Source organism: Aulostomus chinensis, chromosome 8, assembly GCF_037954235.1.
Source record: "Aulostomus chinensis isolate RoL2024-O1b breed Wild chromosome 8, RoL_Achi_v1.0, whole genome shotgun sequence".
Classification (NCBI taxonomy): Eukaryota; Metazoa; Chordata; class Actinopteri; order Syngnathiformes; family Aulostomidae; genus Aulostomus; species Aulostomus chinensis.
In genome coordinates this window covers 23976473-24099047 of record NC_141327.1, presented here as the reverse complement: position 1 = coordinate 24099047, position 122575 = coordinate 23976473, and the positions used below count along the sequence as shown (strand labels likewise).

Below are 122575 nucleotides of genomic sequence, written 5' to 3'. Positions count from 1 at the left end.
TGTTCATGTCACTATTAAGTGATTCAAAAATGTAATCATAATATTTTTTGGGGTAGGTAACCTTTTTTAATCTACAATATTCCTGATTTTACATGCAGAACACATACACTCACAGAAAAAAAGAAAACAATATTTCCTGATAGGAAATATCTTTCTGTTACAGTCTTACAAAATCAAATTCAGCAGTGTAAAAGTTGTCTTTTTTGGCACTACAACATTTTGTTATCTTTTTTATATTAATAAAACGTTGAGGCTGTGATCATAAATATAAGTTGAAAATAAATGAAAAGTCAAATCATTTTTAGGTAGACCTCTCAATGTTTGTTTGTCGCTGATTTCTTTTATATCTTGTATCTCTTATGATCTGAATTGTAACACTTGTTGTATTAGAACATTGTGTCTTTATGGACTCAATTTTATATAGCGTTTTTCTACCTTAGCGGCACTCAAAGCGCTTTACGGTGTCATCTAATTCACCCATTCACACACTGATGGTGGAGGCTGCCATGCAAGAGGCCAACCTACTCATCAGGAGCAATTATGGGTTGAGTATCTTGCTCAAGGACACTTCGACATGGTCACCGGGGTTGAGGATCGAACCAGCGACCCTTTGGTTGCTCGACGGCCACTCTACCCCTGAGCCACGCTATATGCTACACAAAGTATCATAACCAACAACATGCTGTAAAAAAAAACGTCGAAAAACAAGTTTTCTTTGCCATGTATCACATTAGTTGCATGAATGAGATTAAAATGAAAAAAGACCTCTGGAAATGCCGAATTTTACACAGAATGACGTCTAATTAGCTTGTACTCATGCTGTTTCAGTTTCATAGTCACAAGTTAAATTTATTTGAGAAAAAATAAACAGGTTATGAATCGAGTCTATTTGTGTATATCTCAGGGGGGAAAAAAGTTCTCTCCTGTGCATAATATTATTATTACATCACAGTCGCGCGCCCGCTTGCAAACAAAAACCAGCCGTCATCATATTGCGACAGCCATTTGTCAGTAGACGATCAAACCTGGCGGCGGTTGAGGAGCCCGTGGACGCCAAATCACCTACAACTGACTCGCTGTTTGGTCTCGATGGATGTGTTTTCTCTTTTGTATTAATCGGAGGCCACCGTATGTCGCCGACAAAAGGAACAGAGTCAACGGGTCGACCGGCACACTCGTCAATTTTACAGAGCAGCTAACGTTAGCGGTGTTTTACTAGCCCGCTATCATTACACGAACTTGCCTTGTAGATGCTAGTTAGCTCGTCCTGCTAATGTGCTAGCGACCGTTAGCTTGGTTGCAAACACTGACTGCTGCTGCTGGTGGGAAACCAAGACACGAAGAAGGAGCGTTTACTTCAGCGGAGTCTCCAGTGTTAGCTTAAACAAGCTCCCCCAGGATATCCCGGTTTGGACAACGACCTTAAGGAATCTCCGGGGAGGCCTGCTACTTTGCCCACCTTTTCAATTTTGAGGTAAACACAATGTAAAATGGCAAATGCAAAATCATAACTAGGTAATATTGCAGTATAGGACCATTGGAAGTGGGCCTAGCATTAGCACGCTAACGCACAGCTCGTTAGCTCGCTGAGTTAGCCTCGCTAACGCTAGCCAACTTAACGCACTCCTGTTAAATTTTGGGTCTTGTTACTTCAGGAATATGCATGAAGTGAAAGTGTCAGGTTCAAGTAGCTACGTGTGTCTGTGTCGTTACTTTTTATTGCGAGGCAAATCAACATGGTCGAGTTTTTTGCTATGTATTCGCTTACCGGGTTGCCTAGTGTGACTTTTAATAAACTGTACAAACTGAGCCAAAAGCTATCGAGTAGAAAAAGAGTTGATTCATTAACATATTACGTGTATGCGATGGTGATCGTGGATTTTGTTCTTGTTCGTAGCACAGGAAAGAAATTCTGCTCTTCATGGTACTGTATCTTTTAAATGTCGCTTGCTGATTATTTGCCATGAAAACTTCGGTTGTGTAGCCTCTGCTTGTGACATCCAGATGTTCTCGCAGGGTGACAGAAATGACGGGTTATCCAGCTCTTCTCAAGCTGCTGAGAGATGTGAGGCTTTGTGAGAGTGATGTTTCCCAATCTGTCTTGATTGTATAATTCACACCAGAGGCAGAAGCACTCCAAGCAAAGGCAGTTCCGATTTGAGTGACAATAAAGAGTAGCAATAAATCCTCTCTTCTTTGAATTAGGGAAGTGAACTCTGGTCATTTCGGCTTTCGTGTGTAGTGCTGTAAAACTATTATACACTTGTAAGGGTGGGGATATATAGACAGCAGTCATGATTGTTGCTGCATCAAAGTTGTAGATTTTTGGTAGAAGTGATAATTGACAGAAGTATCTATTCTTTGATTACTAGTACTGAGAGTATTAATTAGCAGTGCTGATCCACAGACTCTGAAATGCCCGACCTTCCGCAACTTGCAAGTTATGGTAAAGTTACCCGATTGAATGTAGCATTTGCTCATGCATGCAAAGAGTTGTCGTCACACTTTATTGCCCTGTTAAAATCTGATCTGAAGGTTTAAAATCTGTACTACAGAGGAGCTTTGTGGTAGCCGGGGGGCTTGCCCTGACTGTTGGTTATGATGAAAATGAATGCCATATTTCAGTTTGCAGGTTGGCAACTGTCTCATTTTGTTGTTATTGTGATTATTGGCTATTTTTGCATGATAACTAAATCTTTCTGGAGTGAACCCTGACGCATCTCAAAATCACTTTTTTCTCATCATCCTTGTACATTAGACGAATAGGTACGACACAGATGTTGGCAGATTCATATGCATAGCAAAAAAAGAGTAATGAGTAATCTTCATTGACGTGTGCACTGGTTTCAGACTGATTGAGCTTGTTTCTGCTCCAGGAGAAAACTCCTGCATGTGCACCTTTTCTGCGAGTGAACTTCATTCACTTGACTTGAGGTCTCAGTCTGCCCTTGAACTAAAATTTCTCCTGATGCAGCCAGACCGCAACTTGGTTTCCATTTGACCAGTAACCTTGATGTGAAGCCCCCCTCTGCCTCAGTTGTCAAGTTTTTAACTTCTTGCCATCAGTTGGATGATTCAGAGATTTCAATTCCATTATGAGAGCCAGAAGTGGATTAATACTAGATTATCGGTGCATCTCGATTATAGATTTCTTCTGTTTCTCAGTTTACATTTATTTCAACCAGTTTGGTCTGCAAATTCTCTACTTAAAATTCTCTGTTCTGAATCATATTTTCACACTTAAATAACTTTTTTATGAGGCTATACTCTGTGTGGTAGATGCTAAACATTTGATTAAGTCATTATTTCAAACTGCTTAAGCCACTTTGTGTCAGTCCGCTGTGGACAGGGTTGATAATATACCTCTTCTATTAGTGTTTGTTTATCAGGTGGTTGGATGAATTATGCTGAATGGCTTCTTACCTGTGTGGCTTTTATTGCACTCAGTTGGAATGTTGATTTGTTATCCAGAAGTGTAAAACATTGTGTGTGTGTGTGTGTGTCTGTGTGGTACCGTTTAATGACACTTACGCAGAGATTCCACTGTTATTTTCTTCATGTTCATTTCTTTGGGTACTGTGAATAAATGTTTTCCATCGTGATTTCTGCATCGATGCATTAATCATTCAATTACGAGGAGAGACGAACCTTGACTAGATTATTTTTTCCCTGGTGCTTTTTCAGCGCTACCTGAATAGCAGCTTAGGTAGTCATGCGATCAGTCTTGTGGAAGTTCAGATTTGGAGTATCACAAAAAGATCTTATTTAAACATGTGACCAGATTTTACAGATAATAACAATGTTGCCTCTAATCTCCAACAAAATTAATGTAGAATTATGTGAAACTGAAACTGCCCTTTTAAGGTTTATAAAGAGATGACTTGTCTGGTTCGTGAAACACAACAGAGCATTTCTTCTGTCAGAACAACAGACAGCAGAGATGAAAAATGTACTGTGAATATAAGACAGCAGTTGTCTTCGTGGACAGCCTGAAAGCTGGGATAAAAAAAATAACTTCAGCAAAAAGTAACACCCCGCCTTTTCTTCCAGCTGTCTTTTGTACGCGTCCATGCTAAGATTAACGCCATGTAGACAACATTCTCAGGGCATGACCTTGTAGAGACATTCTATATCACATGGATTACAATAGATAATATAAGATGGATTACCTGCAGGGGTGCTGTTCTTGATGCACAGGTACCATGTAATTCACTCAGCTGTACCGCAACTACTCACAAGAAAGTTTTTCCACAGACAGAGCTTCCAAACAACTCTCTTGGTTACACTTAGGAACAAAAATAACTAAATTCTCTGTGACACAGTGAACAAGATGCTTCATAGAGACTGTCTTTATTTCACTCCTCTTGTAGCTTTCAATATTTTTCCTGAAGGTACATTTTAGGCATAATACTGGTGACAATAATGTGTAAACATATTCCAGAAAATGATCATGAAACTCACTTCTGAGCAATGTTCCAACCTATTCAGGTATTTATTTTGCACATTATGTCAGTGAACCTAGAGGTGAATATATGCAGAGGTCTTTGTATTTTCATACACTGTACCAAATAAACCAATAAAAACTGGTCAGACGCATCTTGACAGGGCCTCTGAAGACATCTCTCTTTCGCTCTCTGTGCTGTGAGAATGTGCTGCCTCTCCCAGCAAGATCAATTGATAAACTTTGAATAGTGGCATAGTTTTTACTCAGCAGTATCTCGAGCCACAAATGCTCTCCTGCCCAAAATACCCCCCCCCCCCCCAAAAAAAAACTGTGTTCAAACTGGTTTACTGATGGCTCAAGGTTCCGATCCCTCTCTCTCTACATCTGTGGCCAACAACTTTGATCATTTTGGCCCTGAACTCTCAATCACTTGACCTACATTCAGTCAGCAAATTTAGTAAATCATGTTGTGGGACTGCTGTGGGAGGTTCAAACTCACACGAGAACTGAAGAGACAGGCACCTGTGTCAGTAGGCTTGCAATACCACGCTGGCTGGCAGTATATTATAGTGATGCTGCTTACAACTCATATTCAAATACTAATTTTCTCAGTCAATTTATCTTTGTTTTTATGTATATTGCAGTGCAGAGTACCCACTGACATCTCTACTGTCTAACATTTTGGTAACATGCCAGGATATTTGCAGGCATTTCCCTAAAATTTGTTTAGTGCTTCTTAAATTCTGTAAATGCAAATAGCGCGTTCAGCGATTCTGTTTGGTAATCGTAATTAATTAACTTATAGGTGGGCACATGAATATAGACGGTTACTTTGTCCCTGCTAATTCTGTGAATGCATGCCCTCAGAAGAAATGATAGAATCTGTTGATTTAGGGCAACTTGTTTGTCACAGTCACTGGAATTTAGTCTGCCTATTTGATTGAAATAAAACAAAAAAGAGCCACTTTGTTTTTCTGGAATCCAGCCTGTTCAGTTCCAGTGTTGGGCTCGATTTAAGCAGTATCGTATTGGAAGCTCATTTGAGAAGTAGCTTATAGTGTTGATTACCCATACATTGTTAATAAAAACTGCTCATGAGTATGTTGCAAGTGATAATATCCTTTTGTGAAGTTTTGGGAAATGTGACAGTTTGATTTTATAGAAACCATTGCATCTTGAATAAGTTCAGTCACTTTTATTTTGAATATGTCATTACTTGCTCTTGGTTCGGTGGTTATCCTCTTCCTAATAACTGCAGCATCATGGGATAAATCTTTAAAAATATTTCCAAGGAGTGGTGTATTGATAGAAGTATCACTGGCATGACTTTTGCTGAAATTCACGATTGCGTAACTGGCGAACCATATAAATAATAACCAGATATTCAAGAAAATATCTTTGAAGATGTTGTTTTGCATATTCTCTGAGCATATGCCCTTATTTTCAGAACTTTATATTTCATTTCTTGTGCTTTTTCAGTGAAAACATTAGCATTTATATGACTTATTTGCCAACAGTTATAAGTATAAAACATTGTTTGATAGATGTGCTCTTAAATGTCTAAGTGGGGAATATAAGTGAAAAATTACGAAGCTAAGCCATCAGTATTGAGACGGGAATGGCGAACTTTCATTTCTCATGGATTCATGTGATTTAATACCATTTTTGTGGTGGCTGTCGTCGCCTCAAGGCCTCAGAGACAGAGATGAGAGGTATTCTAGACCTTGTTTGCAGAATGCTTCACATTCCCACACTCCTCTTGCTGTTGCTGTGTTACTGACCCCCGGGCCTTCCCAAAAACAGTCTCATATGGACAGTGAGATTCCCCGGCTTTGAAGCTCATATTTTGACAAAACATGGAGAGTATAATGGTACGATTGAATATGAAGGATGTAGAACGTGGGCTGTGTTACAGGTGCCTTGCAGCCATGCAGATGACTTGTTTTAAGAGTTTTAGAGTAAACGTGTATAAATGTGGCGTTCAGTGATTAACACTGCAGACAATTCAATGTTGGTCATTACTTATAAAACTTGTTTGTGTGACTGTTCCCAGTATATTGATGTTGATTAGATGGATTAGATAGTGCTGTACTGTAAGCAGTGACAAATTCCTCAGACTGTTAACCCAGTTGTGAAACAAATCATGTAACCTTGACCTATTGGGGAACTGCAACGATCGAAAAGTTTTTCCTGGAAGACTATCAGCTGATTTAAACAACAAACAGTTCTATGAATATTTTGATCCTTGTCATTGTTTTTCCTTGCATCATTTCGTGCTCTATCTTTGACAGTCATCATGCCACTGTCCTCTTCAATCCCTGTTACCAAGAGACTTTTTATACATACCTCAATTAAAAAAGTTTTTAATAATAAAATGCTTATTCATTGAACAACCCAGCTGTTTTAATTCCTCCAACACCTTTTCCTAATATACAAGAAGTGAGAGAACTCTAGCAGATGGAGTGTGAAAAATTGCCCAGATATACGGTGGGAGATGTTGCAGTGCAAGGAGGGCATGAGACTATTTTTTGTGTCTGTTTCTCCCCCAGCAAATGGGTGGTGTCTAAGTTATTCATTACTAGTGCATCTTTCAACCCTCAGTCGCATCCTGTATAAATGAGGCTGACCAGCCCCAGTTTTTATGATCATACACTGTTTGTAAACTGATTTCCGCTCAAACCTGCTGGTTCTCAACATTTTAAAATGATCTTTCTTCCTTTACAGCTAATAGGATGGGAAAAGGACATTAGATTAAAATGAGTTTGCACAGGGTCAAGTGTGTAAATCTTTACAAAAATAGCCAGAGTGAGCAGTTTTTTTTTTTTCTTTCAGACAAACAAGTTTCTTTGCCTCTATGTAGACACACGGAGCCTGTCCAGGCCATCTTCATTGTAAATAATGGAAAGAATCTGAAGCATTGCGTCGACGTAGGAATTGGTGTATGAATAAGATTAATTGTTAGGGATAATAAGTGTTTCTGAGACAAATCTCATACCGACACAAGCCTAGTCACTAACTTTTCTTGGGCCTTTTCTAACTCTAATAACATGGCAACAAACCCTGGTGGTATGTAGGGAATACCCCTGGCCAACTAGGAGGGCCAGGACCATCTGGTTGAGGTCGGACGCAGTGCCGCTTCAGAAAAATCAGGACTAGAGAGAGAAGCTCTCTTGTCCAAGTGAAGGGCTTTAGTGATGGGGTGAGTCCAGTTGGATTTGAATGGGCAACGTTCCACCCTGTTCGGGACCCGCAACACTGTTAAGTGAAACACACTGTGACATTTGGCCAGAAGTAGAACAGATGAGTGATGCCAGGCTGTTTATCTTCAGCTGGTTTTGTGATGTGAGCGATGGATGATGGTAGTTTAATAGCATCCACAGTCCAGAGACGAGGGATGGGATTAGAGCTATGTCCAAGGTGGAGAGGCCTGACAGACAGAATATATGGACTAGTGTTACCTTGTGTTATTTGGAAACAGCAGATGTGGGAGAGACTTTTACATTTTCTTTTTACATTCAACAACTACATTCATTAAACAAATCTGACTTTCATGTTTTGGTTGAGGAAAGATGGAAAATTCTTAGAGGACAGAGGGTCGAAGGAGGATGAGAGAACAGATAAGATTTTGAAGGGGGGAAACAGGAATGAGACGGCGATAGCAGCTAGCGTACAAGGGGAGGAAATACTATGCTGGGATAAGTGCAGAGGTGTTTAGAGTGAACCGGGGAAATGAAATAAAACAGTGCTCAAAGGCATGAGAAAGAGAAGCAAAAACATATTAGGTGCAGACTCCGCAAAATAAGTGCAGCTTGCCGTCAGCTTTGTGTGTGGGCAGAGGTGCTTTAGAGAAAGTGAGATCAAGGAAAGAGGAAATTAAAGGGCTTTTCTGTAGGGACGTCTGAGGACTGTTGCATGCCTCTTGGGTTGGGCTCAGCAAATGTGCGTGTGCCACCTCTGCTATAACATAATTGTCACCAGAATATGAACCGAGTGTGTTCTTGTCGATGTTTGAAGCATTATAGTAAAATACTGAGCTGATTGTGAACAGTTGCATTTTTCATTGGTCAGTTGGTCTTGAGCAATCACTTCCTCCATTGTCTTCTCCTAAAATAGTGGTATTCATATAAGTGATGTTTTTGGAAAAAGATGAGAAAAACAGATGGCAAATACAACACATCGTGGTGATGTACAGTAAAACCAGTGTAAAAGTTTTCATCATGAACCTTTTTTCTGCTTTCCATGGTTTTTTTGGTGTTGAATTGATCAGCATACTGCAGTTTTCATCTGTCTGTTCACATGACCTGTTGCAGGCAGTGGCAGCTTTTCAACATGAAGAGGCATCTTTCATCTTAAAATGAAATCTGAGGAACTGTATATTTTGTTAAGCCTATTTTTGTTAACCCTTAAAATTAAGGGTTATGAAGTGCTTTGAGGCAAAAAATGGACAACAGCAGAGGCAATGAATAACCAGAAATGTTATAAGTAGTGAAACATTTGGTTGGTATCGCATGTCAGGCCTTTCTTATCCCCGAACTCCTCAAAGAACTCTCAAAAGCAGTGTTTCATTTATGTATTTTGAGGCACATTTTGAAGTATTGCATTGGAAGAGGTTGATGGAAAGTTCTTACATTGTGTGCTTCCTTGACAGAAAATTTTCTTCACTGAAAATGGATACAGTGAGTATTTCTCACATTAGGTGCTGTCTGATATTTAAAGGCCAGAGCAAAAACTGACGCTCAAAAGAATTGACAGACGTGCATAAAAGAAGTAATTTAAGGTAGTCCTCAGCTGTCTTTATCCCTTGTTGTGTGGCATCATCAAAGACCAGTGATGTGGTTTCTGGGATGCCCCATAACACCCAGATGGGAAGTCTTGCATGTCAGAAATCATTGGCACGCAGACATGTAAACTAGGTTGGGAGAAGAGGAGGAAGCAGATGATGTTTTGTAGCGGTGAATCTGTCGAAAAACCTCAGGGTTTTTGGTAATATCTTACTCTTAATAGGGGCAAAATCAGAATTTATATGATTTTTTTTTTTACAATGCATTTAATTTTACTCGTAGCAGAAATTTGCAGTAAAGCTATTATGCACAAGCTAACAGGAGCAAGAGGGACAGTCCTTTATTCCAACTGGCTTACTGTTATTGTCCTAACAAAAGATTGTATTTTTGATTATATCTATAGTTATTGCTGCTAATGTTTATTTTCAGTATTTTCTTTACATCTATGAAGTGCTACCAAAACTTTCCTGTCAGGCCAATAAGGATCCCTGGCTTCTATTTGAAAAAATGACAGCTATGATTACTTGATTAATCTTCTTTTAATCAACTTTCGGCTTTACTGTAATTTAAATTTGACGCCTCATTTAGTGTAACTCAAAATGTGTCTCTCATACCATCCAACATTAATTTTCTATTGATAACTTCCCTCTCTTTTTCTCATTTCTCATACCTTGCTGTTATCCAGTACTGTCATTGCTCTTCATCAGCTGTGACAGCATGGGGCTATTATTTTCACCTTGTGAGCCAGGGTGTATGTGTGTGTGTGTGTCACTGGAAAATGTGGTCGTACAGACACCTTCTGTAGTAGCAACAACCACAGTATGTCAAACTCCATCTTCATTCTGATCTTAACTACCCACTCTTTGAGTTCTCATGAAATAATGTCTGTAGTTTGTATATATTTTTTTTTTTTTGTTATCGGTCATTTTAATATATGCTTGACAGTCCAGTTTTTTTCCTTCCTACAAGGCTATGATCAATCGTGCTGTTCAGCTTTCTCTTCTGTGCTTTTTCATTTTGAATCGACGTGTAGTTTACAGGAGAGTTGCAAGCAGGGACAGCAGAGCTTTGGTGTGTTGTGTGCGGTTGTGAGTGGCCCTCTGCTTGGTATCTGTGAGGCACAAGAAGCATGTTAATAATTCAGTGCTGTGCTGTGTTGCTCTGAGTTGGTTAATGAACAGAGGGAGGCATCTCCAGGCATATTGCTTTGATGTGGGCTGTAGTGTGAACACACTGCCATATACTACAGGGACGAGAGGAAGTGGCAATTTAAGACCATCATTCCAAGGTTAGTCAACAAGTATGTGAAGACTCTCCAAGATAACCTCAAATACAAAGTGAGCGATCTTTAAGATCCGACCCAAAAAGCACGTTGGTTCTCATCTGCAATCATTTCTTCAACATTAGTCATCACTGTAAATTGAAGTGATCAATTGACAAAATTGGCATCACTTTTGATTTATAGTTTAATTTCAAGCAAAAAAGGCAGAAATCCACAATTTCCATTTTTTTGTTTGTTTTCTTAACTCACTCCTGTCACAGAAAACTGAATATTTTTGTGGTTTATAACTACTTGCCCAGACCTGCCTTCGAAAATAAATGTCAGTTTTGATGTGTTCAGAACAAAGGCAAACATGGAATTTTTTTCACACAAAAGTGTTGCTTGTAAAGGGGTCTAAGTAGAGCCAATCCAGTCTTGATGTGAGACTGGAAAGCCTCTCGGGCTTTGGGCTCAGACTATTTCCATCTTTCCTCAACATGCGCTTGACACCACCACCCACAACTCATTTGCTCAAAAATGCTCACCAGTCCTTCTGAGGCTCCAGCAGAGGTGCAGGATGAAAACCATTTGAAAGGAGGCTTTTGCCAGCAGAGGTCCTGTTGGCATGGAAACAACTGTTTTTGTGAATGAGGCTTCCCTTACATGTCTCGTTGGAGGTTTCCCACTGTCTCATGGTCCAAGCGGACCCTGTCAGACCTCTCATAAGCACAGCTTTTCAGGTTCACTAAACAGATTTCTATGGCCCTGTTCAGACCTGGTATTAACATGCATCCTGTGTGATCCAATCACAAGTGGACAGCTTTAAGTATGTGAGTTCACACTTGGCATTACAATTCTTCTCTACATGCATCTCAAAGGGCCACTTGTGATTGGATCGCTCTCGCTCTCTCTCTCTCTCTCGATATATAGATAGATATCTATAGATAGATATCTCTTTTCTGTTTGCATTTGTGTTGCCTTCAACCAACTGCAATAAAGTGGAAGTTGATACTGTTTGCTTTCCTTTGATGCACCCGAGCTGGTAGTTTGTTGAAATGGAAGCGCTTTGCACGCCATTGTTGGCTGGAGGCTATATACCCACAGCCTAACATGTTGAAACCCCAAAAAAGAAGAGAGAAAAAAAATGCAGGCAAGGGTAAGGGTATTTCTAAATAATTTACAGCCACATGCATCTAATATACTTTAAGTAGTGAGACTACTTTTCAGTGTGTACATGTTTATTTAGGACTACACTACAGACATTTAGAACGATTCCATTCACGTGATTTTTCAGATATTCTAAGTAAGCCTGCTTGCCACTTAATTGGCATGTAATGAATAACTAATTGGCTGTCATGTAAAGAGAGGCGAGAGTTGTTAAACTGAGTAATTTTATAATGTATTAGTGGAAAATCTCAACCAGCCTGTAAATGGCACAGAAATTTTGGTGTTTGGGAATGAGCAAACCATAAAACGATGTCTTGCTGGGCAGAACCATTTTCAAATTCAGTGAAAATGCCAGGAAAATCCAAGGTCACAGCAGCATCCTGTCCTGTCTTTTCCCTGCTACACAGGTGATTACTGTTGGCGCTCTCTTCACTGTCTGTCCTTCATACTGTTTCTAAATTCTCTGAGACCAGACTTTATCTTTCTAAAGAAAAATGTATTTGCAGTGTTTGGGAATATAAATATATTCTCAGAATTGGTAGAACTTGACCTTGCTAATATCCAGTTTGAATTCCCACAAACCAGTGTTAACCGTTTGTGGCAATTGCTTTTTTTCCCTCTTTGCTTGGTCTATATTTTCTTGGTAAAAGTTCAATAATAACTGAAAAAGGGTAAAATGGGGTTCTACTGGTTTGAAGATTTATGGCACTATTGGAATGTGTTACACTGTTATAGAAAGATACCTTCCCTCAGACCTGACCTGGATGACTTCTCGCTGGGGACGCAGACAGCTGGCAGCTCAGTTAAAGTGCCTTTAAGTCTATTAGAGGGGATAATCCTAGGGGGAGAGTTGCAGTGAACAGAGGGAGCAAGCAAAACAGTCTGTCGATTCACTTTCCTCACTTTTGCTATCCAATTGTATCCCTTGTACTGCCCCTGTCCTGCTATGCTGCCAGTCACTCTCCAACTCATGGCTATCATATTCCGTCTTCACTGCTCTCCAAAAGAAAAGATGGCACCCCTGAACAAGAAGTAGAAATTGAGAAAAAGAAAGGAATGACATTTACACAGGCGTAAGTGTTGTGAAATCTTGAGATTTAAAGAAAGAGATTTAAACTTCATCCCAATCCCTGTAAGTCATTTCTTAGGTACTTTTTTTTTTTTTTTTGAACATCATGAGTTGACGTGTTCTGCTTTGCATGTTTTGAACCCCACAGTGGTTTTCTTATCTTTACTACTTTTGCTTTTTCTCCAGTTTCTCACCTTCCATCTTCTGTACCACTGGCACAGTCGGGGTTGCAGGAACACTTCAAAGGGGAGGGTCTGTGGCGCTGCAGATAATACACGGTACCCCCAAGCACCGGCAAGCCAGAGCCCCTACGCAGCCCATCGACTGTCAGGTTGGGCTCTTTCTTTGTCTTGTAAGCAAATGTTTCTTCTACTCTGGTTTCTCCCAAAGTGTTATTAGTGGATATCAGCACCTCCGACTGCAATTTCCGTTGTTCTATTACAGCCCCAGGCGACACTGATTTACAGTATTTTTATGTACTCAGGGAGCTAGAAACGATTTATTGTGGGAGCAACTTATTTTTGGAAGTAGAGGTGTTATGGTGTGTCATTGCGTCCCTCTGATTTTACATCATCTACCTCATACATCTAAGCATCTAAATGTGGACAGTTGTTATTGAAGTTATATTTGTTCATGTTTAATCGCGTGCGGGTGGGGACACCATACATAATTAATGGAATACAAATTAAAACTTCTAAAATATGAGCAGAATTGCTTACTCAGTGGGAATACTAAGAATTTGAGTCACAAATACAGGTTATCAGGAGCAAGAACAGGATCGTAGCACCTATTGTAATCTAAATCATGGTGGTTATCTCTCAAATGCCTTTATTGTTGCACAAGCCATTTTAGTGATAAACACTCCAAACCTATTACATCTTCATTTCCTCAACATTTTAATGGTTGTGGGATGTTCTGAGACATTAGTGAAAAAAGTCAATCTAAAGCCCAGAGTTATCACGTGTCAAGATATTTGGGCCTGATTATATGATGGTAGTTGTAATAGTGAGGCTATGTCTTAAGTAATATTTTGATCACAGATTGGTGTTTTTAACATCGGAAACACCTGATGTGAAGTCAGTTATTTCTCAGATCCTGTTTGTAATTTTCTTTTTTTGAAAGCCTCTATATTCAATTTGTCAGTGTACTCTTAAGTGTCCCTCTCAATGACAGACTTGCTTTCAAAGTCATCGTCTGTTTTCCAGTTTTCAAAGGCACTCTATTTTACTGTCGTGACTGGTGCATTGCTTTCTTCAAATCTGTGAGAATGTCACCTAATGCATGCTTCTCTGAATGGTGATCACACTGTACTTTAAAAAAAAAAAAATCATATTCCAAACAATTGTAAATATTGACCAGAGGTTGTGGTGGTTAATTAATAAAACATCTCAAAGCACTGAAACATTTTTCCCTGTCCCAAGATAAGAAAGTGTATTATTTCAGATGCAAATTGGAGCAGTGTGGTGTGATTTTCTAAATAGTTGAGTAGTACTGTGATGATCGAGGTAAATAATGAAACCTGTTTACGAGATGATACCGCAGTCTTAATTGCTGTGGGTTTTCAAGAATGACTAAATACTAATTAACAATATATTGTAGAATTCATGAAGTGCTGTGTCTAACCGTAAAGTTCAGGATTTTCGAACATAATTTGTCTTTTTCTTTTGGGGGCGGTCAACACCTTTGCACTGCCTCATTTGAATGAACTTGCCACATGTTTGTGCCTCTCCTCCCTCCCCCACACCACACAGATGTGCAAAGCAGTTTTCAAGGTCAGGAATATACCAACTGTCGATGGGATGCTCACGCTAATTGTTACGCCTCCATGAATAGGGCTCATAGCATTTGTTGGCTTATCAGTTGCCATGGTAGCAGTATATTGCTGGTGAGGTTTCTCATGATTTCCTCTGGGATGAAACACCCCTTAAGTCGCTCTCAGAGACCATCTTTGTCCACATATGGATTATTTTGTTGCACAACCTGACTCGACTGATACAATACATATTGTTTTCTTTGTAAAATATGGCCTCTTTTGCATATAAGTTCTAATATTGAAATCTGAGGCCTTACCAGACTGCGTCCAGAGCAGGTTGAGGTTGTTTTTAAAAACCTTTTTATATAAATATGATCCTGAATGGAAATTGTCATATTTTCCATAGCTCATGGTTCAGAGTGAGTCATCTTGCTCCCTTCACATGTGTGATACCAAATGGGACAGGATGTACATTAATGTTATCCGTGGGTATAACTAGGGATGCACAGATTGCCTGGCCATGAACCAGAATTGGGCGTTCTTCAGTGCGACTGGCGGGTCAGTGTCATGTGTTTCCAATTTCTACCCGGTCACTTGCCACTTCAGTCATTTCACTGGTAGTAGTGGCAGGTGTATTTTTTGAAGGACACTGCATTGATTAGCACAGAGCAGATTGAGCAAGACAGGAAATTTCCACACAAATTGCATGGTATATAGGGCCAATTTTCCAAAATAGAACACCATATGCAGGCTCCCCATTGCAAAAACACATGTGAAAAGAACAATTTGAGATACAGGTTGACGGCACAATACAAACAGGTACTCAAATTATTCAAGGGACGACCACCAAATTATCAGAATCTGAGCAAGTCAACAAAGCTGGTGGGCAGCTGGAACAGAACATAAAGCTAGTAATTCACAAAACATGTAAGACCAAAATAAGCAACGGGGGAGCCACAATGAACAAACCTTATAATATTCTTAAAACTCCATCACCCTGTTGAACCTGGCCAATTTGAGGAAGCTAACAAATGGAAAGCGGCTAAGGCTAATAGGCAGAGGTCGGGGCCAAGAACGAGCCTGCAGCATCTCCTATACTTCATCGGCTACTGCGCTCAGCTACTTTTGTTCGATAAGTAAAACATATGTCAGACACAGCTGATATATAGCAACTCTTTTTCCAGAAGAATTTGATTTGGTCCTCATTCCAGGAGAACACTTTATATCTTCTTTTTTTTCGCATCTCTTGTGGCAACAGTAGCTGAAAATGTTTTCAGCTCGTATAATCATTCCTGATCCTTTACTCCTTGCTGACAGCTCCTCCTGAACAGACTGCAGCAGTCCCGCCCCACACTTGCTTAGTTTGAAATCTGCATCACCATTTCATCTCGGCAAAACTTTACTTCCACACATCTGAAAGTACATTTTAATCAGAATGAAAAGTTATCTTCAGTTTGAAGTATTGTTGATCAAAACTTATACCAAGATCTTTAACTTGATGATACGTCAAACATCTACAGTTTTTAAATCAGGTCTAATCATAACTCAAGTTTGATATGTCTGCAATGCCATTAGTGCAAGCCAAAACCTAATTGTAGATAACTGCAAAATGTAATATTTATCTTGGATTTAGGGAAATTACAAATATTTTGAGGTGCAATTATGAATAGTCAAGCTTGAATTTTGGGTATCTGAAATATGCCCTGCAGAATTGCTCCAACTGAATTGTTGTAGTTGTAGTTTCAGTTTCCGAAGGAGGCAAAAGTTGTGGATCAAACAGCCTACTGCATGAAAATCACAGATTAGCTCACGTCATGTGAAATTCCATGTAAAAGGAGTTCTGTCTGCCAAAGCGTTGTTTTTCTGGATAAGATCTTGTCTATAATTTTTGCCTCCTCACTAATTTCAGTTTTGCTTTTTTGCACATAGTTCTGCATTTGAATTGTGAGTTTGTTTGTTGGTGGGGGGGGGGGTAATTTTCAACGGAGAGCTGCAGCTGCAGAATGTCATACTTGTGATGGTCAAGTCTCAGCTGTGTGGTGTAGAAAGCTCTTGAACTTGGAGGAAGAAGCTGTTGAGAAGGTGGGGTCGGAGAGGAAATGAGACTGCATTCCTTCAGTGATTTATTAAGTGTCTGCTCCAGATGGTTCCCTGAGGGGGCCTTCACACCTATGGTCCATTTCCTTTAGTCCGAATCAGTGGATGAGTTGCTACTTTGTTACATTTTTCATTCGGTCCATTTATGGTTCACACTGTTCTGTGTGGAACGCAGCCGTACAAGTCATCAGTCTATTTGACAGAATATTTACGAGTGAAAACCTTCTGGTCAATCATATTGTCACAGACAACAATGAATGACAGTTGCACCTAATGCACATTTAGTGGATAAACTTTCAAAAGTTGAACTGTTTGACACTTGATTTTGTTCATTGAAAAGCATTTCATAAGACTACTTTTATTTCATATTTGGACCAGTTACTCAAATTGAACTGAGGCCAGGAAGCATGACATTTGCTCTCCACATGGAGTTTTATTTTATTTGATCCATCCAGACACAGCTGATGTGCAGGCATCCATAACTTCTGTGCTTTCTGCACTCAAAAATCTCTGAGAATCCCTAAGAATCCCACCTTTCCGAGAAAGCTTTGTGTTATCCCCCTGATAAGGGAAGTAAAACGTGGCTTAGTTTTTTCATGTTTTTTCAGGGCAGATACGGATTAATGATAAGTCAAGGAGGCTGATAGATATTTGGGTCAATTCAAACCTCAGCACAAAGCACAAAGAAAGTGTTGAAGCCATTGACAGCGATTCTGAGTGCAGAAGAAAACGAACAAAAAACTCATTGCAAAATCTTAATGTGACTAGGCGAAACCTAGTGTATGGCTTGACGCCTAGCTAGAGAGCTGAAATGCGGGCCATTTGTTGAACAGATACATTTGTAGATGGGTTTATAGTGTATATTCCTGGATATTATAGGTTCCTCTTCTGTCTGAAGTGGTTCAATGACATTAGTCTTTGAAGAGTTCTGAAGCAGCAAAACACGCTACACGTTTCAGCTAGAGATGTTTTTAAATGCAGTATTAAGAGTTTTTTTCTCCAAGAGTACTTAAAATAAACCCATTTATCCCCTGGTAATGTTGGAGGCTGACAAGTGACAAACAATAACGGTTACTAAAATATCAGTGGGTCTTCATTTAGTCAATTACTATATGATGTAAAACAATCTCAGGATAAGGTGAGGGAGAGCAGAGAAGCATAAGCTGCGAAATGCCACTCAGCTGCTGGAGGTGACTAGACATTGCACTGCTGGGTTCTGAGCTGGTGGCACCATGCAGTGGCAGCTGAGTGACAGAGTGTCTCTGTAGCGCACCGTTCATCCTCTGGAGTCAGATAAGCTAAATTGTTAATATTGCAACATTGACTCAGTGACATAATTCCTCAATGTGAAGAGGTGAGTGAAAACTAACATAAAAAGAAAACTAAAAAAACAACAACTTAGTGTTTTAATTTTCCTTCCTCTTTCCTTTGTATTCATTTTTAAAAAAAATCTTCATTATTAATGTAAAATAAACAGATCATTGTTGCCAACATAGTTTTGCTTTACATTGGCCAGGAAGATGGGACTGGCAGCATAACAAAATACCAGAGGTCTGGTGTAGACAATGACACCATCAATAGGAATGGAAAAAAGTACAAGGGCCATTAGTGGAAGAAATGAGAAGAGTCATAATAACGGTAACAAACTTTATATAACTAAACATTGCACATTAGGTTTCTCTTTTGTTGCTGAGATGGATTTGAATGCTAGGTGAAACAGTTGAAATCATGTTCTCTCCTGCCAGACAGACAGGATGACTAACCGCAAACAGAACAGCCGCTGATACACCGAGTTTTGGTTTTAGTGTTCCCATCTGGACATATTACTGAAGAAAACTCTCAGTTTTATTCTTTATATTGGATCTGAAAGGATTTTTTCCTACTATAGTAGCTGTATTAACTTTTGGTCCTTTCTTGCTGTTAAAAATCTCAGTTGTAGCTTCACAAAAATGAATCTGAAAATAGCAGCCCAAATTTTCAACCTCATTGTTCACTTGATGCTTATTTGACCAAGCTGTATTTATTTGAACAGACTAGTCTGACTCTTGTCTTTGGTTGTCTGTTAACTTTCATCACATCTGGAAACATCCATCAGTTGCTTTGTGCAACCTCCTTACATAATGAACAAAGATTCTTTGCAACTACAGTCCAGCACTTATGAAATGAAGTTTTGTGAATTGTACTGCTTTCCATCAGTCAACCATCCTCCTGTCTCACAGTTATCAAATGTCACACAGCTGGATGGTGTGTGTGGACATCTGTTCATTTCCCAGAACTTGATGTCCACATCCACTTTTGTTTACGTCAACGTAGAAATCTTATTCTCTCTACACAAGCCAGCGTTTTGGCTCTGCTGGGGAGTCTAGAGGCTCTAATTATGTTTGTTGGGCAGCTGCTCAAAATCAACAGCTCAAGTTCACATATTCTAGCACTAATCTGTGAGATTGACCTGTCGTTGGGTAAATTATACCCAACACATGAATAACTAGTGGAGGATTTTTATTTATTTATTTTTTGTTCAGTCGATCTTTATGAATCTCAACACTTGAGTGTATTGACTGGGCTGGATGGTTGATACTCGTGGACAAAGATGGCATCATAACAGAGATTGCAATCTAGAGTTGACAGGTTTTCTCAGTTAAATCCATTTGAATCTTGAATTGAGATTGAAATAAGATGTTTAAAAAAATAAGCTGGCGACATTTTTGGTGTGGGAGTTTACTTATATTTGATTTGAAATTGTAATCACCAAAAATAAGAAAAGTAAGCTCCTTTAAATTTTTTTTAATGTCACGACGCCACCTACATTAGTGCTCTTCATCCCAGGGCTTAGAATTTTTGATACCACTGAAACTGTCTGTCCCACAATTTAATTATGTATAAAAGAGAATGAAGTGTACATGCAGCGTTATTAATAATACAAAATGATGTGTATGCTTTGTACATTGCGTTGTGTGTACTCACAGTTTTAGGCTGCAGAGTTTTTGCTATTCTTCAACAGCACACATTTCAAAACCAAACTAGTTGGCTCCATTCAGCTATGGTTTTAGCAGAGCTAAACTCAAAATGTGTTCTTGCGTTACTGTGACTGATTCAGTGAGACCAGGTGACATTCTATTGGCTGGTCTTGGTAAAGTTAATAAGTTTACATTGTTGCTGGAATGCTAGCAAGGTAAATTGGGTTGCCCACACTTGACAAGATAACTAATGGAGTTGATCCCCTCGGCTTTTCAAAGATTTGTGTTCTGTCTCTGACTTTTTGCTCAAAGTTCAAAAGCCTTTTGTTTTCGGTGCTTCAAGCCTGAAGGTAAATGTAAATCGCCACCAATTTTTTCTTTGGAGCTGAAATGTTTTAGTTGGGAGTGGTTTCTACTATGGGAGTGGTTTCTACACTGATACTCGAGAAAAGGGATCTGTTTTAAAATAACAGTTATTCATTGAACCACATGGTAGACTAATGAGTGGTGTGTTGCATGAAGACACACCATATTTTAGTTTGTAAGATTTTGACTTTCAAGCTAATGATTGGTGAGGCAAGCTGATTCCTTTCCACTTCTGTCCTACAAGAAATTGGAGTTGGACTTTAAAATGGTAAAGATGCAGTATTGTATGATTAACACTCGGTGTCGTGCACTGCAGTGCCAGCAGCTGCCCCCTGAGCACCTCCCAGCAGACGAGACCGAGGAGGAACTGACATCTGTGCCGGTGACTCACTCTTACGTGCTGATGCAGGTGTTACATGTTGTGTGAGGTTGTTCAATTGTTCGGTCATAGTTTCTTTGACGAACCTTTTAAAGAATTTGCTGCATTGTGTCTTGAGATTTTGAAGATAAACTCTTAAATCCCTGCACTCTTATCTCACGCCTTTGAGCCTCCTTTCTCCCTCATACTACAGACGGCCCCATGGTGCCTTAACCCTGGGATGACCTCTGGGATTGCTGTACTGACAGCTTTCTCACTCTTTGTCCACAGGAAGAATCAAGGCTTAGAGTGGCATCTGGAGGGGAGAAGACTAATTGTGGCCTGAACAAAGACAGGCAGAGAGAACTGTAAGTAAACACTGCATCTGTGTGAACGTCTGGGGTCAGGATGTTTGTGTGAGTTTGTGTGTGTGTGTGTGTGTGTGTGTGTGTGTGTGTGTGTGTGGCTCATGCTCAATGCAGTGCTTATCGCATAAGTTTACACACTTGACTAGCGAGATTTGTGGCCGTTTTGAATGGGTGAGCGTAAGATGGCATCTTAAATTGCCCCTTGGTGGATCATAGCACAGAGAGTGTACAGCCCTGAAAGTCATAGAGGTTACCAGGTTGTGTTTTGCTGCCATATGTATGTTCTTCAAATGGAGGTGTGTATTTGTTTATGGGAGAGAAATTCTGCTTATGAACAGCATTCTATTAAGCTGAGGAGAGAATGAACACAAAGTGAAAAGAGAGATTGTTGTCTCTGGCAAACATCTAAGTGAGACACTTATTTTGTCAACATAGACAATTTTACGGTCTCAAACATACACATTGTACACAAGCTCAGATTTATTTCTTGTTGGTTCTTGTTCTTAGAGTTTGACAACAGCTGATAGCACATAAGCTTGAACCCAGTTGTTTCCTAGCAACACATTTCCATTGAAATGATATGTTAGCAAGTGCACACGTCTCCATTTACCATGACATCAGCAACAACAGACAATATGAGGTGAAAATAGGAAGCATGAGGTGAAGAGAAAAAGGTAAAGTTGTTGACTGGTGGTGTGTGGAAGTTGTAGTATTTCAGAAGTGACTTTCTTGCATACAATTTAAATCTGTCATTTGTTCTTCCCCATCTTTACTTCACTGTGAAATATGAAGGAAAATATACCTCTCCAAAGGTGAAAAGTTTGAGTAAAAATCTTGAAAACCATACTACGAAACAAATGCTTTAATGTTTTACCTGAAACTGCTTAATGTGCATGTGCCCATCTTTTGGGATGTGCAAATCATGTTTCACTCAACAGAGTTGAAAAAACCTAAAGCAGGACGAGAAAATAATTGCCTGAGTGGATGTACGGAAAGGCCGCACCCTGTGTTTATCGTCAGCGTCTCAGGACACAGACTATTCACACTTGCACATGAGAGACAGTGGAAGTTGTTGGAGTGAACAAACAGGGGGTGGATTCATTCAGCCACATGCTTCGTGTTTGTGATGATTTTCTGGAAAAGTGTGTGAAAGCAGGGAATAGTGGAGTGAATACCAAAGGAAGGCTAAATAAATTACTGTTTATCTGTGAGGACGGGAATATGACTTGTTTGTATTCCATCTGTGTCTGTACTCAGAACAATTGGAAAGACTTTATCTTTTGGAAAGGACCTTGAATGTGAACAAACTTGTCCAATATTGAAATAGTGGTCATTGTGTGCTGCACATGTATGGGTAATCAAACATAACTCCAGAGCATGAGAGCTATATTTGATTTCCAATATGTCAACAATGTCCAAACAGCCATTGTCCAGCAAGTGGCAATTACCTTCCCATTTGCACATCTGACAGGGTCGGGACGGGCAGCTCAGAGGGGCCGCTTGTAAATGCTGAGCAGAAGTGCTCCCTCACGCCACCTTTCCATGCCGCTCCACAAACATAAGGAGACACGTTTGTGTGTTGCTGTGTTCAAGGGAGAGCAAAGGCAGAGATGAGCTGATAACACTGTATGCAGCTCTGTTTAAATATGAGGTAGTTGATTTTAATGAACAAAAAACTAAAATTTAAAACGAGAATGATATCAGAAACTGACTTTCTGATTTTCAAACCAGATCCATCAAATTGCATAATTGTCATTTTATCAGTTCCTTGTGTTTTTGATGTGATAACATCCAGTCCCAAAATTTAGTCTGTATTCACTGACCGTAGTTGTGAGAGGAATTGTAGCTGAGATAGAGAGTGTGGTAGAGGGCTTCAATTATGCATCCTGGACATGCACTGGCGAATTCTAGGTAAAGTGATAGCATGCTGCAGCACCTTGTTTGGCTTGCTGCTGCATTTTTAAAGACTTAACTGGCACTCGGATGTCAAAATGTTAATGTTGTCATCCCCTCAAAACTAAACTAAAAGCAGAAATTTGATATGAAGTCTGAATAATTCAGACCAATGGTTTGGGTTTAAATTTTCACCCAAGTTCATCTGGCTATGAGTGCTTGATACTGCCTCCCTATTAAAAGTATGAAGGGAATAGGAATCTACTTCCTAGTACATGTCCGATGTCTTGAAGTAGCCTAAAACATGCAGTTAGTGATTCTATAGATTTTCTGTATTCTGTGTCTAATTTTGTATCACAATACAGTGATTGCTTTTGAAATCCATTTCAGAAAATAACCATACAGTACATTGTCATATTTGATTATATCTTTTTTTTGGGAGCTGTCATACAAACAAAAACACCCGCCTCCCTCTAGGCAGCACAAGTTTACAAACCAAAGCCTCAAACCAGTAAAACATTCCTTTAAAATAGAGCTTTATAGTTCCATGTGAGAACAATACAGTCGTTACACGTTTTAGAGTTTTTCTCTCTATTCAGACATTCTCTCTTCTCATCCATGATTATATCTGATTGCAGTGGCTGTCTGACAAGGTGTCAAGCTGCTTATGAGGAGCAGTTAGGGCTTCAGTGTCGTGCCTAAGGACCCTCAACACAGTCTGTGGAGGGGCCAGGCATCAACCCAGTAACCTTCTGATTAGTAAATGGCCGTCGTCTTTCCTGATGCATACCTCCCCAAATCTCTATAGGCAACACCTGTTTACCGTTGCTCATATGTACAGTTATATTGCCCAGCACTTCCTCATGTAGCATGACAAATGGTTCTCCAGAAGAATCATTCTCATCTTTCATCTTGGAAACACGTGACTTTGATATTTATCCCATCTTGCTCCGTGTGTGTACTTCTTACCCTCTTCAGTAGAGCTCATGTGTTGAGCATATGGAAAAGAACAGTAAGTCTTGGAAAAAAATTGTACAGCATACAGCAGAGCTTCTGTAGAACAAAATAGACCACGGTCATTTCTTGAAAGGGTCCAACTGAATTTGAAACCGCTTCCTAAGCAGAAAGGAAGGGGCTGAGATTTAGATATCCTCAGTGTTACTCCCTAATCAGTCCCACACCTCTCACCCACTCGTTCTCTGTAAATAATTCAGAACAGCCTTCCGCCTGCACTTGAGTAGATACACAGTTGATAATGGATGATAGCTGGGGAGAGTAAAAAGTGCTGCTGATGCAAATTTCAAAAATAAGAGTTTTCATGACAGTGACACTATCATCTTAAATGCTAAATGTGGAGCTCCCTGCTACCTAACAGTGCTTTACAATACTGCCTCATTCACACACACAGACCATGTAGGCAGCATGTGAGGTCCCAGGGCAGTTGGGGCTTCCACGAAGACATTCCAAAGATATGTTACACATATAAACAGTTTTTATAATGTAGTTTGTTTAAAAAGAGTGACTGAATTTGATTTATGACATTTTAATTTTAGGCCATGTCACCCAGCTCTTAACTCTAGCTTAAATTCATGGCTACTAGTGTTTTTGTAGTTTAAATCTTCTGCTCTACACTGTATTGTGGCATTGGATAGAAAATCTGTGACGATATTCACTATTCTGCTGTAATGTTTTATTAGTAATGTAACATATGTGATGTGGGACCTCTGTCATCTCTTGAGGGGTGTGGTTGACACTTTCGGTCATTCATGCTTTGGAGACCCAGTAGAAAACAGGAAATCCCAAACACTCTGGGTACCAATGTGTTACAGAGGCAGGAAGTTGTGACTCTAATGAACCACCTTTTTTCTTGCCTCTGTGATTCGAGAGGAGAGGAAGGTCAGATCCATTTTGGTATAGATTTGTTATATTTTTTTATACAAGTAATACTGAATATGTTTTCAAAGTCACATCTGCCAATTTATAGCTGCAAATTTGTAAATTTGAGAAAGAACCTTTCTGGCAAAGCAAGCATTCAGGCATTAGCGATGCTTTTAATGGTTTTAAGTGCTGAGATATAATCCTCAGTCACCCAATTAGTTTCAATCTCTGGCCACTAGAGTGCAGCCTACTCTGAGGAAATGGTCCGTTTGCAAGCTCCATCATATCACGTTATGATGATTAGAAACCCAAATTATTTGTTTTAATTTAAAAACTTGGTATCTTTTAAAACTGATATTGATTATACAGATACATGCACATATGTTTTTATCATGACACATCAAAATGGTGGTCATCTGTTCACTGTGTCAAGATTAAAGAGCTTTAGAATAATTGAGGTCATAATTTGCAAGCCTGCTTACATGTAATAGCCACTAAAGAGTTTGATGGGACCGAGTTAATTATCATGTTTGCCACTTGATGACCTCCTGAAATGATTTGTCATCATGTACAGTCCTTATGCATTTTAAACATGGTGTTACTTTCCCTTGAGAGATCTAAATACTACAGAGGAGGCAGATGTTTGATTAATTTGTCAAGTTGAATTTGTAAATAAGTTGATGAAGTTGGCGTGTTTTTGTTTGGGGAGTTCATAGATTTTTGCTTTGTCCATGGTACATTGCTTACCTTAATGTCTTTGTAGTGGTGGCACCAACCTTCAGGGCGGACACAAGTCTTTGTACTTTAAAACGTAAGGATGCAGTTGAACAACTGCCATTTTCCAGAAACAGATAAAGCTACTGTGCTTTTAAGTGAAAGTAGTGATATTGACATCATGACAATGAAAATCTACTTTATTAAGTCTTGACTGAACAGAGTCAGTCAAGCAGTTCACATGTGAGGGAAATAACTGCATTACACACATTTTGGACATATTTTACCAATTTCTTGGTTTAATATTAGTTTTGTAGTAAAATTAATAGCACAACATTTGTGAAAGCTGTCATACTCATAATGCTCAAATATACAGTATTTGAAGTGTTTCATTTAAACATGATATGAACAGCAATGGTGAGGGTAATTGCATATCATTTAAAATACACATTATAGATATAGATTAATAGCGTCAAGCCTTCGTGCATAGCAGTGCTTCATTGAATCGGTCGAATACTACTGCAGTTGGTAAAGGGCAAGTATTCTGTTTTTTTCTCATAACAGCTATAATTAGTCATTGCAGTCAAACTTTACTTATTTGACTTCATCTTAAATTGCCTTTGCATAACTATTGGAATATTCTGCGTTATTCCTTATCTAGGGGTACTTAATAATTTGGCAAGCAAGTGTATTTGTTAGATAAAAATATTTTTTATAATACTATATCACATGGTAGCCTGACAGCCTGGTCCTCTGATGTCTAATTTGCCATAAAGCATGTAAGCCTGATGTTATCTTCCTGTATATTACATTGAGTCTCTGCTTTATGGATCAATACTGAAGCAGTGCGCTGACAAAGTGAAAAACAATATTCATAAATTATGAACAGGGTACCTTTTCACCCCGACCCATCTTTCCAACAAGAAAAGAGCAAAAAGTAAACAAGATGCCTATTTTTGCTTATGGAAAATCGTGAATTTCGATGAAAACAAAGTGTTTTATTGCCTCAGTGCACTTCTCCAAATACACTGCATATAGCAGCTTCCTGACAGTTGAAGAAGGCTGGACTTAAAATACGACTCTCTGTTCTTGTTCCAGGTTGACAGTTATACTTTTCTTTAAAGATTGTTTCTGATGATTGTAGATTTGTTTGCTTGTTTCATTTCTCTCCAGTTGTGTTGTTTTGTTCCAGGGAGAGGGCAACCTAGTGTTTCTGGAAAGCTTTGTTGCAATGAATCACAGTAAGGTGTCACCTTTAGTAGCAGTGCTATCAACAGAAAAGATGTGCCAGACAGTGTGTGAGCACAGAGAACAGCTTTAAATGCTTCATTTTTACCCTTTGCACCACCTCTCACATCTTGTACAATTGGCATTTGGTCAAAGCAGCATATCAAACCTTGTGATGGACTTCACCTTAATAAATGGATTCTTGTTGTCTGTCCTTGTCTGTGCACCACTTTTGCCATATCCTCTTGAAGAGACTAATGGCAGTTGATTTCACAACATTAAACCTGACCTGTATGTTGAATACAGAACAGGGTGGACAGCCAAGGTGGAAAAAGTCTTACCTTTTTAATCTCTTTATACAAGACACACTTCAGTTGTCCACTTAAAAGTGTATTGAAGATGAAAGTATGGTAGCTAGTAAAGGTGGTGTGGTTGAATATCAAAAAAATAGAAGGGTGTCAGTGGACCTTTTTCTCGTAGCCGTAGTAAGAGGCAAAGATGCAGATACATCAATGTGTACTTACAAAAACAAACAAAACGGCTCCATTACTGGGCTTTGTAGTCGCATGAGTTAGTTTTGTTTGTTTTTCCTCCTTTACACCTGTCATTTTTTGGTATGCATTCTCATCTTTTTGTGCATGTGCCTTACTTTGCAATCTAGCATCACATCTCATTAAGCAGCTAACAATGCAGCTTATATTTAACAGACTCAGTCCATTGCTTTACCATACTTGTATTTCATAAATGACTTAGCATATAGTTCTACATTATATCCCATAGCAGGATCAATTCATCTACCGGCTGATGCGATTTTGGGCTCTGATAGATCTGAATCTGTGTGTGAAAGCTGATATGAAAACCTCTTCTTTTTCCCCCCCAAATTACAAAGCAACAAAGTGTGCTAATGCTTGCTACATTAGCTGGCCAGCTAACCTACAGCTGCAACCTTGCTGAGTGGAAGCTAATGCAACCTGTTAGTTGAACTCATTCACATGTTAAGCTTAATTCTTTTGAACATTTCCTCAATCATTTGCATCAAAGTGATAATGAAAAATCAAACGTGTCAAATTCAGAATGTTACTGCTGTAATCAACTTTGCAAGACCTTTATTTGATTTATTTTGTCATCGTTTTTGTTAACTGTTTTTGCCAATTTTTTGGGGCGTAAGTTAAGTTTTGTCTTATATCATTGAAGATAACGTCCTGATTTCACGTATTGGTCCTAAATGTAATTGCAGCATCCCATCTGCATTCTTGGCATGTATTACTAATCTGTAAAGGTCAGCCTGTTCATGTAGCCGTGCATGGAAAATCCTCATGGTATCATCTGTATGAGCCATTTCCCTTGATGCCAGTGGTGAAAGGAGACATTGATTTCGAATGGTCACCGATGTTATTATATCTGTGTGCTATTAATAGCAAGTTGCTGCTACTTACCTACTTTATCAAATTATCTTTGCCTTGCTATTAATGCTACCCCTTCAATCCCTCCACCCCTGCTTCCATCCCTCCAAAAACTTCATCAACCAGGATAAATATTAGGACATGCTTGAATGGAACAGTCACTAATCTTCAAATTGCCAATTATACTATATTGCTTTACATTATAGTATTATGATAAAAGCTTAAAAAGTGTTGATTACTGTTGCAACCACAGCTTTGATATTTTTTACAGTCTTAGCCTTTAAAGTGTCTGTTTTTCTTGCACTGATTTGCAGCAGTCATCAGCGGCATTGTAGCAGCAGTGACAGATTATTACCATAAAAATCTTGTCTGCTCTGTTATTGTTTTCTAAATGCTTAGCCTAGATCCCTCCTCCACCACATCCTGGCTCTCTCCAGCTTATCATTCCTTCTGGTGCATACATAGTGGCTTGGATTTGTTATTATATTCTGCCCACTGCCTCCTCATTTAATGGAACAGTCGGGAGCTCGAATGTCATATGAGGGGAAGCACTTTTATCGGCAAGTTGGAGGAGCTCAGTCTGAGTGGTGGTGTTGGTGGTGGTGGTGGTGATGGGGGTGTGTCTGTACAGTGGTGGCAGCAGCATTGACGGTGATAGGATCCTCATTGCAGCCAAAGGCAGTGAAGGGAGGGGAACGAAGCAGATGGAAATTGTGGGAGGCAGTAGTTGCAGACATTGTACCTGGGGTATTATTTGCTATATCAGGTGAAAGTATTTTGTGGCTGGCAGTTAGTTTGGCAAAAGAGCGGAGCTGCAGCAGGAGGCACGAGTCTGTTCAGAGACAGAGGTACAGCAATGGATTGGAGTAAGTGTCAAGCAACCACGAGGGAAATGGACCAAGAAACTACTTTCTAACCTAAGTGCCCTCAGTGCGGATTAAGGTGAATATCGGCACCTGTGTTACATTGACTTTAGATAACACCAACCTGGTGTCAGTCACGGAGTATCTGGTTCAGCACCATGTGGAATACACTGCAAGAAAAGCTGTGAGGACAACTGGGGGGATTTGGCAACGACCAGGAAGTGGTTACGGCTTTCAGCTTGTCTATTTTTCCACACGTCTACGTACCCCCCCTGTGCGGCGAGGCTACTAATGAGCAAGTCGATGTGTGGCTGTGGCTGCAGCATCATCTCTTCTCTGATGAAGAGACTGGGCCGCACAGCTTGCTGCTCAGATCTCCTTTCCTGCAGCCATACTTCAGAACAGCTGCAGAGACTGGCCAGTGGCTGCCCACCTCCAGCAAAGGTAACAGTACGTCATCGCCCACTGGCACAGCCACATCTGTGTCTCCATGCCGACTGATCAGACATCATTAGGCTATTTATGTGTTGTCACCTGTGCACGTTACAGGAAACCACTGTGCCTGACAGCATGTTGCAGAAAGCACCATGTGTGAAGCACATTGTCCTTGTTTATCTGCTTTGGTTGTCTGAAACAATTATTCAGGTATAATCACTGTGCGACCAGGGAGAGCAACACAGTAATTGATTTTTTAATGGAACCAGGTGATTTAATGGCTGTCTTGCTGCCTTGACAACAGTGGACTTGATTTTAGCAAGCAGAGTCATTTAAATGGATGCCTTCAGACTGCCTGTGGTTCACAGTGATTGCTGCCCCCCCCCCCCCCCAATTGGAGAAAAAGCCTTTTCTAATGGGATAAATAAAAGCCAAACAAGATTGTGTGTGTCAAAGTGCTCGTGTGTGTGTGTGTGTGTGTGTGTGTGTGTGTGTGTGTGTGTGTGTGTGTGTGTGTGAATGAGAGTGTAACTTTGTTCTAATACAGGCGTCATCTCATGGCTGTAGCTGCTAGGGTTCCTTCTGTTTCATTGCTTGTTATGCACATGACTGTTACAATACTTTGAATCCAGTTAGTGTCTTGTCCTCCTTCTGGCAGAAGGCCACTTTCACAGTAGAAAAGAGCCATTCTTGAAGATTCTAAGATAATTTATGCTCTCACAAGTTGAGATAGAAATCACAAAGGAAAGTGATGTATCACAGAGCTGTTGCATGGCAACTCTTCAAATGAGAACAGATGAGTGACAGTGTTAAAGGAGGTGTAGTTCCTATAGACCAATGGTTTAGCCACATTTATGTTGAATAGAAGTCATTTTTATCTTCCTTGTCAAGCATTGTCACAAAGTGAAGCACCTTTTAGTGAAATGAATGAGCAAACTGCCATCCCTTCGGCAAGCAGCTCAGGTTGGGGTTTCATTTTCTTTATCTGAGACATCACAGGGCACCAGCTCTAAATAGAATAATCAATAGCTAGCCTCTGCACCGAATTGGAGACACACAGGCTCAAACAATACAAATGTATTTATAGGATTACTTAACTCTGTACTTGGGATCCTGGAAAACCATTCCCCAATATTGCATTCCCTTACTGAAAATATGACACTGAAGAGTTGTTTTTTTGTGTGGCATGTTACTTATCAGTCCAAGTAACGTGTCCTTCACCTTGAAAGACCTCTGATGTATTCAATTTCACTAAAGTCCCACTATTTAGATTTGACCATTTGAGAGTAGCTTACATATTAAAACATCTGCTACAGGATCTATAATGGTTACCACTGCTTTGTGCAAAGCGATATTTTCTTTACATTCACCCACTGTACCGATAAGGTCACATTTGTGAGATTTATTGGGATACATTTGAATGTGTACAGACGTACGTACTTTAATTTTTTTTTTTAAAGTATTTTACCTACTTTAACATTATTCACAAAAGCAAATGCGAGAAAGCCTGTTGACATTGGCTGGAATAGTTTACTTAACAATGAACTATTTAGATGCCTTTATTAGTACTGCATTTTGGTTTGAGTCACTTCAAGTAATTCTAAAAAATATTAATTCACAGGTAATTGCAAAATACTGCGTTTAGGGAAAGAAACATGGCATCAATGACTAGATTATGTCTCATTGTGCCGTTGGGTTATTTTGAATGAGCAGTTGTGCAACTGGTGGAACAATCCCCTTCACTATCCGACAAATGTTAAGTTATCTTGTAATGCATTTGATTTGTTCTGTAGTGGCAGGAAACAAGATTGAATGTGCGGTTGAGGAGTGAGGTTGGACAGGTTAGCTGCAGGTCTGACGTTATCCGTAGAAAGCTCATGATTGCTTGTAGCCCACCCACTACAGCAAGCAGGGCACTCGGTCCAAATTCACACAAGAGAAGCATGCATCCCCTGAAGTGCCCCATTATGAGTCGGTGCACAAGACTAAAGTAATGCCTGTGTGCCCCAGCTGGGGCTTTATGTGTGAAGTGCCAACTTGGCACTGCACACAGAAGATCTCAGCCCTTCATCTTCAGTAGCAGCATCAAGAGCCAGTTGTCTGGGGATGTAAGTTACACTGGCTGTCTGCTGGCCTAAGATTGTCAAGGCTATAGCCATGTATTTTTGTTATTTTTAGAACGGATGTGGGGTCTGTAGCCCAGCAAGCATTTAAGAATATTCTAGAGCTACAATGATTAGGGTATCATTAGGGAAGATATTAGTCAATCATAGGGATAGTAAAGAATTAATTTCCTCTGTGTAATATTTGCCACAGTTAACTCGCCTAACTGGGAAGTTGCAGGTTCCTGTTTTTAAGGTCTGAATAAATTACACTGTGCTGGATTGGTGCGGACTGGAAGACCTGCATTTGTGATTCTGATATCAGGACTAGAACAACTCTAGTCGATGAAATGCATTTGGTCAACCAGCAGAACATTACTCCAACTATTTTGACATTTACCTCCACCAAAGATTTCTTTGCTGCCAGGGAGTTAAGAAAATTGCAAAATCTGTAAGCATCGCTAAGCATCAGTTCATGAGTAATTGTTAAAAAGTTGAACTGTTGTGTATGTAGTTCTGTACTAGCCATGTCTTTTTGTACCTTGAATTGAAGTCTGATCTAATTTTCTGTTCGCTAACAGAGGCTCTGGGTACCTGCATCACCTCCTTGCTATAGCAGACCCAGATTAACACCTGCGCTTCGGCTTCCCAAAGTTATTTTTGTCCACTGTACAGCTCTTGCAGGTCCTGTAGCAAAGACTGGTGAATGAAATCTGTCTGTGCCCGTTGCACAGGAGAGGATGCCATATCTGAGAAACGACACAAAACACAGAGATTACATATTTAACCTGTTTTTGTTATTTTAACCTCACGATTGCGTGTACAAGACAATTTAGTTCAGATGCAGCCAGCACAATCAGCATTCATACACCGTTTACAGTGGCTAAATCCAGGAACCTTGATTATTGATTGTGCCTTCAGAAATTGGCAAACCTAGAGATGGCACATTGTGGTCACCCACTGCACTTGTGCGTGTTAATATTAGAAAAACTAATAACAAACAGTTTTCAATATTTAGAAATCAGAAAGGTCCTGATTAAATGGTGTACAGGATCATTGAAGTGGATAATCTGTTTAAACTGACTTCATGTTTAGAATGCCACACCTGTTCTCCCTAGCTGGCAGTGTGGGGATCAGCGTTTTGCGGGACTAAAGACCAGTTGTATAAATTTTATTTTCAATTTTGTGGCAAGAACCCATTTATTTTTGTTTTGACTTCTTGAAATGCCAATTCAACCACTAAATAAGTTTGAGTAGGAAAGAACAGCTTGTATAACTGGAGCTTTTATTTAGAATAATTTCTGGCCATTTGCCACCTGCTGGCCATTTCTAAGGGACCATGTCATTCAAAGAATATCAATGAATGCTAAACAACAAATATTTCAGGCAAAACATGTCTTTCAAAATAACAACAAGCTTGGCACATTCTGCCATTAAATCATCCAGAACTGTTACGTTTTCCCTGTTTTGATTTCATTGTTTCTTGCGCACATAAGCTGCAACAAATGAAGCTAGACATTTTTCATGTGGTGTTTAGGAACCTTTTGTCATTCCAGTAAAAGCCAGGGACAACATTAACTATTCATAGTCTTCCTCTTCTGAGCTCACAGCAGTGAACTGGCAGTCTCGAGGGGGCTGTGCAATCTGAGATAGGTCTAATGCTTCCCACCAAAGCGCTGAGACTATACAGCTACAGACAGGAGAAGCCTTGCAAAGCGACCACGGACCTTGTCCTCAAGGTCAAAGCCATTTGTTTTTACTGAGAGGGATTAAATATGTGACTCAAGAACAACATATTTTCTCATGTCCTGTGTAGCGTATTAAGAAAATTTCAAACAGCATCTGGCACAGCTTTGTCATATTTAAATTGAGCTAGAGACCTGATGTGGGAATTAAATGACACTGCTAACTTTTTTCATTATCTAAGATTTACAATTCAACAAACTAAGCTACTGAGGGACCAGTTGATTGGCTGCTGTCTGGTCATGGCAGATGAAGATGTAAACAGTCTCATTCAAGAAACCGACTGTCAGCACACATCTCAAAAATTAAAACATATCTTGAAAGTTCAAAACGCTTCTTTTCCCATTGATTTCCCCTGAAATATATTTTGTCTGGATGAAAGCTTATAATAGCACTTGCTCATCTATTAAGCAGCACCATCTGTTCTGTATAACCACACAGCAAGCCAGTGTTATACAAGCCTCGTTTTATTAGTTTGCAGTCACATAAACAGATTGTGACGCAACAATTAAGTAAATTCAGTGGCATATTTGTTTGAATTTGTTGGTTTTTTGAATCCTTGGTGATTGGTAGTGAAGATGTTTACTTGGCAGCTTTGCCAGATGTCTAAGAGTCGTGGGAGATTTATCTGCCATTTAAAATGTTAAGAGGATGCGGCTGCTAGTATGAGGGGTTTGACTTTAAAACGAGACATAATACATTGCTGCTACCAGTAGAATAACTTGTTTACCTTTTAGCTCCTAAAAGTCTGGACTAATTTGAAAGATGAAATAGAATACTTGGTGTGAGGCAGCAACAGGGTTTGTGATGGTGTTGCTGTTGTTGTTGCAGCATAGTATTTAAATGATTATCAACCACACCAGCTGGGATCTGGACCAAATGATGCTGAAATGTACTTATATTTAGTAAACCATAGCCAAATGTTTGCTGTATGCCTGTAATGTCCCAGTTTGTCCTGATTCCTCATCTTATGTAATGTCCTGTGCCAGATATTGATCTTATCAAAGACATTTTTGGGCATTTTGGAAAACAAGTTTATGCACAGTCTTTTATGGAGTTAGAGGAAAAGTTGGATACCACACCCAGATCTGTGTGCTGAATCTGAACTTATAGCCATCAGCCAGTTAGCGTGGTGCTGGGGAGAACCCGGTTAGCATTTCTTTCTTGCTTGAAAAGTTCCCTTAAATGACCTTTTTGTAAACAGAAATTTAAAAATACCGTTCATGGTTTTTCACATGGAACAGTTTCTTGTGAAATATTTATTTCTTCTTGTTTAGATTATTGTAAATCTTTGTTTACCAGTTGAAATCAGACCTCTTTAAGTCATCGCCAAACTGTTCAGAAGAAAAAGCAGCTCGGCTTTTAACTACCGGTAGTTGTAACGAGATCACACATCGTGCCAATTTTATTCCCTCTTCACTGGCTTCCCATTAAATTTCGTATCCACTTTACGATACTGGTTCTGACTTCGAGAGCTTTACATGACCAATCACCACAATACATTTTGGACCTCCTCCTATCTTATGCACCAAATCGGGCTCTTCGATCATCACACCAATCATCACTGTCTGTCCCTCAAACTCATTATAAAACCAGAGGTGACCGTGCTTTTCAAGCTGTTGCGCCTAATTTATGGAATGCTCTGCCTTCACAACTGCATTCTCTTGACTCCTGTGATGGCTTCATGAAGCAGTTGAAAACATTTTTATTCAGACAGGCTTTTGGCTAAACCTGCACTCATTGTTTCTCTGCGTTGCTGCCATGTTTTTAACTTGTCAGTCCAGGTGCCGTCTTTTCCCCAGTTTTATTAATGTATTTTTACATCTGTATAATGATTTTTTCCCCCCTTTAACCTCTTTTTTACTTGTGTGTTTGTATTTTAATGTAAAGCACTTGGTGATTTTATATCTGTGAAAGCTGCTATATAAGTAAACTTGCTTGCTTACTTTTTGCCTCAATCAAAATTACACTGTAGATACCAATTGTACTTTGCAGTTTGGCTCCTGTGGCCCTTTTAGATTCTAACTCTAATTACAGAAAAACCAGAGACGATCAAAGAATAAAGACGCATTGAAGATTAAGGAGCGACTGCCAGTAGGAGCTGTTAATGTTAGCCTGACTGGCATACGGTTAACAGAGTTGTCAGTTTTGTTTCTCATCAAAGGTAATTTTTGTTATGAAAAAGCATGTCACGTTCCATGGGAGATGGGACATTTCCACTTCCTCTTGCAGTTACATCACTTGAAAATATCACACATCTTTTAAAATGTCACGAGATAACTTTTGTTGTAATTTGGTGCTATACAAATAAAATTGACTTGACAACTTCTGACCTTTGTTTGAGGTATAATTCCTTTCTTAATTTAGAGTAATGACTTTAATTTGGGAAATGAAGAAATGACTGTTTTTGGAGTGCTTTTTGCCAATGGTTCAGTTATCTGAGGCCATATCTGGAGAGAAAAATGTTGGATCCGGTTTGTTTTTGTTGACTAATATCCTCCTCATGACTTTCTTATCTCTCAGCCTGCAGTTATCCATTACCTGTCAATTATAGCATTTTAATTCTTACCGGAAGTGTATAAAGGCCTTGCAGCATCATGTGTTGTCAGTTTCCTGTAAGTGCAGGGGTTTATGGATGGGAAGAAATGGAAGCCCAACAAAAGTGCTGGTTTGATGGTGACAGATTTGGACTGCTGCCTGAGTTTAATTCTTGCCTTCACTGTGACACAGTGTCAGACAGAGGATCTGTCAAAGTGTAGATAAAACTCATGTAGAATTCAAGGAAAGTCTCCAAAGATTTCATTCAAGAATCAACTTGCATGTTAAATCAGGACATTAGTTGAAAATGGCTCGGAAGTGATCAATTTAGAAGATGAATAAGATGTCTTTGATTTTTCCAAAGCTTCTGGACTACATAGATCTTAAGCAATAGTTGAACTGGCATCTGGAACACTTCAGCCTTTTTTCCCCTTTTGCAGTGACAGATTGTTCTTTGTTAATTGACTTTGTTGGTTATTGGAATACTTATTTTGCCTATCCAACCTCCTTTGGGGCAGAGCCTCCAACACTGTGTGATCTAAAGCCAAACACAATTACGCCTCCATTTGACACGGTCTGCTGCTGTGCTGTAAATGCGAAAATTGATTTGCCTTTATTTTAATGCAGTGTAGCATTTATGTGTGTAGAGTGATATTCAGCTACAGTCTTTCTCCTCCTAAGTTCTTTGGTTTTTGCCATAGAACCCGTAGACAAGTGCAAATGAGACAAGTGTTCTTATGTTCTTTGTCCTCTTTATTTTTCTGTGTCTTTGCAGCATGTCAAGCCCTTCTCCTCCTCAGACAGCCTAGCGAAGGTCCAGGAGGTAGCAAGCTGGCTTTTGGAAATGAACCAGGATCTGCTGTCGGGGGGCAGCAGCAGCAGGCGGAGTCGGGGGTCGGGGGGTCAGGCAGTGCGAGGTAACGCCTCCTCCACAGCCCGGGCACCCCAGCAGGCAGCAGAGGAGGGCGACGAGGATGAGCACATGAATCGGGTAGTAGAGGAGGAAGAGCAGCTGCAGCAAAGGGTAATACCAGTTTACCATTAAGATTTATTTTACAGATTTAGCGTTCTATGTACAAATATTTAAACTTGGATTTGATTTAAGATTTAATAGTCTTAATTTTAGGACTGATGGTTCATTGATCAAATTAAGTCATGTATTTATTTAAGTGTACCGTAAGTGTAATTTATGATCCCTGTCAATCATCACCTAGATCATCACTGGAAATGTTCTGGTGAAGTCCAGGAAAGTTATCTTTTGAAAAGAGTGGGAACCTTTTTTACGTTATCCTTAAGATTACTACTTTCTGTGGTAACCAGAAACTTTTTAAAGCAGATCCAACTGCAAAGGATTTAATTTTCTCACCTCAGAAAAATCCTCAGATGTTAAGTTTTTTTGTTATTTTGTCTGACTTCTTACAGCCTGAGGCATCACAGGTAGACGGCGAGAGAGGTCAACCATGGGCGCCCAGCGAGTCAGGAGCCAGCAACGGCCCTCAGGGAGATGAGGAAGGGGAAGAGGGCCCAACAAATGAAGTGAACGGAGGAGAGAAAGGAGCCAGATGGATGTGGGGGGCAGAGCAGAGGCGGCTACAAGGCCAGGCGTTGGGCGAAGAAGAGGAGGAGGAAGAAGAAGAAGAGGAGAACAACAACAGCAGCAGCCACCAAGAGGAGGAGGAGGTGGAGGAGAGGACAGAGGGAGGAGAGGAGCAGGGGAGGGGGAAAGAGGAGAGGGAAGAGGGTGAGGAGGACGAAGAAGAAGATGAAGATGAGGAGGAGATGGACCAAGACAGCGATGACTTTGAACATTCTGTGGAGAGTGGGAGGGAGGAGGAAGAGGAGGAGGAAGGGGAAGAAGGGCTGCGGTCTCCCTCTCTCAGGAACAATGTGTCTGCCCCCAATAACAACCTGGACTTGGGTTGTACACACCAAAGCTCTTCCAACAACAAGGTAAGCACAGCTGTTATTTGAACAAGTTTATTTTGAGCCCACCTTTTGCTGAAGAAAATCCCTGTGTAAACTGTTTATATTGAGTTCTGTGGAGCTTCCGGAGACGAAGGGATAGCGTTCCTGGATTTAATTTTTAACTGTGAATCATCAGATGTTAGCGCAAAGAACAACAGTCTTTCATCCGCATTTGTGCTGTATTGTCTACAGTGGAGGCTTAAATCTCAAAACATGGCCAGCTGAATCCAAAAGAACATCCTTGGATTGCCATGTACAACAAAACATTAATTGGAAAACATGTCATTGTGATGAAATGCAGCAGTATTCCAAAGGTCAGTTAATCCAAAACAGCAAATACAGCACCTTTGGGTTACTGACCCACAAGCTGGGTGTCGAAGCCACTCTACTGCTTCCCTGTGTATTGCACTGACACGTTAGCTAAACCATTAGCGCCCTCTTTTGGTCCAAATGCGTTACTGCACTGTAGATACATGTGCACCCGTTGAATATCTAATGGTCTAAGGCAGTGGTTCCCAACCTTTTTTGTCTTGTGTACCCCTTGAGCGTTTTTGTCATACCATGAGTACTCCTTCACTCATACGTGTTCATGATTGTCCAAAAGTAGAACATAACACAACTGAATATTCAACGCAAGTCATTTTATTTCATCTTCTTAAATTGCACATTTAATATTCAGGCATTATATTCTTATTTAACTCAAATTAAACATAAAATTATGTTGCCTTCAAGGCAATAAAAATTATAAATATGAGAAACAATATTATAGTAAATGTTTGTATTATTATTAATACTGTATTATTAATACTAATATATTATTATTATATTGTTATTATTCATAGTTATTTGCCAGGACTTCACCGCAAAAGTAGCACTGAGGCTGCGGTGGGTCCGCAGACGTGGAAGTGAATCCATATAAAATATAGTTTTCACTACACTGCCTTGGTTTAGGTTTGGAATCTTTCTTGCGTTTGTCGGCGGGCTCTTTTCCCCCTCCTGGATCCACAGCAACTGGACGTTTCAGCCATTTATCCATGTTTACCTGCAGGTAAACAGGTTCCCGCTGTGTGATTTTGGTATGGCTGTGCCACAGGTTATTGTCTCCCCAGGAAAACAAGTCATAGCGCACACGTACCATTTTATTGATGGACTTATGAAATGACTAAGAATATTTTTTATTATTGTGGAAATAAATTCTTAATTTTTCCACGTATCCCCTGCAATGTGCTCACGTACCCCCCTGGTTGGGAAACACTGGTCTAAGGTACCTTTTGTGTAGCAGGGCTGTGAAATTTTTGTACCCTGTGGGGAGTTGTCATCCAGGATGATTGTGCTACTGTCCAAACTCACATCAGATTTTGGATTCTTAACATTTCAAATTGTGCTCTCAGCTGCAATCATCAAAAGTAGATTTCAAAGACTTGTTAAATCTGTGCCAAGAAATGTTGATGCTTGTAGCCTGCGGTACTCCAACAACTCACAAAGACGCACACTTTACCATATTTGACCTCGTTAAACATGAAGCGTCTGACTGATTTTATTTTTATATTGTAGTATATTCTTAACACACATTGTGACATTAAAAAGGTTTAAAAACAATTACTTGTAAACACATAGAAATGATGCCTTTGAACAAAATTTGAACTCAGTTTTACCAAGCTTTTAAAAAAAATCCATGATGAGCCCATACGAGCTTGGCACAATTGGCTTTGTTCAGCAGGATCATCAATAGCAATTTCTGCAGAGCTGAAAGGAAAAATCAAAACATAGTTATGAGCTAGACAAGGGAAACCTTTTATATTTATTTCATTTTAAAACACTGGTCCTTCTTTGACCAGATACCCAGCATTAAATTTCCATCTGGTGCTGGGTTTTTAAGTTGTAAAAAGGCATAATGCCTACTTTCATTGTAACACCAACACTCAAAATATAAATATGATTAAATATAACATCGATCTTTATGCATGTGGTGTTGGCTCAGAAAGTGCATCAGGTGTTCTTTGATTGAGTGGACATTTTTTCTCTGTACCGAACATGATGCTACTGAGCAGCAGACTACAGCGTAGAACCACTAGCAATGCGGGGACAGGTAGTGTGGTTTTGTTCACCTCCTTTAACAACTCAGTTATATATTTGAAATTATATGCGTTGATGAGTCAACCCCGCAGATACCAAGACTGCATTTGGAGGCTATTCATGTGTACAATGCACAGATGTCTCTTAAAGACCTGTTAAACCTTCCAGCACTTTTGTGCCTCTGTGATTGAGCGCCGATATGATGATTGACAGTTACAGCTGGAAGACGAGTAATGCTTGATTTTTCCAAAGAAGCATGTGATGGATGTTGGCATCTTGTTTCAATGATGTCTGATGACACAAATGTTTTCTGAAATCATTTTGGCCTTCGGATCACCTGTGTTTGAAAGAATGAAATTGAGATTGCCAAGGGATTTCATAGATGACGTTCATATTTTTCAGTGTGTCCGCAATGTGCAGACATGGCTTTTGACAAGGGAGATGCCAATAAATCAAGGAGTTTGTATATTATTTGATAGCCAATAGGTTATGCTTATGTATATGTGGGCCAAAAAATACATCTGCTAAACCCCAAGCTCTGAGTATGTCTTTGTTAATGATAATACAGTTCTCTTATTTATATACATGAAAATTCTTATCATAAACAATGCCAGTCCAGTCAATGGTTTCCAAATTGTTCTTTTTTTCTACCCCAAGTCCATTATTTTTAAAAATTCACATTATTTGACTGACTTTTGTTGTTAAAATCAGGACTGGGAATGGAACTTTGATACTTTTTACAGACTGAATTGCTGCAATACTCTAAAGCATCAAAGGGTGCATTATCAGTAGGTACCAGATTTAAATGGCTAAGGAGTAAATCTGTAACTTGCCGTTTGTCTTTTGTGTTGTAAAATTGCCTTGAGTGGAAAAAATGGCAATGTGCTGAATACAAAACAGACCAATTAAGTTAAACCACCTTTTGGCAAACTGGTTTTCATTTTCACGTTTTGAGATTGTTGCCCAAGATGCCCAAGAGCTGAAAAATGAAACCAAAAATGTTCAATTTATTGTCATTTTCATTTTGTTAAAACAGATTTTAATTGATATCATTCAGGAACTGGTATCAAAGTCAAAAGTCTCTGTACAAGTGTCGTATCAAAAAATGAGGACAATGTCCAACCCCAGTGAACATGTACATTTAAGTATTCCACGTTACGATTTAGGATCGTTGGTAGTTAGGATTTTCCTTTCCTAAAAATGATGGCTGATGCAGCATTTACTAACCACTCAAAATCTGCTTGAATACACTCATCAGTTAACGTTTTCAATTCTTCAGGGGCTTCATGAATCAATATGCAGGGTGTGCATTAAGGTTTCTGACAGTCTGATGTATTCTGAAGATGAGTCAGACTTAAGTCTAGTTTGTATTTATTGAAGCAGATGCATGTCTCTTCAAAGATGCTTAAAGGGCACGACTTGAATGGGAGAATATATGATGTTGGGTTAACATGACTCTTACTGCTACTGGGCCTGAGCAGGCGTTGAAACATGTATACTGTTCCATACATGAGTCACATGGGAAGGCAGGCTATTTGACATTGGCAGGCATGAAATGTGTTAGGTTGTTTAAGGTAAATGTTAAAAGTTGCTTGGTTCAGTTGCTTCGTAATGGTACACACTGTCATAATTAACATAACTCTTTGTGCACCCCACATTTTAAACTTCATAAACTCTTTCATATATTTTGAACATGAGAAACTTTTATGAAAGTTGGTATAAATGTTAAATATTCAAATCACCACTTAGAATGATTTGCTGTTGCCTGGGGGGGCTAGCGTGTGGTGGTGTATCACACTATGATATTTGACACTAGCCATTAAAACTGTATCCTTGTGGAAAGCTTCAGGCCTGTTGAATGTATAGTCACTGCTGTGTATGTATAATGCTTTTCCTATATCTTTATTCATTAGTAAATATTAATACTGTTCAGTCTAACAGGCACTGTGCTTTTAAAAACCATGTAATGTCCTCCTTGGTTTCCTATACTGCACTGCTGCTGTCCATTTAAGAATCAATTTACTGTAGACTAATGACGAAGGCATTATATGATCTTGCAGGATTAGATGTCACATACCATCTCATCAGACATTAGTGGGCAACGATGGGGCAAAGCAGGATGGCACCATTGATGTTTTATTAAAATGGACACTTGCTGAGTAAGGCACTAATTTGGATTGAAAATGGTCAGAATACATTGTCAGGTGTGTTTCTGATTCATAACATACATTTAACAGGTACTTCAGCCATCTGGGGCATGAGGTAGTCTCCATGTTTTTGGGCTGCATGATTAATTGAAATGTTAATGTGTCACAACATAATTCATGAGTAATATCTGTCAAAATTTAGCAATATGATATAGTGCTTTGTTCTTTCTTATCCTCTTTCGTGCCTTATCAGACCCCGCCCACCCAGCAACCCACCCCCATGATTGTGTGTGTGTGTGTGTACCATGGTTTTTTTTTGTTTTGTTTTATTTCATGCACAGAATTGAAAATGCATCAGAAGAGACAGAGAAGCTGTTCACACTTGTGCTTGGGGGTAAATGAACTTGTGAACACTGAGTACAATACTAAAAATGATTCTTTTGCTCTTTTTCTACGGTGACGGTCATTAGGAGATAAAGCTTTATGGCACTGAACAATCCCTGAACTTTCCTATGAAGAGTGGCTGAACTGTAGAAATATTAGCTAGACCTCAAATTTGCTTCAATTGCTGCCAAACTCTTGCTCTACAGTATACTTGGACCGTTCTGAATTCACTCAGTGCTTTACTTTTCTTCACATACACATAACACTCATAGCAACTAATTAAATTTTTCTCCAACAAAAAGGCAGCCTGCTTATTGTGGGTGGCTTCTCCCACGCACTGGCCTTGTCACACAGGCAGCGAGGAGCCACAAAGGACCAGTATTCTCACGCTCATACATACATGCATCCAGTTGGAGTCACAACCACAATATATAGGCAATATATTTTCACCGACACGCTTGTTATACACTAATAATACTGTGCTGACCTGTCAAATTCATCATTGCTGTGCAGTTTCTGTCCTTGTCTTGTTGTCAAGGCTGCATAATTATAGTTTAAATGATAAGTAGGACTGTCTGAAGCAAGAGGCATTTTCTCTGCTTAGCATTTGTCCTATTAAAAAGCCATCAAAAATAAACTTCTCAGAATTCTGCAGGGCTGCCTTGTTGTCCCATTGATTGCCACTAGGGGGATGCATTGTCCTAAAGTCATGTGTATCTTTAGCCCAGGGGTGCTTTTTCTTTGCTGTATCCAGACAGGATGTCCTCGTAATGAACTGTTTGTGGACATGGACACATGGACACACTCCAGCAGTGTGAGCATTCATGTGTTTATTTTCTCTAGTAATGCCTCTGGCATGTGGCAGAGGTTGTTGCTTCATTGTTAACTGATATTGAGACACTTCATATCTATGCCATGTGTATTTGAAGGTAATAATAGGGGTCATTAAAAAAATGGGAGAGTAATGTCAAACCTATTCTGGTGAGATGGTTAAAAATGTAAAGCCTTACCTTCATTACTCAGATTTATTTTATGAAATGAAGATCAGTGTCTCTGCAAACTGCATTCTTGGGTCTTTTTATAAGGTAACAAACCATCTCTTGCTTTCTTTTGGTTTGTACTTTGCCTTTGTGTTGTAATTTTGTTCTAGTGACCAGTTTACTGGTAGTATCCCTAACCTGAATTATTAGGCTGAACACTCTCTAAGCAATCGGTATGAATTTTACAGTAGATCTTTGACAGTAGATTCATCTTGAGTCTCGAAAAATGTTCCATTCTCAAAGTCACCTTGTTGCAGGGCTCCTGTGATTGGATAGAGTGCATCTGTTAGCTCTGATCCAATATGAGTCTGGTGAAAGACTATCTCTATACCCCATAGTAACTCTTTATCCAGTTCATTAGAAACGATTGATCATTTTTACATCTTAGGTTGAAGAGAGATTTTGAATAAAATATGAACTATATTATATTGCTTAGATTTCAAACATAACAGGTGCTTTTTTGCTTTTGACTTCCTTTTTGAAAAGAGATTTTGTAGAAGTCGTGATGTAGCAGGAACTGTATTAGAAGTATGAGAAGGTTCAGGTTCTTTTTGACATTTCAGTGCATGCCTGAACTCCACTGAGTTTTGGTCTGCTGTACGACATATAAGACCAGATGCATCTCCTTCTCAAGGGTCTACATCTCCACTACACTGCAGGTATCAGTAGCTTTGAAAACCTGTGAGTAGTTTGAAAGTGTACTGAGATAGCTGAGATACTAGAAGCCAAATATTCTCAACCTTTGTCACTCTAGAAGCCCTGAATTTAAAACAATTAAAAAAAAAAAAAAATTGCATTGTCAAAGCTCAGGCAGTTATGCCAAGACGTAGAATTGAATGAAAACAGACAAAATAATCTACCCTGTTAGGGCATTGTTACTGTACTTAATGGCCATCTGATTGTTTACATTGCAATCTTCAAAATTTTTAAATTGGTTGCCATAAAAAAAAGTTTGTGCCACATTGAGAGTGTTTTTATGTTCTTTCTGGCATTGATTGTCTTGGTTTTGGTTGTTTTGTGTCCCTGTAATGCTCAAAAGGGCTTTGAAACTGTGAATCTCCAAATGTGTACACAAACACAAACTCCTAAGATACTAACAACTTTGATTTAGCCTTATCATGGGAGGCCATAACACACTCCCTTTACTACTGTCTTAAGCTTGAACACCTGGGTGTGGGACCTTTAACAAGAACTTCAGGAAACATATCCAGTTTTTATGTTAGACAGTCTTCTTTTGCCTTTGTGTTTCTGTCAAGGAAGGAAATTTACAGTGGTACAATATTTTCCCGAATGTACCAAATAGAATCCCTGAATTAAATAAGTTTGCAAATATACTTGCAGTTTCATTTGACCGATCTGAATGTTGCAGACTGGAACAGTCTGTCACATAGTTTGATGGCCTAAGATTAGTGCGCAAGCTCAAGTAAGCTTTACAAGGCACGGACATGTCAAAGACAAGCTGCCCTTCATAGATGCTCTCATGGTTGTTTACCACTGCGTGTTGTCTATCGCCAGTCCTGGTTTGTTTGGTTTGCAGAGAAATTCTAATAGTATCCAGTCTGCCAGACAAATGAAACTAGCAGTGTATTCCATACTGCTATTTATGAATTGAGGAAAGATTATGATTTCTAGCTCATTTACTATTTCGCTTTTTTTTTTACTGGCAATTGTCTTGGATGACAGTGATGTAGGGGCCCTCACACACCAACATTAACTTAAATGGCACTTATAAAGTCCAAACAATCAAAGAAATGGGTCAAACAAACTGCGTTGCCATTTATTCCACCTCATGTTGCCTCATGGGTGAGAGTCATTAACTTGAAAATGCCATACATCTTAGAGTTAATGGTAAGCCCACAGCTGACATGGACATACATTGTGCGCCTGTTTTAGACTCTAAAAATAGGGATCAAAACAAAACCAAAGTACTTACGACTTCCACTTGAAGACGACTGGTACCCAGACATTGTTCATTTTTGGGGCTTTGGTTTAATCAGTGTGGTCCCTGACTGAATACAAGAATGTGGAAAATGGTTGTGAATGGGTTAAAACATTGATTCGAGAGCCAGATACTCCATTAAGATGACTTTCTCACTGAATGCCTCTGGTTTTAGTTCAACATGCTCAACTGGTTGAACAGCTGCCAACAAGGCAGCAACTCTCTCCAATTGTGCTGAACATTCTGTAAAAACTATGGGCGTTGGTCAGCCGCATACACTCAATGGCGTCTAATGGTCGACTGTTGGTCTGGTGTGTCAGGGCCCATAGTCCACTCTGATAGATGTTTTGGCACCGTAATCCTCCTCAAACAATGGTGGATGTGAGAATAGAAGAGTGGTTAAGCCCAGTAATTCTTTTCATGACCATGTGTTCAGACACTGAAATGCACAAAGGGAAAGTTGCCTAGAGTTTCTCACCCGACTATTAGTAGTGGTATTTTGAGTAAGGTTACATGAAACAGTAGCACACTGATACATTGAACAAATTAATAACATCATCATTCGGTGGAAAATTGATAGGATTTACCCATGTTGGGAGGGAAATGGCGCTGTTGAATCTATTGATATTTGTGGATACTAAGTCAATTAATTCACATACTGAGAGAACCTTGTTGGTGCAGACCTGTGATTTGTCCAAAATCTCCTGCAGGAATGAAGAATGTATCAAGAAATGCAGCCTGTTTCTCACTGATGAGATTAAGTTCACTCATAGCCCCCCTTTCCGTGAGACTATAATCTCATCAGCTGTTCGCGCCCAGGGCAGGTAGAAGGTTAAAAACATGCCAAGATCATAGCCTTTGCATGTGGAGAACAAAGATTAGAAATTCCCTCAGCCTAACAGGAGTAATCTCAGGAATTTCATATAGATCAGCTCTAGACTGCACTCTGTACAACATTAAATGTATACATCATATGGCTTCAACCTAGTGAAATTTACCTATAGTCTCAAAGCTCTAAAGATTTATGGCAATTCCTGTTGGATCAGAGTTTCAGACTGTGGAACATGATAGAAATGGAAACATGAGCCTGATATTCTGTAGGTGAATTATGTTGGTTATTGGCTCCGAATTCTGGTATTGGATAGGAGCAATGGTTTCTCTGATTGTTGCACTGATGTGCTGTCTGTACTAGGGATGTAAACCCCAACTGTGTAATAAACAGTTTAAGGTTCAAGTTGCTTATGTAAACTACAATTTTACTGTTCCACAAGGAAGGAAAAGTTATATTAAGTTGAATGAATCATTTGCGTGTGCAGCGAGTGCAGTGGCACCCATAAATAACCGCTGAACCCAGTAGTGAAACAGCTAAACCAAGTAGTGACTGTTAATTCATGTTATTTATCCATTTGAGCTTACTGAGAGTATCTCTGGTATTTTGCTATCATTTTCTTCTTATTCTAGGAACCAAACTAAACTGAAACCAGAATTGTGACTCAAAAAGCAATACAAACCGAAATGTGTTTGGTAACAGTCACACCCCTTCCTCATACCTTTGCACCTTTGACATTAGTGACATTAGTGATGTTGTTTCTTCCCTGTTTGTAATAGCATGTGAACACACTTTGATAGACCGAGGTCCATCCTTTCAGACAGTTGGTGCATCCTTGTTTAAGTGCATGTGTTACACATTTTAAGATTTGACAACTGTGTGATCATCTCCTAAAATATCCTCAGCCCCTTTGCTGACACAGAGGTATCGAGATTCCTGAACATCTGTTAACTGCCAACCTTAGCTGAACTCTGGAAGAAACCAAGCACAGCATCAACTCTTAAATTAACAAAGGTGATGAAAAAATTAGGATATAGCGATCGACTGTTTTGTCGGATGCCTACAGTGTTACCACAGTAAAGTTTACTGGGCTCAGTGACGATGTAGGCCACTAAGTTGGGAGGACCAGAGAGGGGTCAGAGAATGTCCACAATGAGGAAGCTCCCTGGACACGTGTGCCGTGTCGGACGACTGGTGGGACACATTCCACCACCAAGGGGTCATGAGAGCAGATTCCACAGTGCCTGTCTGAGGGGGGAGAGGCTGAGTTGGTCCATCCTCTTTTCAGGCCTGACAGCAGCTGCTCTCCCTGGCTTGGACGCAATGGTGACCTCACACCCCCAGAGATATTTTAAAGGGTGCCAGTCAGCAGGGAGATGAGTTCTGAGTTGGAAGGTGCAGAGCTTCAGCAAGCGCAGTAGTGATACGTCTGCACGATGGTGTAATGTCCATGGAAGACACATTCATTTAAGAAAAGTTATTTGAGTATATTAGTGGGACAGCTTTCGGAGTTCCGCTTGGGATATGATCCATTAAACAGCCTTGTTTTTGCAATGCTGCGGCATTGCCCTATTCCCCGTTTCTCGTCTGCTGGTGCTCGGAGGAAGATGCCAAATGGGAAGGAGAAGACTTTGCACGTCCCACTTGAGACCAAGGCAGTCAACCTGGCAGATCAAAAGGACATCGCCCCTGAACCTTTACCCCCGCAGAAAGTACTCAAAATATTTAGCATCAACATCATTGCACAGGGTTTGCCTTTCTGCCGCAGACGGGTAAGTGTTCCTTGTTAGACGAATTATGTGGCTTTGGTTCAGTCAGATGAACTGAAAATGAAAACGAGTTTCATAAAACACTCAAACCCACTTGCAACAATCAAATTAAAAACTTTAAAGGAGAATTATTGGTTTTTGGGTCAATTCCACGGAATTAAAAAAAAAAGAGATTAATGCAAGTAGAATTTTAAAGTCAAGCTGTTGTGTTGATCTGTGGTATATCTTACAGGTGTTCCTGATAATGAGGCCAGTGAGGGTACTTTAATAAAAGAAAATACAGTCTGTATTTGCTGTTGAGTTATCGGACAACAAATGGCTATTTTGCAGTTTCAAAATATCAATATAAGTGGATTAAATAGGAGTATAAAAAAGTTAATGGTAAACAAACATGTTTTAAAACACAATATTAATACGATTTAATACTTGTTATTAACCCTTCTTATTTACTCAATACTTTTTTCAATCCAAATGTGAATCCAAAAGATGTTTGCTGTTGATTTTTAAATTGATGGCCTTGGCTGAAAGGACATCAGTATGAAGGCAGAGATGGAGGTGTGTGGTGCATCAATGGGCGGCAAGTCACGGCCGCCGAACTCGGTTCTGCAACAAACAAAATTCAATTTTCACCGAGAACTTTTGGGTGCATTAATACACAGTTATCCTCCGTGTGATTGTTTACCGTCATCTCGGAGAAAGTTTAAAAGCAAATGTCAAAAATAAAAACATTAAATCATTGTAATTCAGTTTATGAAATATAGTTCATTATATTATTGGTCACTTTGATATTATAATTGAAAACAATTATGATATATCTACGAACACTGAAATCTTGAAAACTGATAAGATATTTTGAAATTATTTTCGGCCTTATGATAGTCATATTACTGTTGGTTGAGTCTAAATTCATTTTCTCAGTATGTGAGCGAGGTTCCCACACATGAGAAACACATCAACCCACATTAGGATGAAGTTACATTTTTGTTTGTTGTTGAATGTCTAAATGTAAAAGCAGCAATATACTATGGGCATTTTACTCTAGAATACATATCTGGCTTGTTGCTTATGTTCAAAGTTCAATAAACGTTCACAAAACGACTGCAGCAGCACTTAGTACATACTTAGACAGCTCCTCCCATTGTAGGACCACAGCTTGTACAGATCCTCATCAAGTATGTCATGGGCACACACTGCAAGAGCATATATGACTGAGCAAATTTCAAAAGGCATTGAAGTTGAAATCCTTAATCATTCCATACAAAGTCCAAATGAATTTCAGGACATCTGAGCTTTTGATGTTGACTCTTACTCAGTATCATTAGAGAAATGGACGACATGCTGCTGAAAATTACCCTTCGTAAAAAATTTGGAGAGAATGGGGAGAAATGTTAAATATTGTGCAAAGTCTCAAAGAGGAATAGTAGTAGATGTTATTGCCTGGGGGAGTGCCAGCTGTCCTCTTTCCGTTCTTGTTTTTGTTTTTGTTGTTTTTTTTTTTTGGAACAGATCAAAGCAGGGTGGCGTGTTAAAGAGCTTTACAAAAAAAAAGTCACTTTAATAGTGATTTAGTCTTAAAGTAATCAGAGCTGTATTGGCGCTACTTATAGAGTTGGTTTAAAGTGATGAGCTGAAAAAGGTCGTAGCAGGAGGGGTCTTTAGTTTAACCAGTCACAGGGTTAAAATGACCAGTCAAATCTTTGTCTGATTAACTTCAGCGCCACCTTGCCTTCCCACAAAGTCTGAATTACAGAACATGATAGTTTAGAATTACTGCTACTGTGCAGCCCCTTTGACAGTAAAATGTTTTGTATTTCAACCTGTATTATGTCTCCATATTTATACAGTTGCAGTCATGCCTTTTTATTTAGCATCAGAAACTTTTTTTAATCATTAGTCCCTTGTGTCTGACTCATTCATGTACCGAATTATATTTGAAGTAAACCTTGTGGGAGATGGTGACTCAGGCCTGGGAGGTTAACCCACTGTTCCTGATGGAGAAACTGTTGGATTCATCAACAGGATAATTTTTGCTTTTGCAGGTATAGTTGGAACTGAGCAGGACCTTGAGTTGAAGTGTGAACCCACCTCATTGCCGAAATTAAATGTTCTGATAATATGCTGTTTGACTTGCTTGGGAAAACAAAAGCGTCTACGTTAGACTTTGCTTTAAAAGTATAGCGATGAAACTATAGAGTGAGGGAAGATTCAGGTTGTTTACAAAGTCTATTTGCTGGATCAACTAAATGAAAGGTCCCCCAAGGCCGGTTCACGAGGTTGTTGCTCAGTGCAGAGTAGAAGCCACGTGGGCTCTGCTGTGCATGTGGCAGCTGTCACCAGTGAATGACATGGCAAGGATTATTCAGGGTCTCTGCGGTATCATGCAACTTAACTCCCTGAAACTATACTGTGAAATGCATGTTTTTATAGCTTTAATCTATATGATTGTGTTGTAGGTTTTAATGGAAGAATTTCAGTCCTGCTTTATCGCTTCCCCATATCATTTCCAATCGCATCTTCCTTTTAAACCTGCAGTGCAGAAGTTTTGTCTCCCCCCTCTGGCAGTGGGAGTAGAATGTCTGCCCTCACAGATGATAGTTCTTCTGTTTGTTGTGGATAAAAACAAAGATGTTTCACTTGTAAACCATCGTCATGGTATTGGTATTAGAAATGTCCATACATTACATAAGGTGAGGTGAGAGAACATTAGATAACTGCTATTTAGCAAAGCAGTCAGGAGCGGACTCATGAAAATGAACCCAAAGGCCAATGAGAGTCTTAAAAATCTAAAACATTTACTGATGACATCCATCGCTCACATAAAAAACTTATTTCACTGTCTTTCGCATAGATGATGGCTCATAGCTGAAAGCTCAGATTTTTAGCCTGTTATTACCATTGAGTATTAGTGTTCTTTTTGTGATAAAGCCCCAACACTTTTTATATGTAACAAATGTCAACCTGTTCATGCGCAGTAACACGATATCCATATTTACCAAAAATAAGTACTACCCATATCTGCTTTCACAATCCTTGGCTTCTAATCCTCCCCCTAAATGTTTTGTTCTATGCTAAGTGAACAATGCTAGTTTAAGGAAAAAGCATGAGTACCCAGTGTTGGAATGTCCTCGTAGATAGCTGTTCTAGAAACTCTTAAGATCATGAACTTCTCTGGCCTGAATGTAACAAATGTTCACTTGTATGTTAAGACGAGGACACAGGAACATTCTATCAGGAAGTGCTGTCTCTGATATCATCACAATCTTATACTGATAATTGACCCTCATATCAAAAGGTGGCCAGGACATTCTACTGTATTTCCTGCTGCCAGAATGGACATCCAGCTGTTGTGGTACATGCTATCAAGATATAGGACATTAACAGTGGAACATTTTAGTTGAGGTATTACTTTTCTCACTCACCACACCCAGCACTGCAGGCCTGTTGAGTAAGATGATCTGGACTTTCCCACAGCAGCTATGTCTGTATCAACAACTATCACCAAGATGCATTTGCTGTTTGAGCAGGTGCTGTGTTACAAAGTTCTCTAGAGAGTTTTCCTCACAGCCAACGGGTTATCATGGGATTTTATCTCCCTAAACACACATTTGTATGCACCACCAGATTTCTTTTTGTTCTTTTCACATTTTTCTTGCTTTATTTGTCTTTTTTCCCATCTGTTTTATTAGCCCGATACCACAAATGTCACTGTGACACAAGTCCGTTCATTCTCTGACGAGTCCCCTATTCCCCTGTTCTGCTACAATCCTTCCCTGACTTTCTGCTGGCGATCTGTGGAGAAATGGTCTCCATAACTCCATCAGTTTAGCTGCAGTTCTTGAGCATTCGTTCTCTTGTAAGACAAGGTGAACCAACACACATTTCTTCAGACTCAAAATAATTGCTTTACAATTGTGTGTTTTAAGGCCAAGGAGCCTTTGGGGCTTTTGGTCATTCTTAGATGAATGTCTCTCATTTGGTGCTCCACTCTTGTATTGGTTTTCCATTTTCTGTTAATCAATGAAAGAACTGAAATACAACAAACAGAACAAATGTGAACTTCTTCTTTATTGAGTCAAATACTTGTTATGTACGATATCCTAATATATTAGTGTTATTACATGCATAGAAAGGAACCAAAAAGCCACATTGCACCCAGGGAATTAGCAGTTTTTGTGATGCAGTTCTGAGTACATATGCCTGTATTTACTGAGGTGATATTTACTTTAACTTCAGGTTTCACATCCTGGTGTGGTTCGTGACAACTCATGTGACATGATGCCACCCCTGATCCTGCGACTCAGAGCTCAGATGATCTGTTAGCTGCTGATCTGTTTACTGTGCGCATTACAAAACCAAATGTTTGCAAATTTCCATTACAAAAACTTGAATTTCATTGAAGGACCACTACTTTGATTGTGCCTAGTTTACCGAAGTGAACAGGCACCTCATCGACGTACTAGAACTCTGTATATAAACTCTACATCTTTGATTTGATACTTGAGACATTTTTGAATGTTGCTCCTATTAATGAGCTCCATCAACACTTTGATTCAGCTTTTTATTTATTTTTATTTTTTTACAAGCTAAATGAAAATACTGTTTTTGAGAAAACAAAAAAATCGAAGTGCACCCCTTGTGCAAATTGTACAACTTGATATTTTTATTCTGGCACTCCAGACTCTCCTGCTTTGCATTAATCATCACAGTACCTAAAGACAATTAAAAAAAAAAATCGTTATTTATCTTACAGTGGCAATTAATGCAGCCTCTCTTGTTCAAGACGCTTCAGATCCTGTCTCTTTGAGGCCCCCCTAGAACCCCAAATTTTGTCTCATTGGCCATGAATGGAAGCCTGCTGGAAGAGCAGCGGCCTCTTACTTTGTGGTGTGCCGTTCCTGGAGCAGATGGCTGTATAAAGACATCTGGAGAAAAACCTTATCCAGATCAGCCTGAAGCTTGTGGTCCATACCCGGAGATTCCCTGTGCTAATGTGTACTTCATAATTGAGAATTTGTCTGTTTTTATATAAATATTGATGCATAAATATATTTCAGAAAATAAGGGATGCTTATATTAAGATTCTTTTTCTGCTGGTTTAAAGGGCTGAATATATATTGAATGAGCCGACTAGTTGTTGTGCTGTGTTCATGTTTTAGTTCAAGTATCAGATAAAGATGCATGTGACCATTAGTTACGTGCGTACTGACTGCTAGCATGAGCGGATGATTGAAAGACAGTTTATTTTGTCTTCCCAACATTGAACCCCATACTCCCTTGTCCTGAAGTGGGGACCACACCACAGTGCACTGCAGCAGGTTGGATTCTATCGCCCTTGGGCTCCAAATAGAGAAAGGGGAGGAAGGCATCTGCCATTGGCTATTCTGAGAAGCAGACCCATTCCAGACCATACAGATCCAGTTAGTTAGCTAGCCAGTGCCCAGATCAGCCAAGCAGGTCTATTTACCCCCGTTTCAAATGAACTCTTGAACCAACGGCAGCCAAAAGTCTATGTAATTGCAACTGCCACTTTGCTTCATTTTGAACCATTCTAATTCATTTGTTTAGCTCAAATTGGATGCATGTTTGAAGATTTAGTGCTTCAGATGGTGCTAATTTATAACTTGTGCATCATATGCTGCTTATGCTGTGTAGCTTTCCCGTAGCTGGCAATGTCAAATGACCATTAATGAGTCAGCTGTCTTTGCATTTTGACATTGCACTTGAAAAGCCTGATCTAAATATCGCTCAAGTTCACGTTGGGGGTGACAGTGTTATACTTTTATGGTGCTTTATATACACAGCGTTCTTGAAAGAGATGTGCTCCCACCTGCCACAGGGCTGCTCGACGGCATTGACATTTACAAACTGTTAGACGGGAGCCAAGACAACCCAAAATGGAAACTGCAAATTTTATATTGGTAGACACATTAATTTTCTTTTAACTCTGTCGGTTTGCTGATGCTTATTTGCTACCACCCAGCTGTGGCTACATCATAAAGTGTAGTAGGTTTTTATTTTGGTTATAAGCAATAAATACGCCAAAGCAGGTTGATTATCTATAGGAAGGGTCCACGCACCACTCAAGGCCAGTGGTGTTGCAGAGGAGAGCACCATTTTTCCAACAAGTATTTCTTGGAAAAAGTCAGAAAATGGTAAGATGACTAATTTTGTCATAAGTACAAACCTCACACTGTGTTTATTTCATGTAAGTGAAGGAAAATGACAAATCTTCACATTTGAGAAGCAAAAACCAGCAAAAATTTGGAAATTTAAGGAAATTACTCAAAATTATTTGATCAAAATACTTATTGCCATTTTAGTAGAGATAATCACGGCATCCTGCCTACAAAAGATTTATTGGGAATCAGCTGATTTCCTGTAACCCGATAAAGGTCTTTGGACTGTAATATTGTCCGCAGTAAATCTTTTGTAGCTCTAAGTGGAGAAGACTGTGTGCTGGAGTTTATTTTCTCTGCTACACACGGCCTGTGCTCTTTTCTAACATATGTTTTATTCTGCGGGTGTGTAAAAGTTCTAGTTGTCACATTTTAAATCTTTTGTATGCTACATTGGGTCATCCGCTGGTTTGCTTGCTTTTTAGCTGTTGTTGGGGCTGAATTGGATGCTCATTTGTTGATTGTATGATAGAACATGTCCCCCTTCAGTCAAACATAGTTTTTCATCTTGATCCCTCAGTTGAATGTATAGCATGTCTGTGCGGCGCGCGACACTAAAAGACTGGTGCACGTACATTTAGTCACTACACCTTGGAACATCATGCGACATCTGCCTGGTCTGATGTTACATGATGCACCACATCTGTGTGATTTTGAAGCCATGCCTCCAGCTCTGGGCATATTAGTTTATGTTTATGGCAGTGGTTAAGGATGAATACAAAAAAAAAAACAATTAGTATATCATTTAAGAATTTGATTTCAAATGTACTTTTCATAATTTTATTATTTAAACTGTTTTAAGAATGGCTGTTTCTTTTTGCAAACAAACTCTTTGTATATTTTGTGTGAAACACATGAAACTTACTGTACCTTGTATTAAACTGACAATTCATAGATGGAAATGGATCTGAAGACTTTAAAATGAGCTACTGTAAAAACTATTTCCTTCATAACGACTCAGGCTTAAATCAAATGACTTTACGTGTTGTATGTGACTGAAAGGCCTGATACTCTCTACCCACAATGATTGATGTCTGTAACTATTTGGTAAATGAAGAGTTTTTACATTTTGAACTCTGCTCATTTACTGTTTAGTATATTTTATCAACCGGCTTCTCCCTCAGATTTAAGCTGTGATTTACTCCAGAAATTTGATATACGAATCAGTGCGTGTGATCCTGGTTTCCCCCTGACCTTCTACCAGCCACTCCTGTGCCTTTCACTATTTCCTGCCTGCTATAATCTGTTCATCAGTGAAGACAGCCTGTGAATGTATAGATGACTGGCTGTAACCGATGCATCCATCTGCATAGTTTGTCTAATCTATGTAACAAACCCTGCTGCCTGACTCGCACTGTGTGGTCTGCCTGCTTTTGATGTGTACCTCTGATTCACTGCAGTGCAGTGGGGATATTTGCTGCAGTCCGTGACTTCCTGCACTATCAAACTGCAGCAAAAGTGTGAATTTGTCTTTCCTATACAGTGAAAAGGTGGGGGAATTGAAGTTGGACTGTATAGGCATGATCACTCACTAAACAAACCATATTAGCATATTTTGATATGAAAAAAAAAAACAGAGAAGAGGTTTGAACTTTGTAAACAACCTTGATGTAGCTATTATTTGTGCATGAATTATGAATTATCAGCCTGAATGTAAACATGCGGCTTTGTTTCACTGACGGCTTTACTCTGTTCAAACTGCACTTCGTGTTGAGTGTTTGTAAAGACAAAAAACCTTGAGCTTGCTGCTTCTCGGAATTCACATACGGATGGAGTATCAAGTGCCTCTATATTTAACAGCGGTAAGGGAAGGGTTTTAAAAGTGTGTGTGTGTGTGTGTATGATGTGCATACCTTCGCGGGTGTGACAGAGGTCTGTTGTTCCGAGGTGAAGCAGAAATCTAAATACTCACTCAGCAACAAAAGGATTACGATTACTGTAGAATTCAAGGCGAGGCAAACTTTGTTGAAGTACATTTTCTCCTTTTTTTCTTTTTTAAAAAAAGACTTTCATTCTACTTAAAAAAAAAAAAAAATTCACATTATGATTCACCTGTAATGAGAACCATATTTCCAGGTTTGTGTGACCACTTATCTCCGCAAATATGAGGTAATGACAAGGGCCCTGCTGATAAATCGCCAATATCTCTATTTAAAACCAGTGTTGATGGAGAACGTTGTAGCTGCCAGAGAGTTGTCATCTTTTCAGCCACACATCTCCGGTGGTCTGCTGGAGTGCTCTGGTGAATTATTTTTCCCGCTCTGTTATCAGTTCTGAAATTAATGCAGCCACATTTCCCTCTACAGTTGGTCTTTCTTACATGCTTCTCTGTGTCTGTAATCCAACAATGGATTGTGAATGTAGCCCATTTATTACCTACTGGGTAGCTGCAGTTTCACTGAAGTTGCAGCACTTGTGTGGATTAACGATATGGAAAATTGAGGTAGAAAATTGTGGTTGGAAATCAAAAGGATATGTGTCTTTTCATATGTAATGGCACATTGAATTTCAAGTTAGAAACATGAGAAATAATAACGGTTTGGAACTGAGTTCCAAACTGACATTCAGTGGCAAATGATGCCATTCAGTGATGCTATTTAAATTCAGTTTTTCAGTAAAATTAGAATTTGAATAGCAAATTCGCATCCCTAAAATTTAAATAATGTGATTGCGAATAAGTTTTTAGGAAAAAAAATCAAACACAGTAAAATATTTTTCATTCCATAGCCAGTGTTAAATACGTTTTTGTGATGAGCAATATTTTTCCACCATCTCATGCAGTTGATGACTATTTATCATTATGATTGAAAAACAAAGATGTTGCATTTGAACGTCATACCTCCTGAGTGATTATACGGAAGCTCTTATTATGGTTGCTAGTGACCAAGTGACAATGTTAAAGCTCAAATGAGATACCTGATTCGTCATCTAAAATTCATAGCATAGTGTACGGAACAATAGCTCAATGTCGGCTTTAGGTCATGTTATCCATATTCATTATTTCTATGGTTTATTAAATGACCTTGGCTATTGTGAACCTCCTGGTGTGACCAGTAACGCTGCATTCATCTCCAAAATAGCACATCGCTACAGGTGCAAGTGCAATGATGAAATAAGATCCAGGAAATTGAGTCTTATTTCTGTGAGGCTGAAGGTACATCACATCCTGAAACTCTGCACATCACTTGATAATCCTGCAAGCCAGGACTTTACAACCCTGGGAAATTATCATGACAGCAGTATTCTCCAATCCTGAGTTGAATTTAAGGTTAAATTGTACCTCGATACCGATACCTCAACTTGAAGTATCTGCCAATACCGAGTACTGGTCCAATACCAGCACATAAAGAATGTTCATATACTTTAATATAAACTTGAAGAGCTGCTTACTACTTAACCCTGTTTTGAAGTGGTAAATTCACTGTCCATTTTAAAAACAAATGCATTCAGAGAATTAATGCCATTCAGCTTCTATTCTCTAGTTTGACATGGATGCTTAACCTGGAAAAAGAACACAAATTTTGGAATAAATTCCATTCCCTTGAGCAAACTGTTATGCTGCCACAGTTTTGAAAGATTAAAGATTTTTAAACTGCTACTGTCATTTTTTTTTAATAGCAGTGCAACAGCAGCACAGAGGAATGAATAATGGTACCTTTACAAAGGCTGTTTCAATGGAGTTGACTGCATTGTCAGGAAGTGGTTTCCAGTGTCTTCTGCTGCAGTTTGCCTTGTCGCCTCTGGGATGAATCCTGATAAGATTGCAGGTGTTGATTCCCAAAGATTGGCACCACCTCTCAAAACTAAGATCTTGACTACTTGACATGTCGCCTTCAGTGAAGCAACAGCAGCAGCACTACAGTGAAGCAGTGGTCTCCGGTATTGTAAGCTAGCATGATGTCTTATGCTAGCTGCTGCTTCTTTGCTGCTCTAAAATAGTCGTTGCAAATGCAACCTTTTTGTGTCTTTTTAGGATTGAAAAGAAGACGACTTGTTTCAAGTGCGCAATGTGGTCTCAGATTGGCATTTACTCAAGTACTTGCTGATTCCAATGCTGGAATTTTTGCCAAAATCAGAATTTTTCCGATACTAGTCTCTGCATCAGGACAACTACTATAGACACGGGGCTGATAGTCCTGCTTATGCAATTCAAGTTTTAATTTGTTGATGAAGTGGTACATTGGTTGGACCTCTACAACACTAGGTGAATGTGTGGTACATGTCAGGCTGTTTGTATTCCCACAGTTATTCTATTCATAGTCTTTCACTCCCTTTTGTTGTATGTGCACATATTTTATGCACATATAACTTTGAGGTGACATCGGTTATTGTCTCACTGCCTGTCAATCATTGAAAGCGACAGAGAAGAGTGACTTTTGTTGAGCAGCCGGTTTGCAGTGAAATTGGCTTTGCTAGGTGTGTGTTCCTGAAGACTACTGAGGCGTTCTTGAAATTCGTTTATGTTCTCATCTCGTTCAACGGTACCCAACCCCTACTGGAAACTTGAAGGAGAAAACCCAACCTCCCACAAGCCTCCTCTTCCTTGACTCCTGCTGTGCCACTCCTGTGGAGTGCTCTCTGAAAATAATAAGAAGGCTGTGTTTTGACACAGTTCTATTGTCAGTCTGAATGTAACCAATCACATAGTTCCCTGAATCTGAATTTTCTTTGTAAAATCTGCCCACACGCCATGAAAGGGCTCAAAACGGCTATATAAACTACTTTTTTCTTTTTGCAATTAAATTAGTCTGCCTGTGCTGCTCTGAGTTGGCTGTGAGGGGGTGGATGTATTCATTGTGATTGTGTTCATGCTAAAGTAGTGACTCAGACAACTAAGGAGTGTTTGTTGACCAGCTCCCATAGGTGCACATATGCTCCTTTCCACTGTTAACAAACACATATGTTTACATCAACTTATCAGAATCGACACAATAGATACGGGCTGAATGTACAAATGTACTCCTCAACAGTGTTCAAGTTTGTAGTTTCTTATGTGGAGAACTTCTCTTATTGCAGCTTCATCTCCATCAATGGATGACCAGAATAACATGGTGTCTTTCTCACTATACAGAAATATACTCTACTCTGTCAAGGACGAACCTCTCCTTTGTGTCATTAACAAGCTAACAAAGTGGAAATTATAGCTCCCTTTCAGTCACCCTGGTTCGACATAGAACAGTGGCTGCCTGGTGTGCAGAGTATTGACTCACTGTTCATAAAACCTCTTGCTCTGCCTGCCTTGGTCTCTCTCCTTTCTACTGCTGCCTGTTCTTTCATTCATTTATTCATTCATTTTACCTTGTGTTGGGAAGCTGATTCCTCCTCTTCAGCAGAATCAACAGCCTCCCACCTCACACCGGATGAACTTCTTATTTCCTCGCTAAATTGAGTCTTCAGTCTCAGTACAGACGTTCCCTGTGATGGAGTATTTGTCTAACGGGTGCAATGATTGATTTTGAAGCTCAAACTGTCTAAAAACATGCCATTGTAACAGTATAAATTACTTCATGGAAAACAAATCTATCAGGTTTTTACTGTGGCGGTCCTTTTTTTTCCTGTTACTCTACTGCGACTGCTCCAGGGGTGTACAACATAGCTGATCGCTGCTGTTGCACTTAACAGTATTTCTACATAAATGATCACTTGTAGAGCATTTATAAACAAGAGTTGTTTTCTCTTCTGCCGACTGAGAAAACCTCTATTATTAGATCCATATCCATGTTGCATTTGAAGAGGAAAAAGAGAGGTTTTTTTAAACCACATAAATTTGTGCTTTAAGGCACTTGCAATCTGAGATTTTTGACTTGCAGTTTTCCACATATCTGCTGAATGAACTGTTATAGGTTTTCCACTTTTGTTTACTGCCTTTACGAGCAGAATATATTTTTTGATTCGTGGAAGTTACTTGTCAGTATACACTGAACACACTAATGTGTTCATTAATAGTTTAAATTGATAGTGTAAGTCTGTTTCTTGTCTCTGAAGGGTAAGAGGGAATACTTGTTACTTTTTTTTTTTTTTTTAGTTTACCTTTTGCAATTATAAGTTAACATTCACTTCAGAAATATAAAACCAGCATGCTGTGTTCCATAATTCTGCATAAAGAATGCCACAATGTATTTGTCACGACTCGGAAAATAAATGTGCCCCAAGCCCATATTTCATATGCATCTCAAATACAAACAAAAAAGTTTGTAAAACAAGGCCGTGGAATAAATGAAAGTACACCCTGATTCCAATTCCATCAGAAGACATTTGAACCTCAACAGATGTAACGCAGCCATGGCTGTGCCCTGAACGCAACACAGCTACATCCAGTGGACATCAGGAGGAGTAGCCCTTGATATTATGAAGCCTCAAAAGTCACATGAATCATTCCTGGCTTTTATATCAAGTTTGTAAGGCAGAGCAGTAAATCAGGTAAAACTGACAGAGGACAGAGTCTGTCAATCACATTCAAATAAAATCAAAAATCACATGTCCATCTTCACCGCTTTGACGAGCAACTTGGAATGCCGTTGTTGTTGTTGAAGCTGACTTTGTTCAAATATTTTGAACGGTTGTGGAAGTTTTGTCCCTTTTTATAGGTTGTTAAAATATTTGGGTTGGAGAATAATTTTTAAAAAGGGCTTGTAAAAACATTAAACAGTAAAGAAAGCAGTCAAGTGGAAAAATTTAAATAAAGGGCGGTTTCAGTCTCTTTCCACAGTGTGTGGACCTCTGACATGTACGTGGGAGTTGTAGATTTCACATTTTCAGCCTGACAACTGAACGCGATCACTACTCTCACTGTTTCAGCCCTGGTTTGTTCTTTTTAAGCCAAACACAGAAATCGCTTTTACGTTTCGGCTGTTTTGTGCTGTTAAAAAAGAGAAATCCACCCCCCACCTCTCACCCCTATTTCTATGAACCAGAAGAGAATTGCTTCATCACCTACACAACATTACATCAGACACACACAACAAACACCTTCGTTACAGGGCTGTGAATCCCTCCCTTTGTAGTCTGATGATAGTCCTTGCTGTTGTCAGTCCTCACAAAAGGTCAATTGATTTTATCATGTAAACATCTGAGTGGGTTTATAAGTGTTCCCCTCTGTGTGCTGTTGGAAGTCCTGCTTCCTTCCTCATGTCTATTTAATCGTTCAATTTACAGGGTGAATGATTGCATTTTGCTCACGTGTGGACCTGAAAGGAAGAGCAGACCTGTCTTTCCTAAAAATACGTAGAAGTGGTCATCTATGAGTAAGGCTTTGCCATCCAAATCCTCTTGACTACAACACTGTTCTTGTTGCAGCTTTATTTGGCAATTATGACAAAAATCCTAATCATCGTGATTTGGCTCGATGTTGTGATCAGTCATTTAACACAAATGAACATCAGAATTTCTTGCTGCTTGTTTCTTGTCTTGAGTCCTTGAAACAGTTCTTGTTGCCCAAAGGCACTGTTTTCATCATCTTGGCTCAAGCTTCAACATGCCACAGTCTGGCAGAGCGTTAGTTTTCAGGGAAGGTGTTAAGCACAGCATGGTAAAGGAAAGGTGCGCACCGGATTTCTCAGATTCGGGAATAAAAACAGAACTGGTGTTAAAGGGAATGTAGCACAATACATTTTTCAGCTTGATTAGCTTGTTTTCGTAAATGATGGGGCGACAAAATTGAAAATAAAGCTCAATTAACCAGATGGCCCTGTTAACAGTCAGGTCACCTAAGTAAAATAACGCAGACAAAATGTTCTCACTTGCCACAAATAAAGTAATTGTCTTAATTTGCCTTAAGGCTGAGATGCCACTTTCTTAAGCATTGAGCTTCCTGATAATGGTGTTGAATTTCTGCTTGTGTAGTTCCAAAGACCAAAGTATTACAAATACAGAACTGAAAAGAATGGTTTGTTTCCAAAAACCTAGTCTTTGTTATTTTGGCCCATTATTCCACCCATGTTTTTTTTCCCAAATCACTTACACTGTTCAGGCTCATGGGGGGGCTGGAGCCCATCCCAGCTCACATCAGAAGATAGGGTACACCCAAAACAGAGAGTGCTTGTATATCATGGGGCTTAAAAAAAGATAGCATCATGCTGTTTGTTTGTAGCTCTTCACAGCTCATTGGACCTGTGTGTAATGCCATAACTTGGTCATGCTGGTTACCCCTTAGAAAGAGCTCCTCACTAACAGAATGTTTTCCTTTCTCTTCTATGTCTTGGTCCTTTGTCATGGAACCTTCTGAACACACAGGTAAGAAACATTTCCAATCCTAACAAACACTAGTCTTTGTCAAATGCTTTACATATTTAAAACACTCACTTACTGGTCTTCAGAGGTTGTCTGCAACAACTCTAAATGCTCTGTGGTACCTCTAGGGGGCAGCATGACATCAAAGTTAAATGATGACTGGGATAGTTAAAAGCTCAGTCCCTGCCAGGAGTGTCTGTGCAGTACAGTCGCGTCTATTGGTGTCTTGTGTTTTTCATTTGGCTTTCTTCGATATGTACAACTAGAAGGGAGTGGCAGACATTTTCTCTGCTAAATATGATAGTAGAGAATGCTCCTGCATATTGCTGCCAATTGTTACTTGCAGTAGTCTGGAGTAATGCCTCGTGTTTGCTAAGCTGTGAATGGTTACTTTATCTCTTTCTGTGCATGTTTTCCGAATCCATGTTTTGCAGAAATTAGTATGCCTAAGCAACACACCTGTAGATGGGACACACATCAGCAGTCTTTCAAGCACCAACTCTCTTGGTCACTCATTTTCCACATGCAGACCCTCCTGGCTAAGAGCTTCAGTTAATGTTCAGGTTGTTATAAGAACTATGAGTGTAACACTCAATACCACATTAGCAGTCTGAAGATGCTCTTGCAATGTTGCACATCTTTGAGTTTAATGAAATGGTAAACATAGGGAAATTTCTTGGCAAACAACTCCTGAGAAGGTCACTGTTTGAAGATCAATCAATAGCTGTTGTTAAAGTTTCAGTTTCAGAAACACTAGATAAAATAAGTGTGCTTTTAAATACAGTAATATGATTATTGATAGTCTAAAAAGAGCATAAAAAGCCTTGAGTACAGTAATGCATGTCATTCCACGTTTATGTCAATATCTAATAAAATTAATCTCATAATATTGACACACCAACAGACTCATATAAGAACATAGCTGCTGTTGACTCGTGAGACAAACCCTCATCAGTCTGAGATTGGTAGTCCTGAGATCTTTCAGAATAGTGGGAGAGTATTTTTTGATTCATGAATTGCTGCCTCATTGTGAGCCTGCCGTCTCATCACTGGTGTGTGGAAGTAAAACTTCTCAGCTATCAACCTGGGGTGTATTAGAGTTTGATGGTGCTGTGATTTGCCAGCTGCAGTGGTTTCCAGTATCATAACTGGGCACTGCATGAAGTGATGCGGGGATAATTGAGGGCCTGGTGCGGCATCAGTGAACCCGGGGCTTTCAGTGGCTGCGTAGGTCAAAAACCACATCTCTGTATTTTTAACATGTCTGACTCACTGAAGGCTGATTGCACCATAGAAGAGGCTGTCAGTAGGTCATGAGCCTGCTCCACAACATTAAGTCTGTGCCCTTATTTCTTTCCATGTTGAGTTTAGGGAGCGTCTTGCTATACACTGGTGTTTTTTCCTTCTGAAATGGACATTAAGTAAATCAGAGGGATTTGCTTATCTGATGATGGGTATTTATCTACTTGGTACTGGTCCATATCGCTGGATTTGATATTGGAAATACATACAATATATTCTTTTCTGACCCATTTACACAAAACCCAATGCAAATACTCAAGTAAGCATTAAACAACATTCTGTGACATTCCGTGTAGAGGAAAGAGTCATGGTCCTCTGCGAGGAACAATGAAATAGTCAAGTTTTCATATGAATGTTGCAAGGGATCATGACTTCAAATGTCTACTGAGAAAGAAAGAACTGAAAAGGAAAGTAGGTGATGATTGAAAATGAGTGAATGCCCACAACACAAATCTCTGGATGAAAATGTTCTGTAGCCTTATTCAAATGATGGCTGTGGAGTAGCAAGACTTGCCTTGAAGGACTTCGTTTCACCGCATGTTCAATAGAATTATTGCCCACATAGAAATAATCTCATTTCAGCTTCACATATCGATTTTTATATTCAGCCAAGTGGCTGAGTGAGCATGTCAAAGTTTTCATTCCTTATCTCATTGCGAAGGGAAATGATATTGTTGCTGAGCGGGATAATAAATGAGAGGTAGTGCTTTTGAAAAGGGTGTATCAAAGCATTACTTCAAACATGTTGCAGTCGTTGGAGTGTTATCACCTTCTCTTACATCAGACAGACGAGTGGCATTAAGAATCAGACCAGGGGGGGAAAAAAAGGTTCTTCATCCTTCTTGTTCATGACTTTCACTTTATGTGATGTGTTTAATTTTGTGAAAGTTTGCACACAGTTTAAACAGTGATGTTAAAACCCAAAATTCAATCTCAAGTCAGTAATTCAGGGCAATGTTAAGAATTTTAAGAGTCAAAGTTTTGTCACTTACTCTTATGTTTAGATAGGGCCTTAGTAAAAAAAACAACAACAACAAAAAAAAACCCACCGTTACTGGAATTAAAAATTAATGAAAACAAATTATGCAAGGTCATAACTTCTGACTCTGTACTCTCCAATAATCTAATTCTGTTTATTTTGCATGACAAGGAATTGAAAATTTACCCTGATGCATTTCCCAACAGAATGTGGATTTGGATTAGCAATTCATGGCCTCCTTAGCAGTATAACAAAGTAATCAATATCTTCTTCCCTGATGAGGATAAGGGGGGCATGTTGCAGGGATTAATTTAGTAATACAAAATGGAAAATCAATGACACGGTCCAAACATACATGCACATACACTGTAACATGGACCAGCTGGACCGTCCGTGCTTTGTTTTTCATTTCTCTGGCAGTGTGTCAGTTGTCTGTTGCGTTATTGTGATGGATGACAATGAAAAGGATTCCATGGCTGGTAGCTACATCAGATTTTTCACTCATGTCACTTAAATGGGCAGTAACACCCAAAGCCTTTCATTTAAACAGAGCCCTGATGTAATTAGCTCGGCCTCATTACTCTACTTGTCACCCCTCCCACTTGTTTACCATTAGTCCAGCGGAAAAAAAAGATGGGGACAGATTTTAAGTTTAGCCAAATTAAAGCTACTCTTGAACTACCAATAAGTTTGCTTTTTGCCTCCTTATTTTGTTTTCGGCAAAATGAGGAAAAGAAATACAGATTTCTTTATTAGGGCCTTCGCCAGAAGACCCTAATGTCGGATTTATTTATTTTTGGTCGGAATTTACTAAAGAAAAGGACAAAATATTCCTCTCTGTAACTTCAAACACAGTCCTGGATTCTACGAAGCGGACATGTCGATTCTAGCCGTTCCTGTTCATCATATGATGCATTGCTCTTTTGATACTCCACACAGAAGTACAGCGAACAAAGAAAACAGTGTAAACTCCTGTGAATGATGTATCGATCGGAATGGATTTCAAAATGAGCGTCCACCTCCGATTAGCGTGTGCTCACTGCAGAGCCAATAAGAGGGTGTTATGCTTATATGCCTCACCAAAGCCTGCAGTGTTGAGGGAGACAGTTGGTTTATGAGAGAGGTGGTTGGTGGTTTTTAAATGTTTGTTCCCACACAATATATTGAAGTCGTGTACTTCGGACCAAAATCCATCAGCAGTCCCGTAAGTACCTGTAATTATTGGTTTTCAGCTTTAAATGTCAGTTTGAAGTTAAGTTACTCTAAAAACCAGACACTGATATTTTGCAGGGACCACCTGAATGGTCATGTTGGTGTGATTGTGTGCGTCAAAGGGCAATCCAAGCATTTATGAGGGGCATTAAAGGAGATTTCAGAATAGTCAGGTGTCTGAATACTGTACATGACATAGCCTTAAAAATGTTGCAATCACCCCAGAGTACAAATCTGCATTTTAGGGATGTCATTGATAGCATTTCTACTTTTTTAGGCCATGAATAAAAATATATTTCTCAGAATAACTTCTCTACAGAAGTTATTAGAACTTTTTCCATATTTAAAGTTTATTTAAATGCATGCATTACAGATCAGTCATAGTACATATTGGCTCAGTCTTCTGCAACCACAAAATTTACATATAAAATATGTTTGAGAGGCAAAGCCTACACATTGGATTTAAACAGTCGTTGAAGTTCTGCTGTGTGCAGTGGAAGTTGCTTAAGGCTCACAGTTAACCACATGTGCACTTCATGCTTCATCTCCCCTGATCTTCTGCACACCTTCTTACAACATCCACATGCTAGAGTGGATAAGAGAAAGTGCTGATTTGGTCTGACTGGCCTCTTTAATTTGTGATGAGCGTGGGAGAGTGGGGCCCTACGGGGCCGCCAGAGAGCCTTGTGGCCAGGTTGTGCTCCTGCACAATACCCCTGGCCAGCTGTGGATTGCACCTGCGAAGTCAGCACTTGCTACCTTCACCACCACTGGGAAAAGTTGAAGGTGTAAGCTAAGAAATGACCTTTTTTATACTCATAGCCGGATTTAAAAATGGACTTTCTGTTAGTTCTATTGGTTGAATCAATCATAAATATAACCCTGTAGCTTATGACTTTACTTTGAGTTGTTTAATATGAGTCTGGCATTTCACTTGTCCTCCCCTTTATCTACTACTAAGTAAAATTTTGTGCCCCATCACTTGCTTTATTATGGCTTTAACCTTTTTTTTTGGTAAACAAATTCATAATTTAATACTCAAATGACTTTCCCTACCCCTAGAGATGACAGAACTTTATAGCCCCTCGGATCATTTATGGACTCTTAACATACTGTAAAATGTGAAACTATGCTGTAAAACCTTTTTTTTTTCCTTCTTTTTTTAAGATAAGCACACATGCTGTTCCATTCTACTGTATGTGTTACCATTGTCTTTGCAAAGTAGAATACGGTAATTCTGTTAAAAGCTTCATTACATACATTGCGCAGTGCTTTAACTCTGCACGGACACTGATTTTTCATAACATAACCAACATTAGAAATGCATGATGGTCACGACTGGTCAGCTGTGCAGAGATGAGAAGGAACACATTTTGCACGTGCACAACCAAGTCTAATACAATGAACACCTAGGAAAGAGGGTCCATCTAAACGTGTGCTGCTATGTCCACATTATTATTAATGTCATACCCTTGGTGTGATGGTCATCTTTTAAGCTGGCCCGCGATGAAAAATGCAACGAGGAGGATTTTAATTAGATTCTTTAATTTTGGCCAAATTTTACATGACATCATAGAGGCTGATGACATATCCTTGTCCATCTCAAGTCATATAAAATCAATATCTGCTCGTTGCTAGACATGACAAAGTGTACAGGGTACGTTTCTCTGACCTCCCCTATGGCCTGGTGCTTAGATCATAGTTTCAGAAAAAAAAAACCTCTTTTTGTTGAAACTTTGACCTGATAATTGAGAATCGGTCTCCAACCTGCTGGACTAGATCATAGTGATTAAATTGTAGTATTCCTTATCATAGAAGTTCATTGTAATTACCTGGTACATCTCTGATTATAAGTGAATCCAAGGACTAGTGCATCAGTGAGCAGTTCAGATTTCAATAATGGCAACATGGTGCCTCAATGGTCTAAGTAGCTTGTTAGAACTTTTTTCATGTGTCTGAAATAGACAAAATCATCCTCAAATGTGCCGTGGAATTTTGTTGCACTTTGGGAAAGCCATTCAATTTCCTGTCATAAAGAACAAGAGAACAAATATTACTTTGTACATAAAGTGAGCTGTAAGGAAGAGCATTAGCCCAGAGCAATTTCTGTCACAAAAAATAGATTTTTGCTTATTAGATTTGTTTTCTGTAATTCCAGGTGTATTCACATTAGCATATCTGAGTAGACGAACACTTTATCTTCCGCCGATCAAGTTAAAAGGGTGATGACAACACTGGTGTCTCCTGGATGGCAGCACAGTCTTAAATATAACGTCCTGCAAACGCAGAGCATGGCTTCTTCTTGCAAAGTAATCTCAGAGGAGGATGTTCCCCATCAGCTGCCTTCATTCTCTTCCAGTGATGATTTTATCCCATTGCCGTTCATCAAAGTATTCCTTTTAAGTTTACATACTGCATGTCTACAGACGCATTTTATCCAGCATGATGTAGCCATTTCGAAGCTGGCTAAAAGCATGTTTCCCCTGCATATAAAAATTATGCAACATCCACACTGAGTGAATCAGGCAGATGGAGAAGCCAATACTGGAATGAAAAATAGAAACTCTAGATGATTGTTTCTAGCCTGTTGGAGCTGTGGTCTGGTGTTCATGGCATTGTTACTTTCGTGGGGTGACAAATTACCATAAAACATATGGCAAATAATTACTGGTATATACTGGGCTCTTATTTATGATTTTATGTTTATAGATAAAATTGCCCTTCTTCTCGTGAAATGTTAACCTTAAGTAGCAATTTCTGCTAAACGCATTACTGAATGACAGCTCATGCGTCCATTGCCACAACTGGTAGACTTTAATAGCAAACAAGAGCTTATCCCTGGATGAGGCCAGAGGCAGCACACTACAGCCTGGAGGCCAGCAAGAGCGAATCCTGTTGCCAGGCAACAGTTTACAGATGGAGGGGGCCAGTAGTGGTGTCCTCCACTCATGCCCACACCCCTGCTTGTCCTTCGTCATCATAGCGTCAGGATCTGCAATTTGCCTGGCCTTGCATTATTGATTTGATTTTTCTATAAGATTCAAGGTTTTACTGTGTTTTTTCTACCTGTAAGGTTGGACGTCATCCGTCATTGACCATCATTCTGCTAGTTCTCCATATGCAGGAAGAAATTTGAGCCAACATCTGTATTGATGGAGTAGAACTAAGAACTCCTGATTTTGCACCTTAAAAAAAATCTAAGTATGGAGGAATGGATGAAATTGAGTTACTAGTTACTGCATGTTTTGTTTACAACATGTTTCATTTCCTACATGAGAACCAGAGAGGCAGAGCTCCTCAGCATCATCACTTAAACAGTTTTAAATATCTTTATTTTTTCTTCTTTTTTGTTTTAATTTTTGGGGGGCTCTTCCTGCAGGCTTTTGTGTATCAGTGTTTTTGTTAATTTGGGGTGCCTGTCTGTGATGGAGCCTTATTTGTTTCCTGAATGTATAATCTGCCAAGTTCATGCCTTTGGCTACCCACTGTGAAGGGGACCCTTGTTCTGTGTCTGCCTGGCAATCCCAGCGACTGCTGCTGTCCCCGGCCTCTTGTGCACATTAACATACAGCTGTCCCACAGGATGTAGTGAGATAGACACCCGAGAGCTTCAGAGGGAAGCTGGGTACTCCCTCTCCTCGCCCAGATTCAACTCTCAGGCAGCACCCGCAGCAGATGGGCTATGGAGATTAAACCACTCGGCGCATGGCAGCTATTGTAGGCTGCCTATTGTGAAATTTAAAGGTCATTTATAGGGTCAAGGCTGAATTGGTGTGGTGAGCCCTGCCTTCCTTCCATGAACTGAGTGAAGGGAAGCATTTGCTAATGATAGCTTTTTGGCTTGTCAGGAATAATCAGACTGTGCTGCGAAGTAAAAGTCAGAGTGCAGAATGTATTACATGAAAATGATTTGCGTCAGCTCCAGTGTACACAGTTTCTGTTTGTTTACGGATATGTTTTGTGATATACTAGATTTTGTTTTTTCAGAAAACCCCATGACATTAACAAAATATAAAGTATTGGACTTAAACATATTGTTCATATATTCTATATTTACCTTCACTGTTATCTGAAAACCTGTAACAGTTAAATTGAATGATAAACCTGCTCATATTTATATAAAATGAATTTGGAACATTTATTTAGAGCCCGTTGTGGCATCACAAGTACCGCAGCTATAGATAATCACTGAAAAATACTTGAGCCTCTTGAAACAAGTAAACCAACCGCGTTCAAGTCATACTGTGACTTTGAGAACATGTCATGACAGAAGAAACATCGAGATCATCATAGTTAACCCATTTATACTTACTTATTTCATCTTTAAACTAAGTACAATAACTATATGTTCCGTTGCAAAACCTTTAAAGATGGCCATAATGAAGTAAGGAGTGTGACATCAGGTCGTCTCACTAAGCCTATTAAAGTAGCTGTATCACTTTGACTTTTTTGACATTTGAAATCTTGAATTTCCTTATGTGTTTGACTCTAAGGTCTGCAAGTATGGCAGAGGAAATGCAAAGTTGTAATACCCTCTGCTGGTGTTGGAACTCTTGAAAGGTTACAGAAACTGTAAAATGCAGTACTTTATCCATTTTAAACTTCATTAAATATACATATCAGCTTTTCTGAATAAATAATCAGTTGAGTCCACAAACACAGAAGTGCCTCTTCCTGCCGAGAGTTTAAATAGTTCATTGGGTGAGATGAGTTATGGTAGCGGTGCTGCTCCTCCTGAGTATTGACCTCCAGGTTGTATTGCACCATTTTTGAATTGCAGGTTCACTAAACAAAGACAGTGAGATTTTTTTTAAGGTTGTCTGTGGTGTGTTGGTGTGAGATCAACAGTGTGTCCTGAGCAAAGTCTATTTTTGGGATGTTGTTCCAAGCTTACTTCCATTTTCCACTCGGGTGCTCATTTCATTGACTGCCCAGTTGGCTGGGTAAATTCTTTGATGGGGAAAGTTCAGGAAATGCAAGACAAGAAGTGACAGCTGGACTTGTTAAGAAGCACCTGCAAGAACAAGAAGTGGCAACTAGCTATAGCTAAAACTTTTAAACTAGCATCTTCAAACAACAAAGTCCTCTGATTGTTGTTCGCACTACTTGAGCATATTTGAATAATATCACAGACAGCTGTTATTCTCTCATTATAATGGTGTATTTCAGTTTTATGTTGAGTTTGAACAAACCTGATACGCAGCCTGGAATTTAAAGGCTTTTCATTTTAAACTTTGAGTGTTTACTTGTTGGCCATAGGAGTTCCAGCAATATTTTAAGTGGGAATGTATGTTCCCTTTTCTCTTACCATCTGCTGCCTTGGTTGCCTGCAGTGGCTGTACAGATGCTGGTTATCTTGCCCTCAGGCTACACGTCATGTCAAGGTAGACAGCTAATCAGGATGAATGACGCATGTTGGAGAATGAATGAGGACAATTGACAGCTTGAACTTGAAGCCTCCACTTGAAGGAGAAAATGTGCATGTTGTAGCGTGTTATAGCTTGACCTCCATGTTAGATTGTTTTATATCCAGGTTTATACAACACCTCTGTCCTTGAACTGAAAATACTGAGGGAAGGATTGCTCTTATATGGTTTCAGACCACCTATAGTGAAGAAATAAGGGGAACTGCAACTGTGTGCATTCAGAAAGGACACGGCAGTTGAGCTGCATTGCAGGAGCAATGTTTATTTTTGAACAGTTTGTCAAAATCTTAGTTTGACATTTTTGTTAGTGTTCAAACAAAAGTTTCAGACTACTTTAATGAATTGATCTTACAATAGAAAGTTATGTCTCTGATCTTCTGTGATATTTAGGTTGGTTGAGCTAAGCAATTATGATTTAACAGGTTTCTAAACTATTAAGCATACATAAAACCGTGGTGACAATGTTTACAGTAACCATTCCACTTCTGAGAGCGAGGAGTTCTCTTAATCAAAAGGAATATTCAACACAGAGAATTAATCAGTATGAAGCCACTCTTATATACACTATCAGTATCAACTCATGCCCGAGACTTGCACTACTCTGCCCGGTGTTTGATTACGTATTGTATTCTTCTGTTGTTGGGCTCTTGGGGAATTCATGTATCTGTTATTCATGCCATAAAACATTACACACGAGCAAACAATTCAGCAAACACTTGCTCCTAGGGGGGGTTTTTCCAAATCATCTCATTTACTCTTGACCCGGTATTTGTTTCCTGCAAGGTGGAAAGCGAGAGAATGATGCCTTTTTATGTAAATGCAGCGTGGAGAAGGGCTCCAAAAGTGTGTGTGAGACGTTGTCTCACAAAGTTGTGATATTTTACACCGATTTAGTTGATCGTTGATAGCAACTGATGTGTATTTCCTGTATAAATGCAAGTTTATATGACGATCACATTTTATGTGCACCAAAAACCAGGTTAATAATGTGAATTTGAAAATTGAATTTTTTTCTTTCTTCAAAACTCATATAATCATAGAATTGTTACCTGGTCAGTTGTTTGTTAAGTCTGGGATTTTGAGCTTATTTTAGTATTGGATGAACACACACTGCCATCACATAGAATTATTCTCCAGTCATTCAAGATGTTCTTTGACAGAAGCTGGGGTCCTTCCTCTGTCTTCCCATCTGTCTTCGTGTTACTCAGCGTGAGGTGCAGCTCCTCAGAGACCCCATGCTGCCTATACTCACAGCCAGATCCCCTCATGAGGTTTCAAGGGACATATAGCAACAACCTCAAAACGCCTCACCAATTACCACTAGTCTTGACGCTTGTGTATGTTCCCTTATGAAGTGCAGAGATTAACCTTCGGGATTAAATACTGTAGGCCATGGAGGGTTCACTGTTCTTCTGCCCTTTCTGAAAGAAACATTACCACTCTTGACCCATGTTATTCCACGTAGGCTTTAGAATCTTGGCAGACACGCTTCTCTCCAAAGTGCATTCAATTTTACTCCTTCTACTGTATCATAGGAGGAAGGTCCACTGTCTTCCTTCAACTGTGTGAAATTTCCAACTTGCATTCCTTCTCTTATTAACTCTGCCAAAAAGGCTACTTGATCCTCAGTCCTCGCAGTATGGCAGATTAAATATGGTAAATATGATCCCATGGCACAGTAAAGCTGATGAACCGAATCATTGCATTACTTATGATCATCTTCTCATGTATTGTTTTTCCAAACGTAATTTGCAGTTTCCCTCAGGCTGTTGTTTCGCAATAGCCCCACATCCTTTGTGTGTAGCACACACCAATTGTGAGTGTCTGTATTTGTTAATCTGGATGCATTTCACTGTTACACTGCTGAAGTCATTGAATCTAATACATCCTTAAGAAGCATTTAGTATAGATACATTTCTTTAGCTGTTTCAATTAGGCTGCGTTTCTAGGGGATAAATTGTAAAATTGATGTTTGAATATCATAACATAATGAATTTTCAAATACATGAATTTGTCTTTGGTGCTTATTGAAACTTTGGATTATTCTGGGATGACAGGATTCTAATTATCAACACATTTTTCAACATTTGGTCCTTGTCCTCAAACATTGATTCACACATTTTTTTATATGTACTATTCTGATGTCTGAGTTTTCTTCAACGGACACCTGCACATGTCTTTTACCCGTAGAGCCAGCAGTGTGGCCCTGACTGAGCTGGACTGAAGTCAGCTCGACATGCAAGTAGCATTGCTCTTGAATTGCATCATTTATCTTAGCCAACCTACGTTCACATAGACCGATAGACTTTCATGTCCTGCCTCCTTGATCTCTCTTTGGAAATATAGCCATTATGTCACTCTCGCTTTGTTCCATCTGACATGGGGGCTGGTAGCAGTCAAGTCAGGCAGGTTGATATCGGCCGCTCTGCTGGTGGTCCATCAGAGATAACAATAATCCCAAACAGACACTTGAGACAAGGGCCTTGGCTTTCAAAGTGTGGACAGTCGACACATCTAAACGAGATCAAATGTGCCCTTCACTTTCTGGAAATTGGATTGTGAATCAACATGGAAGTCACGTATTTCATTCTTATCAAATGTTCCCTTTTTTGGGTCACTATCCGTTTGTTCTTCCTCTCTATTTAACCTGACCATCAACACTGACCACTAAATAAGACTTTCAACTTTGCACGCTTGCACGATGTGTCCCCTGGATTTTCTTCCTTAGATTACCTCATCAGTCAGACCTACCTGTCAGTCGCATTCATCTGGGTTTAATCATCAGAAAACAGCAACACTACTTCATCCTCAGGACAAAATTGCTTTTCACAGCCTTCCCTGATAGTTTTTCCTTCCTTCTTTCCCCTTTCTTGAACTTTGCCATCCCAGGAATTGTTAAAAGTATCCCACCATTTATCTTGCCAATGAAGACTCGAAGACCCTGCACTCTCTGCTCTTTTGTACCTCACCTGTTTATTATGTTGAGGAGGATGCTATTGTCCATCTTATAAAGACGTTTAGAATCTCTTCATTTTTTTTTTCTTCTTAAGGACACATTTTGAGGAACATTGCACTGTTGTATGGCACCATTCCCCTTGCAACCAGCTTTTCTGTTGCTGGCTGAGGGAACTTGATGAGAATGCACATTAGTATTATTAGTAGTGCCAGTGGCACCTTTCTTTGAACTATTTTTACATTTTAATACAGCGCTCCTGCTCCTTCACAGCATAGATGTGGGAGATGCCATGTATTAGAGTGTACTGTACTTGCACACCTTTGGAAGCTTAACATTTGTCAAGGTTATTCAGGAAATATGCAGTTCATTCAAATGTGTGTGTCAATGTTACAGGTTTATTCAACATTTGCTGTGTCTTGAATGGTGCATAAAACTTGAGGACATTGCCCAAAGATGTAAGAGATTAATGCCTTTTTTTCCCCTAATCAGCTCTCTTAACAGATCGTGTATAATAGGTTTCTCTTATCTCAGATGCTCTTAGATTTAGGTAACATCTCTGTTCAGAGAAACGGTAAAATGCAAATACAGTATACATAGAGTAATATGGTGAGATCAGTATCATTAGAGAAGTAAGAAAAAAACGCCATGTGATGATGGAATTTCTATTGTGAGTTCACATCAAGGCATGTGCCCAAGACACTGTCAGAATGTCCCAGCATGGTTTTCCACACCTTCTCAAGCATATTTAGGGATCTACAGATGACAGTCAACACCCAGCAGGCACAATTTGGCTCGCTCTGCTTCATCTGGGATGCAGAGTGGTAATTCTGGATGATTAAAGAGGTTTATTCGTGTCTGTGTAAATGTTGATGCCAGCCCCAGTCAAAATTCACCTGGCTCATCACACACATTTCCATATCCCTCTTTAAATTCTGAATGAGATATGACAGCTCTGAGTGCATCCAAATGCAAACGCAGATATCAGGCCTGTATCATTGAAAAAGGATTAGAAATGGAGGAACATGTAAATATTTCTCGACGGAGAAATTCTGCCTTTACAGTTATCCATAAAGAAAGATAGTTGGGACCTCCTCAAGGTATTGCTATAGACTACAAGAATTTTGACAGTATATTGACTATTGCCTCATTTTAGAGCTTCATATTCTTCCCAACTAGCTACACTTAGTGTTGACTTTATATTTGCATTTTATTTGCTGCTTCTATCTACACTGCACACACTACATCCTGTACTGAGCAGCTTGCTATTTTCAGTCCTTTTTTTGAACTACCCTCACAGGCATCTCTCTGTTCGTTGGTTTGTCTGTGTTTCATCAGGATTATGCAAAAAACTGTCTAACCAATTTTTATGAAACTTAGTGGTGTCGTATATTGTAAAGATTGTGATATTTTCTGAACAACCATGACTTGGGACATTTAAGGGCCAAATTGGGGTGTGATGCAGACAAGAGAAGTCTTTATAGAAAGTCCCATTCATATTTTGTGAATTGGAGCAGATCATCGAGTAATCTTAAGGTTCCTGATTCACTTCCTGAGTTCCTTCAGAGGCTGTGTTGAAGTGCCCTTGATCCTTAACCCTTAACCCCCGCTTTAGCAAGTTGGCACCTCACATAGCAGCCTCCGCCAACAGTGTATGAATATGTGTGAAGGTGGTGCAAAGCTGTTTGAGTGGTTGTAGACTAGAAAGGCGCTATACAAATGCCTTCCATTTACCATCTCTGAAAAGGGATGCATTTTAACTTGGAGAGGGTTGTAATTATTTCAGATGTACAAACCGCAAGACTTCAGCTACAACCGTTTTCAACAAGGCGCAGACAGTAATGTGTTGTATGCTTTGGGTACTAATCTTCCTTATAGTTTGATTGTGATGCTTCTCATTGGACATAATGACGAAGAGCATCATGCAAATCTTTAAAACATGGCAAGACATATTCATTCACCCATTACTTGAACTTAATTATTTCTCATTATTGCTGAAACAAATTGAACAGCGCTTTAAATCAATCGTGTGGCATCTAACTCAGGCAGGGCGACAGCACACCACTGTAGGATTTTCTATCCAATTACTGTAGATCGACTGCATATTATTCCTGAGAATTGAGTGTAACGTGCAGTCATAACGTATGAGCGTTGTCTTGTTTGACAGGAAAAGTACTGCTTCAGACCTCAGTCAATTTCCTGTTAATTACTTTGACCCCATTGGGCTCCTTCCAAATAAAAGCTTGCACTGTACTACTTATTCTGTGCACGTCCAATAGTTGAAATCGTGATAGATTTGGTGTTTGATTTGCTTAAAATAAGCTGGTCAGAAGGCAGTATATTTAGCTTTTGACATTAGCATACTCTTCAGATGCTGCAGCTCCTTTCCCGAGTTGCAAAAGTATGAATTTGGCTTGGCCAGCTGTCAGCCCTGGTCTGTTTTTTGTAATCCTTTATTTATTCAGGGAGGTTTCACCGTGAGCGATGCTTTTTTACAGGAACGCCCTGATCACATTCACACAGTTACACACACATTCACACCTGGAAGCTGCTCAGCACATCCACAGGCTTGTCTGCTGGCTGTTCCACTGGAGCAGATTTTGTCTTTTTGTGAGCATAATTAAGTGAACGTTTTAGATACTCACTTTTTTTTATTTCCCATGGAGACATCCACTTTTATGCCTTCTAAGTTCTTACTGAGATTACAGGTTAGTGTTCAAAATCACAGACATATCTCTTCATATAAGTCAACAGGTTATTATTCCCAAAATAACGTGAGGATAATCGGATACAACACACTTGAAGACATTCCAACTCTGCTTTGGATGTAGCCTTCATAGATGTCCTTCTTTGCAGACCAGCCTAATTCAGAAAACATTCTGATGATTGACATTGTTGTTGTTTTTTTTAATTTATGATACTTTTTAATTTGAAAATCAGCAAGCCATCATTGTGCACCCATTTTCACTGAACAATGCATAATTCACAGTTAAACAATACAAATGCGATGATTCAATGTATCGCTTTACGCAATACGACACCAACTCATCCTCTTCGGCAAGCCCAGACATAACTCGCTTCATTAGGCAGGCAAGTTTCTCTGGAATGATTTGCTCTGAGGCCAAACTCCAAGTGATATGAACTATAATTGCTTAAATACATTCTTAACTAGTTAAACATAATAAGTTGAAGTTGAAAAATATTTTGTCTCAGGGTGACATTGGTTCTAACTTGGCGTGCACTGATCCAATATTGATATCAGTCTGATACTGACTCATAGCATGATTGTGTATCGTGACATTGAGGTCCATCAGTTCAGGTTGATGTTACTGGAGGTCGACATGCTGTGTTATGTGGCAGCAGTGTTCCTGTAGACCTGCAGGCTACATTTTACTAAAATGAGAGCAAACAGCAAGAAGGCAGCTCACAACAATGGCTCAGTTCATTTATATATGTATTTATTTGTAGCATTTTGTTTGACAAAGTTTAGGGAGGCGATATTCAAGTCAAACAGGATGTTTTCCTCATAAATACAAGAATGATCCCAGTCTCTTCCACACAGTGAGTCATACAGCTTATCAATTAGACATTGGTGTTGGATCGGTATCGGGACTGAAAATGTTGGATCGTCTCTGGTTATAACCAGATCAAAAACCTGACTACACCCTCAGGAGCAATATCCAATTCCCCTTTTTGTAAAGACTGTAGCAAACTCATTAATAGATTTGAGAAAAATTAATTAAAAATGGATGAAACAGAAAAATTAATTCTTTGTACTGTGAAAATCTGAGTAGTGTGGCTCCCTTGCTTGTGTTCATTTACACTGTTTAGACCATTGTCTGTTTATCTTGTCCCTTTCGACAAGTATACATTTTAAAATGCTGCATTTGCTCTGAATGCAGATTTCTAAATGATTGCCAGTAATTGCAAATACTGACCCCTGTTCTCCATTTATTTTCCATGGACCCCATTGATGTCACAAGGGAGATACCGGTGGCTCTTGCTTTAATTTCTTTTTTGACCTGACCCCTTCAAACTTGAATGTTTTAGTCGCGTGGGTGGCTCTAGGATATGTTAATTCAACTACATGCAGATGATGCTCATATTATCCTTTGCAGAATGCCATGATTCATCGTTTCCTTATTCATCAAACCTCCCCCACACGCATTGCATCTGTCATGCCTGGAATGGGGCTCACACTTCACCATTTCAGAAGAATCTATTGAGAGGAGACCCCCTATCCTCATTTTTTTCCACCGGGAGGACAATCACACAATGACATGGCCCCGTTTAGTGATGCATCGTTGCCCAAGAAGTATTTCTACTTCAAGTTCACCACCTCTCATTAAACATTTGCTCCTATAGTGGAGTGTTTTCCCACCAACAGGATGCAGGTGTTGACTTTATAATTCACTTATTTTCTTTGGCGCTGGACGGATTATTCCATTAGTTGTTCAGCAGAAATGAATCTGACTGTTTGGATCATTCATTTAAGCCTGCCAGTGATTAATTTCAGTTCCTAGTAATCTGTGACCTTTTTAAAATTGTAATTCCCTGCTCCAAAAAGTTTCAGAATATTGTGGAATATCATTTGTTATTTAATGCCACCTAAAATTGTTTATGACCAAAGCTTATATTTTTAAAAGAACATCAGAATACTTTCTTGTTAATTTTCAATATCAGACAATGGCTTTCATGTAAAGATTTTCTTACTAGTCTCCCTTTTATGAAAGTAAAAATATAGCCATTTGCATTCCAGATATTCAGAAAATACCTTCTTGTATTGTCGCACATCCAGGGATGCTCAACTTATCTGCAGGTCTTTTCTGTCTCTGTTGATACCAAAATCCCTGGTATTGATGTTGTCTCTTATTGGTGCACATCACGTACCTGAAGCATTTTTAATTCCCCAAAAGCCATCTACTGCACTGTGATGAAATGAATGTAGTTTTATCAAACTTCTGCTCTTCAAATATTGTAGCAAAACAAGCCAGTGTCTAACGGGAAGTTATTACCTGAAAAGGTTCATTTTTATCATATGAATACAACATGAGTTTGCTTTCAGAGACACATGTTTTGCGCAGCTTTACATCTGACCAGGGTGATCTTGGGTTTGATTAGCAGGGTGTGTGTGTGTGTGTGTGTGTGTGTGTGTGTGTGTGTGTGTGTGTGTGTGTGTGTGTGTGTGTGTGTTGGGGGGGGGGGGCTGTTAATACTTTACCAGCTAGCAGAAGGAGAGCGACAAAGGAGACCGTGGCTTATTCAAAGGCCACAGAGCAACCCCTCTTGCATGCCAGGCATTCCAATGTGCTGTGTAAAGGTTGGGCCGACGGAGAGCAGCGAGAGGGCCTTTCTCACGAGAGCCACCTTAAACACACACAGACAAAGCTCAAACTATTCAGCCTGATGCACACAGAGGTCGACAGATTTTAATTCTTTTCTGTGTGTTACTTTGGTGTGACTACAATACCCAGATTAGTCCTCAGCAACCTGTCATGTCTCTCAGATGACTGTGTTTTATATCTTCCTCCATAGTTGACCAGCCTTTAGTCATAAAATCTTGCCTTACTTAAACATGTGTCCATTGCTGTGCAAAAGCCACAGGGTTTGCAGAGAGCTGGATGTCATATATTGCATCCCAAAAGTCAAAAACTGCCAGAATTCACTGCCCCTCCCCCAATGAGACAGATCCTGGTGCTCAGTCACCTGTAATTAGTCCTTCCTTTGACCTCTCATTGTGTTCCCTGTTTAGATGATGTCAGGAGAAATAGGAATAGAGTTCAAGAATAGCGGCTAACTAGCGTTGTTAACCATACAGCTTCACATAGACTATGATATTTTGTTGGACAAAATAATGTGCCCAGAAGCCAACAAACCCATGCAAAGATTAGTTTCCAGTGCAGCGGTTTATAAACAGCCACTGGTCTGTTTAACAGAGAAACGTGTTTGTTCTCTTGCAGCACAGTGACTTCACGTCATTGGCCAGAAATATTGTTTATCTCTCACATTCTCCGAATTAAAAAAACAAACAAAACTAAACTAAAAGCTTGTAATGTGCATATCTGGCATGGTTAAACTTTTGTAAATGAATTGGTCAGTGAACTTCATGGTTCCGTATCCCCTTGAATCCCCTTGAATTGTGACTCATTGCCTACACCAACACTAAACATTAATATAGCTGTATTTTAGAATAAAGCTGTCAGTGTTATGTTGAACTTTTACTAGCTGTAATAAATGTTGTGAAACCATCTGCGGCGTTCGCTGGACAGCAACAGTCAGCCATTACCTGCCAAACTGAAATGTAAATATTGGTCATTTTGTGTGCCAATAAGCAGGTGCACCAGATGTGGATCCACTCTCTCTGTTACGTGAGAGATTATGATAGTAGGTTATTTCCTGTCATCTGATCTGCCTGCTGGGATGTTGATAGGATTTAATAGTCATCCAGTGCGGTATGATCAGTGTATATAAAATGGAGACTGTTTATGATGGCTTGAAGTGGGGAAATACAATTAATCAATGCGGACTTACCTCGTCATGACCTTTATAAAGTTGGACCGTAACTTGATGGGAGGCATATATTAACAGGAAAACCAGTGCTTTTTTGTGTGGTTAATCAGGACAGGATGTTCTTTTTGGCTGTTTCTTATTTCACTATGCATTATATTTCATGGTTAAATAATTGTTTTGTCAGTATTTTTGAGCTCAGGTGAATCAAGATGGCATTTTCCCTCCATTTTCTGGTCTCTTCCTGTCAGAATAATTAGCATTTAAAAGCAAAAAATTTAAGCGACGCAAGTATTGTTGGTAATGGATGCAGTTCTACCTTTTTAAAATCCTCTTCAGAAAAACACACGCTGGGAAGTGAATGTTGGCAGTCAGAGTTCATGCTGTCATAAAAAAACTGGAAATGCCAATGAATTAAAAAAAAAATGTTAATTTCCAGGTCTGGAAAATATTTGAAAAACTTAAGCTAGAAAATTGTTGGAAAAAATCATAGAAATTTGCTTTAGAAATACCTTGATACTAAGAGTATATGTGCTTTGGTTACGACTGAGCAATATCTCTTCTTGTTAACTTTGATTTATCTTAAAACATGTCCATGTCACATTAAACCCCATAGTTTATCAACTTAAATTGAATATGTAAGTTTTGATATTAATTTCCTCGTTATTTTTTCGTGTGTGTTTACTCTCAAAGGTGTGAAATGATCATGAAATTTATCGGTAAAAATGTACGTGGTTCCCTGAGGGGTGAGGTGCAGGTACTGGAGGCTATCAGTTACCTGTCACTACTTTCTATATTTCCCTCCCTTTGGCGGCAGCACTTATCTATGTTTTGATCGACACAAATCATTTTATGAGTCCAGCTGTAAAACTGTAGAGAAAGAGTTGTGTACTTCTTGGGCGTGGTGCATGAATTCAGTGTTGTGGTGCGGCAACAAGTGTGGGTCCACCTCCTGAGCGCTCCCCCGCCTGCTACACACACGTCCCCGGGTACCCAGCTCGCAGAGGATGCGCTGCGCACACTGTTGCATGCCGGACTGCACCATTCCTCACGTCTCCACCGGGGAGGCTGTAATCCGATGCCGTTTGGAGGAGCCGTCGTGCAGCCTGTGAGGAGGAAGAGGGCACTGCTCTGCGCTCTGACGCGTTCCACTCCTCCCCTTTCTGCCGAGTGTCACCCTCTTTCTCCCTCATCTGTTCACTCCCTGTTCGGCGAGGCTGGTCGGCGGTGCACAAGCCTCCAGGATCGTCGCATCGCATTGTTCACCCACCGACCGAGCCCCATTCAAGTCGGCGTGACACGGCCGTTTTTAATGCTTTTACCCGGGGGGATCTACTGAATGCACGCCAGCCCGGTGACGTGCCCGAGCATGTTCACATCAGAGACGGCGTCGGATTTACCTGAGAGTACACTGGCCTCACACTGTCACAGCAATCTCCCCGCCGCTCACACACATTTGGACTTCACCGATTGTCACTGAAGAGCAAAGAGGAAAACACACCGGATTTCAAGGATGGGGTTCTACGGCACTTTAAAGATGATTTTCTACAAAGTGAGTAGGATTTCCGCTGCATGAACCGCCTGCCTCACCTCCAACACATCCGCGTCTCTTATTATTTCATGTTGGACTCGCTCCGTCGCCCTCATTATCTTTGACGCGCTCCTCACGGCAGATTGCTCGGCCACTGCGGAGGATGAACGGCAGTGTAGCAGACCCCCGGAGACGCTGCTTTAATTGCCTGGGCCTTTATGTTGCGTTGTGTTAGCGCTGCGTTGAAGGGTGCAATATCACAATTTGGCATCATTTCCTTCTTAGTTATTTACACCTGTAAATAAATGCTGTGGATGTGACTGTGAGGTGTTGAATCTGCAAATGACTGATGGCTTTTCCACTTTAAGAATTATTCAATTTTGAAGTGCTGGATGAAGGTATAACCATATTTCAGTGTTAGTAGTGTTATTTACTACTACATTCACAATTTATGAAGGGCTTTTGCCTCATTACTGCTCTCTGCACCTGTGCATCATTTGTGGTCCTCTCCATCACATAACCTTTTACACTCCTAAATACAATATAGGATGGGCATCGCCGCCTCATCTACACTTAAACATGTGCAGATTGTGTTATAACAACTACTCATTCCGGGGGAAATGGCCATTTCCCACTGCAGTCCTCTCCACTTTGCCAGGGTTATTATGTTCCTACATTATGCAGCAGTGGTTATCTTGCAATGACCAAAGTGCCTGCTTGAGATGCATGCATGTGATCAGTCTGCTGTTGCCTGTTGGAGTAGCCGACTCCCTGACATTGTGCACTTGCCCCAGGCTCCAACCACAGAGATAATGGGTCACTGTGTCAGATGGCAGGAGGTAGAGTATCCTTCAGGATATTTGGTGTATTGTGCTGGATGACTGCCATAAAACCATGCACCCTTAGCTTTATTCTTTAAAGGATCCTGTAGTGCAGCTACGTTTGTTAATCACTAGGAAGTCTGAGTCTCTGGTGATTTTTTTTTCTTTTTTTGCTGCGATGTCGTCCCCCCCCCCCCTTCTCTGTGGTGTTGAAGCTTTGACTCAATTAGTCCTAACCATTAAGTGAAAATGTCATTGTTAATCAGGATTTAAATCAATAGATCACTCATTTGCATTCTCCATAAATTTAGTGAAAGTGCTGATTCTGTTTCATCAGGGTTTTGATGCAAGCCCTAAAAAACAAGAATATTGTAACACTGCTTCTTTTTTCCTTTTTTTTTCCTCCTGTACTAACAGAATGATTTATATTACAAATTCAAACCAGAGTTTTGGAACCATAAACTGGATCATTTCTTTCCAAAAATGTGTCTTCCAGCAATTCTGATGGACATGATGAAACGGTTCCGTGTCTGCTTGAAACATGATTGAGATGAGAAATGACAGAGAATTTTCAAGTGACAGAGCAGGATGTAGTCCCTGTTGAAATGGATCAACACATTATGTAAGAGTGATTGCTGTCTTTAAAATATCATTATCTCTCTGTTTCCATCTGTTGGGCTTTTGCCGAGATAGGGGAGGGGGGAACCCAGAAGAGGGAGGGGAGGACTGATTAGTTGTGATTTACAAAAATGGAGTTCTCTTGTTATGTCCTCCAAGGCTGAAACACAAGAAGAATGTGGCTTCATGCTATTCACCCCTGCGTTTAGTTTGTTTCTGTACATGCACCCTCAGAAGCGCATTCTTCAATGCCAGCACTTCCCCTCTTTCTCTCTCACACACTGGAACACAAAACATACACACACCCAATGCATGCATGCACACACCCAGGCTCTCCTTGACTACTGAACTGCCATTGCCATGAGATCACTGCTTTAAGAACAAGGCAGTAGGGTTAAAAGGCCGTATCTAAACAAACACACACTGACCCTGCTGCAGCTCTGAAGCAATCAAAAAAGCTTTCAAGATATTTTAAATGTAGATGAGTAGAGTGTGTGCTGCCTACTGTACCTGCTGAGAAACATTCAGTCTCATTTAACCACTTAACTTTGTGTTCTTTAAATCTCTCTTGATTTACTGATTATTGATTTATTGTGAATTTTCATAGCTTTCGAGCCTTTCTGCCAGCCACCTTAAGGCCAGCGGAAAAGAACGTAGGTGTCTAACTTCTGTATCTGTTTAAGAGTAAAACAGGTTGGAACGGCGGGAAATAAAATTGGCGCGGATTTGATTGGATGGAAGAAAAGTGGGCGTATCTAGAGCGTGTCCACAGCATAACGATGGTGTACACTTACAGGAGAGTAATATCTGTCAGGGAGAGAGACGAAGCCCAGCCTCCGTTCCTTCTAGTTGACGAAGCAGTCCTCTGTGAAATAACCTGGAGCCATCACAGATCCCACTTCCTTCAAAATGAATTAATTTGAGTCCAGAAACTCAATATTTTGGGGAAGGAAAAGAATGTGGCATATACTGTAGCCAGAGAGAAATCAGCGTAGTATTGTTTGCTAGCTGCTGACATGCTGCTAAAAGTTGAACACTGAAAATTTTTTAATTTGATTAATTTATGATTAGAACATTGAAAAAAAAAATTCCCCAATTTCTTTGGCATAGACTGTATCTTTGAATAAGTATGAAGATAGTATAATAGATATGAGGTGAAAAGGTTTCAAGGGCATTTTTTCATTTCAGCTGGGCTTCAACCAGTGCAGCCTTATACACTAGCAGGAAGAGATCACATATCATAGGTCCGATCAGGCTGATGCCCGGGGGGCATCTAAGCAGAAGCACGAGTTGGTGTGCCAGTCATGTCTACATCAGCTCAGGCTTTTGTTTTCTGTCAGTTGGTGCATTGATTCTGTTGTCCACATGTAATACTGAGGTAGGGAGCCTGTATTGATACCTAATGCATTGATCCAGTAGCTTATATTCAGCCTCTGCCGGGTTGCGGGGGTAGGTTTACATTCTAAATGAAACGTTCTCTTTCTTGGTTCTTGGCTGCTTTGATACACTGCCCGCTGTTCTCAACAATCAGATGTACCCCTGTGGCTGAAAATACAGAGAAGGCCAACACACACATACTCAAACTCACCAAATTATAGTGATAAACAAAAAACACCCATCTTAAGGAGAGACGTGTAATCATGCCACTGTAAAGCCAGACAGCATGGAGTCAAATGCACAGACCATTTCTCCTTTCTTTGTTTGTTCTCTTTGGCAAAAAAAAGAATGCTTTGAGAAAGCATTGTTGGCCTTTAAGAAGGAATTGAGTTATATTTAAGAGTGTTTTCTGGTTTCTGCAAGCCTTTATCAGATCTACAGTAGCAGCAGCTGGTGAAGAGGAAGTTCTGCTAAACAATGTCCAGTACAGGTTGTCTGGGAGCACAGGCTGTTAACTGCCCCACTAGAACTCTGAAGGGAATCTCATGAAAAAAAATCCTGCATTTTACAATGCATTACTCATCTGCACAAGTACATCTTTTTGTCAAAATATGCCCTTGCTTGGACTGATTCAGAGATCATTGATTTAAAGTAATGATAAAGGACCTGAGAAAACCCTTTTTGTCTCTCTGTAGAATCACGGGCTTTACCAGAGACTGGAACTGCAGGACCACACACAAATCTAATCTAACTTTAAACATGAAGCATATTGAATTAATCAAGGAACAAGGCCAGACTGTCCCATTGTATATCTTATTTTGACCAGACACAGAAAATGAGTATTCGGGTTATTTTGTTGGCTTGTTTATTCATGAGGGACTGGCAATGAGATGGTGATCACTTGCATGTGTGGAAAGAAGCTTTGCCAGAGAGAGTGGCAGGCATGGGCTCAAGAAAATTGGCTCGCCCAGGCCTTTACACAGGCTCCTTTGTTTGCGCAGCGGGGTAGATGGGAACTCGGTTTGGTTGTAGTGTACACATGAAGGTGATAAAGACGATACAGTACTGACATGTTGTGTTTCTCTTTGTCAAATATCAGTATGAATCAAACTTGTGTGCCAAAGAATGCACCTCGTACCTTCCCTGAGCAAGTTTGTGTACTTCAAGGTTATTTTGTGTGCTTGAACGTGCTGTACCCTCGGAAATTTGGGTGTGAATGCCACTGGATATTATGAGGTGGTTGCTTAGTGATCCCCTGTCATGTGCTTCCTACATCTATCACAAACAAAATAAACCACGCATACTGCTAACGAGCACCTGCTCTGTTTCCTACTTTCGTAAAGTCAAGCTACTTTATCATGGATAGGTCATACCTCTCCTTTTTTAATGGAACATGCTAATAAATTGAAGCTCTATCCTATGCATTAAAGTTTAATTTCTCATTTGCATAGATCTGATGCAAGACTCTTGTGTCTGTATTTAAATGTAATGAATTTCAGACATAATGTTAACAAAGTCTGCAGTGTTCAAAAGCAATTTTCTGCTTTCACCACTGTTTTTAAAAACATCTGTGACCTGTTTTCGTAAATTTGGTTTGGAGAGGCTAGCTTTTCACATTTGAAATGTGTTTTTGAGAGAAGCATATCTTGGCAGAAAGAAATACAAGATCATACGCACGAGTCTCTTTTCATCTTATAGCAATTACATTTTTATGTCCAATTTATATTTTACTGACGTAATTGGTTTGCTCTTTCTTTCAGTCTCCTTTGTTGTTTTTGTTTTGAAAGTCATCTAATGATTTTCTTTTTCTTTCCCTCTCAGATGAAGAGAAAGTTGGACCATGGCCCCGAGGTCCGATCTTTCCCTTCAGGAAAAAAGCCCTGCAAAGGCCCAGAGTATCCGAGGTAAAGGAAACCCGCATTTTCATTTTAAGATTTCAACAGCAAAAAAACCTACTTTCATTGTCATGATTGCTTTGTTTGTTTTTGTTTCCGTCTTAGCGTCAGAATGATTTTAGTTGAAAATATATTTTAGAGAGCAGAGCCTCTTCATTGTAGCTCTCCACACATCTTAAATGAAAATGCCATGTACATAAATAATGAAAAAAAAATCAAGATATATGGAAAGATGCTATCTTATGTGACTTCAAACAGAATGATGTTTTACATTATGTTGTTTCTCCGGCATCCATCCTGCAGTCCCAGATGTTTCTCTAACCCTGAATATTTAATGCATGTGTTCACATGTAGCCACATTAAAATTCAGACTGAACACAGGCACTTAACTGTAAATGTCGCCATGTAGCTGGCCCTGTATCAGCCTCTTTTCCCATTAAAAATGAATCAATAATGAAATAGACCCCAGCTTCCCATTTAGCTGTCAGCAAGTAGAATCTCCAAGTGCTTGAGGTGCCCACTGCATGGTTTCTCCTGCTGCGGTTACGTAGCAATCCATACCCAGTGCTACTGGGCCCCATAGTTTAAGTTTAGTGTACCCTCTAGAAAAATAACAAAACAACAGAAATATTGGCCCAAAAACAAATGTTTCGGAGACAACAGTGAGGTAGCACCTTCGAAGTTTTCCCCATACAGTATTAGAAGTTACCAGATCCATGCTCTTTTCAAACTGCTCAAACAGCATTCGGACTCCTATTTCACATGTTGGACTAGGATACGTGTAGAGTATTTGCATCAGGCTGCGCAGTGCTGTCCCTGGTTCTGAATCGAGAGTAGGAGAGCAAGATAAAACACATCACATGAGTTCAGCCTTGCTTGCTTTCAGTGGTTGTAGATTTAATGGTTGTAATTCACATTGTTTTTCATTGAAGCAATCCATAGAAAGGAAAAAAACAAAAGGGATATTTGTTTGTGTGTCTGCGCTGTTTCTCTATGGCTAAAAAAAAAAAAAAAATAGATATGCACCCGTTCACATTTTTCATTTCCGATCCAATCCCAATACACATCTGCTGATACTGATACTGCTTCTGATGCTGGAGCTTTTTTTCTTGAATGTTAGTATTATTATTGTTGTTGGCATTATGTACACAGGTACATCATTGAGCTATTCTAAACCACACAATGCAACTTATTAAAAGAGGAAAAAGACATATATACAAATTCATTAGATATATTCCTAAGAAAATTGATCAATATGTGGATTGAGAGCACCACTCATTATCCTGTCTGTGAATAGACATTTTTATCAGCACCTGATTCCTTATATTTGTGATCAGATATTCCATCTCTGGGGAAAAAATATTATACACATCCTTCATCATAGAATGTCTGCATGAGCAGATCAGAGCAGTTCCCCCGCAGACTTCCCTCGATGATTCCAAACACAAGTCACATGTCATTTAAGGTCAGACTGTCTTTAGAAAATCGGTGAATTCACAGTAGCGGGGTCTAGTTGTCTTCCCCCTCAGAAACCATTGCAACATGCTAATTGTAGTGCAGTTGTCATATTCCTGCTGTTTTCCAATGACTGCTCGATATCCTACTGGGTTTAAAGTTGTTTTATTTGCAGCCCTACAGGAATAGTCCCGTGTCCAGCAACACCCACCACGTTTGGTCACATTAGAACAGCCAATGGTCAGGGGCAACAGAGACGGCGTATCACCTCAATTCAGCCACCCACGGGTCTCCAGGAATGGCTCCGAACATTTCAGGTGAGAACATTTGAGTGTTACTCTATATTTTCCTCCCACTGGCGACTCTGAAGCCATGAACAAAAGCTCATCAAAAAGCAGATGTTGTGCCCAATCAATGTTCACTTAGTCTCAGAGATAATTGCTGCCTTGTTGTTCTGGCCCACCACATTACCATAGGCACTGTTGCGTGGAATTGGAATTAGCCGTACCTGTTCAGACTAAAAGCAGACGTACTGTAGACTCACTGTCTGCTCTTAAAGTTGAACAGATGTTATCTTGTGTGGTCCTCTTTTTGAGAAATTTGAGGTACAGCAGTAGGACAGGAGCCTGTTATTGACCCTGCTAACCTTATCATGTGCTAGACTACATTATCCTCGTAGCATTACTTAGTAGCATAACCTAATATTTGTTATTTATTAGATAATAGGTTACTATGGATTTCATTACCCAAGAGCGCTTCAGCTCATTATTGTTGAATAGCTGGGCCAACCTGTGACACAACTGCTTATTTTACATATATTAGTCCTCAAGCCTGTGTCGACTGTCTTTTAATCTGACTCCTCAACTCCAAACCCTAAATTCTGTACATTCCCCAGTCTGGTCCCAGCCTGTATCTCAGGCTTGGCAGGCTGCAATTCTGTGAAGGTTTTTCTCAAGAAATCCCCGTAGTTGTCTATTTTTAAATGTCACATTAAAAAAGGAGAATCTGAATGGGACGCATGGTCATTCCAATTTCACGTATTTCACTAATACAGCCAATATACAGGCTCATCTGGTTCGATTTCATACGTTTTCGTATAATGAAAATGCGTTTAATTTAAATATATTTCATGCTGGACTTCATCTTAACTGCACTGCACAGCACAGCCAAGCAGTGGTATTACCAGCCTTAAATATTTAATAATTGCCTGTTTAGTGTCCTCATAGCTCAAAGAAACGGCACCTCAGTAGTCTGTTCTTGGTTGCAGTCTTTTTGAAGGCTGGAGAATTAAGCCTCAGATGTATGAAATTAAGAAGGAGTCTTTTTTGGCAGCCACTTGAATGTCTTGAAGTACGTTATCAGCTTGCCTCATCATCATCATCATGATCAGTTGATCAAAACGGTAACACTTGTCCATCAGTGAGCTCGTCCGTGTGTCTCACGTGTTCAAGTACTGTGATCACAAGTTTTAACTCTGGCTTCATGTCAGTGCCAATCCTGAGGTTTGATATTTTTACTTCTTGAAACTTTCATCATCTTTTCACAAAAATTGGGGTCGAGTTAGAGAATCATTTAACATAGGGGATATGGAATATTGTCCAAACGTGATATTATATTAGAGCCCCCCCCCCCCCATAATCAATATTTCCAATACACAATTTTGCTGTTTTGATCGGCTTTACAAAGTAAACGATGAGCTTCATGCTCACAAAATCAAGCATTTGAAGGTGAAAATTATACTTCTCCACTTCTCATTACTATGCAGGACCAATTTAATGAACTCTGATATTAAGTATCTGGCATGTAATTTTCCACACTAAAGCAATAATGGTGATATATGTACTGAAAAAGCGCCTTCTGAATATCGTGCTGTTTTTTTCTCTTTAGTGTCCAGCCCTTGTTAAACAGAGCAAACCTCAGTTCCTTATTCCTGATTAACAGGATATGTCCTTCAAAATGAACCAAAGTTATAAAATTCTCCATCACAGTGGGAAAATGGTCACAGTTGCTAAAATATACTTTGCTATTTCTGGCAACTTGTCCATGTTATTCCAAACACATTATGAATTTCTCATATTTGTCCAGTGGATTACTTTCAGTGTAGGCATGGTTTTCATCTGAAGTGAGGATTGTGAACCTGTGGTGTTTTGGATGATGTACAAATATTATAAAAGAACAAATCATTTTTGGCAGGGAATTGAAGTAACACATCAGTAGCTGTATCGTGGTTAATGGTAGGAGGAGGTCTCTGAATCCCCTGATTTCCTCCAGTGCCAGCATCCCCAGCTACAGCTTTTAACTACCATAACACAGGTTCTTTGCCGTTGCCACATTTTCCATCCAGCGTCGTACTCTGTAATCATTGTTAGTGCTGCACAGAGGGAAAACAACTGCAGCTGTTGGTTCCAGCATGCAGGTCCACTCAGCACACCAACCTTAAATGACTGAATGTACAAGAAGAAGAAATCATTTCTGAAATCAAATAATGCTCTTGACTGATTCTGCTTCCTGACGGTCAGATCTTCCACTCGTGTGTTCGGTGCTTGCCTTGAGCAAGTCTCTCCAGCAGCAGAGGGCACGTAGGGACCATTAATGCGTTTCACGTACACAACACTGAGCAGCATGTTTCCAAGAAGCCGTTCATCAAACTCACACTAAACAAGCTTACATAAGCACACATTGGCCTCTTGTGCGACTGTGGTAATCTGGCACGATTAGCCAATAACGCCCCTTTGCTATGATATCAGTTTGTACCGTACATTACAGCTGCATTGGGTGGTGCAATCCAGATGTGGATGAGCAATGAATATTCCGTTGACACTGTTCAGCTAGTGCATCACCACCTGTGACTGCCCAAAAAGGTTTTCCCTTCATTTTTTAAAGCTTCTAGACAGGAAAGTATGCAATGAAAGCAAGGAGAATGTTTTACAATATAATTCTCTCTGCAATATTTTTCTGATATCACATGAAGAACGAACCTCATAACTGAACAGCTACAGCTGTAAATATGCTACCATGCATGTTTTTAGAAGGTTAGATATGTCGTTACTCCTATAAGATGCTATTAAACTCAAAATCGTATATACCGGTACTTATCTCACAGGATTCCGCATGGTGATCCTAAAATGCAGCAATGTTTCCCTCTTGCCAAATTGTGTAATTGCTCAAAAGCGGATGGAAAGAACATTATGCTAAGCTATGATAAAGGATAATCATGTTTGCATCTCACATAGTTATGGAGCTCATTGCTTTTGATCAGCTCTACTTTTTGTCTAAATCAACAACTGATTTTCATTGCTGATTGCAATATTTTTAACTCAGAGCGTTTAATTGAAAAAGCCATGTCCTTTGTTCTGTGTGTTGTAGAGCTGGACTGGCCCAGAGAAGCTGCTGGCGCTGGATGAGTTGATTGACAGCTGTGAACCCACACAAGTCAAGCATATGATGCAGGTTATTGAGCCGCAGTTTCAACGCGACTTCATCTCCCTGCTGCCCAAAGAGGTGAGATCCAGAATCCATTTCTGTTAACAATCCATAACCTTCTCCCCAGCCTTATTTTCCTCTCCGTTCCTCTGATCCTGACTCTTTTGGGAGACATTGTTCTTGAATGAACAGAGGCTGCAGCCCCACACTGTTGCAGTCCTCCCTCACATCGCTCTTGGGGAACAAAGAGCAGCCTTTGTGGGTGTCTTGTTTTTAACTCTGCATCAAATTTGACAATACTAACAAAGTGCTACCCTGATGATAAGATCGCATAAAGGATTCTTACAAAACAGCCTCAATCCACCGTATCTGGTGTAGCTGATCAAATACTTAACACCTTGTCTTTGCCTGGTGGGTGTTCGGATGAAGGGATTGACAGAGAGTGAGGCAACATGATGCAAGATTTCAAGATGTTAGCACAACTTGCTCCAAAGCCAAACATACAACAGCCCTATGCATGTTCTCAAGCCTCTCCTTTCATGTTGTTTTCTCTTTGCAGTGTCTTCTTTCTTTTTTATCTTGTTCTGGCTGACGTCTTTTGATAATCACAACTCTCCTTTTTGACACAGAAGCTTGACATATATTGAATTGGGCTGTCAAGTAGTTTTTACGGTACATCTTTGTGACTACACTTAAGATTCCAGTTGAAATTGAAACTACAAATAGATTCTCAGAAGGATTTAAAAGCGTTCATAAAACGTTGAAATATCTTTAAACTTGGTAATAACAAGGAGCTTAGATAAGCGTTACAGGAGACTGAGGCTCGTCAAAGTTTGTGACAAGACGTGAGTTGAAATAAACTTGAAACTAAATTGTAAAATGTAAAAAATTAACAGAAAACCTGTTGAATGTACCCCAATGATCTGCATCCTTCTGGCTGTTGTTGAGGGACTCACAGTAGCTTCATAATGTGATGCAGTCTTAGCTTGAGATGTTTTCATTGAGGTTCATGAATAGAAATATCTGGTGACTTGCCATGCCACCGTCCTGGAACTCTTGAAGACCATACTGAATTCATCACACAGTGTGAAATAGGTCATTCTCATCTCAAATTATTGTAACATAATGAAAAAAACATTTACTCAACTGCACCGCCTTAAATGAAGCAGTGAGTTTCACCTTTTAGTGTTGAAGCAGAGCTGTCACGTGGTGTAGCAATCGTGGTTAATACATTACAGAATCAGTGTAGTATTTAATGCAGTAGTTCCACACTTAAATCTACTTTTTTCCAGTTATGTTTCTGTTTTCATATGTTAAAAAAAACAAACAAAAAAAACAAGATATCCAGTGTTTAGTTGCTTAGGATGGCAGATTTGTACTCATTATACTAGTTTTTGTGTTCTTTTTCGCTGGTTCTGGCTAACAAAATTGCAGTTCTGGCAATATTACCTGCTGTGGGAAGCTTCTATCGTACATCTTTTTTGTTTAGCTTTCATTTAAATGTGAATTCAATTCTATGGCATCTCTGTTGTTAATCCTTCTGAGTTGGATTCACGCTGTTGATATTACACACACACACACACACACACACACACACACACACACTTTGTCAAGTGTGCATTTTGGTTTTATTATTTCAAAATTGAACCCCCCTCTCCCAAGGTATTTATACTGTCTTATACGTGGCGCTGTAGTGAATAATAGGTCCTCTTTGTATTGCTTTTTCCATTTACACCTTTCACATTTCATTCTCATCTGTCAACAGCTGGCTTTGTATGTGCTGTCATTCCTGGAACCCAAGGACCTTCTCCAAGCAGCCCAGACGTGTCGCTACTGGCGCATCCTTGCTGAAGATAACTTGTTGTGGAGGGAGAAATGTAGAGAAGAAGGTGAGCGTAAACTCTCTTCAGGAATCATCCAGTGGCAGGAGTCAGGAGCTGTTGCTGTGCTCAAACTCTTGGTTGTTCCTAGTTTAAAATAAACTATTCGAGTAGGATCTTCACCGTTTAGTCCACTTAGTTTCTTTCTCTCTCCTAACAGGCATCGATGAGCCTTTGCCCCTGAAGAAAAGGAAAATCGTCAAGCCTGGCTTCACTCACAGCCCCTGGAAGAGTGCCTACATCAGGCAGCACAGAATAGACACTAACTGGAGGAGAGGGGACCTCAAATCACCCAAGGTAGCATTGTCCTCCAAACTTTAATCCCCCTCAGGATAGCCTGTGCTCAGCTGATCCCTAGATATCTGATACCTAATGTCTTTTAGTCAGAAAAAAGGTGGATCACAAAAGATCTGAAGCTTGGAGTTGATTGATGCAGGATTATCCTATTTTCCTGAAGTCTGTGGGTTTCATTTGCCATAAAGCATGACGAACATGTCAGCACTCATCCTGAATGTGCACATGTGAAAGAGCTCCTGGCCATTGATAGCTAGAATAGATTACACACACGTACAGCTTTTGTTTAAGTATATACCTGCAGCACATGATGACATTTCCTTTTTATATCCTTTTTACTTCGATATATATATATATATATATATATATATATATATATATATATATATATATATATATATAAACCACTAGGGACTTGTCATTTTCAGCACCACACACTTTACTGTTCCACATCTACTTCCTCTTCTCATTTCATCTCTTGTCCTATGCTCCATCCCATAGGTGTTGAAAGGTCATGATGACCATGTGATCACCTGCCTCCAATTTTGTGGCAATCGCATCGTCAGTGGCTCTGATGACAACACGCTTAAAGTCTGGTCCGCTATCACAGGAAAGGTAAGGGTTAACTACTCTCTCTCTCTCTTTTTTTTTTTTTTTTTTTTTAAACAGCAGCTGCTGTTTTAATATCTGTTTCAGTTTGCTACTCAATAACTTGATTATCAGTGATCAGTAACATTTGCTCTGTTCTGAAAACATCCAGGCGGGATGCCTTTCTATCTGTGTTTTTTTTTTTTCCATCTTACATTTAACCATTTTGCTGACTTGTTACTCAGAACATGTCCTCAAGCAGTGTTAGTATTCAGAGCTGAAGCTAGTGCAGCCACACAGGCCTTGTTGTGCAGCTTTACGCTGTGTATTAAATAGAAAGGCAGTGGTTGTACTGTGGTGTTCAAGGGAGGTTCACAGATTGTCGTAAGTCACTGTGATTTCATGCCACGATGTTGGACTCCATTTTCAACAGAGCTTTTACTTAAAAATCCTCTGTACTGTGTTATTGCATATTTCTGTTTTCCACTCTGCTCCTTGCACGTTTGCTTACCAGAGGACGGAGATGGGGTTGGGACCATAGCTGTGAACTTGCTATTTCACAAAAAATAAAAAGCATTCATAGAAAAGCTCTTAGGCAAATTGGTATTCTCCATGACCACACAGCAGTGGGTTTCTCTTACTGTTTGACCAACGAGCTCATTTTTCATCACCAGAAACAATCATAATAAAGAAAATAAAATTGGCCAACTGGTGATTACATGCGCATCAGTCACAGCATTTCCTGATCTGAACAGAACTGGCCAAGGTCATCCGATAGGCACGAAGCACACATTTTCCCTCCTCCACCCAAGGACTAATATCCAGATGACAGGTTGAGTTACAGCTGCAGTGGCTCCATATTGGCGGTGGAAATCACAATGTGTGTGATGAGTCACATCACCAGCAGCCTCAGCTGCTGTTGTGAAACCGCCCTCCCATTCAGAGTGACATCGGACACATTAAATGCTGTCCTTGGTTTCCACAATGCTAATCTGTTTTAGAATTTATTTTTTTACACGACCCATGAAGAAGAGACGAGCCAAAATCTGTTATTGGTAGGTGCTTTATTCAGAGCACATATCCCCCTCTGTGGATTTCATCTCTTTGCTTCCTGAGCTCTCAACACCGGCGAGAGAGAGGGAGAGAGAGCCCCTCACTGGAGAGGAATGGCCAATTAAGCCTAGTCGACCATTTCGGCGAAGTGGCTGTCAATGCCAGTAAAATTGTAACATAAGAACACAGAAGGATTACAGCACCTGCATGTATTTTCCCTTTCCACTGTCAACATCCTTCACAGTCTTTGCCGGCGAATTTGAGCACTTGATTGCAACATTTTCCCCACTGTTGGTTTGTCCCCTTGAGATGCTGGCTTGTAAAGTGGCTGTCGGTGATCTTGAGGTGGTACACACTTTGTGAGGGCCCTTAGATGAGAGCCTCTGGTGGCTCCCAGTCTATATGGCAATATCCATCCCTTTTTCCCCCTTCATATTTCATATAGCCAAGACTGTAGCAAAGAAAATCCAACCCGGAACCTTGTTTGAAAGAGATTATTAGACCTTGGTTTGTCTTTTAGCTCTCACATAAATCCCCCACCTGAAAGCTCAAGAGACCCCTCTACAGCTCAACTCCGGAACCTGGGTCTTACTCAGATTGGATCAATAAGACATTGCAGCACCACGATTAACAGAGATGTGCAAGTCTGATTTCAGTCTTGAAACCCTCGTTTGAAGCCTAATACCATTAGACAGATGATGTGCTTTGTGGAGATGGTCAGCTTGATTATTGGTTGCTATTCTTTCGTCGGAGAAAGCAGCTGCACAAATCAGTAATGAGTTTGGTGGACATTTAAAGATTACAAGGGTACATCATATCCTTCCTTCTGTCCTTCTCTTCGGAGGAGAGATTTGAAATGTAGTTCTGGCAGCCTGCAACAGGGGTAGAGGATTTAAATTGATAGGATGGAACAAGAAATTGGTCACAGTGTAGACAAAGTGTGCCACCAGTGTTAACATTTCTGCTAGCCGGCTACTTGTGCTCTTCTCCTTCAGGAACCCTCTGTTCAGCCGCTACAATTTATAGCTGTCATAAAGATTCCCCTGTGATGGGACAATGTGGGGTTACATCCCTTTGCAGCTTGAAAATACTCTTTTTAATCTCCACCCACAGAATCCCCAACCTAACTCTAAATGCGGCAGCAGATAGTATGCTGACAAGATCCTAAACAGATGCTCTATCTTTTACAAATGAATTTGCCAGATATCCTTTTTTCTTGTCCACAATTTGCTTGTGTAGCATATGCTTTTCCCGGTTTCTTTTTTTAAGCTCTGTAATCAAAATATCCTATCTTGACTTCTCTTTGAGCGTTGCTTGCATGGACGAGGCTTGATTTTTAAGAATGGATAACCATTATTCATCAGATAATCTAACGCAGTCATGCCCCAAGTTATTTGCTGCCAGTTTTGTTGTGCCTTTGTCTTGATCTAAAAGCAAAAGTGATCCTTCACTATGAGGGACTTATTACATGTTATGTAAATGTAATGGGTTCCACCTCTTAAAGAAGTGGGCTGTTGCTTAGCAATGTGGTAAGACAATACGGGTTTAATTGTGCTGAAACATTACATCACAGATTGTACAAACTCAATAGTTTGAAATGAAAGTGATTCCAGAATACTTTTGGTGATTTACATGTACAGATTTTCAGGCTAGAGAAATTTCAAAAAGCTTGTTTTCCTGCTGTAGCAGTAGCTGCTGCACATGACATGTGGACCTTAGTCTTGTCGCGTCCTCGAGCTGAAGTGAAAGATCTTCCATCCATGCACGCAAACAGCCTTGTGCAACTCTTTGCTTTAAAGGTGTCTGCCTGGTGCTCAACAGAGCAGCTCACGTCCTTGGTGGTTTCTGTCAGTGACGGTCTCAGCTGTCAGGCCAATCTGAGATGGCAGACCTTTTGGACTGCTATCATGCACCGGATGCTCAGACCACTATAATTTTCAAATACATCATTCCATTACTTTTGCACGACACTCAAACATTAACTCATAGACTGATGTCTAATCTGCAGCATCATTAAGGGGACACACTGCTACTCTAGTGTTGATTCTCATTTTTCTTTTCTTTTTCTTTCTGATGCGCTATCGTCAGTTTTTGCAGTTGCAGGGGAAAGCATGCCAAGCGAAGCACTTTCATATCTGCATTGTGTTGGTTCAGTTAGATAAAATGTCTTAACAGAAAATAAAGGAGGTGAAAAAAACAGCAAAGATTCTTATCACTGCCCAAGATCATTACTTGTACTTTCCAGTGGACACTGAGCCAGAGCACCAGAACAGGAAGACAGACTGTGTTTTGGTTATTGTTGAGTGCCTTTGATTAAACTGTCATTTCAGTTTGTTAGGGTACCTCAGGTTGCTGTTTAAAGTAAAGCTCTGCACCTAAAACCCTGTGTATGTGTAATATCATTGTATCGCTAGAGCATTGTGGATTCTTTTTTTTTTTTCCAAAAGAGAAAGTATTGTATAATGAAAAACATATTAAAAAAACAACAACAACCGTGTGTTCAAAAGAAGGTCCTCCACTGGTTCATTTTAAGAGTGCTAATCTTCCTTCACTGTCAAAGACTATTGGTCTATGTTTGTTTCAGCAGCAAATAAAGACACCTAAGCTCATCATTTCAGATACTCTTTTCTTCCCACGCAGTGTTTTTGAGTGGGCTCTAATCACACACTGCGATTCTTCTTGGAACCTCAACCACTGGCTTTGATTCTCTATAGAAAATGCATCCTCGAGTTTTATTACAATAAACTGCAGACCTTTAGTTAAGTCTTGCACAGAAAGTGTAAACATGTGGAAGATAAATGCTAAAGAGAAGATTCTGAATAATCCCAAAGATGCTTCATGCAATTACTGTGATGTACAATAAGCAAATTTAGTCAAATGTTGTCCCAGTTGCTGCATAAAGCTGAGAAAAGGGAACGAGGTGATAAAACAAAAGAGACATTTAACACCGTAGTGGGGTTGATCGTACGGTCATGCCATATCAGCCCAGAGTTAATGAAGTGATTGTCTTTATCACAGGACAGAGACTTAAGACGGGCTGCGGCGTCATCTTCCGTTCTCTCTCATTGCAATAAAACCTCTTGCCCTGCACCGCCATTCACTGTTCAACAGCTTATCAGCTAGAGTCAGGGGTTACATGTACACTTCAGCAACGCAACACTCGCAACCTGACATAACCACGGCGCTCTCCGCCAACCACTTCCACAATTTGCTCATCTCCTTTCCTCACAGAATATGAATTCAATGCATTTAAGATAATTAAACTGAGGGACAAATGAGACAAACTGTGGAGACGTAAATTCAATTGATCAGAAAGATTTCCATAAGTGCTGTAATCAATAGCTAATCTACCATCCCTAATGAGGATGAATGGGCACATTTCTTTATTGAAGACGGTTGTCAACCTCTTCTGCAGAGAGAAGGAATGGCCTTTTTCCAATAGATAAGTAAAAGCAATTATAAAAGTCTGGGTAGAGCTCAGAGATTTTGTCCCACTGCAGCAGTAAGTATGAAAAACTGCTCTGCTTTCCCTTAAAAGATCACAGAAATTTCATTGCACTTGTTTTATTTCTACTCGGAAAGAACAGGAGGGTCACACAGGGAATGAAAATACCAGTTGTGATGTTATATGCAAGTCTTGAAATGAAATCACCCCCCAGAACAACTCAACCATGTTTTTGATTTTTATTTTTTTTTTCCCCCGTCGGTAGCAGTGAGGAATGTACTGACACTCTTCTTCTCTGATCTGTGCAGTGTCTGCGGACGTTGGTGGGCCACACAGGTGGCGTGTGGTCATCCCAGATGCGAGACAACATTATTATCAGCGGCTCCACCGACCGCACGCTCAAGGTTTGGAACGCAGAGACAGGAGAATGTATCCACACCCTCTATGGGCATACCTCAACAGTGCGCTGCATGCACCTACATGAGAAAAGGTATGGCGCAATCGCTTCGAAACACATCTGTGCAGTGTTTATGGCAACACAGCAGAATATTAATAACTCTCAAACTGAAGTAAATCTTTGATTGATTTAGTTTACTGTATTTGAATCTACAGCTGCATGAAGGATAAAGGATTTTAATTATTTATAAACAAAATGCTTAAAATTCTTGCTTGTTTTTACTTTCTAAATGTGACGCTTTCTTTGGATTAAAAAAAGAGAAACTAGTTAACAAAAGAATATCAAAAGAATAACAAAAACATCCCAAAATTAGCAGATATAAGTGAATAAATCTTTAATTTGTCGTCTTCTTAAATGGATTGCAGACATCATATATATATATATATATATATATATATATATATATATATATATATTTATATATATATTTATATATATATATATATATATATATATATATATATATATATATATATATATATATATATATATATATATATATATATATATATAAGCTTTCTTGCACAGATTTAGATGAAATTGTTATGGCCACTTGTAGTACGTTAAATAAGCAGCTGCCACTAGACCGTTAGTTTAGCTTAAAGAGTAGAAGTGGGGGGGGAACAGCAAGCCTGGCTCCATCCAAGAATAGCATCCACCTACACCTCTAAACTGACTATACAACAGATATCTGGTTTGTTTGCTGCAAGTGCATTTTCCCCAAAAGTAGGAACTTTTCATTTAATATCCCACATGCCCTGTTATATAACTGCCACCTTGACAGCGATCCTACAAGCAAAAAGAGCATCACAGCAACACCATAAGAGCAGGGACAGTATCTCAATGGAAGAGAGCTTGTGGTCTCATAGTGATTAAACAGACCCTGCGAGCCATCTTTAAGTGAACGGCTGCTCACTCATTCACTCACTATTACACTTGGGAGACTCAAAAGTGCTCTTTTCGCCTAAGGGCCCACCGAGGTTTTGTGTAGCATTTGATTACTCACTTAGTGGGAACACTGTGAGCTGCAGGCGGATAGTGAATAACATCTTGGTGATTTCTATGTAGAACCTTGAGGCATTTTTATAACAACGGAGCATTGCTGCATGTATCTGCAGCGTGTTTTTATTCTAATTCACCACCCTTATGACGAAGATGAATAAATGGTAAGGAATGTGTTCTGTCAATCAGTGACCAAAGTTGTTTTATTTTGGAATGTTAAGACTTGGGAGGCAAGCTTCCTTCGTCCTGGGAGAGAACAACAACGCTCGAGGGCCACATGTTGAGTTTCAAATTTGTTTTGCACATACAAGTACAAACATGAGTGTGCTGCTGCAGGTTACATGTTGCCAAAGGAGTAACAGAAAATGTTCATACCTATGTAATTATTCTGTGAGTGAAGCTGTAGCAGTAGTATTGAGCATCAGATTACTTGAGGGAGACATTCCTTTTGCGAGAAAGTGCAGCTCAACAATAAAGACCTGATATTGAAATCGCCACTCCCGCCGCATACGTACAACTCTGGCTTTGTCTTCTTCTTCAGGGTGGTCAGTGGCTCCCGTGACGCCACACTGCGCGTCTGGGACATTGAGACAGGTCAGTGTTTACACGTTCTCATGGGCCACGTGGCGGCAGTGCGCTGTGTCCAGTACGATGGAAGACGGGTGGTCAGCGGTGCCTATGACTTCATGGTCAAAGTGTGGGACCCTGAAACGGAGACCTGCCTCCACACGCTGCAGGGCCACACCAACAGAGTTTACTCATTACAGGTGAGCGCATTCAGTCGGTGGGAGGAAAACTAGCTTGAGCAATAAACGTTAAAAATGTGGAATTCAACTCCTGTTTTGAAGTTTATCCACCTTGTTGGGTGTGTTTAGTAACCGTCAACATTGCCGCCACCCACCACCACCCACTCGGAATGTTATGTGTGAACCTTACTGCAAGCAAGCTTGCAGTTAACCGTCATCGTAGCAGTTAGTAGAAGGGTTTTTTTTATCCACGCAAACCTAAACAAACACTAAGGATTTGCAAAAAGTTGATTCACATCAGAACTGTGATCGTATCACTCCATGAGGAAAAAAAACCCCACAAGATTTCAAAAATCCATTCAACTGTGTTTTTTTTACATTTTTTTCCTAACATGGGTTTATGTTGCTAATCCTGTCAATGGCTTCATGCTCAATGAATGCAATACCCAAATGTACCCTTGACTTATCAAAACTGTCCATCAATATGTTTGTTTTTTTTTAAATTGAAAATTAATTTTGAATCGAATTATGACTTCAAGACTTGAATCAGTAGTTTTTCAGTCACACAGTCCTAGAAAACATTTCTGGCTCATACTTAGATGTTTCACATAGATTTATGCAGGAACCTGATGTGGTCAGGTGGTGGAGCAGCATCAGTCCCTCCCCACGTTTGTGGGAGTGTTCAGTTTCAAGATTTTTTTTTTTCCCAACGCTGCCACTCAAACACTGTGACATCACCCTCTACTGGATGCCAACTCATAAACATATATCACATCATCTTCAGTGACCTTGTGAAATTCATCCGCACATTGTGTAGTTGGTGTGTGCTTCATGTAACACCTGTGACCATTCCTCTTGAAACCTATCAATATAAACTCCCTTTTGACCTTGGTTGTTATGGTAACTAACATTTTGGAAGGAGAATGAGCTACACAGAAGACAATGAGCTACTGGTCTATGAGAGGAAGGAAATTCCTCCTCCCTCCTCCCTTTTTGAGATCAACACAGTCTCTAACTACCTCGACACTTAATCAGGGTCAAGTCTGGATAATCCTCAGAGTGAAAGCATAGCTGTCAATCAAAATATGATGTCAATCATCATGCAAATCAACAACAAACATTATACAATTGTGAGTAATCAACAGTTACACTCTGCACCAATCAACTAATTTAGGGGCCCCCCTTTGGGCATAAACATGGCTCAGCAGATCCGAACACCTCCTTCTCCTTATTTAGTGATGAACACCAGCAGGTTCCCTCACCATTGCATTTAAAGGGGTACACCAGACATTAGTGGACTTGGTTCATTGTTATTCAGCTAGTTACGTGTGAGTGAGCATGAGGTTTAATCCAAGTGTTGGTGGAGGCTCATAGATGCTTTTGCAGCGTTGTTTCCTGAGTCCGTACAGCAGCGATGACGAATAGAAGGTATTGTAGTACATGTTGAGAATGTAACGCACTACTCAGGTGAAGTCAGAGCAGCCGTTGTTTAAAAACATAAACCAACCATATCCGTGTCAAAATGCCCTGCTCTGCTCAAACAGTTCATAACCCTTTTCCTGGAATTATTTGTTTTATATTAACCATTAATAATTTAAGATGCCTCTCAGCATAAAGGTGTGGGGTTGTTGTTTGTGTGAAAAATGTAAATCCTCTGTGTCCTCTGCGATGTCCTCTCACCCACTCTGTGTGATGACGGTGCATGGTGCCATCACCCTCCGAGAGGCTGTTTACTGCGCTGATAGATGGGTTTGTGTTTCATGCTGCATCGTTAGCTTTTTAAAACCCTCTACTGCAGCGAACGACTAGAAAGGCTCTCAGAAATCAATGACATTCCTTCATTTCTATTCAGTTCCATCTTGAGATTGTTAATAGAAGCAGAGCCACCAGCTAGAAGGGTGAGGGGTGATCCTAACCTGATCTGGAGACAGGCAGCTCTAAAATAGTCCCTCGAGCTGAACTCTTCTTCTGCTTTTAGTTTGATGGGATCCACGTGGTGAGCGGCTCACTGGACACATCTATAAGGGTCTGGGACGTGGAGACGGGCAACTGCATCCACACGCTAACAGGACATCAGTCCCTCACCAGCGGCATGGAGCTCAAAGACAACATCCTGGTCTCGGGCAACGCAGACTCCACTGTCAAGATCTGGGACATCAAGACGGGCCAGTGCCTGCAAACACTGCAAGGTGAGTCCACACAGCTGCGTCAGCCATGTGCAAATGCTTGTCTACACATATATTTCATTGTGTTCTTTACTTGTCACTGCAGTGTGTGTGTGTGTGTGTGGCTCTGAGCGCTGGCCCCCGAGCAGGTGTAAATCACTCTTTATTGACTGATCAGAAAAATGGTTCAGGACCAGCGTTGGAGGAGCAGGAGGCAAATGTTCCCACTGTGTGTGACCTTTATGATGAAACTGACATGATTGCTCAGAGCTCTGATGTACAGTGACTGTTATTTTAGACGGACAAGGGCTCAAGTGAGACTTCATTGTGTGTTGCACCTGAAAAGGTGTTAAAATGAGCTCTGCCGGAGGAATACCTGGTACTGTAAAAACACACAGCTAGTGATTTCATTTGACCTGAGAATGAATGTCGATTGTAGCCTCTCCCACGAGAGTGAAAATCCACATATTGCTGGGGTTTTGTCCAGTGTTAAAGGGTTATATTTGTTTAAGGAACGTACACCTTGGCCGTCTACTGGTAGAGATTAGTCACATTTCCTTTGTAAACAGTTGGAACTCCATTTGCAGCACTGCTGCCTCCCAGGAAGTAAGAAATCCTCTGCTGTAAAGCACCAGCCACAGTGCCCCACCCCTCAGTGCCCTCATTAGCAAACTACAACTGTGTACACTGGTCCTACAAACACACCCGCTCAACAAAGGGATGCCCCGGCGTGAGCCTGAAAAGACAGGGAGGGATAAGACTGGGGGAGGATGGTTGTGTGCCTAGTGGAGAGGGGGTGCCTACAGTGAGGGCAGGGGAGCTTTGTAGGTCACATAATTAGGTCAGCGGACAATTTCTGCTATTCATTAAAGTGTTTGATAAGACAATAGGTCAACAACAAGGCCATCGAGTTCGCTATAGGTAATGATGCTGGAGCCTTCTTTGTTGTGGTAATAGAGGGAGGAGAGAGACAGGAATGTTTGGGGTCTGGTGCGCCGCAGTGTTGTATAGTCACACAGCCTTTGAACTAACCAGAGACAGAAATGGAAAAGATGTGAGAGCTTGTTGACGGTGAGATTTCCACAATTTCTCTCTGCAATTGGATTGTGAAAGCGAGAATCAATTAAATGTGTGTGAAGGAGAGACGCTAAAGCAACCTCACTGAAGCTGTTGATTTGCCAGCACTTGAATTCTGCACTTGTTGTGTTTATGTCGCCATAATTGATTCAATTAAGATATCATTTTCAAGCCCTCAGGGAAATCTTAAGTCATGGCTCACGTACAGTCGCAAATAAAGTCAGCTCAGTGAAGGCAGTAAGAGGCGCTATCTCTGCTGTAACTGTGGCTTCCTGTCAGCACACAAACACACACACCAGTCGTAGGTGTCGTTGGAGCTGCTTAGCCTCTCTGACAGTGACACGCCTGAGCCGTGCTGTATTACTGCATCCCTTTGGAAACCTGCCTACGGTCACAGCAGACTGTCACAACAGCTTTTGGGTGAAGCCGGTTTCCGCTCGTGTCGCAGGCTTGCAGAGGTTTTTGTTTTGAATTCATTATTGTATAGCTGTTTTCTTTGTAACACCACTCACATTCACACCTCCACTACTGCCACCTCTCAGAAAAAAAGGACCTGCTGACACTCGTTATCACCAAAAGCAATAAAATATGAAGATGAGTTCGACTGATTTCTCAAATCGACAGCTTTTTATGACATCGGGTTATGCTATTAAGTACACAGCCGACGTATTGGTCGTGGCCCCCAGAAGGCCTGTGAAGGTACTGCAGGTGGTCTCTTGACTGGTCGTGTATGTGAAGTAAACTTCTTTTCATGTTCAGTTTTGTTATTACTTCTGTCTTGTGTTTGATCAAAGGTGTGGCAGAGTTTTGGCACAGTCTCTTCTAACCTGTCTGTGTTTTTGTGTCCAGGTCCCCACAAGCACCAGAGCGCCGTCACGTGCCTGCAATTCAACAAGAACTTTGTCATCACGAGCTCGGACGATGGCACAGTTAAACTGTGGGACCTGAAGACGGGCGAGTTTATCCGTAACCTGGTGACTCTGGAGAGCGGCGGCAGCGGCGGTGTGGTCTGGCGCATCCGAGCCTCCAACACCAAGCTGGTGTGTGCGGTGGGCAGCCGCAACGGCACAGAGGAAACAAAGCTGCTGGTGCTAGACTTTGACGTGGACATGAAATGAAGGGGATGTGGTGGGAAGGATGAAAGGAGCAACGCGTGGAGAGGAAGGAAAAGAGAGGGAATGGGAGATGAGGCACCTAGAAAGCGGTGGGCCACAGCCCTGAACTCTTCACCCGGACTCGCTAATTTACAACCACCACTACTACCAGTGGGCCCTCCAGTCCTTTACCATTATCTCCCCCATCCCCTTCTGGGCAAATGTTACTGACAAAGCCACAGACCCTCACGTGTGCTCAGCCCCTGCTTTCGACCCCCTACCACCAGTACGAGGTGGAATCTGAGGGGATTGGGCTGGAAATGGGGCTGGGGGGGGGGCAAGACCAATCTGTCCTTTGATTGGCTGGGAAAGAGATGAGGAGAAAAGAGAGGAAGGAAGCAACGACTGAACTCTTCTGAAGTGGCTCTCCACCCTTTCGGTAGAGGGACGCTTCGCACAGAGACTTGGTTTCGCTCAAGCCAGACAGATTTTGAGATGTACAGAGATATATTATTTTTTAAAAGACCCCCTACACCCCTCCCCTCCCATCAGCGTGCGCCCACAAACACACACATACACTCAAACAGCCAACCGGCAAGTGTAAAACATTGACCGTAGGAAGTAATTGAGGAAGGTGGGAGACATTAAGAGATGAATTTCCACACAGTTACACCTTACAAGCTGCTTGATGTAGACCAGAGGAAGAGGTGGAGGGTTCGGCCTGTAATCAGGCTCGTTTCTTGTCACTCCATTTCCGTTTTTATTGTTCTCCACTTGGTTTTTGTAGGTTTTTTTAATCGCACACAAGCGCGCAACTGTGAATTTCAACACCATAATCATATGGAAGGGGTTCCTCGATTGTTTTTGTTTTCTTTTCTTGCCGTTGCCATCAGCAACAAATCCCAGTATTAGAACCTGCTCTCTTTTGGTTTGCTGTCATTATGTCACAAGGTTGTTTTTTTTTTTTTTTTTTAATCTTTTTAAGTTGTTTGTTCTTCCTCTCTGTTTTCTACATACTTGGGTTTGGGGCTGCGTCTCTACATGAACATCAGTGCTGTCCAGAGCTTTTCAGTCTGGCGGGGGTGTTTTCCTCAATGCTGGTGCTGGGAGGAGAGGAATTAAAGTTTCTTTTCTCTCAGCGCTGTGGATCATTGCCCCCACCCCAGCCCCTTCCTCTTTAGTGTTTTTCCCCCCGTGGCCAAACTGTATTTATGCTGCTAGATGAATGGGAAAAAGAGATGGAACTTTAACTTGCTGTGACGTTTTAGTCCCAGGCGAAATTCCAAATTGAACTCTATATGTTCGGACTTACAGAGCAAAGCAAAAGATAACATCCAACATTTTTGTTTTATTTTGTTTGTTTTTGCCACTGAAACTTGAGCCAAACGTGCCTCTACGAGGCTGAGAGGAGGGAGCGTGTCCGACAGATACTGACGGGATTGCCTACAGAGAGAAAAACAAGGGGATGTACACTGTTGGCGTGCGTGTGTGTGTGTGTGCGTGCATGAGTGCGTGTGTTAGCGTGTTAATGGGCAACTTGTAAACACATTCCTTGGGACAAAGCTTTTTCAGCCTGTTCTTTGGGGAAATGTACAAATGCTGTGTGGACTGGCAAAGAAAAAAAAAAAAAACCTAGCAAATGTATCAATTTTAACACGTGAATGAAAGAACTGTCTGTATCCGTGTGTGATTGTTGTTCCATTCAAAGATGTCCGAAGCAACAGAGGAAACCATCACAAGCATCTACTGACAGGTGGAGCTGCCAGGAGTCTTAGTGTTACATGTGTTGCAGTTGAAACCACCGGGGCGGCTGCCCTGCACTGCTAGCAGCCTCATGGATTATCAGTGGGAAAACATACAAACACAACGGCAACAAAAGGTGAACAGAAACATTGTAGCCAAACGAAAATCGTCTCAATCTCCAAAAGTCACAACTCAAGCTGAACTGTGAAAGTGGTATAACACTGTATATTAAAAAAGAAAATAGAAAACAATCTTGCTCTTTCTCCTCTCGTTGTTTTCTCCCTCTGTTTAATTTATGATCTGGTTTGAGAAATCAGATTTGTTGCAGGTGTTTTATTTTTTCAGTTCATGTAAACTGCCTGGCAAAACAGAAAACAGACAGAAAAAAAACCTTAAAGGGATTGTGTATTTGTTTGATTCACTTAGAATTTTATTTTCTTATAACTTAAGTGCAATAAAATGTGGGTTTTTCTTTTTTCATTTCAAGCATATCAGTTGTCTGTTTTTGTTACCTGTGTGAAGGCATCTTCTGTGTTCAATAAAGCAAATTATTTGGTTACTTAAACCCGCGAGGGACTAGTTTGAGCATTTTACCACGGCGCCGCTTTATTAGGCCAAATTGATCAGAACCCTCGTTCGTTGTGTTCTGCGAACAGAACATGTTTGAACACCGCTTCCTTCATTAGGATGTTTGCTGCGTTCAAACAGTTGAGGTTTGTTTTTTTTATTTATTTAATCCATTCTGACTGTTTCAGTTCAACCCCTCAGCAGGAAAACTGCAAATACACCCTCGGCTCTGTCTCTGACAGTATTTTGCAGGATATTAACGTGGGTAGCTACAATCCAAAAACACAAATAATCCCAGAAGTGAGGCCTCAGGGGTGTATTTCTAATCTAATGCGGGTGGAAGAAGCCGGACGATTTGAATCCAGGTGGCAGACCTGCTCAGGCGGAGGTTCCTTGCTGCGCTGAACTTGTTGAGGATGTCGATCATTTCCCAAGATGGTGAGTGCCGCCCGAACATCCTCAGGAAGGGTTTTTGAAGTGTTTTGGGGTGCAGCACCACAGTAATCTGGGAATTCATGTCCAAAACCCTTTGAAATCGTGCTTTGATGACCATGAAAATAATTTATGAAGCTAAATACCAACGTTCTCATTCCAGCCAATTAAACAGGAGATCTTTTTTGTTCTGGTTTTACACCGTTGACTTTATCTGGGGGCTTTTGGAATGTTGATCAAACAACACAAATCCAAGGCTCTAGGAACCTGTTCCGGAATCTTCAGTGTCTAATGGGCCAAGTGGTCAATGGATGATCCAAATTATTCAAATCAGTTGAAACCCTGAAGTTGAGTCAAGGGACCGTTTGAATGTGGCGTTTAATCAGCATTCCTACTAATTTTCTGGAAGTAGAGGGAAACCTGATCCCAGTGTGTTTCATGGTGTGTAGATCATTCCGGTATGTACCCCATCACTGTGCCTGACGGAGGTATTGGTTGATTGACATCAGCAGCTGGAGTTAACCTCTGTAACAGTGTATACTTCTATTAATCATTTCTCTGCCAAATATACAGTGAATCTGTTGTACTGTGTATGTAGATCAAAGTAGTCTAGACAGTTTTATACGTCAGAATTTTATATATCCGTATCGGCTCTAATCCATATGTGTTTTTAGATCTGGGTTTAAATTTAAACATTTTCTCAGTCTTTAATCATCGTTAACATGTTTAGAAGACTGTGGCCTTAGCAGTGTAGTTTCTCCTCTGACTGCTTTTTCGTTTACTTTTAAAGCAACGTGCAAAAATAAATCTTTGTAGCTTAATGAGGCAAACACATTAAGAATAGTTAGAAATACTCCAATTGTGTAGGGTGCCCCCACCCCAACCCCCAGCTCCAACGTGACAAATGTCTGCACTTGTAGCGCCAGTGAATCCAGGAAATAGCATGTTGCTTTCTCTCTGCTCTCGGATGTATCGCAGGCACGTCTTGGATCACATTTAAATGAGGAACCATGAATGTGACCCCCTGTTTTTTTTTCAGTCAGTGTCAATTATATCCAGAGTGGTTATCTGTCATGAGCCTATACAGCACACTGTAGCAGTAGTAACAGAGTGTGTGCTGTGCTGCGGATTCCCTCCCTCCTGTTGCCTAGCGATGGCTCGTCTCAGCCCAGACCAAAGAGCTCAGTGTGCCCTGGCAGTATAAACGGTATTGTGAGGAAGCAGCGAGGGCTGTACATCCTCACATGAATGGATGCATGGGGGAGTTTCCACTTTGGTTGGCAAGGTTACTCTGCACGCCCGTTTGTTCCCAGGCTCCAGCAGCAGCAGCAGCTCTGCTCCACTGGCTCGTCACTGATACTAATTTCTAATTCCAGTTTCTCCAGTCCGGTGGCTTTTCCCAGTTTTATATCAATCTAGATTGAAAATCATCACGTTCCCGTGACTGCTCTGAGAAAACACGGATGAAGTACTCATTTAGCAGTACAAACATAATAAAAGTCATGCTCTTAAAAGATCTCCTCTATTTCAAAGAAAAAAAATATTAATAGAAAATGCTACTATTAAACAACTAAAAGCGCTCAACAGCTCTAACACGTCTTGTTTCAGGAAGCACAATGCGCCGATGAGCAAAGCGGCGAGTGTTTGAAACGTGTCGAGAAGAAATGGACGGAGCAGCAGCAGCACTGAAGAACTGCGGGCAGAAGGCTGCAACATCTCTAAAATGGAACTTTCCACCATAGACTGAGGAATGAAATCGAAATAATTACTAGCGGAAGTTGAAATGAACTTGTTTACTGGGTCTTAGTCAGCAATAATGATTTACTTGGTGGCAGTCCATTAATTCTATTTGTAGACTTTCAAAGGTGTTTGATGCGGTGTGCAAGGATGAGGAATCGCCAGGGCTTTCCCATCTCCCCTGCTTTTCTACTGAAAAGGACAAGGACTTGGTTTATTAATAATCCAACATCCTCTCAAACATTCAGTTTCATGGTAGGCGGATAAAAATATCACAGTTTGCTGATGATATAAGTTTATTTTTAGAAAGTAAAAATGAAACAGCCCAAACTCTTAAATGTAATCCATCAATTTTCAGACACATCTAGTCTGGTTTTTCTTGGAGTCACACACGGCACTGAAGAAGCAAAACCGCGTCGTCAGAATCCTGCCGATGGATGAAAACGTGATGATGGCGGGGTTCTCCTGGTTAGTTCCAGGTGTTGGTGTTGATCCAGTGAGACCTCACGAGCAGCATGAAGTCCCTTGGTTTTTTTGGGTTTATTTTTTTTGAACATAGCTAATGCGTGTGTGCTTCTGCAGCTGCTCTTTCAACAGCTGCTGCAAAAAAACAGATCATCTGATGTCGCGGCAGCCAGCAGAAGCTTCAGCCCACACTCCTGACAGAGCTCCGTTTATACCAGAGCATGGAAGTCTCCAGTGATCTGGGATCGGGATCAGTTTGTCCCTCAGTTTCCATGATGAGATTCTTCACCGTCTCATCGAAGTTCAGATGCAGGAATGTTGGGGGATCTTGGTGGGATGTTTGTTGGGAATGCGTTTCACACAAAGGTATTTCTAGAAAGTGATGAATCGTCTCATTCCTGCAGCTTATCGGCCATTTATCTATCTCGCAGCCCCCATCGTACCGCATCTCCTCTTGATGAATGATGTTCCCGTCCGCGGTCAGCGCGCAAGCTAACCACGTCGGCCTCTGACTCATCCCACCACAGTGGAAGCGTCATGAGAGATGGAACCAGTATGGGACGCTTCTTCACCCAGCAGAAATTGATGGTATGGGAAGCCTTTAAGGAGTTTCAAGATAAAAGAATTGGGGGGGGGGGGGGTCTCCCACACCTCATTTCATATCCTTCCATCTCTTTGTTCAGTAATCCTGCCCTGCAGCATCGTGGCTCTTCTCATTGCCAGACGATTCTCAAAGGGCTGTAGCATTAGCCGTGGTAGTGTTCCACATCTCAGCTTAATCCTATTTTGGACCTTTGTTGTAGCCCGAGAACTGATAAAAGAGCACTTAATCACCATAACCTGCTGTCAATGGATAATTTTGAATGGAGTTACAGTATTGAAGCTCACATTGATCCACACACACACACACACACACACACACACAGGTTGATGTAGAAGGCCTTTGTTTCCTGCGGGAGCTGATGTTGATGTCGGCCATTAATCTTGATGCTTGCCCCGTGGATAAGCACGTACATTTAAGGTTGTGAGGTCAGCCGGTTCACTCAGCTCCTCTCTTGTGGTTGCGTGTTTGTGCAGCGTTTGACAAGTGTGACCTTTTTCACTCATCTTGCGCCACAAATGCAGCAGTTCTGAGGAACTAACCCATTGAAATGCCAGTTGCGTCTTTAGCAAAATTGGCAATTCTAATGAATTCCCGCATTTGATCACAGCTCAGCGGCGCACCAAATCACACCTTGTGCTTCATAATGAGATATGTCAGAGCCATTCCTAAGTACAATAATCCTGTATCAGAAAGGTAGAGGCAGGCATTTTTATTCGCCCTCTCCTCTTTTCAGACTCAGGTCCAGTTAATTACACTCGGGCGAACACGAGGCAGATCAGATCATCTTTGATTGGCTCGATGGGATTCATGCCTCACTGCCACTTCTTTAGAATCAAGAAGCTGACAGCAGGAAGTAAAACTGCGGGGGTCGTTCGTTCAATCATGTCACTGTCAGGCCCGTGGATGTCCAGCGCAAGACATTTATTTTAAATGAGTGCAGATTGTAGTGTCTCAAATAAAAGGTCAAACATGTAAGTCTAAATTATAGAGATGTAACAAAACTCTGTTGGAGACATCTAAATATTTGAGTCTGATCTGATGATACGGCCACACGAAGAATGTAATGTTTGAAATATTATAGACATTGTGAGACGTTTTCAGGGCGATAAATCAAAAGACACTGAAGCTGCACTCATGAGAGTTTCCTCTCCTTCCCTCCCTCATTAATAGGGAACACTCTGGCGGCAGTCACGAGATGATGTCACAGATGCCACGTGTGAGTCTGATGACAGTCGAGTGAGTCACATGATAAAAATGTGATTTGGCGCTATAATTTAAAAAAAAAAGTTTAAAAGAAGGATTCTGATTACTGTTTTCTATTTCCGTTAGGATTTAAAAAATGCTCTTTGAATATGTAGGAGCCTTAATTATTGATTATTTTATTATAATGTAATCAAGCTGATGAAGTAAGGAAAAAAAACAGGCCTGCCAGGAAAGGAGTGTGAGCACCCTGGTATGGAGGCTGTGGCTGAGCGACCTCCACCTCTGCACACACTATGTTGCATGATGGCACGTTAAGTGTTAGAATTACATGGCAGCACCACAGAAACAATGACGGTTTGTCACCGGGTGGTTTTAGTGGTTCAAACGTGAGAAATGTGGGAGTTTGGTTGGCGGTGGGTACCAAGAATCAGACTCTGGAGCAGGGGACGCGAGACACCTCGGACCCAACCAGAGCGTGACTGCAGGGATACATCATGATCCATTGCGTCCAAACAAAGAACATCTTCTCAAGAAACTAATTTTGTCATCAGTGGCTGATGATGAAATAACATTTTTTACCTACACAACATCATTTAAGGGCTGCCCAGAGCGTTTTCTGCTGGGACCGTCGAAGTGGTGCAAATGTTACATTTAGTCGTTTTATCTTGTCTAGAAATGCACGAGGGAACAATTCCTATGGTTACGAGCTCCTGCTCTACGTTCTGCTCGCCCGTGACATTTAGTGTACACGTGGCCTCTTTTGTTGTTAAATACATGATCAGAATGTAGCTGCACACCAATGTGACGTGTTAGGATATCAGCTGAAAGCTCCGTGGAGTGTCTGGCCACCTAATAGAAAACACAAGCAACAAACAAGTTGCATTTTTGCAGCTTACAAAAGGCTCATTTGAAAAAACAACAACCTCATCTTCTCTCAAGGAATCCTAAATAAATACTGTTTATTACACTACTAGCATAAGCAAGATTTTTTCCTATATAATCCTGCAAGAAATGAAATAATTGGCAGTTGGAATATCAGATAACAGATAAATCATGAGCTGATCTTGAATGTTGGATCACGTGAAGCGACTCGTCATCGTAAGTTAGGATACTGAGAACGCCGGAAGTCGTGCGTAACGGCTGCCGTCTTTGTTCAGGTGGTCGGCTGTTATTATTTTCCCAGATGAGTTTCTGTTAATTTAGATTTAAATAATGCAGCCTCATCGATCTGCTGTAGAGTTTATAATGAGAGTTCAGGACGAGGTAGAGCTGCAGTTAATGATCCCTGCATTATTAATTTATTCGGTGATTGTTTTACAAAACAACTTTTCCAAGAATAGTTTAAAAAAAAACAAAAAAACACGCTGATACCGGTTCACCCTCGAACTGAAGGTGATGTGCTTCTTTTGTCTGGTGTAAACTGTGGGAATTTGGAACCGGCAAATGTTTGGCTTTCACCTTGAAAATACAAAGTAAAGTCATTTCTAATAATCCCATCAGGAGGCTCATTCGTCACACCAATGTGTCTGTACCGCGACCTTGGGCTAGAAGGATTTAACATAAATTTTCTTTTTTGGGGTTTTTTTTGGAACTCAGAGGACTGTAAAGGAACATTAGCCCATCTGCAACGCTCATGCGTAGGCGGTGGCAGTATGGCGGGGGAGCATGCCAGCACGCACTGCTATGGAGAGGGCTCGCACGCTGACTACTCAGCACCACCTGTCTCACTGGGGTAACCGATGAGCACAAGGTGTGCAACAGCGTGTGCTCTCATTTATCTGCCGAGGAGATGAGTAAGCATATTCACCTGTGGCGTCGTCCTCAAGTGCTAATTATTCGGTCAATTTTCTGCAACACGGGACCGGATGTGTGAGCGTTTCAGGTGCTGATTGAATTTGGTTGAATATGGAGGAGCGAAAAAAAAAAAAACCCAAAAACTTCATTTGATATTTTAAAATCGTCAGTTCTGTTGGTTCTTTTTCATGTTTGTGTGTGTGTGTGCTGGTGTTAGTGTGCACGGAGGTTGTTGCCGGTGCTTTCATGTGTCTGCCGTTTCCTGCTGTGGCTTGGCAGCGAGACATCGCCGCTGACAGCTCCGTTGCTGGAGAGTGCCGCAGGCAAAGCTGGAGCATGACAAACCCTTCTGGAGCAAACTTATGATTCAGCAGAGCCCAGATACAAAAAAAAATGTCTTCTGACCACACTGCATAATATTTAAAGTATATGTGTCCCATGCTGGCTGGGAACATTTCTTAAACCTTGCCAAGGATAATTCCAATTTCTTTCAACATAGGTGATATTTTTTTGGGCTAGAGTTTCTATTGTTGTGACATTCTTCAAAGCTCTTTATTTGACATCCTGGCTGTTCAATTTGTTGAGTGTGCTGAATCAAGTGCTCAACGCCTCTGACACTGGAAGTTGAGACAGAAGCTGCTCTAGAGAAGAGAAGAGGTAAGATTCTTTTCATCGTTACAGGATTTGTTCCGCTAACAAAGAACTGCTGGACCTGGTCACCAGAGGAGCTGGGCCAGCCATGGGGAGGAGAGCCTGAGAGCAACAGATTCACGGAGAACTGGACTGTAGAGGCGAGTCGTTTTCCATTCACCGTCCCAGTGCCAGTAGTTCATGTTTGGCCGGCGACTCTGGAGTCCTCCAGGCTGATCAACAGGCCAGTTCTATGAAGGAAAGCCCCCAGAATTGACATGTCGAAAGAATTTACATGGACCTCCGACACCTCACACCTGGTGAAGGCTATTGCTCCTCAGCAACCTGGCCTCAGGATCTGCTGCTGGAGGACGGACGTGTGTTGTATTCCAGCAGCAGAGTCACCAAGGACAACCGCCGCCATCATCAAAACCTGCACAGCATCTACGCTAGCTGACCACGGAGGAAGCTCGGCAGGGAAGCCACCAGATGACTCAGGCAGTTCAGGTCAGTAACTTCCTCACAGCGGTTTAAAAGTTGTTCCATAGTTTTTATCCATCCATCCATTGTCTTCTGCTTATTCCTGTTAAGGGTCACGGGGGGGCTTGAGCCTATCTCAGCAGCTACGGGCGAGAGGCAGGGTCCACCCTGGACAGGTCACCAGTCCATCACAGGACCAACGCATTTAGACAGACAACCATTCACACTCAGTCACACCTACGGTCAATTTAGAGTATCAATCAGCCTCGTCCCCACGCCCCCGTCTTTGGACTGTGGGAGGAAGCTGGAGTACCAGAGAGAACCCACACAGCAAGATCCTGTGCCTGAGCCAGGACTCAAACCCGGAACCTTCTTGCTGTGAGGCGACAGTGCTGACCACTGCGCCACCGTGCAGCCTCATAGTTTTTATAGTTGATAGAATTGTTCACAATAACACAATCACACTCTATAAAACTGTAAGACAAATTATGCCACTGCTACAGTGTCCAGTCTCTTCTATACAACCATTTAGTGACCCCAGAAATGATCCTGACCCCCAGGTTGAGAACCAGTAACGGGTGCAAAGTTTTAGCCACTGAGCTGGTATGAACACAGTATCAAACATATAAACTTGTTGTACGGCTGCTATCAGCAATACAAACTACATTTCACTGTTGTAGCGCTGCTGGTCTTATTTATGTTGTATCTTGCAACTACATTGCTGAGGCTCTGCCATTATTTCACTGTATCTGCATGTGATGACAAAGATAATTGTGCCACTATTCAACATCAGGGACAAGTGGTTGTCCAGGCAACAACAAAGATGTCGGACCACAGGGATGCTGATAAACACAACGTCAGGGATTTCTAAAGAGGTGAGAAACGAGCAGCGGTTCTATAAGATTCGCTTGTGAGTTTATTTGGAGGAGAAATCAAGTGCACCAAAAGATATATTTAATGACTAAAAGTTCTTCCTGCTCAGGAACCGACACACACACGAACACACACACAAACACGACAGCAGGTCTACAAACTTGCAGGGATGTGTACGCAGGATTTTTGTTTTCTCCGTCATCACCCGTGACGCGTGCAGATTGAGAAGGCAAAAGAAAAGGACCGTCTATGTTTTTCAAGGATTATATTCAGTTTCAGCTCTGGCGGCTTACACATTGAGTCACTGGTGGAAGTGCTCCTCGTCTTATTGAACACACAGCTGGCACTGCAGAGACGCTTCCATTCATTACTGGCATCTTCCAACGCAGCATCGGGATGGTGGTAATTGTCCCTCTATGGACTAATGAGCTAGTCCAAGTTTATGCAGTAGGATCATCTGGGGTGCAGTAACTTCTTCATTTAAAGTAAAACCTTTAAAACCAAGTTCTCAACTTCTCAGCACTTGTTTGCTTGTTTGTTTTTAATCCAGTTTTGTCTTTACCTATAAATTCTTACCAACCTCTTTTTTTTAATCCTTTAAAACTGGCAGGATCAGAACGTGTAGTTGACAGGTCTGTTAGATCGCACCTGATAAAAGAAAATGAAAACTATCCTTACCTTATCTAGGTTAAATACAACCCAGAGAGAGAGGGACGTGTAGAGGAAGCAAGGGAGCAATTACTGGAAGTGCCTTTAATACAGGACACTAATTATACTCACCATCTGCAAAATATTGTGCAGCTCGGATTCCCAAGACTGCTGTGTTGTTGCACTTTCATCACGATAGCACCGTTCCTCCCAGGGAAACACTTCCATCCAACAGAGGACCGACAGAAGGCTGTGAATTGCTCTTGTGAAGAGTTGCAGGCTAACAGTGTGATTGCCATCCAGCTAGAGGTCACAGCAGCAGAATCACATATTGAAATGATTCAAAGTGTCATACGGGGTGATTTAATGAAAAAAACCAAAGGTGAAAACAGACACACAACGCACAGACCGAGAGCTAAGAAGTGAAAAGACCGTGAACAAACTGAGAACAGCAGGCAGGCTGGTTCAGGATTTAGAAGCATTTACTCAGATTCCTCCATCAACCAGATATAGAACGAGCTCTGGCATTCTGAAGGAGACATCTGTCTTCTGACCTCAAAAATCTGTTGGGTGGATAAACCAGAAGTGTGTCACATATATAAAATAGAACCACCACCAAAAAAAAAAAAAAAAAAAGTTTGTAATGATCAAGAAACCAGTGAAGATGTTGAGACTTTCTAATTCTCTGGCTTATAAATGTCAGTCCCCGAGGAAACGGTCGCGTCGAAGCAGCTTTGCAACGACACAGAAACATGACATACATTTCTGTTTGTGTAAAGACGGACCGGACGGGTGATACACGCCACTGACTGCCACACACAGCAACAAATATGTCCCATCAAGGAGCTCTTGTTTTTGTTGATTATCAGCAAACTTGCATGGTGGAGGGGTGTCATCGAAGACCGGTGCTTAATAAAAGTCTAGTTTTGCATGTGCATTCAATTGTTAGGGCAAATTCATCAGAGTTGCACTGGGCGACAATATTTGGATGAGTTTGACCAGATGGGTCTGATCTTGGGTCCGAAACACATTAAGAGCTTCAGATGTTACTGAGGAAAGTTCCAGTAGGATGAACACAGATTCACAGCGGTGCGTTCAGGCAGCGGGGAATTGAAACGGTTCCCTTTTGGAATCGTCCCACTTCCTATTGAAGCGTGTTCACCTAATGACAACAAACAGACAACATGGTCGCCTCCAGCAAATGTGCTCCACTTCTGCTGTCAGAACACAGAAGTGATAAACAACCTCGTCACCAGCCGCGTTAACGAAACAGAGTTGAAATGAGGTCGACATTTCAGCTGCTTTAGGTGACTAAACCGCGTTTAGCGAGCCACAATAACTTAACTACGCTCTTCACCTGCTCATGACTTTGACCTAAATGAACTACAAAACGACTTGTTTGTGTTTGGAGCCGGTACATATCTTTCTCCTCAAAAAAAAAAAAGCTGGAATCAAACCGACTTCTCTGGATATTTCCACAGATGTTTAGCGTCGATATGAGAGCCAACAGCATCTCAGCCTATCAGCTGCTCCTGCTGACCCGCTGTTCATATCCATAACGAGCGAGCGGCTTCTGTCTGCTGCAGGAGGCTGTTCAGGCGGTTTGAAGCTCCGATCTCAGATCCTGCTTCATGTTCCAGCTTGTTAGCATGTCTCACCTCACAGCACAGGCCGAATCTACCTGAGGGCTCGAAACTAGAAAAGAGCCAACACAGAGTAAATTACTGTGGCTCTGTTGTGACCTCACTTTGACTTAAAGTCACTGTACCTCTGCTACGTTATTATTTTATTATATCCGTGATGTATCTCTCCAGGGGTGTAACCAAGCTTCTGAGACTGAAACGTTGATTCTCATTGTATTCGTTTTGTCTAATCACCTTAATTGCTAAAATACTATTTTAGAGAGCAGATAATCACAACCATAATAACTCTGGTGCTTCTGCTAATCCGTCTCCAAAGCGACTGTAGAAATGTTGTATTTTAGTTCTTTTTTTTTTGAAATCTCAATTAATTAGTGCTACATCAAAGGAGCAGTCTCACTCTATAGGCAGGAAATGTAATTAGCCGCTAATGAAGAAGACGACGACTGTGCCGCTTTCATTCCATCACAGTGACACTTCAGCCTCACATCAATATCTCACATTTTCACACCCCCAGGGAAGATGATCAGCCAGTCGCTGGGTGAAGCTTTAAACCCCCTCCTGGGTGAGATGAGACATACAGAGGGGAGAGAGGAGGTGCAGGGTGGGGGAGTGCTGCTCCTAATGACAAGTGTAGAGCTCAGACTGTTGAGAAAGCTTGACTTCAAAGGGAAGAGACAGCAAACACAGGCAGGCGTAACGTGTCAGAGCGGAGAGCAGGCTGAGGGCGTCTGGGGAAGCAGAACATAAAGGTCGGGGATTTAACTGAAACCGAGGGGTGAGAGAGGAGACACCTGGGTGCTCGTGTCCACTCCACATCAACCTCAGCGTTTGAAGTGTGCAGCACTTTGTTTGTGATGTATAATTAAGAAAACGAGCTAAATGTTGGCATATTGCAACTCTGTGGACTGTATTTTGATTGATAATAATGATGGTAGCCCCCGGCTGTGGGACATGACTTGCATGGTGATGTGCACCACACAAAACTGATCAAAGGCTCAAAGTATAAAATTCGACGCTCCTGGTGGAAAAAAAAAAGAGAGAGGCTTTCACCATAGAAACAGCAAAAGAGTAAGCGAATGTGTATCAGATGTTGTATTCGGAGAGACTGTTTTTCCTGAGAGGGCTCCCACAACCCGCGGTGAAGGGGAGGCATGCATGAGGGCCTCCCCAGCCGACCGTGGTGTGTGCTATCAGTTTGCTCAACACATAATGAAGTTGCCCTGGGCCCGTTCAGAGTGGGCTCGGCGGACGTGTGCAGTGCAGCTGGCGACTGCCAGAGCCTTGGGATAATGAGGCCTGGGATAAGACAACTGTGAAGAGGGTTGGGAGGAATCTGCAGCAGACTGTTGGCAGGCTCGTGGTGTCTGAGCCGGGCTCTTACACCAAACGCTCCAGAGGACGGCTCTCTCAGACGAAAGGGTGGGTGGGAGAAAAGCGGAGGAGTCGTTTTTTTTTTGTTTTTGTGTGTGTGTGTGTGCGTGAAAGGCAAAAAAAAAAAAGGAAAAAAAAAAGAAACACCCACATATAACAGCAAAACATTTGGGCCTAAAATGTGTGAGATTTCCTCATGTGGCCTGCTGCTACCAAAAAGAGAGGAAGCAGTATAGAGGGATGTCAGACAGTGTGTGGGATGAGACGATCTGCCAGCAGATGAGATGATTTGACATCACCAAGCATACTGTATCTTGTCACTATCAGAGAAACAGCAGAACAGCGTCCTGGTTTCAGCCGTTTGCCGTTTGTCAAAGCGCACGTATCTTGAATCTTATGTTAGAGACTGAACTTGGTTCAACAATCTGTCGAATATTTTTGACTGACAGGAGGCAGACGCAGGGCAGATGGAGGATGACAGCAAAGAGACGCTGCTGCTGGTGAAGGATGTCAGAGTGTAGATGACAATTTAGTTTTTAAAATAGGACCATTTCTGTTTATCAAAACCCTTAACTTTAATATTACCATTCATCGGCCTATTTTCAGTGCAGTTCAGGGCCATTCATTACACTCTCATTCATAGCTTCCCCTCCAACCAAAGGGAATGATTAAAAAGGTGCAGATTGGTTGGAGAGTTTCTGATTCTGCACTCGTCTCAGACATCAATCAGCCTCTAATTGAAAAGTTATAATGAGGTTCAGCCGAGCTCAGCTGAAGCATTCGAGCTTGACTCAGGTTCTGTGTCAGGATCGTCTCTTAGAAAAAAGCAAAGCCAAAAAAAAGAAGAAAAAACTCACTCGTTTATGATGATTTTTACAAGAAGCTTTTATTCCATCCATCCATTCATTTTCTACTGCTTATCCTGTTAAGGGTGGTGGAGGGCTGGAGCCTATCCAAGCAGCTTTTGGGTGAGAGGCGGAGTTCACCCTGGACAGGTCACCTGTCCATCCCAGGGCCAACACATACAGACAGACAGCCACTCACAGTCAGACCTACGGTCAATTTAGAGTATCAATCAGCCTCGTCCCCTCTTGATGTCTTTGGACTGTGGGAGGAAGCTGGAGTACCAGAGAGAACCCACACAGGAACAGGGAGAACATGGAGACTCCACACAGAAAGATCCTGTGCTGGAGCCGGGGCTCGAACCCAGAACCTTCTTGCTGTGAGGCCACGGTGCTGACCACTGCACCAACGTGCCGCCTTTATTTTATTCATATTTTGTTTTAAAATCAAGGTCAGAATGAAGTGACATTAAAGTTGCTTTAAAGCCAACTGAATGTGTGGGAGCAGTTAGTATTTTTTCGCTTTTCCAGTGTGTGTGTGTGTGTGTGTGTGTGTGTGTGTGTGTGTGTGTATAATTGGTTGCGGTCCACTCACATTCACAGAGGAAACAGGCGAAAAACAATGCATGCATATTGCATTAGGGAGCAGACGGCCGGGGAGGAGCATCATTAATCAAAGATCCACAAATGCGGCTCGTTATGTTAATCTTGCGCTTATTTTCAAAGCTGTGGACACTTGTAATGAGCAATCTACTTCTACAAAGTGTTTTGACAAAGTAGAGAAAGATGCAAAGCCAGAATATGTTTTAAATTATCTATTAGCGGGTGAGAAAGGCGAACAAGCAGAATCGCCACCTTTTTTTGGGGGGGCTGCGTCTGTTCTGCCATCCATGTTCTTCACACATCTGCTTTCCTGCTGCTGTTACGTGCTGTTCTATATTCAGCACATGTACCTGTGGCTGTGTGGCCGTGCGTCACGTGAAGGCTGGCCGGCTTCCTGTGGGCATCGCAACACAAGAAGACAATCAATCGCCTCTTGCTTGTATTGCCTTCAATTAATTTCTCAATTATCACCTCCAAGTTTATGGTGTTTCTGTTTTTAGTTGTTTTTTCCCTCTGCAGATTGAAAATGGATATGAGTGTGTATGTGTGATGCAGGAGCAGGCCGAAGCAAACCCAAGCTAGTTGAAAAATGAGCCGCCCAGGGCTCTGAGGGAGGGAAGGCTGATGAAGAAACAGGAAGGGAAGAGGAGGAGCAGAAGATTGTGTGTGCAGAGAGGGAAGGGACCCTTTTTCTTGGAAAAAGGAGGCGTAGACAAATAGAAGAAGTTGGAAAAAAAAAATTGAATGAGATTCACCATCGATCATCAAAACCGTCTGCGACTGAGTTAGTCTGACCAATACTCAGTATTTGATTATTCAGGGTCAGCGGTTTCGGGTCAATATCCGATCCTCTGCAGTGTTATGAACCATCCAGACCTCCCTGGTCATCAGGGACTTCCAGAGTAAAAACTCCAGTCAACATGGAGGAGCAGCCTCTGATTTGATGCTCTACATATCAGGAAGAACGTGCCAGAGAATATCAGGTCTGCTGCAAATCTCCGTTAATTCCAGGTTGAAGATTTTTCCGTTAACTTTGTTACATCAAATCTGAGGTCTTTGTTATGTTGTTGTTTATGTTGTACTGAACTGTGACTTTTACAGTCATATTTTGAATTTAAGCTTCTGTAGGTTCACTATTTTACTCTTTTTACTTCTATTTCAGTGTGTTTTAAAACTGGCTTTGTTGGCTTTTTTCATGACTGTGCTTTTTCTTTAAATGTTTCTGAGGTTTACCTTGAGATTGAGCCGCGAAATCATCTTGTCAAGTTGTGTGTTTGTGAACGCTGGCGGTTCAGACCAATCAGCAAGGAGACGGTTTAATTACAGTTTGTTCAAAACACCAACGGTGGCTCTTGAAGAGGCCTGCGTAGACGCTGCCACAGCATCAGTTATATCCCAACCGGAGCGCTTCGAACAAAGAGCTTTGAGAGGCATTGACATCTTTTCTCGTTGGAACAATCGTCACTGTTCTGCTGACTACGAGATGATAGACAGCTGGTTCATCCAATCACCTGCCGAGTATGTCTTGCAAGTGTCTGACCTTTTCCAAACTGCTGACTTCTCAAATGACTATGCAACGGACAGTCTAACAGGTCAGGTTACTTTTTTGGAATGCGCTTTCAAACAGATATGCCTTTTCTTACCACACAGTCAGCTCAGTCAAAGACTA

At 40.6% G+C, this 122575-nt stretch overlaps 1 protein-coding gene and 1 long non-coding RNA gene across 6 annotated transcripts; both read left to right on the top strand.

The window, feature by feature from the left end:
* Window positions 1-1015: 1015 nt before the first annotated feature.
* On the top strand, window positions 1016-107573 carry fbxw7 (F-box and WD repeat domain containing 7). 5 transcript variants are annotated; one of them, XM_086211801.1, is made up of 15 exons: window positions 1016-1474; window positions 12909-13053; window positions 20545-20621; window positions 36193-36441; window positions 36840-37367; window positions 86519-86601; window positions 88223-88364; window positions 91414-91548; window positions 93236-93359; window positions 93511-93647; window positions 94146-94259; window positions 99039-99220; window positions 100731-100956; window positions 102914-103124; window positions 105027-107573. In XM_086211801.1, the coding sequence occupies exons 4-15, from the start codon at window positions 36262-36264 to the stop codon at window positions 105293-105295; spliced, it is 2331 nt and encodes a 776-aa protein (XP_086067927.1). In that variant the 5' UTR covers window positions 1016-1474; window positions 12909-13053; window positions 20545-20621; window positions 36193-36261; the 3' UTR covers window positions 105296-107573. The 5 variants fall into 5 exon arrangements, with proteins under 5 accessions (XP_086067927.1, XP_086067928.1, XP_086067929.1 ...); XM_086211802.1 differs by having other exon boundaries at window positions 12909-13074; XM_086211803.1 differs by lacking the exon at window positions 12909-13053.
* LOC147257704 (uncharacterized) lies at window positions 60753-62644 on the top strand. Its single transcript, XR_015117488.1, has 3 exons — window positions 60753-60785; window positions 60898-60986; window positions 62406-62644. It is a non-coding gene; the product is annotated as an uncharacterized LOC147257704 (long non-coding RNA).
* Window positions 107574-122575: the final 15002 nt, after the last annotated feature.

Coding starts and splice junctions, on each gene's coding strand:
- fbxw7 (XM_086211800.1), top strand. CDS start 28,891: ATGAGCAAGTCGATGTGTGGCTGTGGCTGCAGCATCATCTCTTCTCTG. Junction 93,360..93,510: donor GGAGAAATGTAGAGAAGAAG/GTGAGCGTAAAC, acceptor CTCTCCTAACAG/GCATCGATGAGCCTTTGCCC. Junction 99,221..100,730: donor ATGCACCTACATGAGAAAAG/GTATGGCGCAAT, acceptor CTTCTTCTTCAG/GGTGGTCAGTGGCTCCCGTG.